We start from the raw sequence: 109,627 nt of genomic DNA, 5'->3' as shown, positions 1-109,627 counted from the left end.
TCCACGGCATCACACGCATCAAACATAACTTTATGCTGGTTGTCATACATTACAGACAAAAGTCCAAACGTCCAACATGCACAAAAAGCAGCCACAAGCTAATCGGCGTCGGGCGTAGCCAGACATTTTTTATTGGGGGTTAAAATAAGTGTTTCTTAACCATGCAGCTATACCGTTCGCATGCCGACCTTGGGCTGTGAGCACCGACTAGTGGGCTGCATAAAATAATTTCAGAGCATATGTTATGAATTCCAATGCATTTGAGCTGTTACAATTGTCAATGAGTTGCTCAGTTACAATAGAGCTTTCTGCCACTTGTCGGCAATAAGGCAAATGTCAGTTACTGACCTGTACAGAATAAATACAAAAGGAAACCGAACAGCGAAATTCATGAAAACATTTTTTTTAAACTATGTTCATTTTACACACATTTATTTGTTCAAAACACTGAACATTAAACATTTAAACAAATAACAAAAACAAGTAAATTATGCCTTTTCATGGACTAACATAGCCTAACATTCAGGTAACATGACAACTGTGTTGAAAAACACACCCGCAGATGCGACACAGTTGTTTGTTCAATAAAAGAAAATATATTGAAGGTTTATAATAATAAACGTTTGTGTGAACGGCACATGTGTAAGCTCTGAAATGTTTTTTGGAATTATGTTTCTATCTTCTTCAGGAGTTGAGATATCAATTATTTAGTAGGCATTGACAATATTGTTGAATATCCACCACGTGCCTCCGCCATTGGTCAGGGAGGGGCCAAAATCCTTACGAACCCCCCTCAGAGCACCTTGTTTGTTTTGTTACGTTTTATTAATTTTTTTCTTTTTCGGACACATTATTACGGGTTTCATCAATCACATCATATCATTTGCAACATTGACATCCGAAAGAAGGGCTGACGGGTAGAAGCCATGGCTTATTTGTAACCCGTCCCCATCGATTCTTCTTCATTTTTCCGTGTCCATCTATGGTCGGGGAGGGAGCACAGGTGCAGGCGATCGTGGTTCATTAGTCAATTAAGTCGGAAGTCTATAAAAAAAACAAAGGCACTACAACCAAAACAAAATACAGAATACACCAAAATAACACACAAGGTAAAGTAAGGTTATATGAACCATGCATAAAACAAAAATAAAAAATACTTCCACTTTATGACACTGCATGACTCGATCCTGGAGATGTGCTTCCTGTTGATACCCTACATGTCAGAGAGTGGGCTGGTTTGTTGTATATATTTTAAACTAAAACTAATTAGAATTATTTCTGTAGTATATATTTGTCGCAGGGTTCATCAATTCCTGTCCTGCAGGTTTTTTATGTTTCCGCCTACCAACACACCTGATATTAAAGCTCAGGATCGTTGTCAGGCATGCTGATGAGCTCATTATATGAATCAGGTGTGCTAGTGGGCGGAAACATCTAAATACGCCTAGATACACCAATCCAACTTCGGCCAAATGTGACCAACGCCTACCTCTGTGGCGCCGGCCCAAACGTCGGCATGCTGCGTAAAAAAATGGCGTAAATACACACCGCACCGACCCCAACTCTTACATAACTTCAGCACATGTGGGAGAAGTAATTCCCCTCATACCCTCGGCGGCGACAGTCATTATTCCTAAAGGCAACCGGAAAACTCATTATGGGGGCGGGGTTTAAAAACATAAACAATGTCGTTAGCCAGCTAATGTGAAAAAGTAATTATATGTACTAATTACTAACAGTTGTTATACTTCTCAAGTATAAAAGTAAATCCTACCTGCTATATCCAGTCGCCTCCCCATGTCATGCCATAGTTTGGCTTTCACACCTTTGTCGGCATACCCTTTAACTGTAATATCATACAATGCCGGTCTCTCTTGAACCAAAGAGACAAAGTCATCTTCCCGAACTTCTGTCCAGACAGACATTGTACGTCCAAAGCGGAGGGTACAGCAGGGTGACGATGCGCAAAATAAACGGGAAAAAAATGGTCCAGGCTTTCCATCAGTACTGTTTATTCACGTTTGTCAATTTCCTCTTCTTGCCTGTGCACTGATTCGCTAGCTAACAGCCAATCACAGTGATCAAACGCCGATTCAACATGTCGAAACGCCCTCCCGACGTATTCCAACTCGATCCGACTTTACGACAGTAATTTAGACACTGATCAGACAACCCAACACTGTCCGACTCCCAATGTTGGATTGGTGTATCTAGGCCTTAAAACCTGCAGGACTCCAGACCTTGAGGACCGGTGAATCCTGATTTAATGCATCGCTTTGATTCTCGCGCTGTCGCTCACGCCATGTTTTTCTCATACTTGCAATGCATTGTGGTCTATATGGATGTTCACTACTTTTCAGAGTGCATTGTGGGTAATTTTGAGTGCCCTACATTGTCCTTCCCTGTAAATTCGGACACCTCTACCAGTGTTTCACACAGATTTGAAATCTACTTGTGTGGATGGACTCGGGTGGGTGTTCCTGCTACTTGCATCTCCACATGATCCACAAGTGAGTGATGGCGAACTAATGTTACATGCGGTATATCTGGTCGCAACACGTTTTTTATTTTTTATTAACTTTTCTTGAAAACGTCTTGGGTAGTCGCCAGTTTACTTGGGTGGCCCGTTCAAGTATTAGCATGGTGTGGGAAACACTGACTACAAAATGGCGTGCCCCTTCAGTAGGGCACTATATAGGGCAGTGTTTCTCAACCCTGGTCCTCGGGACACTATCCAGCCTGTTTTTCATGTCTCCCGATTCCAACGTAGGGGAGGATCATTATCAGGCTTCTCCAGAGCTTGCTGATGAGCTGTCATTGGAATCAGCTGCGTTGGGAATAGGGAGACATGGAAAACAGGCTGGATAGTGTGCCCCGAGGACCAGGGTTGAAAAACACTGATATAGGGAGAAAGGTGCACATTGTGGGATTATGGCCGTGGACGCATTGCTTATATACAGGAAATGTGGCCCTGGTTGAAGACTGGCAAGCATGATGAGAACTCGAAAGAGTCAACTGAAAGATGACGTCTTGGTGCTTTTGCTTTAAGAAACTGCCAGGCAGCGCCAAGCAAGTTACGCCACAATTTGCGAATGGATTGTGCATGCTTTGACTAACGTGTCTGCTTGCACTGTTGTTGGAGCTCAAAAAGCTTTTTTATTTTATTTTATGATGCCAGTATTTGCACATAATTTTATGTTTTTGTCTGTCTGATGACATTGTTTAAAAAAAAAAAAAAGACTTGATGTTCAAGCAGTTACTCAGTACTTGAGTATTGTTTTCAGCGAATATTTTTTTACTTGTACTTGAGTGATTTTTTAAGACTACTTTTACTTGAGTAATATTATTCTGAAGTAACGCTCTTACTTAAGTACAATTTTTGGCTACTCTACCCACCTCTGCTCATCCAGTTGCATAAATAAGCCTGAATGTGTTTTGTATATGGGCTGGGTCACCTTTCAATAAAGGTTGGTGGTTGAGACTTTTGCAGGGCGTCCACATTTTAATATTGTGATATTTATATTAAACTTTAAAAATATCACAAAAAAATGTTCCAAGCCGCCTTTTGACCACTGGAAGAAGCAAGACGCGGCTGGAGTGTCAATGTCGCTTCTGTGAACGAGCCAGTTGCCTTCAAGCCACTGCTCGACTCCGGTGCAGGGAGCGGGGCACTAGGTTTTGCCTGGTGGGACTGAAACCACGTCCATTTGAAGATATTTATTTTTCGTCATGGTCTTTTCGTTTTTGCCCGCCGCGTTTTTTTTTAGTTAGCAAAGCATGACGACGAAGATGGCGCACACACGCACACGAGCTACCACTTTTTTTTCAACTCGTCATCGAGACTCATCGTGACTGACAGATGCCGAAGTCAGGTGATTAGCCCTAAATTATCATTTCCACTTCCCACAGCGTGACTGACCCGCCGAGATTCTATTTACAAAGTATAACGCTGACCGTTTGTTTTCTTTCTTTCTTTCTTTCTTTCTTTGTCTTTCTTTCTTTCTTTCTTTCTTTCTTTCTTTCTTTCTTTCTTTCTTTCTTTCTTTCTTTCTCTCTCTTTCTTTCTCTCTTTCTCTCTTTCTTTCTTTCTTCTGCCATGGGCCCCTGCGCCTCTCTGGGCCCCGGTGCGACGCACCGACTGCACCGTCGTCATTTACGCCGTGCACTGTAGACTACCCCGAAGTGGCCCAAGCTGAGGGCCCTTCATAGCAGCTTGCAGTTCTAGCTCCATGTTATTTATTTTTTGAAAAATAATGAAAGGAGAACTGTTAAGTGAATGTGTGTTCAGTTAAGTATTTAGGACCATCAAATAATATTCAAGGATTAAAATAAATAAATAAATAAAAATAATAATCAGCAGATTTACTGTTCAAAAAATGTCAAAATGGAAAATGCCAACATTTAGGGGCAGTCAGGAAACCTGCAACTGATTCTTTAGCGCAGTGATCCCCAACTACCGGGCCGCAGACCGGGCAGTGGGCCACTTTGGATCGGGCCGCAGAGTTAAAAGTAATGTACTTCTGGTTAATTGACTATCCGAGGCTTAAGAATATTTTATTTTGAAGTTACTAGATTCTGTCTGTGAAACGTTGGACCCTTGACGAATATCAAAATGCTAATTATCTCGGTGGCATATACGCTGAGGCTAAATCGACAAGTTAGCAAAAGGAGTAAAAAGCAGGCGTATTTAGAAAGTTTCTTTGCAGCAGGAAAAGGCCCAGTGATGAGGCAACACAAGATTAGAGCCTATGACCAAGAAGAAAAAGAAAGCTACATGGACTTACTACTGGTGAGTAATTCATGGACTTTATATTTGTTCTGTGGTGCCTTGTTATGATGGCACATATAAGGAAGAGGCTGCTAATATAGCTACATAAAAATGTGGCTTCAAGTTCATTGTTTTATCTACAAAATACCCCAGTTTTTGTGTTGCTTGTATCATTGATGATAAACGTACCATGAAACCATATTGAAGCATTGTTGTTAGCTTGTTGTGCTGTTTGTGCCGCTAGAACAGGTACATACAAATACACAGTGGATTTGCATTTGTTGTAGCATTTTATTGATCAACCTCACTTAAAAACCCAAGCTATTTTTACTCCACGGCCTACTTGGTGAGAACGGGGTCATGAAAAAGTTCATATTTTGAAGGCTTATGTGTAAATATGATGTAAAATGTTTCATATGGGCAGTATATTTGTCAATTGTCTTGCTGTATGCTGTACTCAGTTTTGGAAAGGCCCGTCCCTCCTCTATCCACTAGAAGGCAGTGTTGCTGCCTCCATTTAACCAAATGAGTTTTAAACTGTAGATCCAAAGTGCATGTACATTCTCCAGCTTATCTTACAGTTATACATCCTATCTTCTTTTCTATTATGAGAGTTCATATTCCCTTTTTCTTGTAAAACATTTGCCAATATGAGCTACTAAAGTTCCAACACAATTAAATGAACACAAAGATTTGGTGGGGAGTGAAACCTATGAGCTGTAGGTAGGAAACAATAAAAAAAAACGTTTTTTAATGGCACAACCTCGACTGTGATAAGCAAACAGAGGCCATCACCTCCCACGCAAACATAATATGAACTATGTCACATGCATGCGCCATTGATGATTGACTTGCTGTAAAAAGAGACGCAAAATAAGTGCAGGCAACGGAAAGGGAGTAGCATTCAGGTTGACAGCTGCAGATGTTGGAGCAGCAGTAGCAGGATGAGAGCTTGCCGCTGAGGCCAGTCGAAGGGGTGTCGGATCATCTTGTCAATTGGACAGAAGATAATCAAAGAACTATGACAGAAAACAGTGGAGTCATTACGGTGGCACTTGACCCCAGGGCGCTGACGGCGCCGGTGGGAATTGTGCGGATACTGGAGGTGATCTCCCTCTGCATCACCTTCAGCCTGGCGGCGTCCTTCGTCACATTGATAGACCCCTTCTGGTCGTGGTGCATGTTCACTTGGGGCTTCTGCTTCGTCATCACCATCTTCATACTCATGCTGGAGTTCCTCAGCCTCAGCTCCAAGTTGCCTATTTCCTGGAATGACTTCACCGCTGCCTACGCCATGTTGGCCGCACTCATGGTGTGTATTCTTCCCCCCCCATATCTATCTGTCATCAGCGGAGCCGAGTAGTTACATGTTGCGCTGATGGTCAAGTATATGTTGAACATTACATTTGAATATGTGTGTTGATGAATGCCAGTTTTACCTATTCGAGAAACATTTAGTTCTTATGAACTTTATTATGAATTTCATAGCATTAAATATTAAAACCTTGAAAACCTAAACACTTGACACGAGTGTACATGAGTGTTCACAAATTGATCCCACTGATGGGCTTACCTGATCTGGTGCAGTTTATAGATAGAGTACAATTTGGTAACTAAGTCTAGATTAGTAGCAGGTACAGCAGAGGTGCCCAAGTACATGATGTTCCTGATCGCGAATCAGGTGTGCTGGAGGAGGATATGGAAAAGAGGCTGGATAGGGGCTCTTGAGGACGGGACTTGGGCTCCCCTGAGGTACAGTATGACGTTGTGAACTCCAAAAAAAACCATTTTTGTTGAGGAAAATAAGTTTACTTGCCTCTTCAAGCAATGTGCCTGCAGCTTCGTGTGGACACATTTGTGTCTATTGTAGCAACAAGAATACACGCTAGCAGAGAAAAAAAAATAAAAATAAAAAGGTGACCAGATTTTTAATTACAATTACAATTACAAAAAAGGGATGCTACAACTTCGCAGAAAATCAAATAATAAATTCTCACCAAATGTAATTGCTTGTCAGTCTTCATCATGGAGGTTGAGGGGTTCAATTTAATTTCCCGGATAAGCGGTAGTAAATGGATGGATGGATGGTTATTACTTTAGCTAAATCTAAATTCTATCTTGTGCTAAACAAGGCAATGCACTCATTGTTATCCAACCTTTTTTGCTCTCTCCCCTAGCAGTTATTTGAAGCTACCTGTGTCGTTAACCTCGCACCTGTAACCCATTGTAACTTTGGAGATATGTTGCTAGAAAGCTTGCGTTGAGTCTGACTGGCGACTGCAGTACTGTATTAGATTTCATGATTCTTAGACACAAAATCAGAAAGTAACTAGACTAAGTGCAATTTCTGCAGAAATTGCATGGGAATGCTGAAAGCTGAATGCTAATAGCTGAATGCTAAGCTGAATGCTTATGAAGTAAATTGAAAGATAAATTATGTCAAAATTACAAAGTACTAATTGTAGTTGAAAGATAAATAAATAAAAAGAACACTTGAACCCGGGAGGTGTGAATTTTTGAAGCAAGTTGAAATTTATATGGAAAAGTGTTATCTAAAAGTACCCTCCATTCATTTAGATGGTAAAGTGGAACTAATGATATCCCATTGTAAAATGCAACAACAACAAAAATCGCTCAATAGCGCCACCTAGGCATGCAGTACCCTCCATTCATTTAGATGGAAAAGTTGAATTCTGATACTTAGTTAGTTAGCATGTAATCACTTAGCATAATTGCCATGGATACATTTGCAATGTACAGTCGGAGGTGGGATTTGAACCCGCAACTTCCTGGTTACTGGATAATGCATTTTACCAAGTGCACCACTAAGCAGTATGAGAGAGAGAGTAATGATGATCAGTTGTATGCATGAAAGTGGCCGTGGCAAGTGGAACTTAGAAAAAGTCCAATGTCAGTCCCATTGAAAATGAATGGGGAAACATTTATATTTAACGTTAAATTGTGCCAATACTGTAAGCAATGTGGAATCAGACGATAAATACCCTGGAAAGCGTGAATTTTTGAAGAAAGTTGAAATTTGTAAATCGGAAGTATTATGTGGGAGTTGTTTCTCGGCAAAAAAAGTGAGGAGAATAAAAATAAATAATAAACTAGACTACGTGCAATTTCTACAGAAATTGCGTGGGAATGCTGGAATCTAAATGCTAAGCTAAATACTTGAAAAGATAAATTATTTGAAAATTACAAAGTATTAATTGTAATTGAAAGATAAATGAATAAAAAGAACACTTGAACCTGCCGTGAATTTTTGAAGCAAGTTGAAATTTATACGGAAAAGTGTCATCTGAAAGTACCCTCCATTCATTTAGATGAAAAAGTGGAACTAATGATATCCAATGGAAAAATGCAACAGCAACAAAAATCACTCAATAGCGTCATCTAGGCATGCAGTACCTTGCATAGATGGAAAAGTGGAAGTGTGATAGTCAGTTGGTATACATTTATATCCCTTACTTTTGGGGGGTGGTTGTGGGGCATTAGTCTCATAAAAATATAACTTCTAACATTACTTTAAAAAACAAACAAAAAAAACACTTGATTTTATTTTCAGTATGGCCTTTATATAATTTATGACTTAGTTATGCTAAAAAATACATCCTTACTCTCATAACATTACAGGCTCTATAATCATGCTCGACCTGTGTGGCGCAAGGCGTGGCATAATTGTGGTGTTTTCGTAGTCGCACGCGGCTTGCCGCAGTTAGAAACAGGCTTTTTGAGCCGTTATGGGCGTGAACACAGCCGACTTGATTCACCGTGAATAGAAGCGGCTCCACTCATGGCGGAAGCAGACAATGATTTGCTTGAATCCATGCCAATATGCAAAGTAGGAACGTTTTTGCTCCTTCGTAAAGTATACATTTCTAGTGGTCAAACTGCACTGACAATTGATTTAAGGTATGCTAGATAATGGCTACTAAACAGTACAAGAAAAAGAGGCTTTATTTATTCAACTACTTTGATGACTTGTGTGAAGACACTCTGCAGTGACACAACCCTTAAGATTCTGTCGTAGACTCTCATTCTCCAATAATTCTTGACCAGTGAATTTGGAATATCTAGTAGAGGCGTCAAGCAAATCAACATGAAACAATAACCGAAAGGTGTCCATGTTGTTTTGCCATAACACTTGCATGCTTACTACACACCAACATATCATTAAAATGATTTTAGAGCTGTTATTTTAAGGTAAACTTACGACATACAGTGTTGACTAATTTTGAAATGTTTCCTTTTTTATAGGTGCTTAGCGCATCCATCATCTTCGCCAACTACTTCACGTGTCCTACATGTTCCCAACTGATTGCTTCTTCTGCAATTTCCTTTTTCGTCTTCGGCTTGTACGTTGCGGAGATTAGCTACCTCCTGGCCAAAACCGGAGAGATCAGCAGTTTTCTCTCGACAGTCCCAGGTCTCCTGAAGGTGCTCGAGGCCTACGTGGCTTGCATCATCTTCGTGTGCTTGCAGTACATCCCATACACGCTATTCCCAGGGCTCCAGTGGTGTGTGGCCGTCTACTCCATTTGCTTCATTTTTGCACTCCTCGTCATCATCTGTACCATATGCCGACTTATTTCCGTCTTCCCAGCACCGTTTGATAAAGTTCTTATTGTGTGCAATGTGTCGGCCGTTTTGATGTACATCACCGCTGTGGTCATATGGCCCTATTACAGCTTAAAGGATAACCCCAGACCGAGCATCTGCAATACCTTTCCAAATAGATGCGGGTGGAATTTGCTGGTGGTTGTCACTTTCATGACCTGTTTCAACCTTACTGCTTACATCATTGATACATTGTATTCCTTCCGGCTGGTCTATTTCATGAGTAGAACCTAAAGTCTAGTTTTACATGTAAACATGTCATATATAGCCTACCGTGTACCACATGTGAAACATTTCCATTGCATTTCCTGTGAAATTATATGAAGTCCCAAACTATTTAATTTAGAATGATGTCAAATTTGCATATCTTGACATATTCTCCACTTTTGATGCAACGTTAATTGTTGGTGCTTGACCTTTCTCGCACAATTATCCATTGATTTGCTTTGAATGTTAAGATGTGACAAATGAATAAAATGTAAGCTTTTTCTGCCAGTGGGAAAGTTAGTCAACTGTTTAAGCATGTCAGTTACTAATGACAGCCATGAGTTATTTATTGAGTTTCCACATTTTGTAATGATTTACAACACTACAGAGATGTAGAGATTTTGGTTAATATATTTTCAATTGCAATAAAGTGATAAAGGGAATAAAAAATAAAAATAAACTTGACCTCTTCAACAGAAGTCAAGAGCATTGTCAAAATATGCACTCATTAGATGTTATCATAATTGCAAACTAGCATCCTTTTTTGTCCGATTGTGATATTTGGTAGAGCAGAATTCTGATAACCGATTAATTGGCTGATTAATTCAAAAACATTATGAATAAAATGAATTATGAATAAAATAAGCATTTATTCGTCCCTTAACTAATTTGCTCCCAAAAACGTATAAAAATGTTCTATTTTAAATATTGCCATGGTCCCAATTTTTTAAATGTTTTTTATACTAGAGCATACAGAAGGCTTTGAGGCAGCCTCTGACCTGAAGAGAGTGCTTGAAGTAATAGTAGTTATTACAAAAACGGCCAGCAGGTGGCAGCAGAGTATAAGAGATCACCCAGAGCCATGTTGCAAAAACGCCCTTTTTCCCACCGTTTTAAACAGATTTGTGAATAATGATCAAACTTAGCTATATTATAATGCTAATTGCTGTAAAAGAAACAGATACAAATATAAATTTTTTCCTGATGAAAGAAGAGACTCTAATCTTTCGTTTGGTAGGTTCCATGTTTAGCAAATAGAGCACAATATTTTTTGCTAAATCAGTCAAAATGCAGTAAAACAGCTGGGAGTGAAGGGGGTTGCTTCAGTGAAAATAGCTGGGAGTGAATGAGTTAATGATGAATAAATATGTGAATTACAGGTAGAACATTGACTGTTTTGCAAAACATTCAACTCCCTAAACCACACCACAAAAAAACAAGGAGGAAGTGGATAGTGGAAGGGTGGGGGTGGTTGAACAACAGAATAAAATCTGCAAAAATGTATTATTTTTTTCAATGTCATCATTTTGTCTTATGTTGTAAAGTGTAAAATATAAAATAACAATTTTTGTTCGTTTTAAAAGAGCTAATTGACTGGCCAGCTTAATGTGATAAGTCAAGTTAGGTTTATTTACAGTATATAACCCTTAATCACAAAATAATCTCAAAAGGCTTCACACACACACACACGCACACACGCACACACACACGTACACAGTTGACAAATATTAACAATATCTCCTGATCTTGAACCCACAGGAGGGCAAGGAAAAACTTAACAATAAATGTTTTTTTTTAAACAGCTGAAAAAGAAGAAACCAATCCAAAATCGTTCATGTACAGTGAAGCCATATTATACTTAAAACATTTTTGATGGTCTACCTCAAGTTGAAACCCATTTGGGTTCTGTAGGACAATGATCCAAAACACATCAGCGAGTCAAGTTTTGAATGGTTTTGGAAAAAAAGAGGAAGGTTTTGACGTGTAAAAGTCTGGACTTGAATCCAATTGAAATGCGGTGGCATAGCGATCCGGACGTTGACGTCATGCATCCCAAAATGGGTGTTAGCGCATCCATTTTGGCAGAATAGAAAACACATCCTCCACTTTGAGTGAACGGCAAACGCCACACTTTAACAATGATTGACAGTTGTTGCTGTTGGAAATAATTTCTTTGATTTCTGCGTGTTCAAATAAAATTCAAAGTTGAAGTCTTGTGGAGAAGTTTGCCAGCTTTATTTCAGAGTCTGAAAGACATCTTTAGAACCTGGCTCAAACAGCTCTGGTCCAAAAAGTGTAACATACTCAAAATACATTCACTCATTTATACAAAAAAAGTCCCCTCCCCCTTCATCGACAAAGAAGTACCTTTTGCCCCTACAGACATAGAACACCCCATTCTTATCTTTACTTCAGTTCCTGTCTTAATCCACTCAAGATGTGGGTAAACAATTGGCCCCCAGCGCCTCCTGGCACCAGGGATTTTTATGGACCGACCTCTGATTGCATTTACAGACATCCCCTCATTTAGATTGAATCAGAAACCTTACTTCCATTGAGGGAAAAGAACAAAGACTATAGATTAACTCCCATATGGGGAACAATTGTAACATCTTTAGCTAAAATAAAAAACACTTTGAAAAATATAAATTGAAACAGAAAAACAATGTTAATAATCTAACATTCCCTCATTTGAACTCTTCAGAGTTCAACACCTTTATAAATTGTTTTTAAAGGAAAATACCAAATCAGATTAACATTGAAAGAAGTGTCATGATGTGACAGCTTTTGAAGATGTTTTCTCTTCTCTCAGCCATCTTGTGATGAAGTTCTTTGTTGAGTGGAAAGAGTGTCGCAATAGTTTTTTCTTCTTTAAGGTCTCGGGTAGACTGCCGAGACCTTCGATATGTCACCGGGATTATTCTGCCCGAAAATGTGACTCTTCGTGTAATGATTGCCCAAGAAAAGGCACTTGATTTTGACCTCCGTTCAATAAGGTCAAATGATGTCCTCAAACGGCAGCTCCGGAACTGGACATTGGGACATCAGCTGACGTTGTTTTCCTGTTTTCCTGACGTTGTTGAGCCTGGGACGTTTCCGGCAGCCTTGTAGACCAGTTGTGGAATGTTGTCTCCTTCTCCTTTCTGTCATCAACCTGAGAGCGAAACATGTTCATTTAATCTTCTCATAAACTCACATAAATTTTATTTGGAGGAAAAACCCTGATAGTTTTTGTTAGTTGGGATTAGTAAATGTTATTTGATTAAGATCCGTAGGTCCTGCACTGTTGGAACAGGAAAATATCTATTTTTGTGACATTGAAATAGAGCCCAGCCTTTGATTGCGTTGAATGACATTCACTCATTCATTAATACAACAGACAAAGCTTGTAACTATTTATTTTTCAAATAGATTTCATATAATTGTAGGTATTTTTTTACCTCGACATTTACTGTTCTAAATTTGCATGACTGTGCCTTTCACCATCCTGAAAGGAATCATTTTACTAGCATATCATATAATCTCATCCCAGAATCTCACGACCGGCCGAACCGTGACATCCTGGGAAAAGCTCACACATATTCATATCATATATACTCTTTTGCAAACACTGGGCTCCAAACATTACATTTTTCTGAGATAAAAGATATAATATAATATAATTACCTTTATTGGCGATATTTTCCTCTTTCCCGTTGCAAACTTACCTTTCTTCCGCTCGATTCCCTCTGGTAGATTTCTTCATATTCAAACTGTGAATTATCCCATTCAAACTCACCCTGTCAATTGGAGTGTAGGCCGATAACCCACAACCTTTTTAATTTTGTTTTTAATTTTGTTTTTAATTTTCTAACCCACAACCTTTTAATTTTGTATTTCATTTTCTAATTCGTCTACATTAGTTAATTTCTTAAACATGAACTGTCCTTTTGTTATTTTCTCCCTCATTTGGGCAAAGATCTACAGATCTTTACAAACACGCATGGTACATCAAAGGGAAGACACACCAAGACTCCGTTAGCTCATAAATAAGGACTATCAGACTACAGCCTCCCGCAAAAGACGTCGTAAAATTCACAACTCTCAAAATCAGATTGTGAGGCAACCGAGATAGCTGCAGGACACTGCAAAAAATTAGCACAAGCAGATATAATCTAAAACACTACATTGTGAAAACTTTGGGGACATGAAAAACAATACTCCTAGATTTAAGCAAACTAAAAATGATTCTCAACCTGCTAATCAACCTCACCTCTTCTACAGATTAGTGGGGCTTGTAAAAACACAGCACAAAAATATATCTGGGATTCATAAATCACAGTGCTGTGAGAAAAAAATAATAATCGAAAATTAATCATCAAACTCACAGTTATTTGTTAAATAACAGTAACTCAGTATGATAAGATGTATGATTCAATATTATGTATATAGAACATATACTTAGATAATATATATATTTATAACATATACTTCTGTGAAGACTTCTGGGAAATTTTCTACTTAATGCTGCACTTCCTCTTTAACTTTAACTGCAGCTGGACGGAGCCCAGGAAAAAGTTCCCCACAGGGAAAACAAAAGTATATCGTAGCGTATTAGTTAAATTCCCATTGTACCAATTCAGAAACTGATTATCCCAAGAAAATAGGCAAAAATTTAGTAGGCCCTTCTCAATAATAAAATAGAGGAACTAAGATTGAAATTAATTTAATCCCTCATTTCAAATTCACATATGTCGTGTTCAATTTCCTGAAATACCTTGCTATAGATCACAGTTCCCCATCCAACACATGAAAAATGCCTTGCATACCACTCGTGTAGCATTTCTTTGAGCAAGATCACACCCCATTCGGACCTCCATCTTTTTTTAGTCTTTGTCCAGTCCTCCAGCAGATGTCGCTGTGGGGAGGTTGCCATTTGCAACCTTCCAAAGGATGGATTCTTTTTGCCAATCGATTGTTCCAAACGATTCCAATGTTCCAGTTCTGCAGTCGCTACCGGCGCTTCCTTGTTCCACTTGGTGACAATTTCAGCTGCCACTTCAGCCTTCGTCGGAGCTGCCAAACCTCCTTGTGTGACGAGTCTAACATGCAGTCCTGCTGTAGCGTGTCTTTGAAGGCTCCTTTCTGTCCTTTTTCCCAGCCAGGTGAGGAGGCAGGCCCAACACGATGAGGACAACAGTAGTCTGCTTTTCTTGATGTGATTTCTCTCAACGGCAGCCAATCGCTGCTTTGCTTTCTGACTCCTTGTGACATTTTACAATTGGCCAGCAGATGTCAGGACGGCGGTTGTTGTGTCAGCAATGTTCAAAGCAGGCATTTAGATTTCCTCTGGATGCAAAACAGCCATAGGGGAGAAGTCACTGGAATGAGGCGTGTACACAGTCATTGGGCATTGAGGAATTTGAGCATCATGATTGTCTGTAGGCACAGGAGGAGAATAACTGTGCTGCGGCGTGAAGCTCTTTGACTCCTGTCACGTACATCCAGATGCTGGAGGTTGCTGTCTGCAATTGTGAACCCGATGACACACCTCGGCCTTTCTGGGAGCTCACCTGACCAAAAAAATGCTCACTCCTTGATACAATGCATTTAAAATGCCAGACTGAGGATGGTATCATAGCAAGATAGTTCACTTCCTGTTTTCCCCAAAATATTTCAACTATCACATAATTTGTTTTCAGAGAAAGCCCTTTAAAAATAGCCACTGGAAATACTTGCAAATACAACGTATCAGTAGAGCTGGGTGCATCCCGTTTGCAGATAGTCATCAAAACCCCATCCGCTTTGGAACTTAAGCATCAGTTTCTGAAATGACACACTCAGAGAAAAAACAAATATTAAACATCATAATTATTATGTTGACTTCAAAAACATTTACAACTTCTTATTCAACTATCCTAAATCCAGCCACAGCTGTACAGATATAGGGATAATTATTTTAACTCAATATAGCTCAATACAAAATGCTATTATTTCATCATTATTCTTTTTGTTTCAATTGCCCAAAAAAGAGAAAGTTAACAAGCTTATCGTCTTTATCAAAAATAGTATAATATAAAAGACTGTCAATTTCAGTCACTAAAAAAATAAAAAATAAAAACACTAATTTAATATTCTTCTACAAGAACTCAGCAACATCCTTAAAAAACTGTTACTTATTTTATGTTTTATCATTCTTCTCTTACCTAGAAAAGAGAAAAACTCACATTACGAGGACACATGACTAATCCCCAACTCACACACACAGCCCCCCCTTTTTTCTCTTTTTTTTTCTCTTTCTTTTTCCCATTCAGAGGGGTAGCGGAATATTTTTTTTAGCATTCATCACATCGCAAAACCTATTTTACCACATTCCCATTCGAAAAACAAACGCCATCATCACACCAGTCTAAACTTACCCAAAGCCAACTTACAGTTAAGGATATTGAAGAAAATCAAACAAAATCTCCCAATATCCAAGTCTCACTTACAATTCCCAATCCACCAGGGTAGCCCCCACCTAACTCAACAAGTCTCCCACTTTCTCAAACCTTCGAAAATACCTACGCACACCCTCTGCATTAATTTTAAAACAATAAACGGTTACGTTCTATCAATCCGCTATCTGCAAATCATGCAGCATTCAAACCGCAGTGTTGTACGGTAATTCAGTAAACGGGTTAATAGCTTTAAACAAATCACCCGTAAACGGCTCATCTTATTTCGGAGGCATTCTAGCATTTCACATAATTTGATACACTTATTACACAATTCCGTACGACTCTCCCACCATTCAAAGAAAATACAAAAGTCCCATGTACCAATCAGCGACAACCTTCCATTCAATCAATCAACAATGTTTCCTTCATTTTTCATCGACGTTCTTTTCGCATGGCTCCGACTGCAACCCCGGAAGCATTCTTAACTTGTGCATCTAAGTTTAACTTCCCACTATGAACCGGAAGTACATTAAGGTCAAACCATTCGGTGTCACGATCAAAATCGCCCTCCATTTGTAGTTTTCTGTGACGTCTCACTTGTAGTATGGTTGAATTTATTCGACAACGTTTAAACAATTTTACAAGAACAACATAGGCACCCACAAAAACATACACACATCACAGAACATACATAAATAACCACGTGATCTACCGATTGCAAATACAGCGGTATCAGCCAATCCCCGCTGCAATCAACCTGACTCCCTCAATACTGTTCAATTTAAAACAGGGCGCGCTTTTTATTTAATAACTTATCACGTGTAAATGGATGCTAATGCAAAAGTATCATGCCTACTAAGACTAGCTTCCTTTGGCTTCAAAAGTGTTTTTTTTATTTTAAAACAGGCGCGCGCCTACCATGACCTCCTGGATTCTTAATGGAAAAAAAAATCTCCACGTCACCCCGTCATAGTCTATCAGCTCCTTCGCAGTAAGACGAAATAAAACATTACTACTTCAACCTGTATTTCAAAACATGGCTCTCTCTTTAGCCGCGCGCATAACCGTTCCGGGTCAGCACGTTCGTCACCTCATGCTCCACCCCACGTACGTGTACAGTTCAATGTCGTAGGAAAAATCCCAACTCAAGGACTCCGCGTCCACCTTTCAATAGAATGACATCAAACCACAACTTGTCCACACAGACATCATGTAAAAAATTTATACAATTTAGAAGACGAAAACAAGTTGCAGCGATCCCAAACAGACAGAACTTCCCTACGTGGATAAAAGTCTCCACTTACCGTACTTATTTATCTAGGCCTAGAAGTTCCATCCGTCCGTGAACACTGCAGCTCGCAATCATCTAGAACATCCAGAACGTCACCTTTTTCAACGTCGGGAGTCACCAATTGTTGGAAATAATTTCTTTGATTTCTGCGTGTTCAAATAAAATTCAAAGTTGAAGTCTTGTGGAGAAGTTTGCCAGCTTTATTTCAGAGTCTGAAAGACATCTTTAGAACCTGGCTCAAACAGCTCTGGTCCAAAAAGTGTAACATACTCAAAGTACATTCACTCATTTATACAAAAAAAGTTCCCTCCCCCTTCATCGACAAAGAAGTACCTTTTGCCCCTACAGACACAGAGCACCCCATTCTTATCTTTACTTCAGTTCCTGTCTTAATCCACTCAAGATGTGGGTAAACAATTGGCCCCCAGCGCCTCCTGGCACCAGGGATTTTTATGGACCGACCTCTGATTGCATTTACAGACATCCCCTCATTTAGATTGAATCAGAAACCTTACTTCCATTGAGGGAAAAGAACAAAGACTATAGATTAACTCCCATATGGGGAACAATTGTAACATCTCTAGCTAAAATCAAAAACACTTTGAAAAATATAAATTGAAACAGAAAAACAATGTTAATAATCTAACATTGCGGACCAGCTGCCACAATGAGAAGAGGCAAAAATAAGGATTAAGCATTCTCCAGGCTAACAAAACGGGAACCAATGCAAAGCCAATGGATCACAGAAGCCATAAAAAGGGTGAACAACAAGATGGAGGATTTGGGATCCTCCTCATTGCTTGTGCAGCGACCACTTTATATCAGGTGAGCCAATTACTGAATCAGTTAGTCGTATAGATGTAGCTCGATTGTATAGTTATTAAATGAAGGTGAAAGACATGATCGGGCACTTTGTACATTACATGGTGGCGGAATCAGCAGGTGCTAACTTGCCTGAAGCTATAGCCTCCTGCTGTAGGAGGCTATAGCTTCAGGCAAGTTACCACATGCAAAATGTGGGGAAAATAATCTGTTTCGTTCATTTGTGCTGCTACGGTTTAATAGATATTACACAGTTGAATTTAATAAGTGACCAACACCATAAAGAGTTTGTACGGAATAAATGAAGGCGGCGGCAGTCGAATTAGCAGATGCTACCTAAATAACACTGCAAGACTTGCGTGAAACTGCTCACTTCGATGGCATTTCGACCACACATAAAGGGGAAATAAATGCTGATTGTACAAACTTGTAAAGCCTTTGTATGATCAGATCTGAAAGCACTCACCGGTGTAAGAGAGGAAGTAATTCCACGTGGCAGCGTCGCCGAGTTGAAAAAAAAAGTATTCCTCACACGTTATCGGCACTGGTTGGTATCATCCTACGTGTCTGTCTTGCACATGTATATCATGTCCTTTTCATCAAAGTGAGTGTCATTGCTCTTGGGAGGAAAGTTTATGGATAAACGCTAGTTTTATCCTTCCTCATCATTATAGTCCATTAACGTAGCACCGCGACTTTCCTGCCAAATGTTGCGTGTTCAGAGAAATACTCACGTAACGTCCGGATCTCTATGGCCATAAAAAGCCTGTTCATCTTCAGAAGAGTGGGCCAAAATGTGGCAAAAGGGTCCTCATGTGTAAAAAAAATCAAGATTGAGATATTCATATATTTGAATTATACAATTTATTCCCTTTAAAATGATATATAATATATGCACTCCCCTCCGTGAGTCATCACCTTACCGTGGTAGAGGGGTTTGCATGTACCAATGATCCTAGGAGTCATGTTGTCTGCGGTTTTATGCCCCTGGTAGAGTCATCCATGGCAAACAGGTCCTAGGTGAGGGACTAGACAAAGCATGGCACTGACCTCTTGTGATCAGTACAAACATTGGATTCAGTTTTTTCTGAGGTGGAAAATCCAGGTCCAGAACGTAAAAACCCTGCCACAGTTTGACTTTAGCCCCCAGGTGCTAGCTCACTAGCTCTCTAGCTAGCTCTCATGGTGCTTGTTTACCTTTTAGGGAGCTGGCTAGCTAGCTAGCATCACGGGATAAAGCCAAACTGTGGCAGGGTTTTTACTTTCTGGACCTCTGGACGCGACCCACCAGGCCCCCCTCTGGAGCCAGGCCTGGAGGTGGGGCTCGAAGGCGAGCGTCTGGTGGCCAGGTCTGTACCCATGGGGCCCAGCCGGGCACAGCCCGAAAAGGCAACATGGGTCCCCCTTCCTATGGGCTCACCACCTGTGGGAAGGGCCAAAGGAGTCAGGTGCATGGTGAGCTGGGCGGCAGCCAAAGGTAGGGGACTTGGCGGCTCAACCCCCGGCTACTGAAGCTGACTCTTGGGACATGGAATGTCAGCCCTCTGGCGGGGAAGTAGCCCGAGCTGGTGTACGAGGCAGAGAAGTTCAGATGAGATATAGTCGGACTCGCATCCACTCCACGCACCAATCGTCTTGAGAGCGGTTGGACTCTCCTCCATTCTGGTGTTGCCCAGGGTGAGAGGCACAGAGGATGTGTGGGCATACTTATTGCCCCCCGGCTTGGTGCCTGTACGTTGGGGTTTACCCCGGTGGACATGAAGGTAGCCTCCCTCCGCCTTAAGGTGGGTGGGATGGTGCCCGACTGTTGCTTGTGCCTATGCACCGAACATTCATTGAGTCCTTGGAGGGTGTGCTGGAGAGTGCTCCCTCTGGGGTCTCCCTCATTCAGTTGGGGGACTTCAACGCTCACGAGGGTAATGGAGGGCCGTGATTGGGAGGAACGGCCCTCCCGATCAGAACCCGAGTGATTTTCTGTTATTGGACTTCTGTGCTCGTCACGAACACCATGTTCAAACACAAGGGTATCCATATGTGCACTTGGCACTAGGACACCCTAGGTCACATTTCGATGATCGACTTTGTAGTCGTGTCATCGGATTTGCGGCTGCACGTGTTGGACACTCGGGTGAAGAGAGGGGTGGAGCTGTCAATTGATCACCACCTGGTGGTGTGTTGGCTCCGATGGTGGGGGAAGATGCCTGTCACACCTGGCAGACCCAAACGTATTGTGTGGGTTTGCTGGGAACGACTGTCAGAATCCTCTGTCAGAAAGAGTTTCAACGGCCACCTCTGTCAGGACTTCTCCCTTGTCCCGGGGAAGGTGGGGGACATTAACTCCGAAGTGGACCACGTTCCGCGCCACCTCCTGACCTTTTGTTTGATGGTGTGCTTTGAAGCACTGCAGTGGACCACCATGCCGCCAGATGAATGTTGTTTGCGAATAGTGTGTGGGTGTGCACATTCATTGCATTAAAACATGAACGGGATCAAAGGACTCAGCATAAATATTGTGAGTTTTTCTCCAATAGAGGAGAGCATCATTTGTCTCATTGCACTCTTTTCAGCCCTGTCGACTTTCCTGGAGAGCACCAGGGAAACTGAAACCATCATCTCCCTTATTAGATCAAAACATTACGCCTGCTGCATTTTTATTGTATTATTGATCCAACTGTTGCAGCTGCGCCAGTAAGGCAGGGAGATTACAGCGCAGAGCGGAAAGAAAGAGACAGAAGGACTTCCTCTCAAATGTCAGGTGATGCTTGTGTTTGACTTTCTTGTATGTGCTTTCGTGTTTGCATGCCATATATGGATGATTTTTTGCATGAAAAAGAAGCAGGAACTGATAGACAAACACTTTTGAAACCACTGTAGGAGGGTAAAATGATGTGTCCTCTTTTAAAAGGATGGAATTGGAATTGTTATAGAAAAGCAGCGACAAAAAGGAAACTGTCAGAAAAAAATAGAGGATAGATCAAATCAGTTTCTTGCAGTGATAGTGCTCTTTTGAGGGTCTGACTAATATCAGTTGAGCTGTAGATCCAAAGTGCACGTAGAGCTTATCTACAGGTCCTCCTTTCTTCTCTATTACGAAAGTTCATGTTCAATTGCTCCTGTAAAATATTTGCATGTGTGAGCTACTAATGTGTCAACATGCCGTGAAAGATTTGGTGGGGAGAGAAGCCTGTTGGTCGTACAGGGTGGGAAGCCATAAAAGCCGTTTTTATTGGCACAACTTATAAGCAAACACAAGTGATCACCTCCCATGCAAACATTGTAAGAAATATGTCACACGCATGCGCATGGATAATCAACTTGCTGGCTATTGGCAGATGTGAAATGGGTGCAGGCAACAGAAAGGGAGTGGCAATTTCATGTTGGGGCAGCAGTAGCAGGATGAGAGCTTCCCACTGAGGCCATCTTAAGCGGTGGTGTTAGTGCAGTCAAATACTCTCGGGTCAATTGGACAGAAGATAATCAAAGATCTGTTCCTGAAAGCAGCAGAGTCGTTATGGTGACACTTGACACCAGGGCGCTGACGGCGCCGGTGGGAATTGTGCGGATCCTGGAGGTGATCTTCACCTGCATCTCCTTCAGCCTGGCGGCGTCCTTCGCCAGCTCCACGACCTCCTTCTGGGTTTGGTGCATGTTCACCTGGTGCTTCTGCTTCGTGGTCACCATCCTCATACTCATGCTGGAGTTCCTCAGTCTCAGCTGCAGGCTGCCCATTTCCTGGGATGACTTCACCACTGCCTTCGCCATGTTGTCCACACTCATGGTGTGTGTGTTTTTTTTTCTTTTGTCATATCGATCTGTCAGTCTATCTGCTAGTAACTTGTTGCATGCTGCTGGTCAAGTATGACAGTTGGCTGTGTGTTGTTGAATGCCAGTTTTACCACATAATTTAGTCAGACGTACTGTATGTAAGTTCTAGAATGTGTTGTTCACTGATAACACCTCTTGAATTGTTAAAAAAATTAATAAAATTTCAATTAAAAAAAATAAATATAATAATGAATTGTTAACACATCTTTAGTTGAGGGCAATTTTGAATGGATCCAATTTCACTTAATTTGCCCCCCAAAAATGTATTCATTACAAACATACGCACCTTTGTTCATCTGTCTATGCCAGTGAAAAAGGCAGAACAAATATATTGCCGGCAACTGGCTGAATACCTCCAAAATCGGTGCTTTCAGGAAACCTAAAAAATGACATGACATTGCATCGTTAAAGAGCGCAAGCCATTTTTAACACTTTCAATATTTTGTAAAAGTAACACCAACACATGTGGATTGACCAATAGTTCAGATTTGGAACAAGTGGAACTTTACTAACCTATGACAGAGGAAGTTCCGACCCAACGCTAGCGATATGCTTTACCATTAGACGGCGGAAGTTACCATAAACATGTGTATCCACCGGTTTGCTACCTATAAACACAATAACTCCTAGTCAAGCTTTCTTTACAACTAAAAAGTCACAGATTTTATTTGTGAGTAAACTGAGACGAGATCATCATTATTTCAGCATTAATGCTGTTTACAACATTTTTGTGTGGTGGTGTGCTGTGAAATTAATCTAATGTAAAATGTCTGCCTTGGCTCAATAATAGTTAGGATTTGGAAAACACTGGTTCATGTCACTTGAAAATAATGATTGATTTTCTGGGGCTCTTTTTACATGACTGAAGCATTTTACTCACTTGTACTTTACGATTATTTATTTATTTATTTATTAATTTATTACTTTTTTTTATTTTTGGTGTGGGTGTAGGACTTTTGTAGTCTCAAAATAACAGCAGGCTAGACTAGTTATTTTTGCAGACACACAGATTGTTGCCATTATTAATAATGTGCATTTAGGCCGTTGTGGGCGTGAACACACTTGATTCACTGCGAAGTGACTCATTTCTGTCCTTGACATGGCGGAAGGAAAAACTGATTTACTGGAGTCCGGTTTGTTTAAAATTGGCCAGGGTGAAGTGGGCCCTTGGAGATTGACTTCCATTGTAAATGTCTGTTGCATATGAATATGGAGCCCACTGAGTTTTTTTAGGCCTTTGTAAAATAAACTTCCTGTGGGAAACTGCATTTGTTGACAATCGGATTAAGGTGTAGATAGATAATGGCGACTACAAGAAAAAGAGGCCCTATTGCTGCAAACACTTTGACGACTTGTGTACGGAGACCACGACCTTTAAAGCGTCTATAGGACACAAATCCAATGTCGGGAGTCAGCGTCTGATTAATGTATAAAGCACCGTCGCAGCGTTGGTCATGTTGGCCGACATCGGATTGTTGTGGGTCCTTTAAAGAAGACAAATTGATTCCTTTAAAGGCCACGCAAAGTACAGTATCGACCACTGTATGTAAAATGTATTCCGTTACAGTTACAAGTTACCTGCTAAAAAATTTAGTTAGTAACGTAATCTAAGTATCATAATATTAAAATAATGTAACTATTACTTTGGATTACTTTTGGATTACTCCAATACCAATTATGCTCATGAAGTCAAAATAAAAAAAATTAAAAAAATATCACCACAATTTAGATTTCTATACAGTGCGCCCCTGCTATTTGCAGGTGATAGGGACCCGGGCAGCCTACCAATAGCAAAACATTTTGTGTAATTGGCAATCATTTAAATACATGTACAATATAGATATGTTGATTGATTGATTGATTGAAGGCCATATGCAGACAGATTTTTAATAAATGTTTGTTTTGTTTGATTCATTTTTTTCCTCTCAGACACATTATTACAGGTGACATCGATCACATCATATCATTTGCAACATTGACATCCGGAAGAAGGGCTGACGGGTCGAAGCCATGGTTTATTAGTAACCCGTCCCCATCAATTCTTACTATACGCATCAGTCCATATAAATTGATTATGGAGTACAAATGCGTCCTTGATTCAATGTACCTGTAATCTGATTACATGTTTTTTTTTCTGTAACTGTAACGAATACACAGTTAAAAAAAAATGGTAATCCGATTACGTAACAGCAGTACATGTATTTCGTTACTCCCCAAGCCTGTATATGAGTATCTGAATTTTGAGTATTTAGTAAAGACGATCACCAAATCACCGTAATAACATCATGAAGAAGTAATAAAAAAAAAAAGGTGCTTTGACAGGAATAAGCCTCACACAAAAGCTTTCCAGGTTGTTTTGCCAATAACACTTGCAAGCTTACTACAAACCAACGTTGAATGATTTTAGAGCTGTTATTTGAAGTTAAACTTAACAACATACATTGTTGACTCATTTTGAAATGTTTCCTTTTTTATAGGTGCTTAGCGCATCCATCATCTTCGCCAACTACTTCACTTGTGCTACATGTTCCACACTGATTGCAGCTTGTGTGACTTCCTTTCTGGCCTTCATCTTGTACGCCATTGAGGTTGGCTTGACCCGGGCCAGACCTGGAGACATCAGCGGTTTTCTTTCCACAGTCCCAGGTCTCCTGAAGGTGCTGGAGGCCTACGTGGCCTGCATCATCTTCGTGTGCTTGCAGTACATCCCGTACACGCTATTCCCAGGGCTCCAGTGGTGTGTGGCCGTCTACTCCATTTGCTTCATTTTTGCACTCCTCGTCATCATCTTTACCATATGCCGACTTCTTTCCCTCTTCCCAGCACCGTTTGATAAAGTTCTTGTTGTGTGCAACGTGTTGGCCGTTTTGATGTACATCACCGCTGTGGTCGTATGGCCCTATTACAGCTTAAAGGATAACCCCAGACCGACCTTATGCGATATAGCTCCAAATAGATGCGGGTGGAATTTATTGGTGGTCGTCACGTTTATGACCATTGTCAACCTTATTGCTTACATTGTTGATACATTTTACTCCTTCCGGCTGGTCTTCTTCGTGAGTAGAACCTAAAGTCTAGTTTTGTGTCATATATAGCCTACTGTGTATCACATGTGAAACATTTCCATTGCATTTCATGTGAAATAATATGAAGTCCCAAACTATTTTATTTAGAGTGATGTCCAATTTGCATTTCTTGACATATTCTCCGCTTTTGGTGCAATGTCATTACTTGTTGGCGCGTTCACTCTTTCTTGTAAACTCACCCTCTGATGTGCTACGAATATTAGCATGTGACATATACAGTATGCATCAGATGAATAAAATGTAAGCTTTTTCTGCCAGTGTCAAATGAGTCGACTGTTTAATGAAATGTCAGTTTTTAATGATAGCCGTTAATGAGTTATTTATTAATTCACCCTTCAAAGTCTGCTTTTGTGGATATGTTTAGTGTGCATACCACGAATGGCAGCCAAAGAGGCAGAGGTAAGAACAGCATATTTTTGACAGAGATGTAGAGATTTGTTTTAGTATATATTCAATTGCAATGAAGTGATAAAGGAATAAAAATAAAAAAAACTCACCCCATGAACAGAAGTCAAGAACATTCTGGAGGAAGAAGGTGTGTCATTGTCAAAATATGCACTCAATAGATACATTCATAAAAGTAAACAAGGGCACACCCGATACGGATATTTTTAAGCTGGAGCAGATTAATTTATTCAAAATATATTATGAATAAAATAAGCATATTTGGTCCCTTAATGATTATAATACATATATGAATTACAAGCAGAACATTTTATTGTTTTATATGACAGTCAATCTTTACTATTCGCGATAGCAAAAATCTGTGACTGAAATGCACATGGGGGGGGGGGTCTTTATAGTGACAGTAACAGCTATACAAAAAAAATAGGGAAATCCCAGAAAGAAAGAAAAATTAATACATTGGAAAAAAAAATCTCCGTATATATGAAAAAAGAATCATCAAACTGCCAGTATTGTAGTGTCGTACACAGGATGCAGGTGCACAGAATGAGATGTTCTGCATCTCGTGTGCATGTGTGTGTGCGTGCGTGTGCGTGCGTGCTTGCGTGTTTGTGTGGGGGTGTGTGTGTGCGTGTGTGGGGGTGCGTTTGCGTGCGTGTGTGCGTTTGTGTGTGTCCATAAACATACTGTAACATAATTGTACAGTGGTCCCTCGCTACTTCATGGTTCACTCTATCGCGGATTTTAATTTGGGTCCATAACTCGTATATTGTGAGGTTTACCTTGGGTTATACATTGATATTTCGCAGGTTTTTCAGAGATTCAAACCCCCTCTAACTCCCATATTTAATAGTGAGTACCCCATACAATTTTTTTTTTATTTTGCTGCTATTTTTGTCCTTTTTTGTACTATTTGAGTAAATAAAAACAGCTCTTTTTTTCATTTAACACAATGTATTCAATTTTTAAACAATATATTAGCTTAATTAAGAAACGTGTACCATGATAAGTTAAGGGGAAAAAAATTCGGACATTTTTCTTTTAATTCTTCTTAGCAAGTCGGTGTCCCATCAATGGTGAGCTATTTTTAGAACAGACCAGTTACCCAGTTACTTGTACACGCTGGCACCTTTACAATATCAACCTGGCAATAGCCAGATTGATATTGTGATTCACTCAAGGGAGTTCTCCTCAATATCAATCTGGGACTGCTTTTTCCATTTGCTCGGGAAAAGCGCAACATTCTGTACAATACTTTGAGCTGATTGGACGATGCGGCATCTTGTACACGTTTGTTTTTGACCAATCACGGCAACGGATGGAAATGTTGTGCTCTGTCTCGTCTTAAGAAAAAAAAAATCCACAAACATCTTTACCAGATAAAAATGCACAAAGCACCTCTCGCTGTTCAGCATTCAACAAGGAAACAAAGAGTAATTCTGCAACAACAGAATTAATTGCAGTGTCTATTTGCCCCGGCGTCGGCGCTTCCTGGTTTTGTCACAGCTGCATATCCCGCCCCCAACTACAATTTTTGCTCTGTGATTGGTCCGAAGTGAAAATCAACGAGCTCGGTACAAGATGTATTCTCGGGAGTTTGTGAACTCACAAATACCACGAGAATTCGAGGTTAACACAGTAGGCCGATGCCTATGTCTCCCCCCAACCCAACTTTAACTGAAAGGAACCTTTGGCCGGACTGGGAAATACTATTTCTAATTTGAAAATTATAGCACAGATTAATACATCACAGCATTTCATAGATTAATTGGAGTAATATATTGCAATGTTTAATAAGTGTTAAAAAAAAAAATCCAGCTAAATCATGACATCATTTTTACATCCTTTGCTTGGGACTCACTTAAAAAAATGTTGGAGCATATATTACACACTTTTTTCTTCTTCCTTGAATGAGTGCCAATATTGACAAATCAATTACACTCTGCTATCTGTGTCCATTCTAGCCTTAATGATACTCCATCAATACCACACCATCAATAATTAATATTTGATCCTTTTGTATAATTAATTAGATCTACATTTATGCTATCATAAGGTTGGAAGCAGAATAGTATAATACAGGCACATTTATAATTTTTTTTCACCTTAAGGTTATAATAATTTAGGATTTTACATTAAAGTTACTTTTTTATCTCATTTTGGCCTTTGTTTTTTTAAAGTCAGTTCGTTTTAATTAGTTTTTAGGGTGGGTTTGTTAGTTTGTATTAGCTTTTATTATTTCCAAAATGTTTTTTGGTAGTTTAGTTATTATTAGTTGTAGCATTTGCTTTATTATTTTTGATATATGGGATCGTTGCGGGGTCAAGATTAACAAAAGAGGTTCACTTTTATTTTAGTTTGTTTTAGTTTTACAAACACAAAATGTAATTTCATGTCATTATTACCTTTTTTAAAAGCACTCTCATTTTTACTTGATATGTTCATATGTTACGTTATTCTTATTTCATTTGTGTTTGAGTTGAATCCTATTTAGCACAGGGGGCTATCTTTGGAATGAAACAATCTTTTGGTCTATGAGTGTTTTTTTCATGTTCTCTAATGAACCACAGTCCAACTCTGTTGCAGATAAGCCTCCGTATGAGGGGACAAGGTCAAAGTCCAGCATGAGTATGTCTTGATGTGGGCTTGATAACAACCTGCACAGGCCATAAAGTGCACAGTTAACTCAAGGATGCTTTGTTTGAGTTTCGGTTTTAAAGAGCAATGCATCATGCGCGTCTTGCTGGATTTTTTCAAGGCGGATGAGCTTCACAAAGCAACGGAATAAGTAGCGAATATTTGTGAGAGGATTATTTTGAGGTCAAAGCTACCATGATCCACGTTGACGTCCGCTCTCTCAGCCAGCCGGTGGGCGTCCTGCGCTTGCTGGCCGCCATCCTCACGTGTATGTCTTTCAGCCTGGTGGCATCCGTGGGCCACGTCCCATCTCCTTACTGGGCCTGGTGCATGTTCACCTGGTGCTTCTGCTTCCTCTTCACCCTCCTCATCGTCATCCTGGAGTTCAGCACCTTCAGCGGCAAGTTGCCTTTTGCCTGGGATGACTTCACCATCGCCTTCGCCATGCTGGCAAGCCTCATGTGCTTGGCCGCCTCCATCATCTACCCGATATTCTTCACCTGCAGCGTCTGCCACCGGCAAATCGGCGCTGCGGTGGTGTCGTGGGTGTGTTGCGGGGTGTACGTCGGCGAGGTGGTTCTAAATCGCATTCGGCCGAGCGGGCAGATCCGAGGCTTTCTCTCCACGTTGCCCGGAATAATGAAGATGCTGGAAACTTTCCTCGCCTGTCTCATCTTTACATCTCTGGAGAAAAGTCAGTACAGCAACTCTCCTGGGCTGCAGTGGTGCGTGGCCGTGTACTCCATGTGCTTCATTTTAGCCATTCTCATCATCCTGCTCACTGTTGGACAGCTGACCTCACGAATCCCGTTCTTTGACAAGATAGTGATCGTCTATGACATTTTAGCAGCAGTGATGTACTTGACAGCGATGCTGATTTGGCCACTTTTTAGTTTCCGGAACAATCAGAGACCACCAAACTGCGGCTCCTTGTGTTCATGGGATAAGCTGGTGATGGTCACTTTCATGACAATTCTCAACTTCTGTGTTTACACCTTGGACTCCGTCTACTCTATACGGCTTGTGTTGTGTGTCAGCTCAGAGTGAAGCTGTTGTTAAAAGTGAAAAATAGTTTTTCTTTGATAACTTTTTTATACAATAGAATGTCCATTGTATTTTTTTTATTCTCTATAAAATGTCTGGAGTTCTATCATTGTAAACTTTCTATGTTAATGCATACATAAAGTGCTGAACTGGTGTATAGTTAATGATTAAAACCGTATCACTGCCATAAAGAGAGAAACACTTTAAATAGCCTTTAGAACTTTGCATCCTAATACAATGGAAAGGATCAAACAGTGCATCACTTTATTACCATCATAAACCACTACGTGATTATAGCTGTGACAATGTGTCACAAATTAACTCATTCACTGCCTTTGACGGCTATAGACGTCAACAATTCATTTGAACTCTTTCTATTAGTTTCACATTTTTTCCACTTTTGTTAACAAGAGTATTAAAACCTAGGAAATAGTTTAAATAATTAAATAATTAAACAAAAAAGACAATATTATTAAAAAATTTGAGGCGTCAGATGATAATTTTTTTTAATTGTAATTAATCGCAAGACTTCAATAGTTAACTCCTGACTAATCACATTTTATATCTGTTCTAAATGTACAATACATTTTTTTCTAGGTTTTCATACTCTTGTTAACAAAAGTGGAAAAAAATGTGAAACTAATAGAAATAGTTCAAATGAATTTTTGACATCTGTAGCCGTCAATGGCAGTGAGTGAGTTAATCAACTGTATCATATTACATAAAGTTGCAGCTCCACACGAATTGGGTCTTCTTGCACGCGCTAATCCCATCTTTCAGGGCCCAGTGAGTCAATTTGCTTCTACAGTGATTTTATGCAAATGAGGGCTGTCACTATGATTGGCCACAAGTCGCCTGCATTCCATTCCATAACGCAAACTTCCTGTCACGCCCAATTCTACCTGTGCAAAGTCTAGAAATATATCAGAAGAAAGAAAACTCCACCCATTAGACTGCACTTTGCGCTAGACTTGCAGCGGGCACAAAATAGGGCCCTAATAGTACTAGATACTCAATATACTACTGTATATTATATTATCCATACTTTCTGTCTGTTAAATAGCCACCACAGTTAATATTGTTAAATTAAGACACACACAAAACAAACAAGCTGGAACCATCCAGCAATGAGGAAATACTCTTATCAGCATCTCTCCGTTCACACCTACAGGTTACTATCCTTAAGAAAACAATTGTGTGAGAGGAAAGAGGATGTCGTTTTTTTACATGCTTATATAAGCTCCAATATTCTCAAAATGCTCCCCAAATCGCCAAACTATTGCAAATTACATCGTGTGACGTGCCTGCAAATTGTTACATCTATGAAATGTACTCATAACTACAATAACTGGGAGGGGGGGGGGGGAAACTGTTTGAGGAAGAGAACTAAACAGAGAACAGAGAACTAAACACATACTGATTCGATCTTAGCCACCCCCAGTTTTAGTATTCACATAAATGGCGGTGAATTGAACAATTCGTGACCGACCACAGGCGCCAGCAGGCACAGAAAGGCACTTTACAGAAAGATGGTCTGGCAGCCTGAGGAGACAATAACTCCCAAGAGGATGACAAAAACATTTTAACCAAGACTTCAACGATGTTCACTCTATTTTGCCATGGGTTCGGGTCATTTCCCCTAACATTCTGTTGTAGGCATAACAAGTTCATTAGTCGTGAAACCAGGTCAATCATGTGTGACTGCTTCCATCATGATTTGCAACAGGGAAGAACCCGAACCTCTCAAGCACTATCTTAACTAGTTTATACATATTTCAGTCCGACACCTTAAATACATAAAAAGTGTGAAAGAACAAAAAGAAAGAGTGGACTCTTTGTAAGGTGTCAAAAAAAGGGCTTTACTGGGGGTTACAAGCAGGGTTAGAAATGTGTGATTCAAGCTGGGGGATAGAGTTTCAAAGTAGTTTTCAACAATTATACAGTAAGTTTAAATCCCATTATGAAAAATATAGTGCATTTAAAAAATATTTATTTTTTACCAAAAAAGGGCTTTACTGCTCCATAATGTCAATTTTCAAAAAATAGTCTTTCCGATTGATTGACGCCAGTTTGTGTTCCTACCTGTTTTTAAGCGTGAGCACATCGGCCTCCATGTTGCCCGTGTCCACCTCCAGGCAGTCCTTGTCCGTGCAGAGCTGGTCCGCCCGCCCCCTCATCTCCCTCAGTCGTGTCTGCAACAAGTCCGCCATCCAGCCGCCCCCTTCCCGGCCTAGCCAATCCCGGAAATTCCATTCCCACTCCCACTCCCGGGAATCCCACTCCCGGGAGTCCTACTCCCACTTCCGGGAGTCACACTCCCGCTCCCACTCACGGGAGTCCCACTTCAACTCCTGCTCTAAATCAGTCACACTCCCGCTCCAACCCCCAATCCCGGAAATCCCAATCCCAGTCCCGCTCCCACTCCTGCTCCCGCTCACTACCGCTCCCACCCCCGGGAATCCCACTCCCGGGACTCCCACTCCAGCTCATCGGAGTCCCACTCCTGCTCCCGCTCATCCCCGCTCCCACTCCCAATCCCGGGAATCCCAATCCCACTCCCGCTCCCACTCCTGCTCCCGTTCACTCCCACTCCCACTCCCAATTCCGGAAATTCAACTCCCGCTCCCACTCCCGGGAGTCCCACTCCCGGGAGTCCCGCTCCCACTCCTGCTCCCGCTCACTCCCGCTCTCACTCCCAATCCTGGGAATCCCACTCCCAGGAGTCCCACTCCAACTCCCGGGTGTCCACTCCCACTCTCGGGAGTCCCACTCCCACTCCTGCTCACTCCCGCTCCCACTCCTGCTACCACTCACTCCCACTCCCACCAGTCCCACTTCCATTCCCGCTCCCGCTCACTCCCGCTCCCACTCCCTCTCCCGGGAGTCCCACTCCCGCTCCCGGGAGTCACACTCCTGCTCCCACTCCTGGTCTCGCTCACTCCCGCTCCCTCCCCCAATCCTGGAAATTCCACTCCAGCTCCCACTCCCGCTCCCACATCTGTTCCCGCTAACTCCCAATCCCAGGTATCCCGCTCCCACTCACGGGAGTCCCACTTCAACTCCTGCTCTAAATCAGTCCCACTCCCACTCCCGGGAGTCCCACTCCCGCTCACTCCCGCTCCCACTCCCACTCCCGGAAATCCCACTCCCGCTCTACAGCTTAACAATTTGATGTCATTAAAAATAAAACAAGAAACATTTATGCACTTTCAAAAAATATTTTATTCTAGAAGGCACATTGTGTCATTGTGTACATAAATACTTTAAACTATGCTTTCTGTAAAATACATTTTGACGTTGTACTGCAAGTCCCGTCGCGATACAACATAAACAGAAACATACATGAACATCATAGAGAACCGTCTAAACTAGCTCATGCTCATTTGTTCATCCCATCCCCCCACAAGCATTTTAGCAATTAGCATGTAGCATCTGCATTTAATCTCTAAGCAAATCATTAGGTACACCTGCAAATGACAACCAGTATAAGAACTGAGCTTTTATATATATATATGTGTGTGTGTGTGTGTGTGTGTGCGGGTGTGGGTGGGGGTGTGGGTGTGTGTATGTAAGCGTGGTCTTGTTTTTGTTACATAGTGGGGCCAACATTCCATTAGGTGTGGGGCCCACCCATCCATGCTGTGCCCCATAACTCAAGACCTCTTTTTGAGGGTCAAGACTTGGTTTTAGAGTTTAGGTTTGAGTTGGGTTATGGTTGAGGTAAGGAATAGGGGTACACAATCATTTTTGATGGTTGGGGTTAGGGGAAGGGGCGAGGAAATGCATTATGTCAATGAGATGGCCCCACTAAAATAGTAAAACAAACCTGTGTGTGTGTGTGTTTGTGTGTAAACAATGATAATAATGGTAAATTTTGACTGACAATTAAGGTAGTATTTTTATACAATTGGCTAAACTTGGTAACCCATATTAGGAATAGCTCTGTGTGACAACCACAATAAAAAACAATATATAAATAATATAAAATACATATACAAATGTTTTACATTAAATCATTGTTTTAGATTTCTAAAACACCTAAAACACAGGTGCATAATATAGTTATATATTTTTTTGTTAAAATAAACATACATCTATATATATATACCTCCTTCGCTGCCAACAACGGCTATAGCCGTCAAAAGATCGTTTTTTTTTTTTTACTGGGCTGGCAGTGAATGAGATAATGTACTTGTGACGTGCAATGACAAAGTTGAATCTAATCTAATCTATTATATGTATGTATGTATGTACTGTATATAAATGTATAATCATAATGATGATTTTGATGATTACATCCATCCATGTACAGTATTGGTCCATGATGATTTTTGTGATAATTGTGGTTGTAGATAGCTTATATAAAGTTAAAAAAAAAAAAGTTACATAGTGAAGGTACCTAATGCTACAGTCGCTGCATGGACACTGCCCATGGTGAACAAAGTCATCATTTGGCTCAACCAACAAACCTCCACTTGGTTTTGAATTAGATCTGAAATTAAAGCAAGAAAAGATATGTAATCTAAAATGTCTCTTTTTAACAATGTCATTCGATTGTCGTCTAAATGTAGAATGAAAATGAAAAACTCGGCCAGCCAGAGTTTGTTTTCTGCGTGTAAAAAAAGAAATATAATATATTTATAATAATATAGTACATTTGCAAAACCAGCTGCTTTTTACTCATTCTTTGTCAAAACGACATCAACTGGAGTATAAAAAAATATATATATATATATATATATATATATATATATATATATATATATATATATAAAATCCAAGCTAAATGGCATAGGGCAGTGGTTCTTAACCTTGTTGGAGGCACCGAACCCCACCAGTTTCATATGCTCATTCACCGAACCCTTCTTTAGTAAAAAATAAAATATGATTTTTTTTACTGGTGCACGAAATGAATTGTCTATTCATATCACCTTGTTCAAATAACAAAACCAACACAGTGCATGAACTCAAAACAACAAACAAGGTGGACGTGGGGTCGACGTCACTAACAGCCCTCTCTAAGCAGTCTAATAGGGAGGTCTCACGCTGCATAAACCAGCGACCTCAAAGCGGACCGGTAGGAAATCTCAGAGCAGGACGCTTTCAATGACTGTGCCCACTAACTGCAGACTAGACTGAGGGGTGGACCTCTGCGGCGGAGTCTCCACCGAACCCCTGAGACCGACTCACCGAACCCCTATGGTTCGATCGAACCCAGGTTAAGAACCACTGCCATAGGGGCATAAATACAAAATACAATAAAATCACATTTAAAGTAAATACAAATCTTAATGATAACATTCATTTTTTTTAACCAAGTGCACCTGATTATATAACAATTGATTGTAAAAGCTTGTTCTTAAGGCCTTTGTTTTTTTAAACACTAAATGAAAACATAGCAAAGCTAATGATCATCAGCCTTTCATTTACGTCACCAGCAAGAGGATTTGTGAGTAGATTTGGCGGCTTCAAGTGGTGACGTTGCACGTTACATCGAGCATCAAAGGCAACAACAGTCACTTCCTGGTGACGTGGCTCAAACAACCTGCTGTCTTTTCCAACACTGCACAAACCCTGAAACACCATTAATCAACCAACTATGCAGCCATCAATAGCGCTTAACTAGACACTTTCTGAAACCAACTCAACAACTTACATTTCTTTCCTTAATAAACAAAAACAACAAAGAGCTTACACTCGGTATACACACCAACAACTATGTGGACAAATGTTTTGGGACACACTTTAATTATGTAACCTTTAGAAAATCCTTGAAAACCTACACTGAAAACCTAACCCAGCCATGAAATTATTACTTTAAACTCTACTGTAAAACAATAACCCTAACCCTTGTTTGAAACACCAACCCTGACATCATACCCAAATTTGAAACCCTAATTGAAGAATCATACTTACACTACTGGACATGTGTCTCGATACTTTTGTCCACACAGTGTACTGAATTTTTAAAGAGACAGTTTTTATATTACACAACCAGGTGTGCATGTCACGGCCGAAAAAGGACCAATGACATCATCACTCCGCGCCAACTCATGAAGGCTCCTACGAATGTAGCCTTCACGTCCCAAGCTTACTGAAGAAGAGGCAGCTACAGCATTTGTTTTCCACACCCTTTGCTAGAGACCACACGCTCCATCCAGGTTAGCCGTGCGAGAAAGGGTGTCTGAGCAGCTCCTCAGCCACGGGCCGTCGCTCAGCCTCCACGAAGATGCGGCGGACGAAGTCGTGCGCCTCCTCGGAGGTGCCCGTCGGCAGTAGAGGCGTGGTGGGCTGCGTGGCAATCTTGAAGATGGCCGCCATGGCCTCATACTCGGCCCACTGGGGCTTCTCCGTCAGCATCTCCACCTCCGTGCAGCCCAGACTCCTGGAAAGACACACACACCCCAGTACTTTTGTTTGAAAACTCTTCTTTAAAAGCCAAACCCAGGCTCGAGAACCTCATTTGAAAGCCTAACCCAGACCTAAAAAACTTATTTTGAAAACCTAACCCTGTCTTGAAACAATAACATGAAAACCAAACTCGGACTTGAACCCCTACTTTGAAGCTCTTAAACATGATTGAAAAACTACTTTGAAACCCTAAGCACTGACTTGAACCTTAACCCTGTCCTAAAACACCAACTTTGAAATTCTAACTTGAAACCCTAACCCTGGATTGAAATCCTAATTAAAAAAACCTAATCCTAAATTAAAACCCCAACCCTGTCTTGAAACCGAAAATAATCCTGGTTTGAAATCCGAATTTGAAATCCAAACCCAGGCTTGAAACCATATCTTGAAAGTCTTAACTCTGGCTTGAAACCCCACTTTTGAAATCCTAACCCTACGCTAAAACCCGAAATCTGAGATTTCGTCAAAAAAAGACAGTTGTGTGTGGACTCACCAGATGTCAGCCTTCCTGCCGTAGCCTTCCCCACTGATGACTTCTGGGCTCATCCAGTAGGGGGTGCCGGTCACGGAGCGTATGCCAGTTCCGGACATACAGATGGTCTGCAGACGCTTGCTGGCCCCAAAGTCGCCCAGTTTGACGTTGCCCTCAGAGTCCCGCAGAATGTTGGCCCCTAAAAATCAAATACACATTGTCATTATTCTGCATGTGGTACCGTGAACACAGGCGGGGGACTCAGTCTCGTGACTTGTCTGGAGTCCATTTTAAGTAGACTAAAATTTATGGAAGACTCAACTTGACATAGACTTGAACTACATGACTTAGAAATCATGCCTGTTTACATTTGAAAAACTGGACTTTTCAACATAGTGTGCCATTTGTTTTATTTTTTTAAAGAAAAGTTTTTTTGTTCGTGTACAAAATTAGCAACTCGCCAGTATGTTATAATGCGTGCAGAAGCTTTCACGTGAGGCATGTATTAGAAAAATGTACTATTCCGAGACCTCAAGTGACCTCAGATAGTCTCATCCAAGAGAAGAGGGTCTGGCAGAGTCAGCACTAACAGCAATTGACCAATCAGTGGGAAAAGCCTCCCTGTTACTTCCTGGTTGGCTGCTACGCAAGCACTTCCAAATGTGAGCAAACACTGGGGCACTGTCATCCTCGCACGTTACCCTGGAGCAAACCCCCAGAAAACAAAGTGTTTTTATGAAATATAACATTGGAGTGTATTTTTTTCATTTTCTTTTAATTAAATATTTTCATGGTTCACATATTCCTCAATTTACATTTCAATAGTCTTTACACAATTATTTAAGAACAATATACCGGTAATAGTTTTTAATTTAAAAGAAAAAGAACACTGGGGTGCACATTTATGCTAACAAACAAATAGAAATCTACAGAAGTAAAGTAAAGATGAAATAAAGATATAATGATATGATGAACTTTACATAAAATAAAAGATGATTGTACCTGTGGAATATACCTGATCCATTTGTTCACAGCTTTGTCCAAAACATATTTTGCTGTAATCTTGTTGCAAAAGTAATTCTTTCCATTTTGAAAACGTCATAAACGATGTCAATCCATTCACCTACCATATCTCTTTCTCATTTTAACCACCTCCTTGCAAAGGCTTTCGTACAGGAAGAACTAAAAATCTGAAATCGATATTTATTGTTGGAGGAAAAATTCCCTGGTGGCAAAGCCCCTAAATACAAGTATAAAAAAACACAATTAAAAGGAAACTCTGTTTTGAATATTTGTCGTTTGCCTCAGTGCATCCACACTGTCTCCAACATGCAGATGAGTATAGTGTCTTTAAGAGTGTAATTTTTCATATTAAAAAACAGAACTCTTTGTTTGTAATTTTTGGAAGGCTAGAACGGATTAATGGCATTCCTATTCATTTCAATGGAGAAATATAATTCAAGATGTGTTTTCCAATACCAGCATACTTTAAATTATTAAATTAAACTTGTATCACAAAGCACCACCACTGCACAGATATTGAGTGCTTTGAGTGGGTTTCACTTTGACTTGCTTACCCAACTAGAAATGACTTGACTCAACTTGCTTGAAATTTAGTAGGAATTTGACTTGCTGATTTTTGCCACAGTACGCGTGTGACTTACTCCGACCTCTGCCGTCAAACCAAATGGCTTACAATTCGATTCGCTACTGATTAATCCCGATGCAAATCTATAAATTGATTATTGCGATTTTTTTTAAACTCAAATTTTGAAAATACTAATCAGTAAACTTGTACAGGTACACTGTAAGATTTGTATGAAAATGTATTTATTTATCTGAAAATTCAGGCTTATAAGTGAGCCACTGCATTTAACAAACGGGTTGCAGTCTGTTTCATGTTCGAACAGCACTGAAATAAAATATTAAGGCTTAATGTTCCATTAATGTAACGTTCTTCCATGCTTAATGTGTAAATCCTAACCCTAAGTAAGAAGTTTTGTTGAATATTACCATAAAAAAATCTATGTTTAAAAATAGATTCGGCCACATATCGAATCGATTCGAGAATTGCGTGCTGTAATATCGCGATATATTGCCGAATCGATTTTTTCGAACACCCCTTATAAATATATATATATATATATATTATGGAAAACATTTTAAGAGACTTAGCATTATACTTGCATTTTAATGATAGCTGAATGATTGTGATGAGGACACCAAAGGCACTTTATAGTAATATTGACACATTTGCTAGCTGTAGCTCCCTACTTTTGGTGTAGCGCCATTTTTGTTTTAGTTTTAGCATTTCCCAGCTGTTGCTAGTTCTCTTTTGCTTGTTGTCCATATAAAAAGCTTTTATACAACATATTATTGTACGATGACAACAAAATTGATTTGATCTATTTTAATCCAGCAACAGTTTTAAGGGATAGACACCAGCAGCCCCGCGACCCTTGTGATGGATAAACAATTTAATGAACAATAGACAATTGATGGATGGGTGGATATTTTAAACCAATATGTTTACCTTTGGAATAGAAAACTCACGCTCCTTTTCTAATTGTGAGCTTATTGATTTCCGGTCTTTTTCAAGGGACGCGGCCACTCGTGTCCAGTACAAAATGCTCACTTCATTCTCCATTTTGTGTAGAGAACATCTGAGGAATGAATTAGCCACAAATCTTTTTATTTCCTATTATTTATTAAGATTGGGAATTCCCCAAAAACTCCTTCGAGCCGGATTTGAACCAGCGACCTTCTACAGTGCTCCTTCGACCAACTGAGCTATCGAAGGTTGCCTTATCTTCTCAAGAACATCTGAGGAATGAATTAGCCACAAATCTTTTTATTTCCTATTATTGATTAAGATTGGTAATTCTCCAAAAACCTCTTCGAGCCGGAGTCGAACCAGCAACCTAAGGAGTTCAGATGAGATCTTCTACAGTCCTCCGCTCTACCAACTTAGCTATCGAAGGTTGCTGTGTCTTTTCAAGAACATCTGAGGAATGAATTAGCCACAGATCTTTTTATTTCCTATTATTGATTAAGATTGGGAATTCTCCCAAAACTCCTTCGAACCGGAGTTGAAACAGCGACCACAGGATTTCAACTAAAACCTTCTACAGTTCTCCGCTCTACCAACTGAGCTATCAAAGGTTGCTGTGTCTTCTCAAGAACATCTGAGGAATAAATTAGCCACAAATATTTGTATTTGCTATTATTGATTAAGATTGGGAATTCTCAAAAATCTCCTTCGAGCCGGATTTGAACCAGCGACCTAAGGATTTCAACAGAGACCTTTTACAGTCCTCCGCTGTACCAACTTAGCTATCGAAGGTTGCTGGGTCTTATCAAGAACATCTGAGGAATGCGGATAACAAAGTATAACTCGTCAACAAGCAACTGTGAAATTTTTAAATTTGTATATTTCGATGAGTTGGAGAAATATATTTTTATTTCCTATATGTGATTAAGATTGGGAATTCTCCAAAAACTCCTTCAAGCCGGAGTCGAACCAACGACCTAAGAATATCAACTGAGACCTTCTACAGTCCTCCTTCTACCAACTGAGCTATCGAAGGTTAGTGTGTCTTCTCAAGAACATCTGAGGAATGAATTAGCCACAAATCTTTTTATTTGCTATTATTGATTAAGATTGGGAATTCTCCAAAAACTCCTTCGAGCCGGATTTGAAACAGCGACCTAAGGATTTCAACAGAGACCTTCCACAGTCCTCCGCTCTACCAACTGAGCTATCGAAGGTTGCCTTATCTTCTCAAGAACATCTGAGGAATGAATTAGCCACAAATCTTTTTATTTGCTATTATTGATTAAGATTGGGAATTCTCCAAAAACTCCTTCGAGCCGGATTTGAAACAGCGACCTAAGGATTTCAACAGAGACCTTCTACAGTCCTCCGCTCTACCAACTGAGCTATCGAAGGTTGCCTTATCTTCTCAAGAACATCTGAGGAATGAATTAGCCATGAATCTTTTTATTTCCTATTATTGATTAAGATTGGGAATTCTCCAAAAACTCCTTAGAGCCGGAGTCGAACCAACGACCTAAAAATATCAACTGAGACCTTCTACAGTCCTCCTTCTACCAACTGAGCTATCGAAGGTTGCTGTGTATACTCAAGAACATCTGAGGAATGAATTAGCCACAAATCTTTTTACTTCCTATTATTGATTAAGATTGGGATTTCTCCAAAAACTCCATCGAGCCGGATTTGAACAAGCGACCTAAAGATTTCAACAGAGACCTTGAGTTGGAGAAATTTATTTTTATTTCTAATTATTGATTAAGATTGGGAATTCTCCAAAAACTCCTTCGAACCGGATTGAAACAGCGACCTCAGGATTTCAAGTAAAACCTTCTACAGTTCTCCGCTCTACCAACTGAGCTATCGAAGGTTGCTGTGTCTTATCAAGAACATCTGAGGAATGAATTAGCCACAAATCTTTTTATTTCCTATTATTGATTGAGATTGGGAATTCTCCAAAAACTCCTTTGAACCGGAGTTGAACCAGCGACCTAAGGATTTCAACAGAGACCTTCTACAGTCCTCCTTCTACCAACTGAGCTAGCGAGGGTTGCTGTGTCTTCTCAAGAACATCTGAGGAATAAATTAGCCACAAATCTTTTTATTTCCTATTATTGATTGAGATTGGGAATTCTCCAAAAACTCCTTCAAACCGGAGTTGAAACAGCGACCACAGGATTTCAACTAAAACCTTCTACAGTTCTCCGCTCTACCAACTGAGCTATCGAAGGTTGCTGTGTCTTCTCAAGAACATCTGAGGAATGAATTAGCCACAAATATTTGTATTTGCTATTATTGATTAAGATTGGGAATTCTCCAAAAACTTCTTCGAGTCGGATTTGAACCAGCGACCTAAGGATTTCAACAGAGACCTTCTACAGTGACCTTCTACAGTCCTCCGCTCTACCAACTGAGGTATCGAAGGTTGCCTTATCTTCTCAAGAACATCTGAGGAATGAATTAGCCACAAATCTTTTTATTTCCTATTATTAAGATTGGGAATTCTCCAAAAACTCCATCGAGCCGGAATTGAACCAGCGACCTAAAGATTTCAACAGAGACCTTGAGTTAGAGAAATTTATTTTTATTTCCTATTATTGATTAAGATTGGGAATTCTCCAAAAACTCCTTTGAACCGGAGTTGAACCAGCGACCTAAGGATTTCAACAGAGACCTTCTACAGTGCTCCTTCGACCAACTGAGCTATCGAAGGTTGCTGTGTCTTCTCAAGAACATCTGAGGAATGAATTAGCAACAAATCTTTTTATTTCCTTTTTGTGATTAAGATTGGTAATTCTCCAAAAACTCCTTCGAGCCGGAGTCGAACCAGCAACCTAAGGAGTTCAGATGAGATCTTCTACAGTCCTCCGCTCTACCAACTGGGCTATCGAAGGATGCTGTGTCTTCTCAAGAACATCTGAGGAATGAATTAGCCACAAATCTTTTTATTTCCTATTATTGATTAAGATTGGGAATTCTCCAAAAACTCCTTCAAACCGGAGTTGAAACAGAGACCTCAGGATTTCAACTAAAACCTTCTACAGTTCTCCGCTCTACCAACTGAGCTATCGAAGGTTGCTGTATCTTCTCAAGAACATCTGAGGAATGAATTAGCCACGAATCTTTTTATTTCGTATTATTGATTAAGATTGGGAATTCTCCAAAAACTCCTTCGAACCGGAGTTGAAACAGCGACCTCAGGATTTCAACCAAAACCTTCTACAGTCCTCCACTCTACCAACTGAGCTATCGAAGGTTGCTGTGTCTTATCAAGAACATCTGAGGAATGAATTAGCCACAAATATTTGTATTTCCTATTATTGATCAAGATTGGGAATTCCCCAAAAACTCCTTTGAGCCGGATTTGAACCAGCGACCTAAGGATTTCAACAGAGACCTTCTACAGTCCTCCTTCTACCAACTGAGCTAGCGAAGGTTGCTGTGGCTTCTCAAGAACATCTGAGGAATGAATTAGCCACAAATCTTTTTATTTCCTATTATTGATTAAGATTGGGAATTCTCCAAAAACTCCTTCAAACCGGAGTTGAAACAGCGACCACAGGATTTCAACTAGAACCTTCTACAGTTCTCCGCTCAACCAACTGAGCTATCGAAGGTTGCTGTGTCTTCTCAAGAACATCTGAGGAATGAATTAGCCACAAATATTTGTATTTCCTATTATTGATTAAGATTGGGAATTCTCCAAAATCTCCTTCGAGCCGGATTTGAACCAGCGACCTAAGGATTTCAACAGAGACCTTTTACAGTCCTCCGCTGTACCAACTTAGCAATCGAAGGTTGCTGTGTCTTGTCAAGAACATCTGAGGAATGCGGATAACAAAGTATAACTCGTCAACAAGCAACTGTGAAATTTTTAAATTTGTATATTTCGATGAGTTGGAGAAATGTATTTTTATTTCCTATATGTGATTAAGATTGGGAATTCCCCAAAAACTCCTTCAAGCCGGAGTCGAACCAACGACCTAAGAATACCAACTGAGACCTTCTACAGTCCTCCTTCTACCAACTGAGCTATCGAAGGTTAGTGTGTCATCTCAAGAACATCTGAGGAATGAATTAGCCACAAATCTTTTTATTTGCTATTATTGATTAAGATTGGGAATTCTCCAAAAACTCCTTCGAGCCGGATTTGAACCAGCGACCTAAGGATTTCAACAGAGACCTTCTACAGTCCTCCGCTCTACCAACTGAGCTATCGAAGGTTGCCTTATCTTCTCAAGAACATCTGAGGAATGAATTAGCCACGAATCTTTTTATTTCCTATTATTGATTAAGATTGGGAATTCTCCAAAAACTCCTCCAAGCCGGAGTCGAACTAATAACCTAAGGATTTCAGATGAGACCTTCTGCAGTCCTCCGCTCTACCAACTGAGCTATCAAAGGTTGCTGTGTCTTCTCAAGAACATCTGAGGAATGAATTAGCCACAAATCTTTTTAATTCCTATTATTGATTAAGATTGGGGGCGGCACGGTGGCTGACTGGTTAGCACGACCGCCTCCCAGTGCAAAGGTTGTGAGATCAAGTCCAGGCTTCGGCCTTCCTGGGTGGAGTTTGCATGTTCTCCCCGTACTTGTGTGGGTTTTCTCCGGGTACTCCGGTTTCCTCCCACATTCCAAAAACATGCATGGCAGGTGAATTGGACACTCCAAATTGTCCATAGGTGTGATTGTGAGTATGGTTGTTCATCTCTGTGTGCCCTGCGATTGGCTGGCAACCAGTTCAGGGTGTACCCCGCCTACTGCCCGAAGCCAGCTGGAATAGGCTCCAGCAACCCCTGCGACCCTTGTGAGGACAAGCGGTACAGAAAATGGATGGATGGATGGATTAAGATTGGGAATTCTCCAAAAACTCCTTCAAACCGGAGTTGAAACAGCGACCACAGGATTTCAACTAAAACCTTCTACAGTTCTCCGCTCTACCAACTGAGCTATCAAAGGTTGCTGTGTCTTTTCAAGAACATCTCAGGAATGAATTAGCCATTAATCTTTTTATTTCGTATTATTGATTAAGATTGGGAATTCTCCAAAAACTCCTTCGAACCGGAGTTGAAACAGCGACCTCAGGATTTCAACCAAAACCTTCTACAGTCCTCCACTCTACCAACTTAGCTATCGAAGGTTGCTGTGTCTTATCAAGAACATCTGAGGAATGAATTAGCCACAAATGTTTTTATTTCCTATTATTGATTAATATTGGGAATTCCCCAAAAACTCCTTTGAGCCGGATTTGAACCAGCGACCTAAGGATTTCAACAGAGACCTTCTACAGTCCTCCGCTCTACCAACTGAGCTATCGAAGGTTGCCTTGTCTTCTCAAGAACATCTGAGGAATGAATTAGCCACGAATCTTTTTATTTCCTATTATTGATTAAGATTGGGAATTCTCCAAAAACTCCTTAGAGCCGGATTTGAACCAGCGACCGAAGGATTTCAACAGAGACCTTCTACAGTCCTTCTTCTACCAACTGAGCTATCGAAGGTTGCTGTGTCTTCTCAAGAACATCTGAGGAATGAATTAGCCACAAATCTTTTTATTTCCTATTATTGATTAAGATTGGGAATTCTCAAAAAAAACTCCTTCAAGCCGGATTTGAACCAGCGACCGAAGGATTTCAACAGAGACCTTCTACAGTCCTCCACTCTACCAACTGAGCTTTCGAAGGTTAGTGTGTCTTCTCAAGAACATCTGAGGAATGAATTAGCCACAAATCTTTTTATTTGCTATTATTGATTAAGATTTGGAATTCTCCAAAAACTCATTCAAGCCGGATTTGAACCAGCGACCTAAGGATTTCAACAGAGACCTTCTACAGTCCTCCGCTCTACCAACTGAGCTATCGAAGGTTGCCTTATCTTCTCAAGAACATCTGAGGAATGAATTAGCCACGAATCTTTTTATTTCCTATTATTGATTAAGATTGGGAATTCTCCAAAAACTCCTCCAAGCCGGAGTCGAACTAATAACCTAAGGATTTCAGATGAGACCTTCTGCAGTCCTCCGCTCTACCAACTGAGCTATCAAAGGTTGCTGTGTCTTCTCAAGAACATCTGAGGAATGAATTAGCCACAAATCTTTTTATTTCCTATTATTGATTAAGATTGGGGGCGGCACGGTGGCTGACTGGTTAGCACGACCGCCTCCCAGTGCAAAGGTTGTGAGATCAAATCCAGGCTTCGGCCTTCCTGGGTGGAGTTTGCATGTTCTCCCCGTACTTGTGTGGGTTTTCTCCGGGTACTCCGGTTTCCTCCCACATTCCAAAAACATGCATGGCAGGTGAATTGGACACTCCAAATTGTCCATAGGTGTGATTGTGAGTATGGTTGTTCATCTCTGTGTGCCCTGCGATTGGCTGGCAACCAGTTCAGGGTGTACCCCGCCTACTGCCCAAAGCCAGCTGGAATAGGCTCCAGCAACCCCTGCGACCCTTGTGAGGACAAGCGGTACAGAAAATGGATGGATGGATGGATTAAGATTGGGAATTCTCCAAAAACTCCTTCGAACCGGAGTTGAAACAGCGACCACAGGATTTCAACTAAAACCTTCTACAGTTCTCCGCTCTACCAACTGAGCTATCAAAGGTTGCTGTGTCTTTTCAAGAACATCTCAGGAATGAATTAGCCATTAATCTTTTTATTTCGTATTATTGATTAAGATTGGGAATTCTCCAAAAACTCCTTCGAACCGGAGTTGAAACAGCGACCTCAGGATTTCAACCAAAACCTTCTACAGTCCTCCACTCTACCAACTTAGCTATCGAAGGTTGCTGTGTCTTATCAAGAACATCTGAGGAATGAATTAGCCACAAATGTTTTTATTTCCTATTATTGATTAAGATTGGGAATTCCCCAAAAACTCCTTTGAGCCGGATTTGAACCAGCGACCTAAGGATTTCAACAGAGACCTTCTACAGTCCTCCGCTCTACCAACTGAGCTATCGAAGGTTGCCTTGTCTTCTCAAGAACATCTGAGGAATGAATTAGCCACGAATCTTTTTATTTCCTATTATTGATTAAGATTGGGAATTCTCCAAAAACTCCTTAGAGCCGGATTTGAACCAGCGACCGAAGGATTTCAACAGAGACCTTCTACAGTCCTTCTTCTACCAACTGAGCTATCGAAGGTTGCTGTGTCTTCTCAAGAACATCTGAGGAATGAATTAGCCACAAATCTTTTTATTTCCTATTATTGATTAAGATTGGGAATTCTCAAAAAAAACTCCTTCAAGCCGGATTTGAACCAGCGACCGAAGGATTTCAACAGAGACCTTCTACAGTCCTCCACTCTACCAACTGAGCTTTCGAAGGTTAGTGTGTCTTCTCAAGAACATCTGAGGAATGAATTAGCCACAAATCTTTTTATTTGCTATTATTGATTAAGATTTGGAATTCTCCAAAAACTCATTCGAGCCGGATTTGAACCAGCGACCTTAGGATTTCAACAGAGACCTTCTACAGTCAACCGCTCTACCAACTGAGCTATCGAAGGTTGCCTTGTCTTCTCAAGAACATCTGAGGAATGGGGATAACAAAATATAACTCATCAAGGAGCAACTGTGACATTTTTAATTTTGTATATTTAGATGAGTTGGAGAAATGTATTTTTATTTCCTATTATTGATTAAGATTGGGAATTCTCCAAAAACTCCATCGAGCCGGATTTGAACCAGCGACCTAAAGATTTCAACAGAGACCTTGAGTTGGAGAAATTTATTTGTATTTCCTATTATTGATTAAGATTGGGAATTCTCCAAACACTCCTTCGAACCGGATTTGAACCAGCGACCTAAGGATTTCAACCAAAATCTTCTACAGACCTCCGCTCTACCAACTGAGCTATCGAAGGTTGCTGTGTCTTATCAAGAACATCTGAGGAATGGGGATAACAAAGTATAACTCGTCAAGGAGCAACGGTGACATTTTTAATTTTGTATATTTAGATGAGTTGGAGAAATGTATTTTTATTTCCTATATGTGATTAAGATTGGAAATTCTCCAAAAACTCCTTCAAGCCGGAGTCGAACCAACGACCTAAGAGTATTAGCTGAGACCTTCTACAGTCCTTCTTCTACCAACTGAGCTATCGAAAGTTGCTGTGTCTTCTCAAAAACATCTGAGGAATGAATTAACCACAAATCTTTTTATTTCCTATTATTGATTAAGATTGGGAATTCTCAAAAAAACTCCTTCAAGCCGGATTTGAACCAGCGACCGAAGGATTTCAACAGAAACCTTCTACAGTCCTCCGCTCTACCAACTGAGCTTTCGAAGGCTGCCTTATCTTCTCAAGAACATCTGAGGAATGAATTATCCACAAATCTTTTTATTTCCTATCATTGATTAAGATTGGGAATTCTCCATAAACTCCTTAGTGCCGGAGTTGAACCAGCGACCTAAGGATTTCAACCAAAACCTTCTACAGTCCTCCGCTCCACCAACTGAGCTATCGAAGGTTGCTGTGCCTTATCAAGAACATCTGAGGAATGAATAAGCCACAAATCTTTTTATTTCCTATTATTGATTAAGATTGGGAATTCTCCAAAAACTCCATCGAGCCAGAGTCTAACCAGCGACCTAAGGATTTCAGATGAGACCTTCTGCATTCCTCCGCTTTACCAACTGAGCTATCAAAGGTTGCCTTATGTTCTCAAGAACATCTGAGGAATGAATTAGCCACGAATCTTTTTATTTCCTATTATTGATTAAGATTGGGAATTCTCCAAAAACTCCTTCGAACCGGAGTTGAAACAGCGACCTCAGGATTTCAACTAAAACCTTCTACAGTCCTCCGCTCTACCAACTGAGCTATCGAAGGTTGCTGTGTCTTCTCAAGAACATCTGAGGAATGAATTAGCCACGAATCTTTTTATTTCCTATTATTGATTAAGATTGGGAATTCTCCAAAAACTCCTTCGAACCGGAGTTGAAACAGCGACCTCAGGATTTCAACTAAAACCTTCTTCAGTTCTCCGCCCTACCAACTGAGCTATCGAAGGTTGCTGTATCTTCTCAAGAACATCTGAGGAATTAATTAGCCACGAATCTTTTTATTTCCTATTATTGATTAAGATTGGGAATTCTCCAAAAACTCCTTCGAACCGGAGTTGAAACAGCGACCTCAGGATTTCAACTAAAACCTTCTACAGTCCTCTTTCTACCAACTGAGCTATCGAAGGTTGCTGTGTCTTATCAAGAACATCTGTGGAATGGGGATAACAAAGTATAACTCGTCAAGGAGCATCTGTGACATTTTTAATTTTGTATATTTAGATGAGTTGGAGAAATGTATTTTTATTTCCTATTTGTGATTAAGATTGGGAATTCTCCAAAATCTCCTTCGAGCCGGATTTGAACCAGCGACCTAAGGATTTCAACAGAGACCTTTTACAGTCCTCCGCTGTACCAACTTAGCTATCGAAGGTTGCTGTGTCTTATCAAGAACATCTGAGGAATGCGGATTTACAAAGTATAACTCGTCAACAAGCAACTGTGAAATTTTTAAATTTGTATATTTCGATGAGTTGGAGAAATGTATTTTTATTTCCTATATGTGATTAAGATTGGGAATTCTCCAAAAACTCCTACAAGCCGGAGTGGAACCAACGACCTAAGAATATCAACTGAGACCTTCTACAGTCCTCCTTCTACCAACTGAGCTATCGAAGGTTGCTGTGTCTTCTCAAGAACATCTGAGGAATGAATTAGCCACAAATCTTTTTATTTCCTATTATTTATTAAGATTGGGAATTCTCCAAAAACTCCTTCGAGCCGGAGTTGAACCAGCAACCTAAGGATTTCAACAGAGACCTTCTACAGTGCTCCTTCGACCAACTGAGCTATCGAAGGTTGATGTGTCTTCTCAAGAACATCTGAGGAATAAATTCGCCACAAATCTTTTTATTTCCTATTATTGATTAAGATTGGGAATTCTCCAAAAACTCCTTCGAACCGGAGTTGAAACAGCGACCTCAGGATTTCAACTAAAACCTTCTACAGTTCTCCGCTCTACCAACTGAACTATCGAAGGTTGCTGTATCTTCTCAAGAACATCTGAGGAATGAATTAGCCACGAATCTTTTTATTTCCTTTTTTTTATTTTATTTTTTTTATTTTTTTTAATTTATTTTTATTTATTTTTTTCTCTTAAGAGCTCAGTATTGTTCATTCGGAAATGTCATCATCATTGCTCTTTTTTTTTTTTTTTTAAATATATATATAGTTATATATACATATATATACATACATATATATATATATATATATACATACATACATACATACATATATATATATATATTTTTTTGTGTGTGTGGGTGAGTATGTGTATGTGCGTGCGTGCGTGCGTGCGTGCGTGCGTGTGTGTATTTGTTAGCTCACCAGAAAACCTATTAGAAAAAAATCTCATACCGTTCACCTAAATCGAACACCAGGAGACCCGAGGGGACCGAAGAAAACCAAGGAAGGTGAAATCCAGCACCAACCAGACACCCCCCACCAGAACTCCTCCCCAGCCCAAGAAACATCCAGACCCCAACAAATCCAAAAAACATAAAATCAGGGAGGCCTCAAGAGACCAACGGAGAGACCGAGAAAAGGAAGGAAGGACAGACGAAGCCGCGTGAGATCCGCAGACACCAGCCTCCACCAATTCAATAACCTGAGGAGGAAACAGATTGTGTCTGAGTTTCGGTAGATGCTGGTGTGGTGGATCTGGCATGCATGAAAATCTCCACCAGAGAGGGGAGCCGTCGATCCCCGCCGGAACAGAGCAAGCGCAACACCTCAGGGCCCCCCAGGCCGCGGCAGCGCCAAAGGACGACCCCCGGGCCCCACCAGGGCCACCGGCCGGAGAGCAAACCCAGGAGCAGGAGCGCCCCCCGCCCCAACACGGCCCGCGCCCCCGGCCCAACGCAGCAGGACGGGGCACTGCAGGCCCACCAGGCACCCCACCGGCCTCCAACCCCCCCCCCCCCACGACCCCCCGCCCCCCATCCACCCCCGCCACCCAGCCCAACCCAGCCCCCCGGATACTGGGTCCCGCCCGAGGTGTCAGGACGCCCACCGGAGCGGGGCGGGCACGACACCAAACCCCAGCCACCCCCGCCGGCCCCCATAGCACCGAGACCCGGGCCATGGATGGAGCCCCCGGCCCAGGGGAGGGGAAGGAAGGCGTACCGGGGAAGGGGAAGGGAGGAGGGAAGGGGACGACAAGAAGGGCAGGGGGCAGCGGCAGGGACGCAAGGAGAGGGGGAGAGGAGGAGGAAGGGCGACGAGGGAGAGGGGACAGGGAGGCGGAGGACGGGCGGGGAGAGGCGAGGAGGGAGAGGCAGCAAGGGGGAGGAAGGGGGAGGGGAGAGGGAACCACCGGGCACCCCGGCGGCCCACGGGCCCCGAACCGCGTCGCCGGGCCCAGAGCGACGGACCGCGCCGGAACGGCGCCGCCCCCGACACCAGGGAAAGCCCCGCAACGCAGCACCCCCCAAGAGACCCAGGGAACGGCCAAGACGCAGCCGCCACCTAGCAGCCAACAGAGGGGCAGACCCGCCCACTCCCCGCCAGGGGGGACAGCACCCACAGAATTAACCCACTGGCATGCCGTGAATCCGAATATCAACCCCTGGTGCCCATCGGAGGTGAATCCGCTCGATCCCGCTGGCAGCAGCCGGGTTCCTGACTATAGAAACACAACCATTAGTTACAAATTGCCTAATACAGAAACATCAATGCAAGTTATAACGCTGCTGTGGCTCTCGCTAACAGGCAGAATTAAAATCCAAGTTTAGGTTAAAAAATTCTATATACGTAGACCATGTTTCTTTAAATTTTGACATTTGGTTTTTATTTGAGGCAGATATTTTTTCCATTAAAATATGATTTATGAGGAGGTTAGACCATTGGTCGATATTCAAAGTTTGTTTATTTTTCCAGTTAACAAGAATTGTTTTTTTTGCGATAGTAAGGGCTACAAGTATAGATTGAAATTGTTTATGTGGTAAGTCAATTGTTGTTAAGTCACCTAGCAAACACAAGTTTGGAGAGAACGGTATCCTACAGTCCAAGACAGCGGAAAGTTTTTCTAAGACTTTAGTCCAGAAACACATAACCGGAGTACATAACCATAAAGCATGAAAATAAGTGTCTGTAGTGTTTTGTAAACACTGGAGACAAATGTCGGAGTCTGAGAGTCCCATTTTCTTCATCATATATTGAGTAATGTATGTTCTGTGAATAATTTTATATTGGATAAGTTGTAAATTTGTGTGTTTTGTTTTTGAATCTTTTTATTTCCTATTATTGATTAAGATTGGGAATTCTCCAAAAACTCCTTAGAGCCGGAGTTGAACCAGCGACCTACGGATTTCAACCAACACCTTCTACAGTCCTCCGCTCTACCAACTGAGCTATCGAAGGTTGCTGTGTCTTATCAAGAACATCTGAGGAATGAATTAGCCACAAATCTTTTTATTTCCTATTATTGATTAAGATTGGGAATTCCCCAAAAACTCTTTCGAGCCAGATTTGAACCAGCGACCTAAGGATTTCAACAGAGACCTTCTACAGTCCTCCGCTCTACCAACTGAGCTATCGAAGGTTGCTGTGTCTTATCAAGAACATCTGAGGAATGGGGATAAACAAGTATAACTCGTCAAGGAGCATCTGTGACATTTTTAATTTTGTATATTTCGATGAGTTGGAGAAATATATTTTTATTTCCTATTTGTAATTAAGATTGGGAATTCTCCAAAAACTCCTTTGAGGCGGGGTCGAACCAGGGACCTAAGGATTTCAAATGAGACCTTCTGCAGTCCTCCGCTCTACCAACTGAGCTATCGAAGGTTGCTGTGTCTTCTCAAGAACATCTGAGGAATGAATTCGCCACAAATCTTTTTATTTCCTTTATGTGATTAAGATTGGGAATTCTCCAAAAACTCCTTCGAGCCGGATTTGAACCAGCGACCTAAGGATTTCAACAGAGACCTTTTACAGTCCTCCGCTCGACCAACTGAGCTATCAAAGGTTGCTGTATCTTCTCAAGAACATCTGAGGAATGAATTAGCCACAAATCTTTTTATTTCCTATTATTGATTAAAATTGGGAATTCTCCAAAAACTCCTTCGAACCGGAGTTGAAACAGCGACCTCAGGATTTCAACTAAAACCTTCTACAGTTCTCCGCTCTACCAACTGAACTATCGAAGGTTGCTGTATCTTCTCAAGAACATCTGAGGAATGAATTAGCCACGAATCTTTTTATTTCCTATTATTGATTAAGATTGGGAATTCTCCAAAAACTCCTTAGAGCCGGAGTTGAACCAGCGACCTAAGGATTTCAACCAAAACCTTCTACAGTACTCCGCTCTACCAACTGAGCTATCGAAGGTTGCTGTGTCTTATCAAGAACATCTGAGGAATGGGGATAAACAAGTATAACTCGTCAAGGAGCATCTGTGACATTTTTAATTTTGTATATTTCGATGAGTTGGAGAAATATATTTTTATTTCCTATTTGTAATTAAGATTGGGAATTCTCCAAAAACTCCTTTGAGGCGGGGTCGAACCAGGGACCTAAGGATTTCAAATGAGACCTTCTGCAGTCCTCCGCTCTACCAACTGAGCTATCGAAGGTTGCTGTGTCTTCTCAAGAACATCTGAGGAATGAATTCGCCACAAATCTTTTTATTTCCTTTATGTGATTAAGATTGGGAATTCTCCAAAAACTCCTTCGAGCCGGATTTGAACCAGCGACCTAAGGATTTCAACAGAGACCTTTTACAGTCCTCCGCTCGACCAACTGAGCTATCAAAGGTTGCTGTATCTTCTCAAGAACATCTGAGGAATGAATTAGCCACAAATCTTTTTATTTCCTATTATTGATTAAAATTGGGAATTCTCCAAAAACTCCTTCGAACCGGAGTTGAAACAGCGACCTCAGGATTTCAACTAAAACCTTCTACAGTTCTCCGCTCTACCAACTGAACTATCGAAGGTTGCTGTATCTTCTCAAGAACATCTGAGGAATGAATTAGCCACGAATCTTTTTATTTCCTATTATTGATTAAGATTGGGAATTCTCCAAAAACTCCTTAGAGCCGGAGTTGAACCAGCGACCTACGGATTTCAACCAAAACCTTCTACAGTCCTCCGCTCTACCAACTGAGTTATCGAAGGTTGCTGTCTCTTATCAAGATAATCTGAGGAATGAATTAGCCACAAATCTTTTTATTTCTTATTATTGATTAAGATTGGGAATTCCCCAAAAATGTCTTCGAACCAGATTTGAACCAGCGACCTAAGGATTTCAACAGAGACCTTCTACAGTCCTCCGCTCTACCAACTGAGCTATCGAAGGTTGCTGTGTCTTATCAAGAACATCTGAGGAATGGGGATAACAAAGTATAACTCGTCAAGGAGCATCTGTGACATTTTTAATTTTGTATATTTCGATGAGTTGGAGAAATATATTTTTATTTCCTATTTGTAATTAAGATTGGGAGTTCTCCAAAAACTCCATCGAGCCGGAGTCTAACCAGCGACCTAAAGATTTCAGATGAGACCTTCTGCAGTCCTCCACTCTAACAAATGAGCTATCGAAGGTTGCTGTGTCTTCTCAAGAACATCTGAGGAATGAATTAGCCACAAATCTTTTTATTTCCTATTATTGATTAAGATTGGGAATTCTCCAAAAACTCCTTCGAGCCGGATTTGAACCAGCGACCTAAGGATTTCAACAGAGACCTTCTTTTTTTTTTTTTTTTTCTAAAGAGCTCAGTATTGTTCATTCGGAAATGTCATCATCATTGCTCTTTATTTTTATTTAATTTTTTTTTGTTATTATTATTATTATTTTTATTTTTTGTGTCTGTGTGGGTGAGAATGTGTATGTGCGTGCGTGCGTGCGTGCGTGTGTGCGTGCGTGCGTGCGTGTATTTGTTAGCTCACCAAAAAAAACTATTAGAAAAAATCTCATACCGTTCACCTAAACCGAACACCGCCGTCAGGAGACCCGAGGGGACCGAAGAAAACCAAGGAAGGTGAAATCCAGCACCGACCAGACACCCCCCACCAGAACTCCTCCCCAGCCCAAGAAACATCCAGACCCCAACAAATCCAAAAAACATAAAATCAGGGAGGCCTCAAGAGACCGAAGGAGAGACCGAGAAAAGGAAGGAAGGACAGACGAAGCCGAGTGAGATCCACAGACACCAGCCTCCACCGATTTAATGACCTGAGGAGGAAACAGATTGTGTCTGAGTTTCGGTAGATGCTGGTGTGGTGGATCTGGCATGCATGAAAATCTCCACCAAAGAGGGGAGCCGTCGACCCCTGCCGGAACAGAGCAAGCGCAACACCTCAGGGCCCCCCAGGCCGCGGCAGCGCCAAAGGACGACCCCCGGGCCCCGCCAGGGCCACCGGCCGAAGAGCAAACTCAGGAGCAGGAGCGCCCCCCGCCCCAACACGGCCCGCGTCCCCGACCCAACGCAGCAGAACGGGGCACTGCAGGCCCGCCAGGCACCCCACCGGCCCCCAACCCCCGCACCCACCACGACCCCCCGCCCCCCATCCACCCTCGCCACCCACCCCAACCCAGCCCAGCCGCCCCCAGGTCCCCAATCCCCCAGACACCCCCCCACCCCGCAACCCCCACCACCGCCCCCCCCCCAACAAAGCCGCCCCCCCCGACCCCACCCCGACCAACCGGAAGCCCCCCAACCCCCGACCCCCAGCCCCCGGGGACCACCCGCACCCAGGCACCGGCGCCGAAGAGGGGCCGGACAGCGGAGCGGAGAGGGCAGCCGCGCCCACCCCACCCCCCGCCGTGTGGAGGGACGGAACACCAGGGGCAGAAGGGGGAGATGGGGGCACCGGAGGGCGGCCGACACCCCCGAACGCCAGGCCCAGCGGGGGAAGGCCCCGGTCGTCACCCCAGCGTTCTTTGTGAAAGTTAACCCCTGTTACTGAGTCCGCCAGCTCGCCGACTGGCGAACTCTACCCCTAAACCGTGAATGTGACCCCACCCAGTGTATATACAAGTGTGTGTGTGTGGTGCATTAAAATTAGGAGCAGGTGAACCGGAGCCGAGGGAAATGATATTCCCACGCTCCGATCCACCCGCCTCCCAAGCATGTTACTGAGTGTATGTGGTACATTACAAAAAAAATAGATAGGGCGGGGGGGGGCACGGACAGGGGACCGCAGCACTGCTCTATACTGCGGCCCCCAGCCGCTGGCACCCCCACAAGCCCCCCCCCCCCAAGTTGTGTGGTGTATTAAAATTGGAGGGGAGTTGTAGGGTGAAGACGGTGTTTCCACCCTACCCCACCCCCCAAAGTGTGTTATGTGCCCTATATGTCTATAAAAGTGTATTGTGCAAACCTAGTGTAGTGAGTTAAGAGGAGCGACCAGCGGGGCCCTCCCCAACCGGGCGGGGGCAGGAGGCACACCGGCCCACCAAGCCCCCACCCACCCCACCGGGACCCCGGCGGGCATATGGGACCCGTCCGGCGTGGCGATAGGGCTCGCCCCCCGGATACTGGGTCCCGCCCGAGGTGCCAAGACGCCCACTGGAGCGGGGCGGGCACGACATCAAACCCCAGCCACCCCGCCGGCCCCCGTAGCACCGAGACCCGGGCCATGGATGGAGCCCCCGGCCCAGGGGAGGGGAAGGAAGGCGTACCGGGGAGGGGGAAGGGAGGGGGGAAGGAGACGACAAGAAGGGCAGGGGGCAGCGGCAGGGCCGCAGAGAAAGGGGGAGAGGAGGAAGAAGGGTGACGAGGGAGAAGGGACAGGGAGGCGGAGGACGGGCGGGGAGAGGCGAGGAGGGAGAGGCAGCAAGGGGGAGGAAGGGGGAGGGGAGAGGGAACCACCGGGCACCCCGGCGGTCCACAGGCCCCGAATCGCGTCGCCGGGCCCAGAGCGACGGACCGCGCCGGAACGGCGCCGCCCCCGACACCAGGGAAAGCCCCGCAACGCAGCACCCCCCAAGAGACCCAGGGAACGGCCAAGACGCAGCCGCCACCCAGCAGCCAACAGAGGGTCAGACCCGCCCACGCCCAGCCAGGGGGGACAGCACTCACAGAATTAACCCACTGGCATGCCGTGAATCCGAATATCAACCCCAGGTGCCCATCGGAGGCAAATCCGCTCGATCCCGCTGGCAGCAGCCGGGTTCCTGACTATAGAAACACAACCATTAGTTACAAATTGCGAAATACAGAAACATCAATGCAAGTTATAACGCTGCTGTGGCTCTCGCTAACAGGCAGAATTGAGATCCAAGTTTAGGTTAAAAAAAATTCTATACGTAGACCATGTTTCTTTAAATTTTGACATTTGGTTTTTATTTGAGGCAGATATTTTTTCCATTAAAATATGATTTATGAGGAGGTTAGACCATTGGTCGATATTCAAAGTTTGTTTATTTTTCCAGTTAACAAGAATTGTTTTTTTTGCGATAGTAAGGGCTACAAGTATAGATTGAAATTGTTTATGTGGTAAGTCAGTTGTTGTTAAGTCACCTAGCAAACACAAGTTTGGAGAGAACGGTATCCTACAGTCCAAGACAGCGGAAAGTTTTTCTAAGACTTTAGTCCAGAAACACATAACCGGAGTACATAACCATAAAGCATGAAAATAAGTGTCTGTAGTGTTTTGTAAACACTGGAGACAAATGTCGGAGTCTGAGAGTCCCATTTTCTTCATCATATATTGAGTAATGTATGTTCTGTGAATAATTTTATATTGGATAAGTTGTAAATTTGTGTGTTTTGTCATTTTAAAAACATTTTCACAAACTTGAATCCAAAAGACAGATTCCGGAGCTATAGACAAGTCTGTTTCCCATTTTGAGATGGGTAAAGACGTTTTATCAGTATATGAAAGTAACTTATATATTTTTGAGAGTTTTTTTGTTGTTGTCGGAGAAAGCTTGGTAATATCTTTAGCTAAAACAGGCGGTTGGAGCGTACCCTGGAGTGTTGGAATTTGTTTCTTTATCATACTTTTAACTTGCAAATAATGTAAAAAGTTTCCGTTTTTTATTTTATATTTTTGGAGCAAGGATGTATATGATATAAACATATTATCTGAGAAGAGATGGTGGAGATGTGTAATTCCTTTCTGCTCCCACACATTCAAATAAAACGATTGGTTGTTAATTTGAAAGTCGGGGTTATGCCATAGGGGAGAAAGCCCGCTGGGCTCCACTTTGGCTTTTGTCATTTCTAGTGCCTTCCACCAGGCAGTCAGGGTGGCGGAAATCATTGGATTTTTAAAGCAGTTATGGCGCTTAATCGATGTTGTAATAAAGAGTAAATCTAGGAGTCTGAGGTTATTACAATCCTTCTGTTCTAGTTCCAGCCAACAGTTAGTATCTCTATTGGGTTGTGCCCATAAAATAATATATTGTAGCTGGTTGGCTATATAATAGTGCATAAAATTTGGTGCCTCTAGACCTCCTTTGGATTTATTTTTCTGAAGAGTAGATAGAATAATCTTTGCTTCTTCTTTTTTTTCCAGTAAAATTTTGTAACGGCTGAGTCCAACAACTGGAACCAGTTAGCCGTAGGTTTAAATGGAATCATTGAGAAAAAATAGTTTATTTTGGGTAAAACTTTCATTTTAATAGTGGCTATTCGTCCTATTAGAGAAATAGGAAGATTATTCCAGCGCTCCAAGTCACTATAAATGCTATCCAGAAGTGGAGTGAAATTTAAATTAACTAAATCAGTTAATTTAGGTGAGATTTTTATGCCTAAGTATTTTAAATTACCTATAGGAAATGAGTAGTATGGGTCCTGGCTTGCAGGGTTCCATGAATTTTCTGTAATAGGTAGAAGTGTTGATTTTGTCCAGTTAATAGAATAGTCTGATAACTGTGAGAATTTAGTTATTAAGTTAAATACTTCCCCTAATGAAATAGCAGGCTTTTCTAAATAAAGTAAAATATCATCGGCATATAGATTAATTTTATGTTCTGTTACCCCAGAGTGAATTCCTTGAATCATTCTTTCCTGGCGTATGGCTAATGCAAGCGGTTCAATAAATATTGCAAATAATAAAGGCGACAGTGGGCATCCCTGTCTTGTGCCTCTCTGTAGAGTAAAACTCTTAGATATAATCCCATTAGTAGTAACAGTAGCTTTAGGAGAATCATATAATACTGACACCCAGTGAATAAATGACTTCCCAAAGCCAAATTTATTTAAAACAGCAAAGAGGAAGGACCAGTTAACTTTATCAAAAGCTTTTTCTGCATCCAATGATATAATAACTGCCTTTTTATCATGCCGCTGTGACATACTAATAAGGTTAAAGAGCCTTCTAATATTATTAGTAGAGTGACGCTCTTTAATAAAGCCTGTTTGGTCGCTATGAATGATTGTCGGGATTACTGTTTCTAATCTAGATGTAAAAGCCTTAGTGATAATTTTAATATCAGTGTTAATTAGTGAAATCGGACGGTAACTTGATGGAAGGGTGGGGTCTTTTTCTGGCTTTAATAAAAGTTTAATTGCTGCTGTATTCATGTGTGGGCGTATGTGACCATTAGTTTTAATTTCTGTTACTACTCTTAAGAATAGTGGAGCAAGCATTGACCAGAAGTGCTTTAAAAATATAGCCGGATAACCAGATAACCAGATAACCTTCAGAGACCTTCTACAGTCCTCGTAGACATTTTTAAATTTGTATATTTCGATGAGTTGGAGAAATGTATTTTTATTTCCTAAATGTGATTAAGATTGGGAATTCTCCAAAAACTTCTTCAAGGCGGAGTCGAACCAACGACCTAAGAATATCAACTGAGACCTTCTACAGTCCTCCTTCTACCAACTGAGCTATCGAAGGTTGCTGTGTCTTCTCAAGAACATCTGAGGAATGAATTAGCCACAAATCTTTTTATTTCCTATTATTGATTAAGATTGGGAATTCTCCAAAAACTCCTTAGAGCCTGAGTTGAACCAGCGACCTAAGGACTTCAACCAAAACCTTCTACAGTCCTCCGCTCCACCAACTGAGCTATCGAAGGTTGCTGTGTATTATCAAGAACAACTGAGGAATGAATAAGCCACAAATCTTTTTATTTCCTATTATTGATTAAGATTGGGCATTCTCCAAAAACTCCATTGAGCCGGATTTGAACCAGCGACCTAAAGATTTCAACAGAGACCTTGAGTTGGAGAAATTTATTTTTATTTCCTATTATTGATTAAGATTGGGAATTCTCCAAAAACTCCTTCTAGCCGGATTTGAACCAGCGACCTAAGGATTTCTGCTGAGACATTCTACAGTCCTCCGCTCTCCCAACTGAGCTATCGAAGGTTGTTGTGTCTTATCAAGAACATCTGAGGAATGGGGATAACAAAGTATAACGCTTCAAGGAGCAACTGTGACATTTTTAATTTTGTATATTTAGATGAGTTGGAGAAATGTATTTTTATTTCCTATATGTGATTAAGATTGGGAATTCTCCAAAAACTCGGAGTCGAACCAACGACCTAAGAATATCAGCTGAGACCTTCTACAGTCCTCCTTCTACCAACTGAGCTATCGAAGGTTGCTGTGTCTTCTCAAGAACATCTGAGGAATGAATTAGCCACAAATCTTTTTATTTCCTATTATTGATTAAGATTGGGAATTCTCCAAAAACTCCTTCGAGCCGGATTTGAACCAGCGACCTAAAGATTTCAACAGAGACCTTCTACAGTCCTCCGCTCTACCAACTGAGCTATCGAAGGTTGCTTTATCTTCTCAAGAACATCTGAGGAATGAATTAGCCACGAATCTTTTTATTTCCTATTATTGATTAAGATTGGGAATTCTCCAAAAACTCCTTAGAGCCGGAGTTGAACCAGCGACCTAAGGATTTCAACCAAAACCTTCAACAGTCCTCCACTCCACCAACTGAGCTATCGAAGGTTGCCTTATCTTCTCAAGAACATCTGAGGAATGAATTAGCCACGAATCTTTTCATTTCCAGTTATTGATTAAGATTGGGAATTCTCCCAAAACTCCTTAGAGCCAGAGTCGAACCAGCGACCTAAGGATTTCAGATGAGACCTTCTGCAGTCCTCCGCTCTACCAACTGAGCTATCGAAGGTTGCTGTGTCTTCTCAAGAACATCTGTGGAATGAATTAGCCACAAATCTTTTTATTTCCTATTATTGATTAAGATTGGGAATTCTCCAAAAACTCTTTCGAGCCTGATTTGAACCAGCATCCTAAGGATTTTAACCAAGACCTTCTACAGTGCTTCGTTCTACCAACTGGGCTATCAAATGTTGCTTTGTCTTCTCAAGAACATCTGAGGAATGAATTAGCCACAAATCTTTTTATTTCCTATTATTGATTAAGATTGGGAATTCCCCAAAAACTCCTTCGAGCCGGATTTGAACCAGCGACCTAAGGATTTCAACAGAGACCTTCTACAGTCCTCCTTCTACCAACTGAGCTATCGAAGGTTGCTGTGTCTTCTCAAGAACATCTGAGAAATGAATTAGCCACAAATCTTTTTATTTCCTTTTTGTGATTAAGATTGGTAATTCTCCAAAAACTCCTTCGAGCCAGAGTCGAACCAGTGACCTAAGGATTGCAGATGAGACCTTCTACAGTTCTCCTCTCTACCAACTGAGCTATCGAAGGTTGCTGTGTCTACTCAAGAACATCTGAGGAATGAATTAGCCACGAATCTTTTCATTTCCAGTTATTGATTAAGATTGGGAATTCTCCCAAAACTCCTTAGAGCCAGAGTCGAACCAGCGACCTAAGGATTTCAGATGAGACCTGCTGCAGTCCTCCGCTCTACCAACTGAGCTATCGAAGGTTGCTGTGTCTTCTCAAGAACATCTGTGGAATGAATTAGCCACAAATCTTTTTATTTCCTATTATTGATTAAGATTGGGAATTCTCCAAAAACTCTTTCGAGCCTGATTTGAACCAGCATCCTAAGGATTTTAACCAAGACCTTCTACAGTGCTTCGTTCTACCAACTGGGCTATCGAATGTTGCTTAGTCTTCTCAAGAACATTTGAGGAATGAATTAGCCACAAATCTTTTTATTTCCTATTATTGATTAAGATTGGGAATTCCCCAAAAACTCCTTCGAGCCGGATTTGAACCAGCGACCTAAGGATTTCAATAGAGACCTTCTACAGTCCTCCTTCTACCAACTGAGCTATCGAAGGTTGCTGTGTCTTCTCAAGAACATCTGAGAAATGAATTAGCCACAAATCTTTTTATTTCCTTTTTGTGATTAAGATTGGTAATTCTCCAAAAACTCCTTCGAGCCAGAGTCGAACCAGTGACCTAAGGATTGCAGATGAGACCTTCTACAGTTCTCCTCTCTACCAACTGAGCTATCGAAGGTTGCTGAGCCTTCTCAAGAACATCTGAGGAATGAATTAGCCACAAATATTTGTATTTGCTATTATTGATTAAGATTGGGAATTCTCCAAAATCTCCTTCGAGCCGGATTTGAACCAGCGACCTAAGGATTTCAACAGAGACCTTTTACAGTCCTCCGCTGTACCAACTTAGCTATCGAAGGTTGCTGTGTCTTATCAAGAACATCTGAGGAATGCGGATAACAAAGTATAACTCGTCAAGAAGCAACTGTGACATTTTTAATTTTGAATATTTAGATGAGTTGGAGAAATGTATTTTTATTTCCTTTATGTGATTAAGATTAAGAATTCTCCAAAAACTCCTTCGAGCCGGAGTTGAACCAGCGACCTAAGGATTTCAACCAAAACCTTCTACAGTCCTTCGCTCTACCAACTGAGCTATCGAAGGTTGCTGTATCTTCTCAAGAACATCTGAGGAATGAATTAGCCACGAATCTTTTTATTTCCTATTATTAATTAAAATTGGGAATTCTCCAAAAACTCCTTCGAGCCAGAGTCGAACCAGCGACCTAAGGATTTCAGATGAGACCTTCTGCAGTCCTCCGCTCTACCAACTGAGCTATCGAAGGTTGCTGTGTCTTATCATGAACATCTGAGGAATGAATTAGCCACAAATCTTTTTATTTCCTATTATTGATTAAGATTGGGAATTCTCCAAAAACTCCTTCAAACCGGAGTTGAACCAGCGACCTAAGGATTTCAACCAAAACCTTCTACAGTCCTCCGCTCTACCAACTGAGCTATCGAAGGTTGCTGTGTCGTATCATGAACGTCTGAGAAATGAATTGGCCACAAATCTTTTTATTTCCTATTATTTATTAAGATTGGGAATTCTCCAAAAACTCTTTCGAGCCTGATTTGAACCAGCATCCTAAGGATTTTAACTGAGACCTTCTACAGTGCTTCGTACTACCAACTGGGCTATCGAATGTTGCTTTGTCTTCTCAAGAACATCTGAGGAATGAATTAGCCACAAATCTTTTTATTTCCTATTATTGATTAAGATTGGGAATTCCCCAAAAACTCCTTCGAGCCAGATTTGAACCAGCGACCTAAGGATTTCAACAGAGACCTTCTACAGTCCTCCTTCTACCAACTGAGCTATCGAAGGTTGCTGTGTCTTCTCAAGAACATCTGAGAAATGAATTAGCCACAAATCTTTTTATTTCCTTTTTGTGATTAAGATTGGTAATTCTCCAAAAACTCCTTCGAGCCAGAGTCGAACCAGTGACCTAAGGATTGCAGATGAGACCTTCTACAGTTCTCCTCTCTACCAACTGAGCTATCGAAGGTTGCTGTGTCTACTCAAGAACATCTGAGGAATGAATTAGCCACGAATCTTTTCATTTCCAGTTATTGATTAAGATTGGGAATTCTCCCAAAACTCCTTAGAGCCAGAGTCGAACCAGCGACCTAAGGATTTCAGATGAGACCTGCTGCAGTCCTCCGCTCTACCAACTGAGCTATCGAAGGTTGCTGTGTCTTCTCAAGAACATCTGTGGAATGAATTAGCCACAAATCTTTTTATTTCCTTTTATTGATTAAGATTGGGAATTCTCCAAAAACTCTTTCGAGCCTGATTTGAACCAGCATCCTAAGGATTTTAACCAAGACCTTCTACAGTGCTTCGTTCTACCAACTGGGCTATCGAATGTTGCTTTGTCTTCTCAAGAACATCTGAGGAATGAATTAGCCACAAATCTTTTTATTTCCTATTATTGATTAAGATTGGGAATTCCCCAAAAACTCCTTCGAGCCGGATTTGAACCAGCGACCTAAGGATTTCAATAGAGACCTTCTACAGTCCTCCTTCTACCAACTGAGCTATCGAAGGTTGCTGTGTCTTCTCAAGAACATCTGAGAAATGAATTAGCCACAAATCTTTTTATTTCCTTTTTGTGATTAAGATTGGTAATTCTCCAAAAACTCCTTCGAGCCAGAGTCGAACCAGTGACCTAAGGATTGCAGATAAGACCTTCTACAGTTCTCCTCTCTACCAACTGAGCTATCGAAGGTTGCTGAGCCTTCTCAAGAACATCTGAGGAATGAATTAGCCACAAATATTTGTATTTGCTATTATTGATTAAGATTGGGAATTCTCCAAAATCTCCTTCGAGCCGGATTTGAACCAGCGACCTAAGGATTTCAACAGAGACCTTTTACAGTCCTCCGCTGTACCAACTTAGCTATCGAAGGTTGCTGTGTCTTATCAAGAACATCTGAGGAATGCGGATAACAAAGTATAACTCGTCAAGAAGCAACTGTGACATTTTTAATTTTGAATATTTAGATGAGTTGGAGAAATGTATTTTTATTTCCTTTATGTGATTAAGATTAAGAATTCTCCAAAAACTCCTTCGAGCCGGAGTTGAACCAGCGACCTAAGGATTTCAACCAAAACCTTCTACAGTCCTACGCTCTACCAACTGAGCTATCGAAGGTTGCTGTATCTTCTCAAGAACATCTGAGGAATGAATTAGCCACGAATCTTTTTATTTCCTATTATTAATTAAAATTGGGAATTCTCCAAAAACTCCTTCGAGCCAGAGTCGAACCAGCGACCTAAGGATTTCAGATGAGACCTTCTGCAGTCCTCCGCTCTACCAACTGAGCTATCGAAGGTTGCTGTGTCTTATCATGAACATCTGAGGAATGAATTAGCCACAAATCTTTTTATTTCCTATTATTGATTAAGATTGGGAATTCTCCAAAAACTCCTTCAAACCGGAGTTGAACCAGCGACCTAAGGATTTCAACCAAAACCTTCTACAGTCCTCCGCTCTACCAACTGAGCTATCGAAGGTTGCTGTGTCGTATCATGAACGTCTGAGAAATGAATTGGCCACAAATCTTTTTATTTCCTATTATTTATTAAGATTGGGAATTCTCCAAAAACTCTTTCGAGCCTGATTTGAACCATTATCCTAAGGATTTTAACTGAGACCTTCTACAGTGCTTCGTACTACCAACTGGGCTATCGAATGTTGCTTTGTCTTCTCAAGAACATCTGAGGAATGAATTAGCCACAAATCTTTTTATTTCCTATTATTGATTAAGATTGGGAATTCCCCAAAAACTCCTTCGAGCCGGATTTGAACCAGCGACCTAAGGATTTCAACAGAGACCTTCTACAGTCCTCCTTCTACCAACTGAGCTATCGAAGGTTGCTGTGTCTTCTCAAGAACATCTGAGAAATGAATTAGCCACAAATCTTTTTATTTCCTTTTTGTGATTAAGATTGGTAATTCTCCAAAAACTCCTTCGAGCCAGAGTCGAACCAGTGACCTAAGGATTGCAGATGAGACCTTCTACAGTTCTCCTCTCTACCAACTGAGCTATCGAAGGTTGCTGAGTCTTCTCAAGAACATCTGAGGAATGAGTTAGCCACAAATATTTGTATTTGGTATTATTGATTAAGATTGGGAATTCTCCAAAATCTCCTTCGAGCCGGATTTGAACCAGCGACCTAAGGATTTCAACAGAGACCTTTTACAGTCCTCCGCTGTACCAACTTAGCTATCGAAGGTTGCTGTGTCTTATCAAGAACATCTGAGGAATGCGGATAACAAAGTATAACTCGTCAAGAAGCAACTGTGACATTTTTAATTTTGAATATTTAGATGAGTTGGAGAAATGTATTTTTATTTCCTTTATGTGATTAAGATTAAGAATTCTCCAAAAACTCCTTCGAGCTGGAGTCGAACCAGCGACCTAAGGATTTCAGATGAGACCTTCTGCAGTCCTCCGCTCTACCAACTGAGCTATCGAAGGTTGCTGTGTCTTATCATGAACATCTGAGGAATGAATTAGCCACAAATCTTTTTATTTCCTATTATTGATTAAGATTGGGAATTCTCCAAAAACTCCTTCGAGCCGGAGTTGAACCAGCGACCTAAGGATTTCAACCAAAACCTTCTACAGTCCTCCGCTCTATCAACTGAGCTATCGAAGGTTGCTGTGTCTTATCATGAACGTCTGAGAAATGAATTGGCGACAAATCTTTTTATTTCCTATTATTTATTAAGATTGGGAATTCCCCAAAAACTCCTTCGAGCCGGATTTGAACTGGCGACATAAGGATTTCAACAGAGACCTTCTACAGTCCTCCTTCTACCAACTGAGCTTTCGAAGGTTGCTGTGTCTTATCAAGAACATCTGAGGAATGGGGATAACAAAGTATAACTCGTCAAGGAGCAACTGTGACATTTTTAATTTTGTATATTTAGATGAGTTGGAGAAATGTATTTTTATTTCCTATTTGTGATTAAGATTGGGAATTCTCCAAAAACTCCTGCGAGCCGGAGTCGAACCAGCGACCTAAGGATTTTAGATGAGACCTTCTGCAGTCCTCCGCTCTACCAAATGAGCTATCGAAGGTTGCTGTGTCTTCTCAACAACATCTGAGGAATGAATTAGCCACAAATCTTTTTATTTCCAATTATTGATTAAGATAGGGATTTCTCCAAAAACTTCTTCAAGCCGGATTTGAACCAGCGACCTAAGGATTTCAACAGAGACCTTCTACAGTCCTTCGCTCTACCAACTGAGCTATCGAAGGTTGCTGTATCTTCTCAAGAACATCTGAGGAATGAATTAGCCACGAATCTTTTTATTTCCTATTATTGATTAAAATTTAGAATTCTCCAAAAACTCCTTCGAGCCTGAGTTGAACCAGCGACCTAAGGATTTCAACCAAAACCTTCTACAGTACTCCGCTCTACCAACTGAGCTATCGAAGGTTGCTGTGTCTTATCAAGAACATCTGAGGAATGGGGATAACAAAGTATAACTCGTCAAGGAGCAACTGTGACATTTTTAATTTTGTATATTTAGATGAGTTGGAGAACTGTATTTTTATTTCCGATTATTGATTAAGATTGGCATTTCTCCAAAAACTCCTTCGAGCCGGATTTGAACCAGCGACCTAAGGATTTCAACAGAGACCTTCTACAGTCCTTCGCTCTACCAACTGAGCTATCGAAGGTTGCTGTATCTTCTCAAGAACATCTGAGGAATGAATTAGCCACAAATCTTTTTATTTCCTATTATTAATTAAAATTGGGAATTCTCCAAAAACTCCTTCGAGCCAGAGTTGAACCAGCGACCTAAGGATTTCAACCAAAAAATTCGGCAGTCCTCCACTCTACCAACTGAGCTATCGAAGGTTGCTGTGTCTTATCAAGAACATCTGAGGAATGAATTAGCCACAAATCTTTGTATTTCCTATTATTGATTAAAATTGGGAATTCTCCAAAAACTCTTTCGAGCCAGAGTTGAACCAGCGACCTAAAGATTTCAACAGTCTCTGTTGAAATCTTGATTTGGAGAAATTTATTTTTATTTCCTATTATTGATTAAGATTGGGAATTCTCCAAAAACTCCTTCGAACCGGAGTTGAAACAGCGACCTCAGGATTTCAACAGAGACCTTCTACAGTGCTCCTTCGACCAACTGAGCTATCGAAGGTTGCTGAGTCTTCTCAAGAACATCTGAGGAATGAATTAGCCACAAATCTTTTTATTTCCTTTTTGTGATTAAGATTGGGAATTCTCCAAAAACTCCTTCGAACCGGAGTTGAAACAGTGACCTCAGGATTTCAACCAAAACCTTTTACAGTCCTTCACTCTACCAACTGAGCTATCGAAGGTTGCTGTGTCTTCTCAAGAACATCTGAGGAATGAATTAGCCACAAATATTTTTATTTCCTATTATTGATTAAGATTGGGAATTCTCCAAAAACTCCATCGAGCCGGAATTGAACCAGGGACCTAAAAATTTCAACAGAGACCTTGAGTTGGAGAAATTTATTTTTATTTCCTTTTATTGATTAAGATTGGGAATTCTCCAAAAACTCCTTTGAACCGGAGTTGAACCAGCGACCTAAGGATTTCAACAGAGACCTTCTACAGTCCTCCTTCTACCAACTGAGCTAGCGAGGGTTGCTGTGTCTTCTCAAGAACATCTGAGGAATAAATTAGCCACAAATCTTTTTATTTCCTATTATTGATTGAGATTGGGAATTCTCCAAAAACTCCTTCAAACCGGAGTTGAAACAGCGACCACAGGATTTCAACTAAAACCTTCTACAGTTCTCCGCTCTACCAACTGAGCTATCGAAGGTTGCTGTGTCTTCTCAAGAACATCTGAGGAATGAATTAGCCACAAATATTTGTATTTGCTATTATTGATTAAGATTGGGAATTCCCCAAAAACTCCTTTGAGCCGGATTTGAACCAGCAACCTAAGGATTTCAACAGAAACCTTCTACAGTCCTCCTTCTACCAACTGAGCTATGGAAGGTTGCTGTGTCTTTTCAAGAACATCTGAGGAATGAATTAGCCACAAATCTTTTTATTTCTTTTTTGTGATTAAGATTGGGAATTCTCCAAAAACTCCTTCGAGCCGGAGTTGAACCAGCGACCTAAGGATTTCAACCAAAACCTTTTACAGTCCTCCGCTCTACCAACTGAGCTATCGACGGTTGCTGTGTCTTATCAAGAACATCTGAGGAATGAATTAGCCACAAATCTTTTTATTTCCTATTATTTATTAAGATTGGGAATTCCCCAAAAACTCCTTCGAGCCGGATTTGAACCAGCGACCTAAGGATTTCAACAGAGACCTTCTACAGTGCTCCTTCGACCAACTGAGCTATCGAAGGTTGCTGTGTCTTCTCAAGAACATCTGAGGAATTATATTGCCACAAATCTTTTTATTTCCTTTTTGTGATTAAGATTGGTAATTCTCCAAAAACTCCTTCGAGCCGGAGCCGAACCAGCAACCTAAGGATTTCAGATGAGATCTTCTAGAGTCCTCCGCTCTACCAACTGAGCTATCGAAGGTTGCTGTGTCTTCTCAAGAACATCTGAGGAATGAATTAGCCACAAATCTTTTTTATTTCCTATTATTGATTAAGATTGGGAATTCTCCAAAATCTCCTTCGAGCCGGATTTGAACCAGCGACCTAAGGATTTCAAGAGAGACCTTTTACAGTCCTCCGCTGTACCAACTTAGCTATCGAAGGTTGCTGTGTCTTATCAAGAACATCTGAGGAATGCGGATAACAAAGTATAACTCGTCAAGAAGCAACTGTGACATTTTTAATTTTGTATATTTAGATGAGTTGGAGAAATGTATTTTTATTTCCTATATGAGATTAAGATTGGGAATTCTCCAAAAACTCCTTCAAGCCGGAGTCGAACCAACGACCTAAGAATATCAACTGAGACCTTCTACAGTCCTCCTACCAACTGAGCTATCGAAGGTTGCTGTGTTTTCTCAAGAACATCTGAGGAATGAATTAGCCACAAATCTTTTTATTTCCTATTATTGATTAAGATTGGGAATTCTCCAAAAACTCCTTAGAGCCGGAGTTGAACCAGCGACCTAAGGATTTCAACCAAAACCTTCTACCGTCCTCCGCTCTACCAACTGAGCTATCGAAGGTTGCTATGTCTTCTCAAGAGCATCTGAGGAATGAATTAGCCACAAATATTTGTATTTCCTATTATTGATTAAGATTGGGAATTCTCCAAAATCTCCTTCAAGCCGGATTTGAACCAGCGACCTAAGGATTTCAACAGAGACCTTCTACAGTCCTCCTTCTACCAACTGAGCTATGGAAGGTTGCTGTGTCTTTTCAAGAACATCTGAGGAATGAATTAGCCACAAATCTTTTTATTTCTTTTTTGTGATTAAGATTGGGAATTCTCCAAAAACTCCTTCGAGCCGGAGTTGAACCAGCGACCTAAGGATTTCAACCAAAACCTTTTACAGTCCTCCGCTCTACCAACTGAGCTATCGAAGGTTGCTGTGTCTTATCAAGAACATCTGAGGAAGAATTAGCCACAAATCTTTTTATTTCCTATTATTTATTAAGATTGGGAATTCCCCAAAAACTCCTTCGAGCCGGATTTGAACCAGCGACCTAAGGATTTCAACAGAGACCTTCTACAGTGCTCCTTCGACCAACTGAGCTATCGAAGGTTGCTGTGTCTTCTCAAGAACATCTGAGGAATTAATTAGCCACAAATCTTTTTATTTCCTTTTTGTGATTAAGATTGGTAATTTTCCAAAAACTCCTTCGAGCCGGAGCCGAACCAGCAACCTAAGGATTTCAGATGAGATCTTCTACAGTCCTCCGCTCTACCAACTGAGCTATCGAAGGTTGCTGTGTCTTCTCAAGAACATCTGAGGAATGAATTAGCCACAAATCTTTTTATTTCCTATTATTGATTAAGATTGGGAATTCTCCAAAAACTCTTTCAAACTGGAGTTGAAACAGCGACCTCAGGATTTCAACTAAAACCTTCTACAGTTCTCCGCTCTACCAACTGAGCTATCGAAGGTTGCTGTATCTTCTCAAGAACATCTGAGGAATGAATTAGCCACAAATCTTTTTATTTCCTATTATTGATTAAGATTGGGAATTCTCCAAAAACTCCTTCAAACCGGAGTTGAAACAGCGACCTCAGGATTTCAACTAAAACCTTCTACAGTTCTCCGCTCTACCAACTGAGCTATCGAAGGTTGCTGTATCTTCTCAAGAACATCTGAGGAAGGAATTAGCCACGAATCTTTTTATTTCGTATTATTGATTAAGATTGGGAATTCTCCAAAAACTCCATCGAGCCGGAGTCGAACTAGCAACCTAAGGATTTCAGATGAGACCTTCTGCAGTCCTCCGCTCTACCAACTGAGCTATCAAAGGTTGCTGTGTCTTCTCAAGAACATCTGAGGAATGAATTAGCCAAAAATCTTTTTATTTCCTATTATTGATTAAGATTGGGAATTCTCCAAAAACTCCTTTGAACCGGAGTTGAAACAGCGACCACAGGATTTCAACTAAAACCTTCTACAGTTCTCCGCTCTACCAACAGAGCTATCGAAGGTTGCTGTGTCTTCTCAAGAACATCTGAGGAATGCGGATAACAAAGTACAACTCGTCAACAAGCAACTGTGACATTTTAAATTTTGTATATTTAGATGAGTTGGAGAAATGTATTTTTATTTCCTATATGTGATTAAGATTGGGAATTCTCCAAAAACTCCTTCAAGCCGGAGTCGAACCAACGACCTAAGAATATCAACTGAGACTTTCTACAGTCCTCCGCTCTACCAAATGAGCTATCGAACATTGCTGTGTCTTCTCAAGAACATCTGAGGAATGAATTAGCCACAAATCTTTTTATTTCCTATTATTGATTAAGATTGGGAATTCTCCAAAAACTCCTTCGAGCCGGATTTGAACCAGCGACCTAAAGATTTCAACAGAGACCTTCTACAGTCCTCCGCTCTACCAACTGAGCTATCGAAGGTTGCCTTATCTTCTCAAGAACATCTGAGGAATGAATTAGCCACAAATCTTTTTATTTCCTATTATTGATTAAGATTGGGAATTCTCCAAAAACTCCATCGAGCCGGATTTGAACCAGCGACCTAAAGATTTCAACAGAGACCTTGAGTTGAAGAAATTAATTTTTATTCCCTATTATTGATTAAGATTGGGAATTCTCCAAAAACTCCTTCAGACCGGAGTTGAAACAGCGACCTCAGGATTTCAAGTAAAACCTTCTACAGTTCTCTGCTCTACCAACTGAGCTATCGAAGGTTGCCTTATCTTCTCAAGAACATCTGAGGAATGAATTAGCCAAAAATCTTTTTATTTCCTATTATTGATTAAGATTGGGAATTCTCCAAAAACTCCATCGAGCCGGATTTGAACCAGCGACCTAAAGATTTCAACAGAGACCTTGAGTTGAAGAAATTAATTTTTATTTCCTATTATTGATTAAGATTGCGAATTCTCCAAAAACTCCTTCAGACCGGAGTTGAAACAGCTACCTCAGGATTTCAAGTAAAACCTTCTACAGTTCTCCGCTCTACCAACTGAGCTATCGAAGGTTGCTGTATCTTCTCAAGAACATCTGAGGAATGAATTAGCCACAAATCTTTTAATTTTCTATTATTGATTAAGATTGGGAATTCTCCAAAAACTCCTTCGAACCGGAGTTGAAACAGCGACCTCAGGATTTCAACTAAAACCTTCTACAGTTCTCCGCTCTACCAACTGAGCTATCAAAAGGTTGCTGTATCTTCTCAAGAACATCTGAGGAATGAATTAGCCACAAATCTTTTTATTTCCTTTTCGTGATTAAGATTGGTAATTCTCCAAAAACTCCTTCGAGCCGGAGTCGAACCAGCAACCTAAGGATTTCAGATGAGATCTTCTACAGCCCTCCGCTCTACCAACTGAGCTATCGAAGGTTGCTGTGTCTTCTCAAGAACATCTGAGGAATGAATTAGCCACAAATCTTTTTATTTCGTATTATTGATTAAGATTGGGAATTCTCCAAAAACTCCTTCGAACCGGAGTTGAAACAGCGACCTCAGGATTTCAACCAAAACCTTCTACAGTCCTCCACTCTACCAACTGAGCTATCAAAGGTTGCTGTGTCTTATCAAGAACATCTGAGGAATGAATTAGCCACAAATATTTTTATTTCCTATTATTGATTAAGATTGGGAATTCCCCAAAAACTCCTTCGAGCCGGATTTGAACCAGCGACCTAAGGATCTCAACAGAGACCTTCTACAGGCCTCCTTCTACCAACTGAGCTAGCGAAGGTTGCTGTGGCTTCTCAAGAACATCTGAGGAATCAATTAGCCACAAATCTTTGTATTTCCTATTATTGATTAAGATTGGGAATTCTCCAAAAACTCCTTCAAACCGGAGTTGAAACAGCGACCACAGGATTTCAACTAAAACCTTCTACAGTTCTCCGCTCTACCAACTGAGCTATCGAAGGTTGCTGTGTCTTCTCAAGAACATCTGAGGAATGAATTAGCCACAAATATTTGTATTTCCTGTTATTGATTAAGAATGGGAATTCTCCAAAATCTCCTTCGAGCTGGATTTGAACCAGCGACTTAAGGATTTCAACAGAGACCTTTTACAGTCCTCCGCTGTACCAACTTAGCTATCGAAGGTTGCTGTGTCTTATCAAGAACATCTGAGGAATGCGGATAACAAAGTATAACTCGTCAACAAGCAACTGTGAAATTTTTAAATTTGTATATTTCGATGAGTTGGAGAAATGTATTTTTATTTCCTATATGTGATTAAGATTGGGAATTCTCCAAAAACTCCTTCAAGCCGGAGTCGAACCAACGACCTAAGAATATCAAATGAGACCTTCTACAGTCCTCCGCTCTACCAACTGAGCTATAGAAGGTTACCTTATCTTCTCAAGAACATCTGAGGAATGAATTAGCCACGAATCTTTTTATTTCCTATTATTGATTAATATTGGGAATTCTCCAAAAACTCCTTAGAGCCGGAGTTGAACCTGCGACCTAAGGAATTCAACCAAAACCTTCTACAGACCTCCGTTCCACCAACTGAGCTATCTAATGTTGCTGTGTCTTATCAAGAACATCTGAGGAATGAATAAGCCACAAATATTTTTATTTCCTATTATTGATTAAGATTGGGAATTCTCCAAAAACTCCATCGAGCTGGATTTGAACCAGCGACCTAAAGATTTCAACAGAGACCTTGAGTTGGAGAAATTTATTTTTATTTCCTATTATTGATTAAGATTGGGAATTCTCCAAAAACTCCTTCGAACCGGAGTTGAAACAGCGACCTCAGGATTTCAACCAAAACCTTCTACAGTCCTCCACTCTACCAACTGAGCTATCAAAGGTTGCTGTGTCTTATCAAGAACATCTGAGGAATGAATTAGCCACAAATATTTTTATTTCCTATTATTGATTAAGATTGGGAATTCCCCAAAAACTCCTTCGAGCCGGATTTGAACCAGCGACCTAAGGATCTCAACAGAGACCTTCTACAGGCCTCCTTCTACCAACTGAGCTAGCGAAGGTTGCTGTGGCTTCTCAAGAACATCTGAGGAATCAATTAGCCACAAATCTTTGTATTTCCTATTATTGATTAAGATTGGGAATTCTCCAAAAACTCCTTCAAACCGGAGTTGAAACAGCGACCACAGGATTTCAACTAAAACCTTCTACAGTTCTCCGCTCTACCAACTGAGCTATCGAAGGTTGCTGTGTCTTCTCAAGAACATCTGAGGAATGAATTAGCCACAAATATTTGTATTTCCTGTTATTGATTAAGATTGGGAATTCTCCAAAATCTCCTTCGAGCCGGATTTGAACCAGCGACTTAAGGATTTCAACAGAGACCTTTTACAGTCCTCCGCTGTACCAACTTAGCTATCGAAGGTTGCTGTGTCTTATCAAGAACATCTGAGGAATGCGGATAACAAAGTATAACTCGTCAACAAGCAACTGTGAAATTTTTAAATTTGTATATTTCGATGAGTTGGAAAAATGTATTTTTATTTCCTATATGTGATTAAGATTGGGAATTCTCCAAAAACTCCTTCAAGCCGGAGTCGAACCAACGACCTAAGAATATCAAATGAGACCTTCTACACTCCTCCGCTCTACCAACTGAGCTATAGAAGGTTACCTTATCTTCTCAAGAACATCTGAGGAATGAATTAGCCACGAATCTTTTTATTTCCTATTATTGATTAATATTGGGAATTCTCCAAAAACTCCTTAGAGCCGGAGTTGAACCAGCGACCTAAGGAATTCAACCAAAACCTTCTACAGACCTCCGTTCCACCAACTGAGCTATCTAATGTTGCTGTGTCTTATCAAGAACATCTGAGGAATGAATAAGCCACAAATATTTTTATTTCCTATTATTGATTAAGATTGGGAATTCTCCAAAAACTCCATCGAGCCGGATTTGAACCAGCGACCTAAAGATTTCAACAGAGACCTTGAGTTGGAGAAATTTATTTTTATTTCCTATTATTGATTAAGATTGGGAATTCTCCAAAAACTCCTTCCAGCCGGATTTGAAACAGCGACCTAAGGATTTCAACCAAAACCTTCTACAGAACTCCGCTCTACCAACTGAGCTATCGAAGGTTGCTGTGTCTTATCAAGAACATCTGAGGAATGGGGATAACAAAGTATAACTCGTCAAGGAGCATCTGTGACATTTTTAAATGTGTATATTTCGATGAGTTGGAGAAATGTATTTTTATTTCCTATTTGTGATTAAGATTGGGAATTCTCCAAAAACTCCATCGAGCCGGAGTCGAACCAGCGACCTAAGGATTTCAGATGAGACCTTCTGCATTCCTCCGGTCTACCAACTGAGCTATAGAAGGTTGCCTTATCTTCTCAAGAACATCTGAGGAATGCGGATAACAAAGTATAACTCGTCAAGAAGCAACTGTGACATTTTTAATTTTGTATATTTAGATGAGTTGGAGAAATGTATTTTTATTTCCTATATGTGATTAAGATTGGGAATTCTCCAAAAACTCCTTCAAGCCGGAGTCGAACCAACGACCTAAGAATATCAACTGAGACCTTCTACAGTCCTCCTTCTACCAACTGAGCTATCGAAGGTTGCTGTGTCTTCTCAAGAACATCTGAGGAATGAATTAACCACAAATCTTTTTATTTCCTATTATTGATTAAGATTGGGAATTCTCCAAAAACTCCTTCGAGCCTGATTTGAACCAGCGACCTAAGGATTTCAACAGAGACCTACTACAGTTCTCCGCTCGACCAACTGAGCTATCGAAGGTTGCTGTGTCTTCTCAAGAACACCTGAGGAATGAATTAGCCACGAATATTTTTATTTCCTATTATTGTTTAAGATTGGGAATTTTCCAAAAATTCCTTCGAACCGGATTTGAACCAGCGACCTACGGATTTCAACCAAAACCTTCTACAGTCCTCCGCTCTACCAAATGAGCTATCGAAGGTTGCTGTGTCTTCTCAAGAACATCTGAGGAATGAATTAGCCGCAAATCTTTTTATTTCCTATTATTGATTAAGATTGGGAATTCCCCAAAAATTCCTTCGAACCGGATTTGAACCAGCGACCTAAGGATTTCAACAGAGACCTTCTACAGTCCTCCTTCTACCAACTGAGCTATCGAAGGTTGCTGTGTCTTCTCAAGAACATCTGAGGAATGAATTAGCCACAAATATTTTTATTTCTTTTTTGTGATTAAGATTGGTAATTCTCCAAAAACTCCTTCGAGCCGGAGTCGAACCAGCGACCTAAGGATTTCAGATGAGACTTTCTACAGTCCTCCGCTCTACCAACTGAGCTATCGAAGGTTGCTATGTCTTCTCAAGAACATCTGAGGAATGAATTAGCCACAAACATTTGTATTTCCTATTATTGATTAAGATTGGGAATTTTCAAAAAACTATTTCTAGCCGGATTTGAACCAGCGACCTAAGGATTTCAACAAAGACCTTCTACAGTCCTCCGCTGTACCAACTTAGCTATCGAAGGTTGCTGTGTCTTATCAAGAACATCTGAGGAATGCGGATAACAAAGTATAACTCGTCAACAAGCAACTGTGAAATTTTTAAATTTGTATATTGAGATGAGTTGGAGAAATTTATTTTTATTTCCTATATGTGATTAAGATTGGGAATTCTCCAAAAACTCCTTCAAGCTGGAGTCGAACCAGCGACCTAAGAATATCAACTGAGACCTTCTACAGTCCTCCGCTCTACCAACTGAGCTATCGAAGGTTGCTGTGTCTTCTCAAGAACATCTGAAGAATGAAATAGCCACAAATCTTTTTATTTCCTATTATTGATTAAGATTGGTAATTCTCCAAAAACTCCTTCGAGCCGGATTTGAACCAGCGACCTAAGGATTGCAACAGAGAACTTCTACAGTCCTCCGCTCTACCAACTGAGCTATCGAAGGTTGCTGTGTCTTCTCAAGAACATCTGAGGAATGAATTAGCCACAAATCTTTTTATTTCCTATTATTGATTAAGATTGGGAATTCTCCAAAAACTCCTTCGAACCGGAGTTGAAACAGCGACCACAGGATTTCAACTAAAACCTTCTACAGATCTCCGCTCTCCCAACTGAGCTATCGAAGGTTGCTGTGTCTTATCAAGAACATCTGAGAAAAGGGGATAACAAAGTATAACTCGTCAACAAGCAACTGTGAAATTTTTAAATTTGTATATTCAGATGAGTTGGAGAAATGTATTTTTATTTCCAATATGTGATTAAGATTGGGAATTATCCAAAAACTCCTTCGAGCCGGAGTCCAACCAGCGACCTAAGGATATCAGCTGAGACCTTTTACAGTCCTCCGCTCTACCAACTGAGCTTGCGAAGGTTGCTGTGTCATCTCAAGAACATCTGAGGAATGAATTAGCCACAAATCTTTTTATTTCCTATTATTGATTAAGATTGGGAATTCCCCAAAAACTCCTTCGAGCCAGAGTCGAACCAGCGACCTAAGGATTTCAGCTGAGACCTTCTACAGTCCTCCTTCTACCAACTGAGCTATCGAAGGTTGCTGTGTCTTCTCAAGAACATCTGAGGAATGAATTAGCCACAAATCTTTTTATTTCTTTTTTGTGATTAAGATTGGTAATTCTCCAAAAACTCCTTCGAGCCGGAGTCGAACCAGCGACCTAAGGATTTCAGATGAGACTTTCTACAGTCCTCCGCTCTACCAACTGAGCTATCGAAGGTATTTATGTCTTCTCAAGAACATCTGAGGAATGAATTAGCCACAAACATTTGTATTTCCTATTATTGATTAAGATTGGGAATTCTCCAAAATCTCTTTCTAGCCGGATTTGAACCAGCGACCTAAGGATTTCAACAAAGACCTTCTACAGTCCTCCGCTGTACCAACTTAGCTATCGAAGGTTGCTGTGTCTTATCAAGAACATCTGAGGAATGCGGATAACAAAGTATAACTCGTCAACAAGCAACTGTGAAATTTTTAAATTTGTATATTGAGATGAGTTGGAGAAATTTATTTTTATTTCCTATATGTGATTAAGATTGGGAATTCTCCAAAAACTCCTTCAAGCTGGAGTCGAACCAGCGACCTAAGAATATCAACTGAGACCTTCTACAGTCCTCCGCTCCACCAACTGAGCTATCGAAGGTTGCTGTGTCTTCTCAAGAACATCTGAAGAATGAAATAGCCACAAATCTTTTTATTTCCTATTATTGATTAAGATTGGTAATTCTCCAAAAACTCCTTCGAGCCGGATTTGAACCAGCGACCTAAGGATTGCAACAGAGACCTTCTACAGTCCTCCGCTCTACCAACAGAGTTATCGAAGGTTGCTGTATCTTCTCAAGAACATCTGAGGAATGAATTAGCCACGAATATTTGTATTTCCTATTATTGATTAAGATTGGGAATTTTCCAAAAACTCCTTAGAGCCGGAGATGAACCAGCGACCTAAGGATTTCAACCAAAACCTTCTACAGTCCTCCGCTCTACCAACTGAGCTATCGAAGGTTGCTGTGTCTTCTCAAGAACATCTGAGGAATGAATTAGCCACAAATCTTTTTATTTCCATTTTGTGATTAAGATTGGTAATTCTCCAAAAACTCCTTCGAGCCGGAGTCGAACCAGCGACCTAAGGATTTCTGATGAGACCTTCTACAGTCCTCCGCTCTACCAACTGAGCTATCGAAGGTTGCTGTGTCTTATCAAGAACATCTGAGGAATGCGGATAACAAAGTATAACTCGTCATGAAGCAACTGTGACATTTTTAATTTTGTATATTTAGATGAGTTGGAGAAATGTATTTTTATTTCCTATATGTGATTAAGATTGGGAATTCTCCAAAAACTCCTTCAAGCTGGAGTCGAACCAGCGACCTAAGGATTTCAGATGAGACTTTCTACAGTCCTCCGCTCTACCAACTGAGCTATCTAAGGTTGCTATGTCTTCTCAAGAACATCTGAGGAATGAATTAGCCACAAACATTTGTATTTCCTATTATTGATTAAGATTGGGAATTCTCCAAAATCTCTTTCTAGCCGGATTTGAACCAGCGACCTAAGGATTTCAACAAAGACCTTCTACAGTCCTCCGCTGTACCAACTTAGCTATCGAAAGTTGCTGTGTCTTATCAAGAACATTTGAAGAATGAATTAGCCACAAATCTTTTTATTTCCTATTATTGATTAAGATTGGTAATTCTCCAAAAACTCCTTCGAGCCGGATTTGAACCAGCGACCTAAGTATTACAACAGAGACCTTCTACAGTCCTCCGCTCTACCAACTGAGTTATCGAAGGTTGCTGTATCTTCTCAAGAACATCTGAGGAATGAATTAGCCACGAATATTTTTTTTTCCTATTATTGATTAAGATTGGGAATTTTCCAAAAACTCCTTAGAGCCGGAGTTGAACCAGCGACCTAAGGATTTCAACCAAAACCTTCTACAGTCTTCCGCTCTACCAACTGAGCTATCGAAGGTTGCTGTGTCTTATCAAGAACATCTGAGGAATGAATTAGCCACAAATCTTTTTATTTCCTATTATTGATTAAGATTGGGAATTCCCCAAAAACTCCTTAGAGCCGGATTTGAACCAGCGACCTAAGGATTTCAACAGAGACCTTCTACAGTCTTCCGTCTACCAACTGAGCTATCGAAGGTTGCTGTGTCTTATCAAGAACATCTGAGGAATGGGGATAACAAAGTATAACTCTTCAAGGAGCAACTGTGACATTTTTAATTTTGTATATTTAGATGAGTTGGAGAAATGTATTTTTATTTCCTATTTGTGATTAAGATTGGGAATTCTCCAAAAACTCCATCGATCCGGATTTGAACCAGCGACCTAAAGATTTCAACAGAGACCTTGAGTTGGAGAAATTTATTTTTATTTCCTATTATTGATTAAGATTGGGAATTCTCCAAAAACTCCTTCAAGCCGGATTTGAACCAGCGACCTAAGGATTTCAACCAAAAACTTCTACAGTCCTCCGCTCTACCAACTAAGCTATCGAAGGTTGCTGCGTCTTCTCAAGAACATCTGAGGAATGAATTAGCCACAAATCTTTTTATTAACTATTTGTGATTAAGATTGGTAATTCTCCAAAAATTACTACAAGCCAGAGTCGAACCAGCGACCTCAGGATTTCAGATGTGACCTTCTGCAGTCCTCCGCTCTACCAACTGAGCTATCGAAGGTTGCTGTGTCTTCTCAAGAACATCTGAGGAATGAATTAGCCACAAATCTTTTTATTTCCATTTTGTGATTAAGATTGGTAATTCTCCAAAAACTCCTTCGAGCCGGAGTCGAACCAGCGACCTAAGGATTTCAGATGAGATCTTCTACAGTCCTCCGCTCTACCAACTGAGCTATCGAAGGTTGCTGTGTCTTCTCAAGAACATCTGAGGAATGAATTAGCCACAAATCTTTTCATTTCCTTTTTGTGATTAAGATTGGTTATTCTCCAAAAACTCCTTCGAGCCGGAGTCGAACCAGCGACCTAAGGATTTCTGATGAGACCTTCTACAGTCCTCCGCTCTACCAACTGAGCTATCGAAGGTCGCTGTGTCTTCTCAAGAACATCTGAGGAATGAATTAGCCACAATCCTTTTTATTTCCTATTATTGATTAAGATTGGTAATTCTCCAAAAACTCCTTCAAGCCGGAGTCGAACCAGCGACCTAAGGATTGCAGATAAGACCTTCTACAGTTCCCCGCTCTACAAACTGAGCTATCGAAGGTTGCTCTGTCTTATCAAGAACATCTGAGGAATGAATTAGCCACAAATCTTTTTATTTCCTATTATTGATTAAGATTGTGAATTCCCCAAAAACTCCTTCGAGCCAGATTTGAACCAGCGACCTAAGGATTTCAACAGAGACCTTTTACAGTCCTCCTTCTACCAACTGAGCTATCGAAGGTTGCTGTGTCTTATCAAAAACATCTGAGGAATGGGGATAACAAAGTATAACTCGTCAAGGAGCAACTGTGAAATTTTTAAATTAGTATATTTAGATGAGTTGGAGAAATGTATTTTTATTTCCTATTTGTGATTAAGATTGGGAATTCTCCAAAAACTCCTACGAGCCGCAGTCGAACCAGCGACCTAAGGATTTCAGATGAGACCTTCTGCAGTCCTCCGCTCTACCAAATGAGCTATCGAAGGTTGCTGTCTTCTCAAGAACATCTGAGGAATGAATTAGCCACAAATATTTGTATTTCCTATTATTGATTAAGATTGGGAATTCTCCAAAAACTCCTTCGAGCCGGAGTTGAACCAGCGACCTAAGGATTTCAACCAAAACCTTCTACAGTCCTCCGCTCTACCAACTGAGCTATCGAAGGTTGCCTTATCTTCTCAAGAACATCTGAGGAATGGGCATAACAAAGTATAACTCGTCAAGGAGCAACTGTGACATTTTTAATTTTGTATATTTAGATGAGTTGGAGAAATGTATTTTTATTTCCTATTTGTGATTAAGATTGGTAATTCTCCAAAAACTCCATCGAGCCGGATTTGAACCAGCAACCTAAAGATTTCAACAGAGACCTTGAGTTGGAGAAATTTATTTTTATTTCCTCTTATTGATTAACATTGAGAATTCTCCAAAAAGTCCTTTGAGCCGGATTTGAACCAGCGACCTAATGATTTCAACCAAAGCCTTCTACAGTCCTCCGCTCTACCAACTGAGCTATCGAAGGTTGCTGTGTCTTAACAAGAATATCTGAGGAATGAATTAGCCACAAATCTTTTTATTTCCTATTATTGATTAAGATTGGGAATTCCCCAAAAACTCCTTTGAGCCGGAGTCGAACCAGCGACCTAAGGATATTAGCTGAGACCTTCTACAGTCCTCCGCTCTACCAACTGAGCTACCCAAGGTTGCTGAGTCTTCTCAAGAACATCTGAGGAATAAATTAGCCACAAATATTTGTATTTCCTTTTATTGATTAAGATTGGGAATTCTCCAAAATCTCCTTCGAGCCGGATTTGAACCAGTGACCTAAAGATTTCAGATGAGACCTTCTGCAGTCCTCCGCTCTACCAAATGAGCTATCAAAGGTTGCTGTGACTTGTCAAGAACATCTGAGGAATGGGGATAACACAGTATAACTCGTCAACGAGCAAATGTGACATTTTTAAATTTGTTTATTTCGATGAGTTGGAGAAATGTATTTTTATTTCCTATTTTTGATTAAGATTAGGAATTCCCCAAAAACTCCTTCGAGCCGGAGTCGAACCAGCGACCTAAGGATATTAGCTGAGACCTTCTACAGTCTTCCGCTCTACCAACTGAGCTACCCAAGGTTGCTGAGTCTTCTCAAGAACATCTGAGGAATGGGGATAACAAAGTATAAATCGCCAAAGAGCAAGTGTGAGATTTTTAAATTTGTATATTTAGATAAGTTAGACAAATGTATTTTTATTTCCTATTATTGATTAAGATTGGGAATTCTCCAAAAACTCTTTCGAGCCTGATTTGAACCAGCATCCTAAGGATTTTAACCGAGACCTTCTACAGTCCTTCGCTCTACCAACTGGGCTATCGAAGGTTGCTTTGTCTTCTCAAGAACATCTGAGGAATGAATTAGCCACAAATCTTTTTATTTCCTATTATTGATTAAGATTTGGAATTCTCCAAAAACTCCTTCGAGCCGGATTTGAGCCAGCGTATAAGCCCAAGGCAAATTTAGTCTCGGACCAGAGTCCTGCAGGTTTTGGAGGTTTCCCTACTCCAACACAGCTGATTCCAATCAACAGGATCATTATCAGGCTTACGCGGAGGTTGCTGATAAGCTGATCATATATCCAAAACATGCAGCAGGACTCTGGCCCTCGAGGACCGAGATTGCCCACCCCTGGCCTAAGGTTTTCAAAAATCCATGGATGCACACCTAGTGGCTGGTATGAATACAATCCAAAATGGCCCACAATGAAAAGAGTGAAGGTTATATCTCAGCTTCCTTTACTCTTAAATTGCTGTATGACACTTTCTGTACATTGACACAAGGAATCCAATTCTGATCTTAAAGGGTCAGTAACAACTTTTATGACCTTTCAGCCATGTTTAAATGCTAATTTCTTGCCAAAAGCATCGCGTTTTGCTCCATTCGCCCCTCTATGAGAAGTTCTAGGTCATTCTGCTCTCCAAGCACCTGCCCCTCCCAACCCGAGAAAACGAGCGGGTACTCAATCTGTAACGTGATCAATTGAGGACCCACCCCCACACTGCCTCTGCTACTCATTTTATTATCATATGATGATGATGATGATTATGATTTAATTATCAAGTTTTTTTCCCCTTTTTTTTTCCATTCCATTCCCAAACCCACTTACCCGTATCTGGAATATAGAGTTTTGAAGAGGGATTGCTTCCAGACAAAAGCTACAGCTTTCCATGCTGGAGTAAGGCATTATGGGTCGGGAGGATTGAATCCAGGCAATGAGTGAAAAGAAGCAAAAGCTGCATTTTCAAGAGTTTGCTTTAAAGCTTATGAGAGTTTTCTTGACCTAAGCAACACCATACCCAATCTGTTTTTTTTTGTCTTGTAATTAACTGATTTTCATCACTCTTGATGGGATCTGTATATCTTGACATATGAAGACGAAAATGTGAAATGTATAAAGAATGTTGAAAACAATAGTTGTTACTCAGGTACACCTCGATACTTAAAATAAAATGACAAGATCCTCTACATTTTAAATTTGTGTAGGTCGAGTGCTGTTGTGAGAATCTGAAACAAATGCTTCATTATCTATATATATGTGTGTGTGTGTGTGTGTGTGTGTGTGTGTGTGTGTGTGTGTGTGTGTGTGTGTGTGTGTGTGTGTGTGTGTGTGTGTGTGTGTGTGTGTGTGTGTGTGTGTGTGTGTGTGTGTGTGTGTGTGTTTTGCTCTAAAAAATGTATGAATCAGGTGTCAGGTGACAAACTTAAATTTAAAAATATTTACATAAGAGCAGGCTACACAGTACAACTTCAAATTCACTTAACACACCAGTGAAGTTACAAAGCATATAAAAGAAAAATCAAACAAGAGATGATACAATGCAACCCCGATAAATATAAGGTTTGCAATATGTATTACAGCTATTACTATGAATATAGAATTTTGATTAAATGTTAATTTGATAAAATTGTGAGCAGGCAGTTTTTTCATGTTCAGTAACACTAAATAAAACATTTTAAAAGAAGAAGTGGGGATATACAGTAGATGTAATAAATGGTGGCAATTTACACTACAACTGATTTTGTGTGTGGACAAGACAAGAATAAATAAGCCAACGTTTCTTTACCTCATCACAAAAACTTTAATTAATATCTTTCTCAAATTTCTGCGGGTAAAAACTGGTTGGATAAAATGAATGTATAATTTCAGAGGAAATGTCTTTAATGTTGTTGGTGATGAAAGTGACAGGTGAAAGCAGTCATCAATTAGTGTGTGAAGTCCTCAACACAAAAACTTCACATTTCTGTCAAATTTCTGCATGTTGAAGCTTGTTAAAACTGCGACCCGACTTCTGATAAGCAGATGGATGGATGAAACGTGTTGGATAAAATCGATGTATCCTTTTACAAGAAATTTCTTTAACTTTGTTGGTTATAAAAGTGTCAGATGAAAGCAGTTACTAATCAGTGTGTGCATGTCACGTGGTCCTTAATTGTGGGTGGAGTCTGCAGCTATAAAGCCTTTGTCAACCTCAGCTCAAGCAGAGTAAACCTCCTCTTGTGACAGAAGAGAACAACGGAGTTGTTTGTGGAACTGCAGTTGCGTTTTCTTGTTCTTACTTTGTTCCCTTGAATGATGAGCTGGAAGACGTTTGTGCTGCCCCTGGTGCTGCTGTGCTTGTGGGGGCTCCAAGAGGAAGGAGCACAAGCATGTAGCTGTTTCCCGATTCATCCGCAGCAGGTGTATTGCCGAACAGATGTTGTTGGTGAGTTGAACATAATGAACTTTATCATATTAAAAAAATAATAATAATAATTCTCAAATTTATTTTTTGGGTTTGTTGGGATAAATTCTAATTTAATTTGGCAAAATGGGTGCCAATATAAGTGAAGATTCCTTTTTAAATTTAGCAGGCTAGGCTTAAAGCTAGCAACTTGCTTGTATGTCAATGGGAAGCAGGTGCTCTCAAATGGTGGCTGTACTGTTTGTGATGTCTAGTCTAATTTGTATCTTTTTAAGTCTTGCAGTTGGTTGAATATTCAAAAACACTGCTACTTATGGCCATTTGGTGAAGAAGTTTCAGTTGATGTAATAAGTTTTTTTTTTTTTTTTAATTAAAATCATGTTAACTCATTAATTGCCATTGATGACTATAGATGTCAAATAATTTGAACTATTTCTATTAGTTGAACATTTTTTGCAATTTTTGTTAGCAAGAATGTGAAAACCTAGAACATTTAGAACAGATTTAAAATGTGTGATTATTCATGAGCTCACTAGTAAAGCCATGTGATTAATTATGATTAAAAAATGGATTTGCCTGTGATTTTATTTTTATTTTTTTAAGAAAACATTATTAAAAACAAATAAAATTACTAAACAAAAGAAAGATTATAAAAATAGGGGCTCCAGGCGACCAACATTTTTCATAATCTGTTGCATGACTTCACTAGTTAACTCTTGATTAATCACACATTTTATATCTGTTTGAAATGAACAATATATATTTTTTCTAGGTTTTCAGACTCTAACAAATGGGGGTGGGGGTTGAACTAATAGAAATATTTCAAATTAATTTGACGTCTATAGCCGTCAATGAAACTGAATGAGTTAAACGTGTACATTTAAAATAAGCTCTTTGTGCGGTTCTGTGCTTCTGTCTTGGCCCCAAATCCTCCAACCTGGATGCCCCTCTGGGTTTTAATGCATATTTTTGAAAATGTGTCTTTCTAGTCATCAGGGCCAAGATTCTCGGAGTGATGCCTGGCGCACAAGGTAAAGGTCGACCCACAAAGTATGACATCCAACACTTGACGGTGAGATACTTTTGACATGAATGCATCTTCATGCATGTGTGTTGGACCTGACTCTTTGTTTTTGTTTTTCAGACCTTCAAGGGAGTAAAAAAGCTTTTTGCTGCCATCTACACTGGACCCAATTCTGCATTATGTGGCGTCAATCTGGCCAAGGGCGCTGAATATCTACTCATGGGTATATAAAGCTTGCTCAACTTTCTCCAATATGTCAACTCAAACTATTAATGCTGAAATGTCAGCCTTTGAATGCTTACAAAAATGCCTGACAATTTTTGATTTTACTTGATAAACTGAAGTTTTCCCTGTCCCCTTACTACCTTCCTCTTAAATTACAGGCATACTGCGGTCTGATGGCACACTGCATGTCAACCTGTGTTCCTTCATTGAGCCATGGGATGCCTTGAGCACTACACAAAATAATCTTTTGTCCCGCTATGCAGAGGGCTGCGATTGCATGGTAACACAACTGGTTTTTAGCCTCTGCTTTGTTTATACTGTTAGAGGCCCCTCATATTAGTAGATGTTGTCCACTATAAACACATGGACAAGTGCCAACTGCTTTATCACTTATTGGTGTGGTGTGTTTCTTAAATCCCTGTCCTTGGTCACCCACAGATCAAGTCCTGCTTCTCTTTCCCGTGCTGCATGACCGGCCCAAGTGAGTGCTTGTGGACAGACTTCCTGACGGGGAAGATGGGCGTTGGTGAGCAGGCCCAAAACTTCGCTTGCATCAAGAGCAGCAATGGATGTTGTGCCTGGTACAGGGCGGCTGACGGGTCTGAAAAGGATAACTCTTAATAAATTAATTACCTCAATACAGGCTTTTCTCTTTTCTTCAGCACTGGTGACTCTTTAAGTACAAACCCAATTAAGTTTAGATGTTTTGCAAATGATTTTCAACCTATAGTTGACTGAACTACAAAGACAAGATGCTTGATGTTCAAACAGTTTTTCATTGTTTCAAGCAAATTAACTTGGAATTTTATTGCTGCAACACGTTTCAAAAAAAGCTAGGACTGGTGGCAAAAGACTGCTAAAGATGAGATGCTCATCAAACACTTGTCTGAAATATCTCCCAGATGAACAGAATTGGAAACTGGGGTCCAAGATTGGGTTAAAAAAAAAAAGCTTCCCTGAATTCCTCAGTCACTCACAAGCAAAAATGTGGTGAGGTTTACCTCTGAGCAATCATGAGAAAGAAGCTGAAATTTTTTAAATTATACTTGACAAATTTAGCCATTTTTCAGCAGTAGTAGAAAGTTAACATTGGTCTAGAAAAAAATTGATGGCTACTTTTCATGTCTAATACGTTAAGACATTTTTTATTATTTTTTTGTCACTTGGTGTTTACTGAAAATAACATTAATGACCAATCAGGGCTCACCTGTGTTCTGGGTTTGGTTGTGACATTAGCAAACTGAGCTATGATTAATTGTTACCCTTTTCCTGAAAACTTGTAACTGCAAGGGCAAAATGTGTTTTTAAGGTATTTTACTGTACATGAAAAATAATGAAGCTGCCAACTGCCACTGGACCTCAGCATGAGCATTTCTCCTTGGCGTGGCATCGTATGGGTGAGCAGTTTATGTCGTGGATGGAGTGGTCCATGGTTGCAGACAGTGGGGTACTGGTATGCGCATAGTATGCATGGTGTGCGCAATGAAAGTGCATTTTATTGGTGGCATTTTGAATGCATTGGTGTGGAAATAGTGGTATCTAAAATCCCTATAATTTAGCATGCATCCTTTTGTTTAATGTTTATACTGTTCTTTAGCGGCACCTTAATCCAGTAGAACATGTTTGATTAAACCATTGACCTGCCACCCACAGATAGTCCTGCTTCTCCTTTCCATGCTGCATGACCGGCCCAGCCGAGTGCTTGTGGACTAACTTCCTGCCAGGCAAGTTGGGCAGTCATGACCAGGCCCAGAACTTTGCTTGCATCAAGAGCAGTAACGGATGTTGTTCATGGTACAGGGCGGCTGACGGGTCTGAAAAGGAATACCAGGCTTTTAGAGGCCATTAACTCAAAATGAATAAAATCAATGAATGCAGTGTTCTCTATGGTGACAATCCAGCACTTACTGACTACAAATTACTTCTGATTCTTCTACAATGATGATGGTCATAACATGCAGCGTTGGTCTGCTTGCGTGACCTTATTACTTCATAAGAAGATGCCTTAAACCTTTCTCAGTTTGAGGCAATTTCTTGGTTTTCAGAGGTGGCTGACACAATGACATGGCATTGTGGGATTTGGGAATGTCGCTAAAGGGACTCTCGTGTAGCATACTTTTCCAATATCACAGACATCAAAATGAACTTTGCTCTCAAGGGTCAGCAATTAAATTCTTGCAAGAATTTTTTTTTTGTCTGTTAAAAAAAAAGTGTTGCACTTTATGTGAAGCATATTGTAAGCAATGTGAAGTTGAGAGTTAAATTTATTGGGTAAAATAATTTCCCTCAATTGCTGTGTCATTCACAAGCAAAAATGCGGTGAGGTTAACCTCTGAGAGCAATCATGAGAAAGTAGCTGAACGGTTTAAAAGGATACCTGATTAATTTAGCCATTTTAAGCAAAAGGCGAAAGTAATATTTTGTCTAGAATAAATTTGAGAACTACTTTTCATGTACAATTACAGTTTTTCTCCATAGGTTTGGCACATTTCTTGAAACCGAGATGATATTTTCAAAACTGCAAGCTCATCAGTTCATTATCAAAGGCACATATCTATCCCGAAACTGCTCACACATGCTTCACTCCTAATTCCTTTCCCAAACAAAAAGTTGGTACAGTCACATTTGCAAAGATCCTTTTCAATTGCTTTGGCTCATCTGCATTCACTTAGTTATTTTGCCAAAAATAACTTGGATGATTTTGCACATATCTTTGGATCATCTGCAAAAGCTCATATCTCTCACAAAACAGCTCACCTAAGTGTCAAAATCTAATTTCTATTTCACACAAGTAATCAGTGCCCCCAAAATGCATCGTCCCTGTGGCATTCTGTGAGCACGACAAGTAAAAATCATTAGATGTTTTCTAACAACAGCTAACAAAATACAATTGTATATAAAACTGAGGGGGGAAAAGGGATTTTACAAGACCAGCATTCAAAGTTTGCAGTTTGACATACTCACATACTTTTGATCAAGAATTAAACAGGAAGCAGGTTAAACAGCTCTTCCTATACAGTTTAGAATAAAAAACAAAAAAACTGCCATCTCTTCTCTTTTCCTAATCTCATCTAATCTGACGCAGACTCTTACCATCTCAACACTTGTTTCCTTCTACCATAACTGTTATACATTAATCTGTTATACATCCGCTCTACAAACTGAACTTACAAATGTTGCCATGTCTTGAGAAATAAAACAGGAATTGGAACATGACACGGTTGTAGAAAAGAAAGTTTTTGGAAAAGCTCTGTGGAACAAGGAGGAATTATGGCATTATCAAACTGGGTATATTCAGATGAATTAGCCACAATTAACCTAAGGATTTCAGATCAGACCTTCTACAGTCCTCCGCTCTAACAACTGAGCTATCGAAGGTTGCAATCTCATCTCAAGAACATCTGAGGAATTGGGATAACACTCTACAGTTTGCTCGACAAACGGAACTTACAAATGTTTCGAACTGGGTATATTCAGATAAATTAGCCACAATTATTTGTATTTCCTTTCTGTGATTAAGATTGGGAATTCTCCAAATACTCCTTCGAGCCAGAGTCGAACCAGCGACCTAAGGATATCAACTGAGACCTTCTACAGTCCTCCGCTCTACCAACTGAGCTATCGAAGGTTGCTGTTTATTCTCAAGAACATCTGAGGAATGAATTAGCCACAAATCTTTTTATTTCCTATGATTGATTAAGATTGGGAATTCTCCTAAAACTTATTCGAGCCAGATTTGAACCTGCGACCTAAGGATTTCAACAGAGACCTTCTACAGTCCGCTCCACCAACTGAGCTATCGAAGGTTGATGTGTCTTATCAAGAACATCTGAGGAATGGGGATAACAAAGTATAACTCGTCAACAAGAAACTGTGAAATTTTTAAATTTGTTTATTTAGATGAGTTGGAGAAATGTATTTTTATTTCCTATTTGTGATTAAAATTTGGAATTCTCCAAAAAATCCTTCTAGCCGGATTTGAACCAGCGACCTAAGGATTTCTGCTGAGACCTTCTACAGTCCTCCGCTCTCCCAACTGAGCTATCGAAGGTTGTTGTGTCTTATCAAGAACATCTGAGGAATTGAGATAACAAAGTATAACTCGTCAAGGAGCAACTGTGACATTTTTAAATTTGTATATTTCGATGAGTTGGAGAAATGTATTTTTATTTCCTATTTGTGATTAAGATTGGGAATTCTCCAAAAACTCCTTCGAGCCAGAATTGAACCAGCGACCTAAGGATTTCAACCAAGACCTTTTACAGTCCTCCCCTCTACCAACTGAGCTATCAAAGGTTGCTGTGTCTTCTCAAGAACATCTGAGGAATGAATTTGCCACAAATCTTTTTATTTCCTATTATTGATTAAGATTGGGAATTCTCCAAAAACTCCTTCGAGCCGGATTTGAACAAGCAACCTAAGGATTTCAACCAGCGACCTAAGGATTTCAACAGAGACCTTGAGTTAGAGAAATGTATTTTTATTTCCTATTTGAGATTAAGATTGGGAATTTTCCAAAAACTCTGTTGAGACGGATTTGAACCAGCAACCTAAGGATTTCAACGGAGACCTTCTACAGTCCTCCGCTCTACCAACTGTGTTACACAAGGTTGCTGAGTCTTCTCAAGAACATCTGAGGAATGGGGATAACAATGTATAAATCGCCAAAGAGCAACTGTGACACTTTTAAATTTGTATATTTAGATGAGTGAGAGAAATGTATTTTTATTTCCTATTATTGATTAAGATTGGGAATTCTCCAAAAACTCCTTCGAGCCGGAGTCGAACCAGCGACCTAAGGATATCAGCTGAGACCTTCTACAGTCCTCCGCTCTACCAACTGAGCTATCGAAGTTTGCAGCCTCTTCTCAAGAACATCTGAGGAATTGGGATAATACTCGACAGTCCGCTCTACAAACTGAACTTACAAATGTTGCCATGTCTTGAGAAATAAAACAGGAATTGGGACATGTCGTAGAGAAGAAAGTTTATGGAAAGGTTTTGTGGAACAAGGAGGATTTGTGGCATTTTCGAACTGGGTATATTCAGATCAATTAGCCACAATTATTTGTATTTCCTATTTGTGATTAAGATTGGAAATTCTCCAAATACTCCTTCGAGCCGGATTCTAACCAGCGACCTAAGGATTTCAGCTAAGACCTTCTACAGTCCTCCGCTCTACCAACTGAGCTATCGAAGGTTGCAATCTCATCTCAAGAACATCTGAGGAATTGGGATAACACTCCACAGTCTGCGCGCCAAACTGAACTTACAAATGTTGCCATGTCTTATTAAATAAAACAGGAATTGGGACATGACACGTCGTAGAGAAGAAAGTTTATGGAAAAAATTTGTGGAACAATGAAGAACTGTGGCATTTTCAAATTGGGTGTATTGAGATGAATTAGCCAGTTATTTTTATATCCTATTTTGGGAATTTTCCAAAAACTCGATCGAGCCGGAGTTGAACCAGCGACATAAGGAATTATGCTGAGACCTTCTACAGTCCTCCGCACTACCATATGAGCTATCGAAGGTTAAAATCTCTTTTCAAGAACATCTGAGGTATTGGGATAATACTCCACAGTCCGCTCTACAAACTGAACTTACATAAGTTGCCATGTCTTATTAAATAAAAAAGGATTTGGGACATGACACGTCATAGAGAAGAATGTTTATGGAAAGGCTTTGTGGAAGAAGGAAGCATTTTGGCATTTTCAAATTGGGTGTATTGAAATGAATTAGCCACAAAAGTTTTTATTTCCTATTTTTGATTAAGATTGGGAATTGTCAAAAAACGCCTTCGAGCCGGAGTTGAACCAGCGACCTAAGGACCTCAGCTGAGACCTTCTACAGTCCTCCGCTCTACCAAATGAGCTATCGAAGGTTGCAGCCTCTTTTCAAGAACATCTGAGGAATTGGGATTACACTCTACAGTTCGCTCTACAAACTTAACTTACAAATGTTGCCATGTCTTGAGAAATAAAACAGGAATTGGAAAATGACACGGATGTAGATCAGAAAGTTTATGGAAATGCTTTGTAGAACAAGGAGTAATTCTAATTGTGACATTTCCGAACTGGGCATATTCAGATGAATTAGCTGCAATTAATTGTATTACCTATTTCTGGAATTCTCCAAAACTCTTTCAAGACTGAGTCAAACCAGTGACCTAAGGACCTCAGCTGAGACCTTCTACAGTCCTCCGCTCTACCAACTGAGCTATCGAAGGTTGCAGCCTCTTCTCAAGAACATCTGAGGAATTGGGATAACACTCTACAGTCCGTTCTACAAACTGAACTTACAAATATTGCCATGTCTTGAGAAATAAAACAGGAATTGGGACATGACACGTCGTAGAGAAGAAAGTTTATGGAAAGGTTTTGTGGAACAAGGAGGATTTGTGGCATTTTCGAACTGGGCATATTCAGATGAATTAGCTGCAATTAATTGTATTTCCTATTTCTGGAATTCTCCAAAACTCTTTCAAGACTGAGTCAAACCAGCTACCTAAGGACCTCAGCTGAGACCTTCTACAGTCCTCCGCTCTACCAACTGAGCTATCGAAAGTTGCAGCCTCTTCTCAAGAACATCTGAGGAATTGGGATAAAACTCTACAGTCCGCTCTACAAACTGAACTTACAAATGTTGCCATGTCTTGAGAAATAAAACAGGAATTGGGACATGACACGTCGTAGAGAAGAAAGTTTATGGAAAGGTTTTGTGGAACAAGGAGGATTTGTGGCATTTTCGAACTGGGTATATTCAGATGAATTAGCCACAATTATTTTTATTTCCTATTTGTGATTAAGATTGGGAATTCTCCAAAAACTCCTTCGAGCCAGAGACCTAAAGATTTCAGCTGAGACCTTCTACAGTCCTCCGCTCTACCAACCGAGCTATCGAAGGTATCAATCTCATCTCAAGAACATCTGAGGAATTGGGATAACACTCTACAGTTTGCTCTACAAACGGAACTTTTAAATGTTGCCATGTCTTGAGAAATAAAACAGGAATTGGGACATGACACGGTTGTAGAGATGAAACTTTATGGAAAGGCTTTGTGGAACAAGAAGGAATTGTGGCATTTTCAAATTGTGTGCATTGAGATGAATTAGCCACAAATGTTTTTATTTCCTATTTTCCATTAAGATTGGTAATTGTCAAAAAAATCCTTCGAGCCGGAGTCAAACCAGCGACCTAAGGAGTTCAGCTGAGGCCTTCTACAGTTCTCGGCTCTAAAAATTGAGCTATCGAAGGTTGCAATCTCTTCTCAAGAACATCTGAGGAATTGGGATAACACTCTACAGTCCGCTCTACAAACTGAACTTACAAACGTTGCCATGTCTTTAGAAATAAAACAGGAATTGGGACATGACACAGTTGTAGAGAAGAAAGTTTATGGAAATACTCTGTGGAACAAGGAGGAATTGTGGCATTTTCGAACTGGGTATATTCAGATGAATTAGCCACAATAATTTTTATTTCCTATTTGTGATTAAGATTGGGAATTCTCCAAAAACTCATTCGAGCCAGAGACCTAAGGATTTCAGCTAAGACCTTCTACAGTCCTCCGCTCTACCAACTGAGCTATCGAAGTTATCAACCTCATCTCAAGAACATCTGAGGAATTGGGATAACACTATACAGTTTGCTCTACAAACGGAACTTACAAATGTTGCCATGTCTTGAGAAATAAAACAGGAATTGGGACATGACACGGTTGTAGAGATGAAACTTTATGGAAAGGCTTTGTGGAACAAGAAGGAATTGTGGCATTTTCAAATTGGGTATATTGAGATGAATTAGCCACAAATGTTTTTATTTCCTATTTTTGATTAAGATTGGTAATTGTCAAAAAAAATCCTTCAAGCCGGAGTCGAACCAGCGACCTAAGGGTTTCAGCTGAGGCCTTCCACAGTTCTCGGCTCTACAAACTGAGCTATCGAAGGTTGCAATGTCTTCTCAAGAACATCTGAGGAATTGGGATAACACTCTACAGTCCGCTCTCCAAACTGAACTTACAAACGTTGCCATGTCTTGAGAATTAAAACAGGAATTGGAACATGACAGTTGTAGAGAAGAAAGTTTATGGAAAGGCTTTGTGGAAGAAGGAAGAATTTTGGCATTTTCAAATTGGGTGTATTGAAATGAATTAGCCACAAAAGTTTTTATTTCCTATTTTTGATTAAGATTGGAAATTGTCAAGAAACGCCTTCGAGCCGGAGTTGAACCAGCGACCTAAGGACCTCAGCTGAGACCTTCTACAGTCCTCCGCTCTACCAAATGAGCTATCGAAGGTTGCAGTCTCTTTTCAAGAACATCTGAGGAATTGGGATAACACTCTACAGTTCGCTCTACAAACTTAACTTACAAATGTTGCCATGTCTTGAGAAATAAAACAGGAATTGGAAAATGACACGGATATAGATCAGAAAGTTTATGGAAATGCTTTGTAGAACAAGGAGTAATTCTAATTGTGACATTTCCGAACTGGGCATATTCAGATTAATTAGCTGCAATTAATTTTATTTCCTATTTCCGGTAATTCTCCAAAATTCTTTCAAGACTGAGTCAAACCATCTACCTAAGGACCTCAGCTGAGACCTTCTACAGTCCTCCGCTCTACCAACTGAGCTATCGAAGGTTGCAGCCTCTTCTCAAGAACATCTGAGGAATTGAGATAACACTCTACAGTCCGCTCTACAAACTGAACTTTCAAATGTTGCCATGTCTTGAGAAATAAAACAGGAATTTGGACATGACACAGTTGTAGAGAAGAAAGTTTATGGAAAGGCTCTGTGGAACAAGGAGGAATTGTGGCATTTTCGAACTGGGTATATTCAGATGAATTAGCAACAATAATTTGTATTTCCTATTTGTGATTAAGATTGGGAATTCTCCAAAAACTCCTTCGAGCCAGAGACCTAAGGATTTCAGCTGAGACCTTCTACAGTGCACCGCTCTACCAACCAAGCTATCGAAGGTATTAATCTCATCTCAAGAACATCTGAGGAATTGGGATAACACTCTACAGTTTGCTCTACAAACGGAACTTTTAAATGTTGCCATGTCTTGAGAAATAAAACAGGAATTGGGACATGACACGGTTGTAGAGATGAAACTTTATGGAAAGGCTTTGTGGAACAAGAAGGAATTGTGGCATTTTCAAATTGTGTGTATTGAGATGAATTAGCCACAAATGTTTTTATTTCCTATTTTCCATTAAGATTGGTAATTGTCAAAAAAATCCTTCGAGCCGGAGTCGAACCAGCGACCTAAGGAGTTCAGCTGAGGCCTTCTACAGTTCTCGGCTCTAAAAATTGAGCTATCGAAGGTTGCAATCTCTTCTCAAGAACATCTGAGGAATTGGGATAACACTCTACAGTCCGCTCTATAAACTGAACTTACAAACGTTGCCATGTCTTGAGAAATAAAACAGGAATTGGGACATGACACAGTTGTAGAGAAGAAAGTTTATGGAAATGCTCTGTGGAACAAGGAGGAATTGTGGCATTTTCGAACTGGGTATATTCAGATGAATTAGCCACAATAAATTTTATTTCCTATTTGTGATTAAGATTGGGAATTCTCCAAAAACTCATTCGAGCCAGAGACCTAAGGATTTCAGCTAAGACCTTCTACAGTCCTCCGGTCTACCAACTGAGCTATCGAAGTTATCAACCTCATCTCAAGAACATCTGAGGAATTGGGATAACACTATACAGTTTGCTCTACAAACGGAACTTACAAATGTTGCCATGTCTTGAGAAATAAAACAGGAATTGGGACATGACACGGTTGTAGAGATGAAACTTTATGGAAAGGCTTTGTGGAACAAGAAGGAATTGTGGCATTTTCAAATTGGGTATATTGAGATGAATTAGCCACAAATGTTTTTATTTCCTATTTTTGATTAAGATTGGTAATTGTCAAAAAAAATCCTTCAAGCCGGAGTCGAACCAGCGACCTAAGGATTTCAGCTGAGGCCTTCTACAGTTCTCGGCTCTACAAACTGAGCTATCGAAGGTTGCAATGTCTTCTCAAGAACATCTGAGGAATTGGGATAACACTCTACAGTCCGCTCTCCAAACTGAACTTACAAACGTTGCCATGTCTTGAGAAATAAAACAGGAATTGGGACATGACAGTTGTAGAGAAGAAAGTTTATGGAAAGGCTTTGTGGAAGAAGGAAGAATTTTGGCATTTTCAAATTGGGTGTATTGAAATGAATTAGCCACAAAAGTTTTTATTTCCTATTTTTGATTAAGATTGGAAATTGTCAAGAAACGCCTTCGAGCCGGAGTTGAACCAGCGACCTAAGGACCTCAGCTGAGACCTTCTACAGTCCTCCGCTCTACCAAATGAGCTATCGAAGGTTGCAGTCTCTTTTCAAGAACATCTGAGGAATTGGGATAACACTCTACAGTTTGCTCTACAAACTTAACTTACAAATGTTGCCATGTCTTGAGAAATAAAACAGGAATTGGAAAATGACACGGATATAGATAAGAAAGTTTATGGAAATGCTTTGTAGAACAAGGAGTAATTCTAATTGTGACATTTCCGAACTGGGCATATTCAGATTAATTAGCTGCAATTAATTTTATTTCCTATTTCCGGTAATTCTCCAAAATTCTTTCAAGACTGAGTCAAACCATCTACCTAAGGACCTCAGCTGAGACCTTCTACAGTCCTCCGCTCTACCAACTGAGCTATCGAAGGTTGCAGCCTCTTCTCAAGAACATCTGAGGAATTGAGATAACACTCTACAGTCCGCTCTACAAACTGAACTTTCAAATGTTGCCATGTCTTGAGAAATAAAACAGGAATTTGGACATGACACAGTTGTAGAGAAGAAAGTTTATGGAAAGGCTCTGTGGAACAAGGAGGAATTGTGGCATTTTCGAACTGGGTATATTCAGATGAATTAGCAACAATAATTTGTATTTCCTATTTGTGATTAAGATTGGGAATTCTCCAAAAACTCCTTCGAGCCAGAGACCTAAGGATTTCAGCTGAGACCTTCTACAGTGCACCGCTCTACCAACCAAGCTATCGAAGGTATTAATCTCATCTCAAGAACATCTGAGGAATTGGGATAACACTCTACAGTTTGCTCCACAAACGGAACTTACAAATGTTGCCATGTCTTGAGAAATAAAACAGGAATTGGGACATGACACAGTTGTAGAGAAGAAAGTTTATGGAAAGGCTCTGTGGAACAAGGAGGAATTGTGGCATTTTCGAACTGGGTATATTCAGATGAATTAGCCACAATTATTTGTATTTCCTATTTGTGATTAAGATTGGAAATTCTCCAAAAACTCCTTCGAGCCGGATTCGAACCAGCGACCTAAGGATTTCAGCTAAGAACTTCTACAGTCCTCCGCTCTACCAACTGAGCTATCGAAGGTTGCAATCGCATCTCAAGAACATCTGAGGAATTGGGATAACACTCCACAGTCTGCGCTCCAAACTGAACTTACAAATGTTGCCATGTCTTATTAAATAAAACAGGAATTGGGACATGACACGTCGTAGAGAAGAAAGTTTATGGAAAAGCTTTGTGGAACAATGAAGAACTGTGGCATTTTCAAATTGGGTGTATTGAGGTGAATTAGCCAGTTATTTTTATATCATATTTTGGGAATTCTCCAAAAACTCGATCGAGCCGGAGTTGAACCAGCGACATAAGGAATTATACTGAGACCTTATACAGTCCTCCGCACTACCATATGAGCTATCGAAGGTTAAAATCTCTTTTCAAGAACATCTGAGGTATTGGGATAACACTCCACAGTCCGCTCTACAAACTGAACTTACATATGTTGCCATGTCTTATTAAATAAAAAAGGATTTGGGACATGACACGTCGTAGAGAAGAATGTTTATGGAAAGGCTTTGTGGAAGAAGGAAGAATTTTGGCATTTTCAAATTGGGTGTATTGAAATGAATTAGCCACAAAAGTTTTTATTTCCTATTTTTGATTAAGATTGGGAATTGTCAAAAAACGCTTTCGAGCCGGAGTTGAACCAGCGACCTAAGGACCTCAGTTGAGACCTTCGACAGTCCTCCGCTCTACCAAATGAGCTATCGAAGGTTGCAGTCTCTTTTCAAGAACATCTGAGGAATTGGCATAACACTCTACAGTTCGCTCTACAAACTTAACTTACAAATGTTGCCATGTCTTGAGAAATAAAACAGGAATTGGAAAATGACACGGATGTAGATCAGAAAGTTTATGGAAATGCTTTGTAGAAGAAGGAGTAATTCTAATTGTGACATTTCCAAACTGGGCATATTCAGATGAATTAGCTGCAATTAATTGTATTTCCTATTTCTGGAATTCTCCAAAACTCTTTCAAGACTGAGTCAAACCAGCAACCTAAGGATTTCAGCTGAGACCTTCTACAGTCCTCCGCTCTACCAACTGAGCTATCGAAAGTTACAATCTCGGTTTCAAGAACATCTGAGGAATTGGGATAAAACTCTACAATTTGCTCGACAAACTGAACTTACAAACGTTGCCATGTCTTGAGAAATAAAACAGGATTTGGGACATGACACGGTTGTAGAGAAGAACGTTTATGGAAAGGCTTTGTTGAACAAGAAGGAATTGTGGCATTTTCAAATTGGGTGCATTGAAATGAATTAGCCACAAATGTTTTTAATTCCTATTTTTGATTAAGATTGGGATTTGTCAAAAAACTCCATCGAGACGGAGTTGAACCGGCAATCTAAGGATTTCACATGAGATCTTATACAGGCCTTCGCTCTACCAACTGAGCTATGGAAGGTTGTAAACCCTTTTCAAGAACATCTGAGGAATTGGGATAACACTCTACAGTTCGCTCGACAAACTGAACTTACAAATGTTGCCATGTCTTGAGAAATAAAACAGGAATTGGGACATGACACGGTTGTAGAAAAGAAAGTTTATGGAAAGGCTCTGTGGAACAAGGAGGAATTGTGGCATTTTCGAACTGTGTATATTCAGATGAATTAGCCACAATTATTTTTATTTCCTATTTGTGATTAAGATTGGGAATTCTCCAAAAACTCCTTCGAGCCGGATTCGAACCAGCGACCTAAGGATTTCAGCTAAGACCTTCTACAGTCCTCCGCTCCACCAACTGAGCTATCGAAGGTTGCAATCTCTTATCAAGAACATCTAAGGAATTGGGATAACACTCCACAGTCTGCGCTACAAACTGTAATTTACAAATGTTGCCATGTCTTATTAAATAAAACAGGAATTGGGACATGACACGTCGTAGAGAAGAAAGTTTATGGAAAGGCTTTGTGGAACAAGAAGGAATTGTGGCATTTTCAAATTGGGTGTATTGAGATGAATTGAGATGAATTAGCTGCAAATGTTTTTATTTCCTATTTTTGATTAAGTTTGGGAATTGTTCAAAACCCCCTTCAAGCAGGAGTCAAACCAGCGACATAAGGATTTCAGCTAAGACCTTCTACAGTCCCCCGCTCTACTATCTGAGCTATCGAAGTTTGCAATCTCATCTCAAGAACATCTGAGAAATTGGGATAACACTCCACAGTCCGTGCTACAAACTGAATTTATAAATGTTGCCATGTCTTATTAAATAAAACAGGAATTGGGACATGACACGTCGTAGAGAAGAACGTTTATGGAAAGGCTTTGTGGAACAAGGAGGAATTGTGGCATTTTCAAAATGAGTATATTGAGATGAATTAGCCACAAATGTTTTTATTTCCTATTTTTGATTAAGATTGGTAATTGTCCAAAAACTCCTTCGAGCAGGAGTCGAACCAGTGACCTAAGGATTTTAGCTAAGACGTTCTACAGTCCTCCACTCTACCAACTGAGTGAAGGGGAGAATGGAGGAAAGCACTACTTTGGTGAGGTATTAGCATTTCAACATGGCTAAAAGCTCCAAAAAGTTGATTATTCACGTTACTGTCTCTTTAAAAAAACGGTATCCTTTTTCATCAAACATAAATTTAATCCTATGAATTTTCTCAAAGAAAGTTAGAAGTTTGAGATCCAAGTACAGTATTTTAAATTTCCCATTGCCGCAAAAGCAAAGAAAATCACAATGAATTTCTTAATAGAGTGTGTGTTTGAGATTTGGACCACAACAGTTGTGCATTTTGTGATGAAGACATTGAAACAACTGAACACTTATTTTATGATTGCAAATGTATTAAAGCCTTCTGGGAAGATTTGTACGACTGGTTATTCCCTAAATTACCCAATCCCTATTTTCTGACTACAGAAAATGTTTTGTCTGCTATTTTTGTAAAAAGAGTCATCCCATGATCTGGTCATACTCGTTCTTTTTTTGTATATAAAAATAGATACTTGAAATCTAAACCAAATTGCTACGTTTTTCATAAAGAACTGTAATTTTTCATCCTTGAAATGTATGAAGAAGAAAAATGCAGTGCAATTTATTAGAGGAGTTTAATGTTGCCGATAGCCCCTGGCTATCCCCTCCCAGTTTATTTTATTTCAATTTAAGTTGGTATGTTATTTTGTATTTACATTTTCTAGCTTTTCTGTATAAAAAAAAGTGAGAGCTTCTGTTTATTTGATTGAATTTGGCGCTTATTTTGCAACGTCGCCACATCATGTAGCGGCAATTTATATTTTGAATTCCAGCAAAAACAGTAGCCGAGACTTGCCATTCGTGAACTTTGTTGGGGGGGTGGTGGGGGTTGCGGGGTGGGGGGGTGCTGGGGGTGGGGGGTGTCTGGGGGATTGGGGACCTGGGGCGGCTGGGGCTGGGGTGGATGGGGGGCGGAGGGGTCGTGGGGGGTGCGGGGGTTGGGGGCCGGTGGGGTGCCTGGCAGGCCTGCAGTGCCCCGTCCTGCTGCGCTGGGTCGGGGGCGCGGGCCGTGTTGGGGTGGGGGGCGCTCCTGCTCCTGGGTTTGCTCTCCGGCCGGTGGCCCTGGCGGGGCCCGGGGGTCGTCCTTTGGCGCTGCCGCGGCCTGGGGGGCCCTGAGGTGTTGCGCTTGCTCTGTTCCGGCGGGGGTTGACGGCTCCCCTCTTTGGTGGAGATTTTCATGCATGCCAGAGCCACCACACCAGCATCTACCGAAACTCAGACACAATCTGTTTCCTCCTCAGGTCATTGAATCGGTGGAGGCTGGTGTCTGTGGATCTCACTCGGCTTCATCTGTCCGTCCTTCCTTTTCTCGGTCTCTCCTTCGGTCTCTTGAGGTCTCCCTGATTTTTTGTTTTTTGGATTTGTTGGGGTCTGGATGTTTCTTGGGTTGGGGAGGAGTTCTGGTGGGTGGCCCGGTGGGTGGTGTCTGGTCGGTGCTGGATTTCACCTTCGTTGGTTTTCTTTGGTCCCCTCGGGTCTCCTGACGGCGGTGTTCGGTTTAGGTGAACGGTATGGGATTTTTTCTAATAGGTTTTTGGTGAGCTAACAAATACACGCACGCACGCACACATGCACGCACGCACATACACATACTCACCCACACACAAAAAATTTTTTTTTTTTATATATATATATATATATATATATATATATATATATATTAAAAAAAAAAGAGCAATGATGATGACATTTCCGAATGAACAATACTGAGCTCTTTAGAAAAAAAAGAATAAAAAAAATAAAATAAAAATAAATAAAAATAAAAAAATAAACACATGCAAACTTCTTTGGAATTGCGTTCGCATAGAAAATCTTGAGGTAGAGTGAAAACCTATGTGCATGGATTTCAACGCAAACTCTTTTCCTTACAAGTTAACAAAAAAGCATCTTACTCTATCACTTGATGCAAGCCCTTTAAATCCTAAATTAGAAAATACACTTTCACACTCAGACTATTTTTATTACTTAGAAAGTGCTCTCCAAAAGGGCAGTGGTCTTTGTTAGTCTCCATTTCAAACAGACCATTCTTTCACCGTGTTAACCCATATTTTCCAACGCTCAGAGTGCATTGGAAAAAATATGGAATGTAAATTTAGTCTCAATAATATACAAAAGGTCTAGTATTCACATATTACATGGCTGGAGTCGCAAACAGTTACCGCTGGTGGTGCTTCCATTGAATGTCAGACCCAATGGATCGACCGCCGTTTACCTGCTACAGCTGGGCGTCGAGTTCCGTGATGAAGGCTCCCGCCGCTAGTCGCCTACTTTTCTGTCTAACGCTTTTACTAGCTCGCCACTTTCGACTATGGCTCCAACCAACACCAGCTAGCCACTCATTAGCTGCTCCAGCTCACTCTTTGGTGTTGTTAGCCGAGATGCTTGTCCTCACGCAAAATAATTGGAGGCAGGCTTGCACAATGTAGTCTGAGTGCTTTGAAATGCATTCTATAATTAAGTGACATCCAGTTGTCAATTACACACTGTACTTTTAAAGCACTTTTCTTATGCTAGTCACAGGTGTTTTAACAGTGATGTTCGTATTACAGGTAATATCTGAAATGCCAGAACACTCAATACTGTACAACTTCAAATAAGTCACTACACCATTGAACTTTTAGCATTAAAATCACACACACAAAAAAAAAAGCCAGATCACAAAAACATTGCATTGATTGATTTTAAGGTTGATATCCTTTTAATGCCAGGTACTTTTTTCAGACCCGACAGTTCCCCTGTACCAGTCACAACAAGTCCATTGCTACTCTTGATGCAAGCAAAGTTTTGGGCCTGGAGGACACCATTGCTCAACTTGCCCGGCAAGAAGTCCGTCCACATGCACTCAGTCAGGCTGGTCATGCAGCATGGGAAGGTGAAGCAGGACTTGATCTGTGGGTGACCAATGAAAGGGATTTCAGCAACATGTTCAAACCAGACTACTAGGTTGCTTAATAGATAAAGCAGTTGCTGCGCATGTATGTGTTGAATTAGACAATATCCATTATAAGAGACTGCTACAAATCAATTCCTACCGTGCAATCGCAGCCCTCTCCGTAGCGGTCCAACACATTCTTTCGCGTGTCGCTCAAGGCATCCCACGGCTGATAGAAGTCACACATGCAGCGTGCCGTCAAACTGCAGCCTGCCTGCATTTGCACAAGAGGAAAAAAAAGTATGCACTCAATAGATGCAATAAAGTAAAGGACATAAAATACACCTAAGGTCTAAAAAGAGTGTTTCATAATAGTCAATGGTTTAACTATGGAATAACATCTTCTATATGGGAGAAAAATTCTAACTTTGTACCCATGAATAGATATTCAACGCCCTTGGTCAGAGTGATTCCACATGCTGCAGAGTTGGGTCCAGTGTAAATTGCTCCAAAAAGCCTTTCAACACCCTTGAAGGTCTGAAAAACAAAGATTCATCTCCAACATGTATAATGTACATGAAGATAAATATATAAGCAACTCACCGTCAAGTGTTGGATCTCATACTTGGTGGGTCGACCTTCACCTTGTGCGCCAGGCATCACTCCAACAACCTTGGCCTTGATGACTAGAAAGAAGTTTTCAAAAGATGCGTTAAAACCCAAATGGGCATCCAAAGTGGAGGATTTGGTGCCCCAAGACAGCAGCGCAAATCCAAACAAAAAACGGGTGTTTCTTTAAAAGTATTTAGCATGTAGCGTTAATCACATTCATTTATGACTTCGGTTCTACAAAGTAGACAGACAATGCATGGTCATAAATTAGACTAGAAGCAACATTACAAAACACCTGATTCCCTACTTAACCGTTTTGTGACGGGAGTAGAAGTTGTCCTACAATTGGAACGTGGGTGTAAACTACCCTAATGCTATTAGCAACACCTGCAATTCCCTACTTAACTGGCTAGGTTTAAAGTCGAGTTAATAAAAGGCCTGTTTAAAGCCATTTTGTGATAAAGTAGCAGAACCACAGAACTGGTGGCTCGGGGAGAAAGGGGATGAGAAAACAATTCCCATGGATAAAATAAGTCACCATCGATTGGAATTTGTGGACTGCCTTATACCTTCTTTCATTCTTTTTTTTAATGACTGCAAGTGGACTCTTGTTTAACTTACCAACAACATCTGTCTGGCAATACAACTGCTGCGGATGCAGTGGTAAACAGGTACAGGCTTGTGCGCTTTCCTCCTGAAGCCTGTTAACATTGTTAACATTTTTTACTGTTTCAATTTATATCTTAACCGTTTTGAATTTAGTTATAGCTGTATAGTAATAAGAAAACAGTTAATTCAAATTTACTCGATGTATAGTGCCTTTGTTTTAGTCCCTGGGAAAGGAATGTCAAGTAAGGTTTCTGAGTTATCTAAAGGAGTATATGTTTGAAAGTGCAAGCAGAGTTTCTGTCCATAAAATATCCGGTCCAGGAAGTGCCGGGACCAATTATGTTCCTACATCTGGAGTGGACTAAGATACGAGCTGAAGATTTATTATCTGTTTTTGTATTTCACTCTTCCCACAAGGACAGGAGACAGGAGGGGGAGACTATTTTCTGTAAACACTGTTTTTGTATAAGTTGAGATGAGTCCAGAAGGAGGGCACATTTAGAGACCACTTCTGATTCAGTAAGGGTCCTGAATGACTTTAGAAATTTCTAAATAAAATCTCTTGCAAGAAAGCCTCTTCACTTGATCTCAACTTTGAGTTTTATTTCAACACGCAAGAAAACAGAGAACGTTTTCTATCAGATGGTGACGCCCAACGTTTTGAGTGTTACAGGCTGCGGCGTTCACGGACGGGCGGAACTTCTAGGCGCCTAAATAATTAATCACGGTAAGTGGAGACGTTTATCCACGTAGGGAAGTTCTGTCTGTTTGGGACCGCTGCAACCGGTTTTCGTCTTCTAAATTGACTACATTTTACATGAGGTCTGAGTGAACAGGTATTAGTAGAGTTTGAAGTCGTTCGGTTAACGGAGGGACGCGAAGTCCTTGATTTTGGATTTTACTACGACATTGAACTATACACGTACGTGGTGACGAGGTCATTGTTTACGGAAGTACCGTCACGTTGGTTTATGCGCAGCTGAGGAAGCATTAAGAGAATTTTAAGACAAACAGGTTGAAGCAAGCGGGTTTATTTGTTTTTGGGATAAGACGGGATGCTGCAAAATTTGCAGGCGCCTATATTGACTGTAAATGGGGGTAATCTCAATGTGGATTGGAATGGTGAAAATTGTGATAAGAATCCTCGACGCGACTCTGTTTTGCAGGCCGCGGCTGACGGATTGGCAGCTGGCGTAAACGCCTCTGTGAAACAATTGGAGGAAAAATTAGACAAAGTATTGGCTGTGAAGGATGACCCGCAGGAACAATTTAACCAGGCTAGAGCTTTCGGTTTGGAACTGACTAGACACCCTGAAGTGCCCCAGGTAGTTCGCAGCAAATGGCGTACGATTCTTTCTTGCTTTGAAAAAGCTGCAGACGACGAATTGACAGAACAAAACCGTTTATTAAAGGCGGAACGAGATGAATTGTTTCGGCAACGTGAACGTGACATGACTAATGAAGCTTCTAATGCATTGGCGAATAGCTATCAAATTGTAGAAATTCAAAAGAAGCTAGCTGATCTGACATGTGCCGTTGGGGATGTTATGGGAATACGTGACATTAGCGTGACCGACAGACTCCCAGACAGTACTCCTAAAAAACCTGCGACTCGTTCAAAAACAGGTTTGCAAGCACCAATGTTGACGAAAGTTGATCCAGCCACCAGGAATTCGGCTACCGTGTATAAGCCTTATTTGCCTTCTGACTTAAGCGTACTTTTGCATAAACTTCCCCCACTGCCGGCGGGGGGAGAAAACTGGCTGAGGTCTCTGCAGAGAGAGGTGACAGGTCAGATTTTAACTGCGGGAGATGTGCGTGCACTCTTAACGCAGGCATGCCCTCTCTCTAAACTGGAAGTGCTAATTCAGGAATATCATCTTTAATGGATGGTGAGGCGCTATCACGTGACAATTATTTGACGCTATTTGAAATGCTTGGCGGGTTGTTCCCAATCCCGGAAATTGTCATATCTGACTTGATGTTTGCTCCAAAAGCAGATGAGGAGGCTGCGGCGTTTATTGACCGAGCTCTTGTGGAATATTCGTTGAAAACTGGACACTTGCCAACTGACTCTGCACTGTATTCACAAGTTTTTAGAGCAGGAGTCCCTAGGTCTGTTGTGCAGGTTGTCTCATCTTAAACATCATCTGAGAAGGTATGCGAAAGATATTGAATCAAAAACTGAAAAACATAGGAATACTGAATTACAATTGGCAATTATGCAATTACAAACTTTAAAGAAAAAAGAGGAGAATTTTGCTCTCCCGGCTCCTACTGTTGACTCATCACATGTTGTTGTTTCTGAGTGTGCTACGTATCAGTCGGGATCAGTCATCAACCGTGACCAGTGCTTCAGTTGTGGCCGTTCTGGACACTGGGCAAATACCTGCCGACAACACTCACGTGTGAGGGGCAGAGGTAGCAGACGTCAACAGGGCAGACGCGGCTATTACCAGCCAAGGGGACGTGAGTCACAGAATTTTCCTCCTCGGCCGGCTTCATCCCACCAGCAATATCCACCGGTGCCAAATCAGCAGTGCCTGCCGCCACCTAGCGGACAGTTTCCGCCAAGACGGGACCCAGAATCCACCTTATTTGGATTGAAGGAGCCTATGATTGCATTAAAGGTGAGCGGAACTACTTTATCATTTATGGTAGACACTGGAGCACGTCACTCTACCATTATGACATTACCACATGGAAGTATGCTCACCGCTGATGGCATTTCGTTGGTTGGATTCAAGGGAGAAAACACTATTCTGCACATGACAAATCCGTTACAAACGCAGTGCTGCACGCAGACTTTTTAGCATTCATTCGTGTATGCCCCGAATTGTCCAGTGAATCTTTTGGGAAGGGATCTTCTCATAAGGACTGCTCCATTGATCCAATGTGGGCCGGACGGGATCACGCTTCGGTTCCCAGATAGACATACTCATTACTGCGTGGGGGACTCCGCCTCCAACGTCTCCTCCCAGTTCCCAGTGGTAACTCAACACGCCATGACATGCACCACTGCTGACATCTACTGGGCAAAGATTGACACTGATTCCTCCGGCTGGAGGGATGCGGAAACTTTTTGGACACTTTGGTCATCGTGGGTGAGAAATCTAAGATCATATGATGTGATATCGGACTTTATACATTGCACATTATTTTATGACAGGTGTGGTGATGAGATATACAGTGAAGCATTCCGTACAGTTGTTGACAGCGCCTGGGAGTTGCGTGTAGGTGATCTGTTTGCAGGAAAACCCGGCGTGGCTTTTTCTGTTAATCTGACTGAAGAACAATCTCGGTGGTATGAGATGGCAGAACCACCTGATGAATTTGTGCTGGCATGTCATCCTCATATTTCACTGATGGTGTCATCCCAGCACACGGCGAAAGATTTGGGTCCATTTGTCCTGGCCTGCACAAGAGCAACGGATTGGCAACACTCTATACATACAGATTTACTATATTCCAAATCTCTTGATGCCTATTGGATTAAATCTGATTTGTTTATTTCCATGTCTGTCTTAGAACATCAACTTTTGGACTGACATCATGGGCGAGAAACATCTGACAGCGAGCTTGCTGGTGACATACTACAATCCTTGCCTGCTGCACTGTGGTCTACTGACCCAACTGATGTGGGCCTATGTAAAGTTGCTCCAGTAACTTTTGAATTAAAACCCGACTCCGTTTGAGTGCCGCAATACCCAATGAAAAATGAAGGGAGACTTGGCATCTCAGTAACAATTGATGGTTTGCTGAAAGCGGGGGTTCTTTGTAAAATTGATAGGTCTAGCTACAATACTCCTATTCTCCCAGTAGTAAAGAAAAATACTGGTGAATTTCGTATGGTGCATGATCTCAGAGCTATTAATGCTAAAGTTTTGACCCCAGCACTCCCAGTGCCAAGTCCGCATTCTGCGCTGTCACAAATTACTCCATTGCATACGTATTTCACCTGCATTGATCTTGCAAATGCATTTTTTTGTGATCCCTCTTGACCTGTCTATGCAGAAGTATTTTGCATTTACGTGGAATAATGAGTGTTACTCCTACACCCGGCTTCCTCAGGGTTTTGTGTTGTCTCCTGGAGTTTTCAATGCTTCCCTTCGACAGCTGCTGTTACCTCTCCAACTTCCTCCTGATGTTCTTTTAGTGCAGTATGTGGATGATCTACTCCTAGCTGCACCATCTGAGGAGTCCTGCCTTCAAGCTACACAGCTCCTTTTGAGCCACCTGGCTTCGGTGGGTTTGAAGTACTCCAAAGGCAAACTCCAAATTGCCCGACCTCAGGTTTCATTCTTGGGTCGACTTATCTCGAGGCATGAAACAGGTATTTCTCCGTCACACAAAGATGACATTTTGCACTATCCCAAACCGACAAATGTTAAACAAATGTTGGCTTTTCTGGGTCTGTGCAACTATTCCAGACATCATGTTCCGGATTTCGCGGAACTGACTCATTCTCTCAGACAATTAGTGAATGAAAAAGGAATGAGAAACCTGTCACATGCTCTTAATTGGACTCCAGCTGCTGAGAACTCTTTTGTTCTGCTGAAACAGTTTTTGTCATCAGCTGCGGCTCTTGTCGTCCCTGATTACACTAAAATGTTCTTCCTGAATGTTTCTGAAAAATCCATCAGTGTGTCGGCTGTTCTTTTTCAGAAGGGGGAAAGTGGTAATAGACATGTTTGCCTTTATGCATTAACACCTCTTGAAAGATATGAACAACGTCATCCTCTGTGCAGCTTTTGCTTCAGCCTTAGCTCGCCTGATTCAGAAAACATCTCATACTGTGTTACATCACCCGCTGACAGTACGTACATCACATAGTACAGTGCAGTACATAACCAGCCAAGCATTTACTATGACAGGGGGACGACAGAGAAAGATTGAATCAGTTCTGACACAACCTCACATTTTGTTTGTACATGAGGGAATTAACATGGCAGATGGTATGTTTGAGGGACAATCCCACTGCTGTACTCAGCGAATTTTGGAAGAGAACTCACTGAGAAATGACCTTTACGACATCCCACTGGACGACCCAGACTTGACGTTATTTACGGACGGCTGTTGTTTTAAGGGCAATGATGGACTCCAGTCAGGTTTTGCTGTAACACAGATGATTGGAACAACTTTTGACCTGATAGTGGCAGACAGACTCACAGGGCTACAGTCAGCTCAAAGAGCAGAAATAGTGGCTGTGACAACTGCATTAAAAATAGCAAAAGATAAGACTGTGAACATTTACACGGATTCTGCGTATGCGCATGTAGTGGTACATATAGCCATAAAAGAATGGCAAAGAAATGACTTCATGACTGCTTCAGGGACGCCTATCAAACACCATCAAGACATCTTTGATTTGAAAGACGCCTTACTACTGCCTAAAGCAGTAGCTGTGATAAAATGTAAAGGACATTCAAAAAATAATGATTTTGTGTCAGTAGGAAATGATTCGGCAGACAAGGCGGCAAAACAGGTTGCGGGTTACAGCCCAACACTACAATTGATGGTGAGCAAAGGCGAATTAGGACAAGAAATAACCACAGAAACAATTAAGCTGTGGCAGGAGAAGGCCAGTCCGGAAGAACAAAGTGTGTGGCTGTCAAAAGGAGGACAAAAGGATGGAGCAGGTATATGGCAGAAACAAGGTAAATATATCCCATCGCAGAAACAATTAAAAAACCTGATTTCTGAAGCCCACGGATTGTGCCATGTTGGCACAGAGGAAATATTGAGACGACTGCGCAACTGGTGGCATCCGTACATTAGACAAATTGCTAAAAGTAAACTGCAGGACTGCAGTGTTTGCAATAAATTTAACAGTATGCCTACATCTAAACCTCCTCCGGGCACTCACGATCCAGAAGTGACTGCCCCGGGACAGGTAATTTCAATGGATTTTACTGACATGATAAGACCAGTGGAAGGATACCGATATTTGTTGGTAATTGTGGACTCCTTTTCCGGATGGCTTGAGGCATATCAATGCAAATCTGAAACAGCAGAGGTCGTGGTAAAACATTTGATTAATCATTACATACCATCACATGGGTTTCCCAGAAAAATTAGATCAGACAATGGAACCCATTTCAAAAACAAACATCTACAGGAAGTAGAAAAAGCATTGGGGCTAAGACATACATTCGGGTCAGTTTATCATCCCCAATCCCAAGGACAGGTTGAGCGAATGAATAGAAATATTAAAGTAAAATTAGCTAAAGCACTGGCCTCGTCAAATTTGAATTGGCTACAAGCTCTTCCTATTGCATTAATGAATGTGCGAATGTCACTAAACTCAGCCAAAGGCTGGACTCCGTTTGAAGGTCACAAAAACAGACCATGTCCGGCTCCGATGGCACCGCTGGAAGAGTCGCACATTGCAAGACCTCCAGTACTAAAACAATTAGTATCTACGTTCTCCAAACTAACAAAAAAGTGGCCAGTTGCTCCTTTAGAAATAAGTGATTGTGAATATGTGTGGTTAAAAGTGACTAAAAGAAAATGGTTTGCTCCTAGATGGACAGGACCCCACAAGGTCACAGAGAGAACATCTTGTGCAGTGCGCTTGCATAAGAAGGGGGACACGTGGTACCACATCTCATCTACCAGGCCCGCCGGATCCGCCTCTGGCTCAGCGATCCCACCACCTGCGGACCACCGGACGGCCCGACCTGAGGGCCATGTCTGCTGATCCAGTGCCCGGGTGTCGAGCTGCCTCCTCTGAGGACATCATTCAACGGAGATTGAGTCAAATGCCCTTTTTCTGGGCATCATTCCACAACGATTGAGTCACATTTGGGAAGATAATCCCGGTGACCAATACTTGCATCTCTGGCAGTTGACCGGGATCCTGACAAAAAACGTAACACGACACTCT

General features: G+C 40.8%; 4 protein-coding genes, 1 long non-coding RNA gene and 54 other non-coding genes across 60 annotated transcripts; 4 read left to right on the top strand and 55 right to left on the bottom strand.

The window, feature by feature from the left end:
- Positions 1-5,789: 5,789 nt before the first annotated feature.
- On the top strand, positions 5,790-9,625 carry LOC147182431 (myeloid-associated differentiation marker-like). Its single transcript, XM_086081634.1, has 2 exons — positions 5,790-6,080; positions 9,032-9,625. The coding sequence occupies exons 1-2, from the start codon at positions 5,790-5,792 to the stop codon at positions 9,623-9,625; spliced, it is 885 nt and encodes a 294-aa protein (XP_085937760.1).
- A 1,965-nt stretch (positions 9,626-11,590) lies between these two features.
- Positions 11,591-16,875, bottom strand: LOC147182430 (uncharacterized). The gene is made up of 2 exons (XR_015094757.1): positions 16,717-16,875; positions 11,591-12,533 (listed from the first exon to the last, which is right to left on the bottom strand). It is a non-coding gene; the product is annotated as an uncharacterized LOC147182430 (long non-coding RNA).
- Positions 16,876-17,600: 725 nt separating this feature from the next.
- Positions 17,601-25,072, top strand: LOC147182429 (myeloid-associated differentiation marker homolog). 2 transcript variants are annotated; one of them, XM_086081672.1, is made up of 4 exons: positions 17,601-17,914; positions 20,592-20,666; positions 21,413-21,689; positions 24,214-25,072. In XM_086081672.1, exons 1-4 carry the CDS (start codon positions 17,814-17,816, stop codon positions 24,805-24,807), a joined length of 1,047 nt encoding a protein of 348 aa, XP_085937798.1. In that variant the 5' UTR covers positions 17,601-17,813; the 3' UTR covers positions 24,808-25,072. The 2 variants fall into 2 exon arrangements, with proteins under 2 accessions (XP_085937798.1, XP_085937806.1); XM_086081680.1 differs by having other exon boundaries at positions 20,479-20,666.
- A 2,987-nt stretch (positions 25,073-28,059) lies between these two features.
- Positions 28,060-28,911, top strand: LOC147182428 (myeloid-associated differentiation marker-like). Its single transcript, XM_086089050.1, has one exon. The coding sequence runs from the start codon at positions 28,060-28,062 to the stop codon at positions 28,909-28,911; it is 852 nt and encodes a 283-aa protein (XP_085945176.1).
- Positions 28,912-39,046: 10,135 nt separating this feature from the next.
- Positions 39,047-39,134, bottom strand: trnay-gua (transfer RNA tyrosine (anticodon GUA)). Its single transcript is given in 2 exon segments — positions 39,047-39,082; positions 39,098-39,134. It is a non-coding gene; the product is annotated as a tRNA-Tyr (tRNA).
- A 337-nt stretch (positions 39,135-39,471) lies between these two features.
- trnah-gug (transfer RNA histidin (anticodon GUG)) lies at positions 39,472-39,559 on the bottom strand. The gene is given in 2 exon segments: positions 39,472-39,507; positions 39,523-39,559. It is a non-coding gene; the product is annotated as a tRNA-His (tRNA).
- A 93-nt stretch (positions 39,560-39,652) lies between these two features.
- On the bottom strand, positions 39,653-39,740 carry trnay-gua (transfer RNA tyrosine (anticodon GUA)). The gene is given in 2 exon segments: positions 39,653-39,688; positions 39,704-39,740. It is a non-coding gene; the product is annotated as a tRNA-Tyr (tRNA).
- Positions 39,741-42,477: 2,737 nt separating this feature from the next.
- trnay-gua (transfer RNA tyrosine (anticodon GUA)) lies at positions 42,478-42,565 on the bottom strand. The gene is given in 2 exon segments: positions 42,478-42,513; positions 42,529-42,565. It is a non-coding gene; the product is annotated as a tRNA-Tyr (tRNA).
- Positions 42,566-43,575: 1,010 nt separating this feature from the next.
- trnay-gua (transfer RNA tyrosine (anticodon GUA)) lies at positions 43,576-43,663 on the bottom strand. The gene is given in 2 exon segments: positions 43,576-43,611; positions 43,627-43,663. It is a non-coding gene; the product is annotated as a tRNA-Tyr (tRNA).
- Positions 43,664-44,119: 456 nt separating this feature from the next.
- Positions 44,120-44,207, bottom strand: trnay-gua (transfer RNA tyrosine (anticodon GUA)). Its single transcript is given in 2 exon segments — positions 44,120-44,155; positions 44,171-44,207. It is a non-coding gene; the product is annotated as a tRNA-Tyr (tRNA).
- Positions 44,208-45,217: 1,010 nt separating this feature from the next.
- trnay-gua (transfer RNA tyrosine (anticodon GUA)) lies at positions 45,218-45,305 on the bottom strand. The gene is given in 2 exon segments: positions 45,218-45,253; positions 45,269-45,305. It is a non-coding gene; the product is annotated as a tRNA-Tyr (tRNA).
- Positions 45,306-46,118: 813 nt separating this feature from the next.
- Positions 46,119-46,206, bottom strand: trnay-gua (transfer RNA tyrosine (anticodon GUA)). Its single transcript is given in 2 exon segments — positions 46,119-46,154; positions 46,170-46,206. It is a non-coding gene; the product is annotated as a tRNA-Tyr (tRNA).
- Positions 46,207-47,693: 1,487 nt separating this feature from the next.
- trnay-gua (transfer RNA tyrosine (anticodon GUA)) lies at positions 47,694-47,781 on the bottom strand. Its single transcript is given in 2 exon segments — positions 47,694-47,729; positions 47,745-47,781. It is a non-coding gene; the product is annotated as a tRNA-Tyr (tRNA).
- A 3,083-nt stretch (positions 47,782-50,864) lies between these two features.
- On the bottom strand, positions 50,865-50,952 carry trnay-gua (transfer RNA tyrosine (anticodon GUA)). The gene is given in 2 exon segments: positions 50,865-50,900; positions 50,916-50,952. It is a non-coding gene; the product is annotated as a tRNA-Tyr (tRNA).
- Positions 50,953-51,290: 338 nt separating this feature from the next.
- Positions 51,291-51,378, bottom strand: trnay-gua (transfer RNA tyrosine (anticodon GUA)). The gene is given in 2 exon segments: positions 51,291-51,326; positions 51,342-51,378. It is a non-coding gene; the product is annotated as a tRNA-Tyr (tRNA).
- Positions 51,379-52,078: 700 nt separating this feature from the next.
- trnay-gua (transfer RNA tyrosine (anticodon GUA)) lies at positions 52,079-52,166 on the bottom strand. The gene is given in 2 exon segments: positions 52,079-52,114; positions 52,130-52,166. It is a non-coding gene; the product is annotated as a tRNA-Tyr (tRNA).
- A 6,840-nt stretch (positions 52,167-59,006) lies between these two features.
- On the bottom strand, positions 59,007-59,094 carry trnay-gua (transfer RNA tyrosine (anticodon GUA)). The gene is given in 2 exon segments: positions 59,007-59,042; positions 59,058-59,094. It is a non-coding gene; the product is annotated as a tRNA-Tyr (tRNA).
- Positions 59,095-59,368: 274 nt separating this feature from the next.
- trnac-gca (transfer RNA cysteine (anticodon GCA)) lies at positions 59,369-59,456 on the bottom strand. The gene is given in 2 exon segments: positions 59,369-59,404; positions 59,420-59,456. It is a non-coding gene; the product is annotated as a tRNA-Cys (tRNA).
- A 635-nt stretch (positions 59,457-60,091) lies between these two features.
- trnac-gca (transfer RNA cysteine (anticodon GCA)) lies at positions 60,092-60,179 on the bottom strand. The gene is given in 2 exon segments: positions 60,092-60,127; positions 60,143-60,179. It is a non-coding gene; the product is annotated as a tRNA-Cys (tRNA).
- A 635-nt stretch (positions 60,180-60,814) lies between these two features.
- On the bottom strand, positions 60,815-60,902 carry trnay-gua (transfer RNA tyrosine (anticodon GUA)). The gene is given in 2 exon segments: positions 60,815-60,850; positions 60,866-60,902. It is a non-coding gene; the product is annotated as a tRNA-Tyr (tRNA).
- Positions 60,903-61,059: 157 nt separating this feature from the next.
- trnay-gua (transfer RNA tyrosine (anticodon GUA)) lies at positions 61,060-61,147 on the bottom strand. The gene is given in 2 exon segments: positions 61,060-61,095; positions 61,111-61,147. It is a non-coding gene; the product is annotated as a tRNA-Tyr (tRNA).
- Positions 61,148-61,240: 93 nt separating this feature from the next.
- trnac-gca (transfer RNA cysteine (anticodon GCA)) lies at positions 61,241-61,328 on the bottom strand. Its single transcript is given in 2 exon segments — positions 61,241-61,276; positions 61,292-61,328. It is a non-coding gene; the product is annotated as a tRNA-Cys (tRNA).
- A 93-nt stretch (positions 61,329-61,421) lies between these two features.
- trnay-gua (transfer RNA tyrosine (anticodon GUA)) lies at positions 61,422-61,509 on the bottom strand. Its single transcript is given in 2 exon segments — positions 61,422-61,457; positions 61,473-61,509. It is a non-coding gene; the product is annotated as a tRNA-Tyr (tRNA).
- A 635-nt stretch (positions 61,510-62,144) lies between these two features.
- Positions 62,145-62,232, bottom strand: trnac-gca (transfer RNA cysteine (anticodon GCA)). The gene is given in 2 exon segments: positions 62,145-62,180; positions 62,196-62,232. It is a non-coding gene; the product is annotated as a tRNA-Cys (tRNA).
- A 635-nt stretch (positions 62,233-62,867) lies between these two features.
- trnay-gua (transfer RNA tyrosine (anticodon GUA)) lies at positions 62,868-62,955 on the bottom strand. Its single transcript is given in 2 exon segments — positions 62,868-62,903; positions 62,919-62,955. It is a non-coding gene; the product is annotated as a tRNA-Tyr (tRNA).
- Positions 62,956-63,112: 157 nt separating this feature from the next.
- On the bottom strand, positions 63,113-63,200 carry trnay-gua (transfer RNA tyrosine (anticodon GUA)). Its single transcript is given in 2 exon segments — positions 63,113-63,148; positions 63,164-63,200. It is a non-coding gene; the product is annotated as a tRNA-Tyr (tRNA).
- A 93-nt stretch (positions 63,201-63,293) lies between these two features.
- trnac-gca (transfer RNA cysteine (anticodon GCA)) lies at positions 63,294-63,381 on the bottom strand. The gene is given in 2 exon segments: positions 63,294-63,329; positions 63,345-63,381. It is a non-coding gene; the product is annotated as a tRNA-Cys (tRNA).
- A 93-nt stretch (positions 63,382-63,474) lies between these two features.
- Positions 63,475-63,562, bottom strand: trnay-gua (transfer RNA tyrosine (anticodon GUA)). The gene is given in 2 exon segments: positions 63,475-63,510; positions 63,526-63,562. It is a non-coding gene; the product is annotated as a tRNA-Tyr (tRNA).
- Positions 63,563-64,197: 635 nt separating this feature from the next.
- trnay-gua (transfer RNA tyrosine (anticodon GUA)) lies at positions 64,198-64,285 on the bottom strand. Its single transcript is given in 2 exon segments — positions 64,198-64,233; positions 64,249-64,285. It is a non-coding gene; the product is annotated as a tRNA-Tyr (tRNA).
- A 157-nt stretch (positions 64,286-64,442) lies between these two features.
- trnac-gca (transfer RNA cysteine (anticodon GCA)) lies at positions 64,443-64,530 on the bottom strand. The gene is given in 2 exon segments: positions 64,443-64,478; positions 64,494-64,530. It is a non-coding gene; the product is annotated as a tRNA-Cys (tRNA).
- A 93-nt stretch (positions 64,531-64,623) lies between these two features.
- On the bottom strand, positions 64,624-64,711 carry trnay-gua (transfer RNA tyrosine (anticodon GUA)). The gene is given in 2 exon segments: positions 64,624-64,659; positions 64,675-64,711. It is a non-coding gene; the product is annotated as a tRNA-Tyr (tRNA).
- Positions 64,712-65,048: 337 nt separating this feature from the next.
- On the bottom strand, positions 65,049-65,136 carry trnac-gca (transfer RNA cysteine (anticodon GCA)). The gene is given in 2 exon segments: positions 65,049-65,084; positions 65,100-65,136. It is a non-coding gene; the product is annotated as a tRNA-Cys (tRNA).
- A 93-nt stretch (positions 65,137-65,229) lies between these two features.
- On the bottom strand, positions 65,230-65,317 carry trnay-gua (transfer RNA tyrosine (anticodon GUA)). The gene is given in 2 exon segments: positions 65,230-65,265; positions 65,281-65,317. It is a non-coding gene; the product is annotated as a tRNA-Tyr (tRNA).
- A 338-nt stretch (positions 65,318-65,655) lies between these two features.
- Positions 65,656-65,743, bottom strand: trnay-gua (transfer RNA tyrosine (anticodon GUA)). Its single transcript is given in 2 exon segments — positions 65,656-65,691; positions 65,707-65,743. It is a non-coding gene; the product is annotated as a tRNA-Tyr (tRNA).
- Positions 65,744-65,836: 93 nt separating this feature from the next.
- On the bottom strand, positions 65,837-65,924 carry trnag-gcc (transfer RNA glycine (anticodon GCC)). The gene is given in 2 exon segments: positions 65,837-65,872; positions 65,888-65,924. It is a non-coding gene; the product is annotated as a tRNA-Gly (tRNA).
- A 1,228-nt stretch (positions 65,925-67,152) lies between these two features.
- Positions 67,153-67,240, bottom strand: trnay-gua (transfer RNA tyrosine (anticodon GUA)). The gene is given in 2 exon segments: positions 67,153-67,188; positions 67,204-67,240. It is a non-coding gene; the product is annotated as a tRNA-Tyr (tRNA).
- A 455-nt stretch (positions 67,241-67,695) lies between these two features.
- Positions 67,696-67,783, bottom strand: trnay-gua (transfer RNA tyrosine (anticodon GUA)). Its single transcript is given in 2 exon segments — positions 67,696-67,731; positions 67,747-67,783. It is a non-coding gene; the product is annotated as a tRNA-Tyr (tRNA).
- A 695-nt stretch (positions 67,784-68,478) lies between these two features.
- Positions 68,479-68,566, bottom strand: trnay-gua (transfer RNA tyrosine (anticodon GUA)). Its single transcript is given in 2 exon segments — positions 68,479-68,514; positions 68,530-68,566. It is a non-coding gene; the product is annotated as a tRNA-Tyr (tRNA).
- A 272-nt stretch (positions 68,567-68,838) lies between these two features.
- Positions 68,839-68,926, bottom strand: trnay-gua (transfer RNA tyrosine (anticodon GUA)). The gene is given in 2 exon segments: positions 68,839-68,874; positions 68,890-68,926. It is a non-coding gene; the product is annotated as a tRNA-Tyr (tRNA).
- A 455-nt stretch (positions 68,927-69,381) lies between these two features.
- trnac-gca (transfer RNA cysteine (anticodon GCA)) lies at positions 69,382-69,469 on the bottom strand. The gene is given in 2 exon segments: positions 69,382-69,417; positions 69,433-69,469. It is a non-coding gene; the product is annotated as a tRNA-Cys (tRNA).
- Positions 69,470-69,988: 519 nt separating this feature from the next.
- Positions 69,989-70,076, bottom strand: trnay-gua (transfer RNA tyrosine (anticodon GUA)). Its single transcript is given in 2 exon segments — positions 69,989-70,024; positions 70,040-70,076. It is a non-coding gene; the product is annotated as a tRNA-Tyr (tRNA).
- Positions 70,077-70,937: 861 nt separating this feature from the next.
- trnay-gua (transfer RNA tyrosine (anticodon GUA)) lies at positions 70,938-71,025 on the bottom strand. The gene is given in 2 exon segments: positions 70,938-70,973; positions 70,989-71,025. It is a non-coding gene; the product is annotated as a tRNA-Tyr (tRNA).
- Positions 71,026-74,852: 3,827 nt separating this feature from the next.
- On the bottom strand, positions 74,853-74,940 carry trnay-gua (transfer RNA tyrosine (anticodon GUA)). Its single transcript is given in 2 exon segments — positions 74,853-74,888; positions 74,904-74,940. It is a non-coding gene; the product is annotated as a tRNA-Tyr (tRNA).
- A 338-nt stretch (positions 74,941-75,278) lies between these two features.
- On the bottom strand, positions 75,279-75,366 carry trnay-gua (transfer RNA tyrosine (anticodon GUA)). The gene is given in 2 exon segments: positions 75,279-75,314; positions 75,330-75,366. It is a non-coding gene; the product is annotated as a tRNA-Tyr (tRNA).
- Positions 75,367-75,459: 93 nt separating this feature from the next.
- On the bottom strand, positions 75,460-75,547 carry trnay-gua (transfer RNA tyrosine (anticodon GUA)). Its single transcript is given in 2 exon segments — positions 75,460-75,495; positions 75,511-75,547. It is a non-coding gene; the product is annotated as a tRNA-Tyr (tRNA).
- Positions 75,548-76,246: 699 nt separating this feature from the next.
- trnay-gua (transfer RNA tyrosine (anticodon GUA)) lies at positions 76,247-76,334 on the bottom strand. Its single transcript is given in 2 exon segments — positions 76,247-76,282; positions 76,298-76,334. It is a non-coding gene; the product is annotated as a tRNA-Tyr (tRNA).
- An 881-nt stretch (positions 76,335-77,215) lies between these two features.
- Positions 77,216-77,303, bottom strand: trnay-gua (transfer RNA tyrosine (anticodon GUA)). Its single transcript is given in 2 exon segments — positions 77,216-77,251; positions 77,267-77,303. It is a non-coding gene; the product is annotated as a tRNA-Tyr (tRNA).
- Positions 77,304-77,460: 157 nt separating this feature from the next.
- trnay-gua (transfer RNA tyrosine (anticodon GUA)) lies at positions 77,461-77,548 on the bottom strand. Its single transcript is given in 2 exon segments — positions 77,461-77,496; positions 77,512-77,548. It is a non-coding gene; the product is annotated as a tRNA-Tyr (tRNA).
- Positions 77,549-78,540: 992 nt separating this feature from the next.
- On the bottom strand, positions 78,541-78,628 carry trnay-gua (transfer RNA tyrosine (anticodon GUA)). Its single transcript is given in 2 exon segments — positions 78,541-78,576; positions 78,592-78,628. It is a non-coding gene; the product is annotated as a tRNA-Tyr (tRNA).
- A 274-nt stretch (positions 78,629-78,902) lies between these two features.
- trnay-gua (transfer RNA tyrosine (anticodon GUA)) lies at positions 78,903-78,990 on the bottom strand. Its single transcript is given in 2 exon segments — positions 78,903-78,938; positions 78,954-78,990. It is a non-coding gene; the product is annotated as a tRNA-Tyr (tRNA).
- A 93-nt stretch (positions 78,991-79,083) lies between these two features.
- trnay-gua (transfer RNA tyrosine (anticodon GUA)) lies at positions 79,084-79,171 on the bottom strand. The gene is given in 2 exon segments: positions 79,084-79,119; positions 79,135-79,171. It is a non-coding gene; the product is annotated as a tRNA-Tyr (tRNA).
- A 697-nt stretch (positions 79,172-79,868) lies between these two features.
- Positions 79,869-79,956, bottom strand: trnay-gua (transfer RNA tyrosine (anticodon GUA)). The gene is given in 2 exon segments: positions 79,869-79,904; positions 79,920-79,956. It is a non-coding gene; the product is annotated as a tRNA-Tyr (tRNA).
- Positions 79,957-80,406: 450 nt separating this feature from the next.
- On the bottom strand, positions 80,407-80,494 carry trnay-gua (transfer RNA tyrosine (anticodon GUA)). The gene is given in 2 exon segments: positions 80,407-80,442; positions 80,458-80,494. It is a non-coding gene; the product is annotated as a tRNA-Tyr (tRNA).
- Positions 80,495-83,292: 2,798 nt separating this feature from the next.
- Positions 83,293-85,568, top strand: LOC147182378 (metalloproteinase inhibitor 2-like). The gene is made up of 5 exons (XM_086079689.1): positions 83,293-83,546; positions 84,515-84,597; positions 84,670-84,772; positions 84,933-85,054; positions 85,213-85,568. Exons 1-5 carry the CDS (start codon positions 83,414-83,416, stop codon positions 85,393-85,395), a joined length of 624 nt encoding a protein of 207 aa, XP_085935815.1. The 5' UTR covers positions 83,293-83,413; the 3' UTR covers positions 85,396-85,568.
- Positions 85,569-88,314: 2,746 nt separating this feature from the next.
- On the bottom strand, positions 88,315-88,402 carry trnay-gua (transfer RNA tyrosine (anticodon GUA)). The gene is given in 2 exon segments: positions 88,315-88,350; positions 88,366-88,402. It is a non-coding gene; the product is annotated as a tRNA-Tyr (tRNA).
- Positions 88,403-89,541: 1,139 nt separating this feature from the next.
- trnay-gua (transfer RNA tyrosine (anticodon GUA)) lies at positions 89,542-89,629 on the bottom strand. The gene is given in 2 exon segments: positions 89,542-89,577; positions 89,593-89,629. It is a non-coding gene; the product is annotated as a tRNA-Tyr (tRNA).
- A 257-nt stretch (positions 89,630-89,886) lies between these two features.
- Positions 89,887-89,974, bottom strand: trnay-gua (transfer RNA tyrosine (anticodon GUA)). The gene is given in 2 exon segments: positions 89,887-89,922; positions 89,938-89,974. It is a non-coding gene; the product is annotated as a tRNA-Tyr (tRNA).
- A 6,128-nt stretch (positions 89,975-96,102) lies between these two features.
- Positions 96,103-96,190, bottom strand: trnay-gua (transfer RNA tyrosine (anticodon GUA)). Its single transcript is given in 2 exon segments — positions 96,103-96,138; positions 96,154-96,190. It is a non-coding gene; the product is annotated as a tRNA-Tyr (tRNA).
- A 1,647-nt stretch (positions 96,191-97,837) lies between these two features.
- Positions 97,838-97,925, bottom strand: trnay-gua (transfer RNA tyrosine (anticodon GUA)). Its single transcript is given in 2 exon segments — positions 97,838-97,873; positions 97,889-97,925. It is a non-coding gene; the product is annotated as a tRNA-Tyr (tRNA).
- Between the last annotated feature and the right edge of the window lie 11,702 nt (positions 97,926-109,627).

This window comes from Leptonotus elevatus, chromosome 1 (assembly GCF_054856555.1).
Source record: "Leptonotus elevatus isolate MCC_2025b chromosome 1, RoL_Lele_1.0, whole genome shotgun sequence".
NCBI classification, from domain to species: Eukaryota; Metazoa; Chordata; class Actinopteri; order Syngnathiformes; family Syngnathidae; genus Leptonotus; species Leptonotus elevatus.
The sequence above is the reverse complement of the archived record's forward strand: the minus strand, read 5'-3'. Positions and strand labels throughout refer to the sequence as shown.

Coding starts and splice junctions, on each gene's coding strand:
- LOC147182431 (XM_086081634.1), top strand. CDS start 5,790: ATGACAGAAAACAGTGGAGTCATTACGGTGGCACTTGACCCCAGGGCG. Junction 6,081..9,031: donor CCATGTTGGCCGCACTCATG/GTGTGTATTCTT, acceptor CCTTTTTTATAG/GTGCTTAGCGCATCCATCAT.
- LOC147182429 (XM_086081672.1), top strand. CDS start 17,814: ATGCAAAGCCAATGGATCACAGAAGCCATAAAAAGGGTGAACAACAAG. Junction 17,915..20,591: donor CAGCGACCACTTTATATCAG/GTGAGCCAATTA, acceptor CAACTGTTGCAG/CTGCGCCAGTAAGGCAGGGA. Junction 21,690..24,213: donor CCATGTTGTCCACACTCATG/GTGTGTGTGTTT, acceptor CCTTTTTTATAG/GTGCTTAGCGCATCCATCAT.
- LOC147182428 (XM_086089050.1), top strand. CDS start 28,060: ATGATCCACGTTGACGTCCGCTCTCTCAGCCAGCCGGTGGGCGTCCTG.
- LOC147182378 (XM_086079689.1), top strand. CDS start 83,414: ATGATGAGCTGGAAGACGTTTGTGCTGCCCCTGGTGCTGCTGTGCTTG. Junction 84,773..84,932: donor CGCTGAATATCTACTCATGG/GTATATAAAGCT, acceptor CTTAAATTACAG/GCATACTGCGGTCTGATGGC. Junction 85,055..85,212: donor CAGAGGGCTGCGATTGCATG/GTAACACAACTG, acceptor GGTCACCCACAG/ATCAAGTCCTGCTTCTCTTT.